Below are 144,179 nucleotides of genomic sequence, written 5' to 3'. Positions count from 1 at the left end.
AGAGGAGAGATGGGGTCGGGACCAGAATACTTAGGGCCCTATTCCACGGGACGATTATCATTCAGATTATCGTTAAATCGTTTGAAACTAAACGATAATCGTTCGTTTGAATAGCAGTTAATGATTAACGACCGAACGAGAAATCGTTGATCGCTTAATAAGACCTGGACCTATTTTTGTCGTTGCTCGTTCGCAAATCGTTCGCATTGAATAAGAAGTGGTTCGGTCGTTCGTAGTAGTGATGAACGCAATAGCGACAACAAGAACGATCATAAGTAACGATTATCTTTCCATGTAAATGGGTGAACGATTTCCGGTCTTTTGCAATAGCGGTCGTTTGGATCGTTTATCGTTAACGATTATGCAAACGATAATCGTCCCATGGAATAGGGTCGTTAGATGCCGACCAATAACAAGGGGCAGAGCGCACGCTGCCAAGTGCTTCTAGCAATTAGTGCGGGAAACAGCACCCTGACCCCCATCGACCTAAACTTCTGCCAGGTGTCTATACACGTTAATAAAGACAGCTAAACCATCTCTGTCAGGCCTATAGAGTTGAATGGGGCAACAACGTGCAGGTTCGAATGCTGCTCCATTCACCAGATTTATGGTGCGTTTACACAGAGAGATTTATCTGACAGATCTTTAAAGCCAAAGCCAGGAACAGACTATAAACAGAGAACAGGTCATAAAGGAAAGACTGAGATTGCTCCTCGTTCCAAATCCACTCCTAGCTTTGGCTTCCAAAATCTGTCAGATAAATCTGTCTGTGTAAACGCACCATTACTCTGATCTTAGCAGGACCTTAAAGTGGCCATACACCTTCAATAAATGATGGACTAACGATTGTTCAGCTGTCAGTTATCTCCCCCGTTCTCCCCATACACAGAAACGTTCACTATAGGGAAAGGGTAGGTGTATGCTGCAGCCAGAGAGAGTCTCTGCAACATGTCAAAAGCTTTTTATTAAGTGACAGGTCATCGTAGGCCACAGCCTCTGGGGACCTCACTTGTTTTTCAAGCACATCCTGCAGATTCTCAACAGGACTGAGAGCTGGAGAAAACATGAATTATTAGACCAAGCGATTTGTGTTACAGTAGTTCTGTGGAATCAGACCAGACAAGCTAGCCTTCTATTCCCAGTGATTATAAGGTTATGACTGACTAGGTTATAGTTAGGGTACGTTCACACGTAGCATATATGCTGCAGATCTTGGTTTACACCATATAAAATCTGCAGCCTCTGTGCACTATGTGCAAACATGTGGAACGGTAGTAAGGAAGAGGCCGAATAATGGAGATTCTGGCATATAGTATGGGACTATGCAGAAGTAATAAAACACTAAGCATATGTGACAGGATAGAGGGATGGGATACACTGGAGATTATATATATATCAGGACAGAGGGATGGGATACACTGGATATATATATCAGGACAGAGGGATGGGATACACTGGATATATATGACAAGACATAGGGATGTGATACACTGGATGGATATATATATAAAAAAAAATATATATATATATATCTCAGGATAGAGAGATGGGATACACTGGATATATATGACAGGATACATAAGATATCACATAGGACATGGTGACATCTACACATCAGGTGACGGGCAGCGGGGGCGTTCTGACGGGACGGGCAGCGGGGGCGTTCTGACGGGACGGGCAGCGGGGGCGTTCTGACGGGACGGGCAGCGGGGGCGTTCTGACGGGACGGGCAGCGGGGGCGTTCTGACGGGACGGGCAGCGGGGGCGTTCTGACGGGACGGGCAGCGGGGGCGTTCTGACGGGACGGGCAGCGGGGGCGTTCTGACGGGACGGGCAGCGGGGGCGTTCTGACGGGACGGGCAGCGGGGGCGTTCTGACGGGACGGGCAGCGGGGGCGTTCTGACGGGACGGGCAGCGGGGGCGTTCTGACGGGACGGGCAGCGGGGGCGTTCTGACGGGACGGGCAGCGGGGGCGTTCTGACGGGACGGGCAGCGGGGGCGTTCTGACGGGACGGGCAGCGGGGGCGTTCTGACGGGACGGGCAGCGGGGGCGTTCTGACGGGACGGGCAGCGGGGGCGTTCTGACGGGACGGGCAGCGGGGGCGTTCTGACGGGACGGGCAGCGGGGGCGTTCTGACGGGACGGGCAGCGGGGGCGTTCTGACGGGACGGGCAGCGGGGGCGTTCTGACGGGACGGGCAGCGGGGGCGTTCTGACGGGACGGGCAGCGGGGGCGTTCTGACGGGACGGGCAGCGGGGGCGTTCTGACGGGACGGGCAGCGGGGGAGTTCTGACGGGACGGGCAGCGGGGGCGTTATGACGGGACGGGCAGCGGGGGCGTTATGACGGGACGGGCAGCGGGGGCGTTATGACGGGACGGGCCGCGGGGGCGTTATGACGGGACGGGCAGCGGGGGCGTTATGACGGGACGGGCAGCGGGGGCGTTATGACGGGACGGGCAGCGGGGGCGTTATGACGGGACGGGCAGCGGGGGCGTTATGACGGGACGGGCAGCGGGGACGGTATGACGGGACGGGCAGCGGGGACGGTATGACGGGACGGGCAGCGGGGACGGTATGACGGGACGGGCAGCGAAGATGGTATGACGGGACGGGCAGCGGGGATGGTATGACGGGACGGGCAGCGGGGATGGTATGACGGGACGGGCAGCGGGGATGGTATGACGGGACGGGCAGCGGGGATGGTATGACGGGACGGGCAGCGGGGATGGTATGACGGGGCGGGCAGCGGGGATGTTATGACGGGACGGGCAGCGGGGATGGTATGACGGGACGGGCAGCGAAGATGGTATGACGGGACGGGCAGCGGGGATGGTATGACGGGACGGGCAGCGGGGATGGTATGACGGGACGGGCAGCGGGGATGGTATGACGGGACGGGCAGCGGGGATGGTATGACGGGACGGGCAGCGGGGATGGTATGACGGGACGGGCAGCGGGGATGGTATGACGGGACGGGCAGCGGGGATGGTATGACGGGACGGGCAGCGGGGATGGTATGACAGGGCGGGCAGCGGGGATGGTATGACAGGGCGGGCAGCGGGGATGGTATGACAGGGCAGGCAGCGGGGATGGTATGACAGGGCAGGCAGCGGGGATGGTATGACAGGGCAGGCAGCGGGGATGGTATGACAGGGCAGGCAGCGGGGATGGTATGACGGGACAGGCAGCGGGGATGTTATGACGGGACAGGCAGCAGAGGACATGGCGGTGACACGGCACTATCTCCCCCCTGTGAGGACGCTCTTACCGGGCATGCTCAGGCAGCTGTCCCTCGGCTCCCGGCTCCGGCTCTTCTCCCTCTCGGCCTCTCCCATTAGACGTGGCTCTTGGTGACCGGCCTGGTGTCTATACACTTTCCATTCCCCTAGGAAACATGAAAGCCCGGAACCATAAGCCGCGCACCGCCGTCCACCGCCCCGACCCCGGGTGACCCCGCACACTACACACCGACAGGCCGGCGAGCCCCGTGATGCAGATGACGGTGCAATAACAAGGACCCAGCTGCAGCAATGTCCCCTTCTAAGGAAGATCAGCTGTTTAATGTTTCCGGGAGGACGACAAAGCGAGCTACACCGAGAACTTCCGGTGCCACCTGAAACAGGAGGAGGGCTCGTGTGATTAACCTGTTCGCGGACAGCGATAGACGTACACCGAGAATACGGCTCAGTGCACACACACAGATCGCAGCGATTACCGCACACAGTTATACGGACAAGAAAACGTCCGTGTATGTGTGCGGGGTCCTGCGGCCGAGCCCCCCCCTGCTTACAGTGACCCCCTATAGAGGACTTATGGCCAAGCGCACTGAGTTTTATATAATATTGTGGCTTTTTTCTTATTGCAGAACCTCTTCATCCCAGAGATATGGGGGGCACTTACTGTTAAGTCAACTATCTGCCTCATAGATGGGCAGGAGCTTTATTGCAAGCAGGGGTGTAAATGCTGGAGTGTGACTCCGCCCCCAGCCTCATAGCCACACCCCCGAGGAGCCTGATTCAAACTGTCAGCCTCCACCCCCCCACTAATTCCCCCTCAGCCTCATATTCACATACCCCCCAACTTTTGCAAAGAGGGACATGTGCGCCCACGGTCCCCATAGCCCCACTCCCATAGCGTCCCTCCGTAGCCAATCCCCCCATATAGTGCCCCACATAGTAGCTAATCCCCCCATATAGTGCCCTACATAGTATCCAATCCTCCATATAGTGCCCCACATAGTATCCAATCCCTCCGTATAGTGCCCCACATAGTATCCAATCCCCCCCTATTTTGTGCCCCACATAGTATCCAATCCCTAATATAGTGCCCCACATAGTATCCAATCCCCCCCTATTTTGTGCCCCACATAGTATCCAATCCCCCCATATAGTGCCCCACATAGTGTCCAATTCCCCCATATAGTGCCCTACATAGTATCCATTCCCACCCATATAGTGCCCTACATAGTATCCAATCCCCATTATAGTATCCAATCCCTCATATAGTTCCCCACATAGTATCTAATCCCCCCATATAGTGCCCACATAGTATCTAATCCTCCATATAGTGCCCCAAATAGTATCCAATCCCCCATATGGTGCCCCACATAGTATCCAATCCCCCCGTATAGTGCCCCACATAGGATCCAATCCCTCATATAGTGCCCCATATAGTATCCAATCCCCCCATATAGTACCCCACATAGTATCCTATCCCCCATATAGTGCCCCACATAGTATCCAATCCCACCCATATAGTGCCCCACATAGTATCAAATCCCCCATAAAGTTCCCCACATAGTATCCAATCCCCCATATAGTGCCCCACATAGTATCACATCCCCCCATATAGTGCCCCACATAGTATCCAATTCCCCATATAGTGCCCTACATAGTATCCAATCCCCCTAATATAGTGCCCCACATAGTAACCAATCCCTCATATAGTGCCCCACATAGTATCCAATCCCCCATATAGTGCCCTACATAGTATCCAATCCCCCTAATATAGTGCCCCACATAGTATCCAATCCCTCATATAGTGCCCCACATAGTATCCAATCCCTCATATAGTGCCCTACATAGTATCCAATCCTCCTATATAGTGCCCCACATAGTATCCAATCCCCCATATAGTGCCCCACATAGTATCCAATCCCCCATATGGTGCCCCACATAGTATCCAATCCCACCCATATAGTGCCCCACATAGTATCCAATCCCCCCGTATAGTGCCCCACATAGGATCCAATCCCTCATATAGTGCCCCACATAGTATCCTATCCCCATATAGTGCCCCACATAGTATCACATCCCCCATATAGTGTCCCACATAGTATCCAATCCCCATATAGTGCCCTACATAGTATCCAATCCTCCTAATATAGTGCCCCACATAGTATCCAATCCCACCCATATAGTGTCCCACATAGTATCAAATCCCCCCATAAAGTGCCCCACATAGTATCCAATCCCCCATATAGTGCCCCACATAGTATCACATCCCCCATATAGTGCCCCACATAGTATCCAATCACCCATAAAGTGCCCTACATAGTATCCAATCCCCCTAATATAGTGCCCCACATAGTGTCCAATCCCTCATATAGTGCCCCACATAGTATCCAATCCCTCATATAGTGCCCTACATAGTATCCAATCCCCCATATAGTGCCCCACCAGGAAAACAAACCAGTAACTCACCTGTCCGCCGGTCCCAGCAGCTCCTCTCCCGGCAGAATGCGCACTCCCATGAGTCCCATTATCCTCCGGTGAGGGTAGCGGGGTACAGAGACACTGACTGTGCCGGGTGTCCCCGCAGCCTCTATAATTCATGACAGAGGCTGCAGGACACTTCCGGCACTGTCAGTGTCTCTATACCCCGCTACCCTCACCGGAGGATGATGGGAGTGCGCGCTCTGCCGAGAGAGGAGCTGCTGGGACTGGTGGACAGGTGAGTTACTGGTTTGACTGCGGACTGGCTGAGCGGACCTCACGTGTCAAAACCCAAGTTCCCGCTCAAATCAGGAAGTGGCCGGAAACCAGAGTGGCGGTATGCGGCCACCAGCGCTGGAGTCGGGGAGGTAAGAGCATGTTATTTATTTTATCCTCCCTCTCCCTAGCAATTGCTTAAAAAAATTGGTCAGTGAGAAGTGCGAGTTGTATGTGGTTCTGCAGCTGGGTGAGGTGTAATATGATGTTCTGCAGCAGCTGAGGTCTATTATGAAGGGCTAGGGACACACTTGTATGAGTACAGTACACATAAGAGCACTTTCCCCCTCTTTGTTCCTCTGTGAAAAGAGGAGGGAGGTGATGATGTCACAGCAGTTGAGAAGGGACAGCCTCTTTTTTCAGCAGCCATATTTCATGTTCCTTTTTACCAGCAGTTTTCTTGCTGGAGCTCCCCCTGGTGGCCATCACTGGGAAATATAAAAAATTAGATCATTAATTTTTCATATTTCCTTACATGTAAAAAAAACCCACAACACATAAATTAACAAAAAAAAATTCAGTTTTAACATTTTTTTAAAGGACAGATCCCAAAATGGCTGGACTGCGCCAATTTGCAGTTTTGTTTTTTCCTCCTCGCCTTCTAAGAGCTATAACTCTGTTATTTTTCACAGCTACAGGGCCATGTAATGGCTTGTTTTTTTCAGGAACAGCTGCACTTTGTAATGGTGTCTTTCAATCTACCATAAAAATAATTAATAATAGTACCATATTTGTGTAGATCGGACATATTCATCACTTTTTATTATTATTATTTTTTTTATATAAAATGTAATTTAAAAAATCATTAATCCGTGCTTTTTTTTTTACTGCTTTTTGTTTACACCATTCACCATGTGGGAACAATATTGTTTCATTTTAATAGATCAGACAATTACGCACGCTATGGTATATAATATGTTTTTTTAATTTTATTTTATTTATAAAATGGGAAAGGGGGGGTGATTTAAACTTTTATTGGGGGAGGCTATGACATGTGTTTTGTTTTTTTTTTACTTTTTTTTATTTTACATTTTACAGTCCCTAGGGGACTTTTACATTTTTACACTAGATCAGTAACACTGATTATTGCTATGCCATAGCATAGCATTGATCAGTGTTATCTGCAATCAATGCGTAGAACCTGCCTGTGGCAGACTCAATGCATGGATTGCCGATCTGACTGCTAATAGGAAGGAAAGAGACCTCCAGCAGTCAGATACATTAATCAGAACCCCCGCAATGGTCCTGATCGGACAGTGACAGGGATTAATGTCGGCCCACCATGTGATTGCGGCTGCCCGTCTTTAACAGTGAGGACCTGGCTGCTGATAGCACGTGTTATGAAGTGAGCTCAACTCTGGAGCTCACTTTGTAGCGCCACCGGCGTACCGGTACGTCATGGATCCTTAGGGGGTTAAGATATGCATTTTTTGTAGCCCGTCTTTGGACCCGTTCTATTTTAGCAATTCCAGTATTCCAGATGGGATGTCACCAGAGCTCTTTACAGCGGGATCACAATCTCCCTCTTACTACTGGTTATACCTCTAGCTATACAGCCCAGCATATCATTATATATATACACAGGCCAGCATACTAATATATATATATATATATATATATATATATATATACACACATATATATATATATATATATATATATATATATACAGCCCAGTATACCATTATATATATATACACAGGCCAGCATACTAATATATATATATATATATATATATATATATATATATATATATATATATATATATATACACACAGCCCAGCATGTATATATATATATATATATATATATATATATATATATATATATACAGCCCAGAATACCATTGTGTCTATACAGCCCAGCATACCAATATATATATATATATATATATATATATATATATATATTATATATATATACAGCCCAGTATACCATTATATACATATATATACAGCCCAGCATACCATTATATATATAGCCTAGCATACCATTATGTATATATACAGACTAGCATACCATTACATATATATATATATATATATATATTTACAGCCAAGCATACCATTATATATATATACAGCCCAGCATACTATTATATATACACAGCCCAGCATACCATTATATATACACAGACCAGCATACCATTATATACACTACCGTTCAAAAATTTGGGGTCACCAAACAATTTTGTGTTTTCCATGAAAAGTCACACTTATTCACCACCATACGTTGTGAAATGAATAGAAAATAGAGTCAAGACATTGACAAGGTTTGAAATAACATTGTTTTTACATCACACTTTGCTTTCGTCAGAGAATCCTCCTTTTGCAGCAATTCCAGCATTGCACACCTTTGGCATTCTAGCTATTAATCTGTTGAGGTAAGCTGGAGAAATTGCCCCCCACGCTTCTAGAAGCAGCTCCCACAAGTTGGATTGGTTGGATGGGCACTTCTGGCGTACCATACGGTCAAGCTGCTCCCACAACAGCCCAATGGGGTTCAGATCTGGTGACTGCGCTGGCCACTCCATTACCTATGATAGAATACCAGCTGCTGCTTCTGCTGTAAATAGTTCTTGCACAATTTGGAGGTGTGTTTAGGGTCATTGTCCTGTTGTAGGATGAAATTGGCTCCAATCAAGCGCTGTCCACTGGGTATGGCATGGCGGTGCAGAGTGATCGCCTTCCTTATTCAGAATCCCTTTTACCCTGTACAAATCTCCCACCTTACCAGTACCAAAGCAACCCCAGACCATCACATTACCTCCACCATGCCTAACAGATGGCGTCAGGCATTCTTCCAGCATCTTTTCATTTGTTCTGCGTCTCACAAACGTTCTTCTTTGTGATCCAAACACCTCAAACTTAGACTCATCCGTCCACAACACTTTTTTCCAGTCTTCCTCTGTCCAATGTCTGTGTTCTTTTGCCCATCTTAATCTTTTTCTTTTATTGGCCAGTCTCAGATATATGGCTTTTTCTTTGCCACTCTGCCCTGAAGCCCAAAATCCTGCAGCCGCCTCTTCACTGTAGATGGTGACACTGGTGTTTTGCGGGTACTATTTAATGAAGATGCCAGTTGGGGACCTGTGAGGCGTCTGTTTCTCAAACTAGAGGCTCTAATGTGCTTATCTTCTTGCTTAGTTGTGCAACACGGCCTCCCACTTCTTTTTCTACTCTGGTTCTCGCATGGAATAGCCTTCATTTCTAAGAACAAGAATAGACTGTCGAGTTTCAGATGAAACTTCTCTTTTTCTGGCCATTTTGAGCGTTTAATTGACCCCACAAATGCGATGCTCCAGAAACACAATCTGCTCAAAGGAAGGTCAGTTTTGTAGCTTCTGTAACGAGCTAGACTGTTTTCAGATGTGTGAACATGATTGCACAAGGGTTTTCTAATCATCAACTAGCCTTCTGAGCCAATGAGCAAACACATTGTACCATTAGAACACTGGAGTGATAGTTGCTGGAAATGGGCCTCTATACACCTATGTAGATATTGCACCAAAAACCAGACATTTGCAGCTAGAATAGTCATTTACCACATTAGCAATGTATAGAGTGTATTTAGGTTAGGACTAGTTAGGACTAGTTTAAAGTTATCTTCATTGAAAAGTACAGTGCTGTTCCTTAAAAAATAAGGACATTTCAATGTCAAACTTTTGAACGGTAGTGTATATATAGCCCAGCATACTATTATATATACAACCCAGCATACCATCATATATACACTCACCGGCCACTTTATTAGGTACACCATGCTAGTAACGGGTTGGACCCCCTTTTGCCTTCAGAACTGCCTCAATTCTTCGTGGCATAGATACAACAAGGTGCTGGAAGCATTCCTCAGAGATTTTGGTCCATATTGACATGATGGCATCACACAGTTGCCGCAGATTTGTCGGCTGCACATCCATGATGCGAATCTCCCGTTCCACCACATCCCAAAGATGCTCTATTGGATTGAGATCTGGTGACTGTGGAGGCCATTGGAGTACAGTGAACTCATTGTCATGTTCAAGAAACCAGTCTGAGATGATTCTAGCTTTATGACATGGCGCATTATCCTGCTGAAAGTAGCCATCAGATGTTGGGTACATTGTGGTCATAAAGGGATGGACATGGTCAGCAACAATACTCAGGTAGGCTGTGGCGTTGCAACGATGCTCAATTGGCACCAAGGGGCCCAAAGAGTGCCAAGAAAATATTCCCCACACCATGACACCACCACCACCAGCCTGAACCGTTGATACAAGGAAGGATGGATCCATGCTTTCATGTTGTTGACGCCAAATTCTGACCCTACCATCCGAATGTCGCAGCAGAAATCGAGACTCATCAGACCAGGCAACGTTTTTCCAATCTTCTACTGTCCAATTTCGATGAGCTTGTGCAAATTGTAGCCTCAGTTTCCTGTTCTTAGCTGAAAGGAGTGGCACCCGGTGTGGTCTTCTGCTGCTGTAGCCCATGTGCCTCAAAGTTGGAGGTACTGTGCGTTCAGAGATGCTCTTCTGCCTACCTTGGCTGTAACGGTTGGCTATTTGAGTCACTGTTGCCTTTCTATCAGCTCGAACCAGTCTGCCCATTCTCCTCTGACCTCTGGCATCAACAAGGCATTTCCGCCCACAGAACTGCTGCTCACTGGATGTTTTTTCTTTTTCGGACCATTCTCTGTAAACCCTAGAGATGGTTGTGCGTGAAAATCCCAGTAGATCAGCAGTTTCTGAAATACTCAGACCAGCCCTTCTGGCACCAACAACCATGCCACGTTCAAAGGCACTCAAATCACCTTTCTTCCCCGTACTGATGCTCGGTTTGAACTGCAGGAGATTGTCTTGACCATGTCTACATGCCTAAATGCACTGAGTTGCCACCATGTGATTGGCTGATTAGAAATTAAGTGGTAACGTGCAGTTGGACAGGTGTACCTAATAAAGTGGCCGGTGAGTGTATACTATATATATATATATATATATATATATATATACAGACCAGCATACCAATATATATATATATATATATATATATATATATATATATATTTATATATATATATATATATATATATATATACAGCCCAGCATACCATTATATATATACAGACCAGCATACCATTATATACATACAGCCCAGCATACCATTATATATATATATATATATATATATATATATATATATATATATAGCCCATCATACCATTATATATACAGACCAGCATACCATTATATATACAGCCCAGCATATCATTATATATACAGACCAGCATACCATTATATATACAGCCCAGTATTGTAAATGTACGCCCTGGCGTCGTTTAGGATGTTCAGAGGGGGTCCCAGTGGGAGGAAACCCCCTCCCCTCTATGATGTGGCTCCATTAGAATCAATGGAGCGATGTACTGCTTGTAAATTCACTTTAAGGGAGAACATCTTTATACACACTGATGAGAACTTGGTTTCTCCAAGGAGGTCACTGGAATATTTGGGAAGCCAAAAGGCTAAAGAGGCTCATTCTAAAAACAAAAGTCCTGGGAGGAATATAGGAGGAATAGCCAGTCTTTGTGTCTGGTGTACATGGTCAGACGTGATTAGCCTTTGATGAAGGTGAATGTTAATCTGGCTGGGGAGATAAATTCATACAGTGAAGAAGACATCAGTCATCTGTTACACAACCTGCCAGATTTTGCCAAAACATTACAGAGCCTTGTTGTTCCACTTTAAATCAGAGGCCAGGGGGTACAACATTGAGTGACATATTGGCCATAGTAGAGGTCGCCAATGCATGGATCAGCCAGCAAAGGAAGCCTGACCTAGTACAGACTGTCCTAGACCCATCTAAAAGCTGTCAGGAACAATTGACAAAATGAACATCACAGGGTAGATTCCCAGGGAAGTGAGGCCCAGTCCAGACAGTGTGTAAGAGGGGCCATGGTGGGTAACCCCTGTGGGATGATGGTAAAGGAGATGGCACAGCAATATCTGAACTAACACACTCAATGCAGAACACAAACACAATGCAAACAATGGTAAATTAATCTCTGTTCCCTGGATTACAGACTATAATGTGTGCCCTGCACCATGGTATAACATTCTGCTGTCAAAGGCCGTACCAGGCCTATTCAGGAATATAGAGCCTCTGCCCATGTAGGTCTTGATCCAGGGTGCAATACTCTGCTTCAGCACTACTTACAAGGCTGTGCCTGATTATCTGGATGATCTACTCTTCTGGTCTAGCTGTCTTGGCTTCAAGGGGTTATCCAGCTAAATACTTTTTTTTTTCTTTCAAATCAACTGGTTTCAGAAAGTTATATTGATTTGTAAATTACATCTATTTAATAATCTCCAGTCTTCCAGAACTTATCGGCTGCTGTATGTTCTGCAGGAAGTGGTGTATTCTTTTCAGTCTGACGCAGTGCTCTCTGCTCTGCCTGTGGCACTAATGGTTGAATACAATAGAGGTAGAAATGTGGCACTCACCCTGGCTTCATGGAGATAAAACAAAGGCTGAGAAGAAGAGTGTCACAGGTGTGTGTGCAAAACAATCATCACCTGCTAGTCAACATCCTAGTACCAGCATGGAATAAAGTTTGTTTTATCTGCATGAAGGCAGGGTGAGTGCCACATTTCTACCTCTATTGTATTAATTTCGGGACTATTTCCTCACATGTTGAGCACCACAATATGACACAAAAGTTAAAGCGACTCTGTACCCATAATCTGACCCCCCAAAACCACTTGTACCTTTGGATAGCTGCTTTTAATCCAAGATCTGTCCTGGGGTCCGTTCGGTAGGTGATGCAGTTATTGTCCTAAAAAACAACTTTTAAACTTGCAGCCCTGTGCCCAACCGTCGTGGCTTGGAGTTTCTGTGCCCTAACTTTGCACCACCCCTCCGTCCCTCCTCCCTGCCCTCTTCACCATTTTTCCTATTCCTCTGCAGTAAAAACTACACAGGTGCCTTAACGATCCAGCCTATGTGCCAGGCTTACACAGGTGATGAATAGTAGAAAATCTGCCTGGAGCATTCCTAATGATGAGGAGGACGAGGAGGAGGGACAAAGAGGTTGTGCCAGCCTAATGCATATACAATCTAGGCCACGGCTGTTTGGCACAGGGCTGCAAGTTTAAAAGTAGTTTTTTAGGACAATAACTGCATCACCTGCCAAACGGACCCCAGGACAGATCTTGGATTAAAAGCAGCTATCCGAAAGTACAAGTGGTTTGGAAGGGGCAGATTGTGGGTACAGAATCACTTTAAAGGTCCTCCATTGATTCATTTACCACTGATCCAGCGCTTTGGAATTGGGCTGGTAGTGCCGAGCGATCTATTTAGTGGACTATTGCACTAATGGTTGACTTTTCTTTTACAACAATGCGACACGATTGTTAGAAAATACTCAAATGTCCCCTTTAAAAACAAAAAAACAAAAACGATGCTATTTTATGGGCCCTTTACAGCTAAAATTAAAGGAGAAGTCCGGCCAAAATTAATTTTTGATATGTTGTTACTTATGAAAAGTTATACAAATTTCTAATGTACATTAATTATGGGAAATGCACATATACTGCTATTTCCCTTAATTTAGTAGATCAGGAAGTGTTAGAATTCTCTCTGAAGAAGTGACGTCACGACCCAGGGTGTAATTCCTATGGAGTGTCCAGCAGGGGGCGCTCTCTATATAGAAGTCTATGGGACTTTATTGTTTCTATGGGTTTCTATGTAATGTAATGTAATGTTATGTACAGTGTGCTTTATTGAATGAATACATCTATGGAATACTTTGGGGAGCAAGTGTCCCTGCTCCCCAAAGTATTGCATATATGTATTAATTCAATACATTCGGATATCACAGTACGCCCGCCGATCCGCCGCATTTCCGCCTCATTTCCGCCGATCCGCCGCACGCCGATCCGCCGCATTCCCGCCGATCCAGACCATATACATTGAACTACAGCTCCCATCATCTGCTTATAGTATGAACAGGTGATGGGAGCTGTAGCTGGGTAATGGATATGACATGCCGCCGGGCGCAGGGGGGAGCCGCTCAGTACACAGCAGCTCTCCCCCCTCCTCCTTCCGGGATAACTTCCGCCTATACCAATGCTGACTCCCTGCCTGGCCGCCGCTCTCCGCTCACATATACCGGCTCCCGGCATCAGCGCGGACACCAGGATGCATCGGGAGCCGGTATGTATGGGGGGACAGTGGAGAGCGGCGGCCAGGCAGGGAGTCAGCATTGGTATAGGCGGAAGTTATCCCGGAAGGAGGAGGGGGGAGAGCTGCTGTGTACTGAGCGGCTCCCCCCTGCGCCCGGCGGCATGTCATATCCATTACCCAGCTACAGCTCCCATCACCTGTTCATACTATAAGCAGATGATGGGAGCTGTAGTTCAATGTATATGGTCCGGATCGGCGGGAATGCAGCGGATCGGCGTGCGGCGGATCGGCGGAAATGCGGCGGATCGGCGGGCTTACTGTGATATCCGAATGTATTGAATTAATACATATATGCAATACTTTGGGGAGCAGGGACACTTGCTCCCCAAAGTATTCCATAGATGTATTCATTCAATAAAGCACACTGTACATAACATTACATTACATTACATAGAAACCCATAGAAACAATAAAGTCCCATAGACTTCTATATAGAGAGCGCCCCCTGCTGGACACTCCATAGGAATTACACCCTGGGTCGTGACGTCACTTCTTCAGAGAGAATTCTAACACTTCCTGATCTACTAAATTAAGGGAAATAGCAGTATATGTGCATTTCCCATAATTAATGTACATTAGAAATTTGTATAACTTTTCATAAGTAACAACATATCAAAAATTAATTTTGGCCGGACTTCTCCTTTAAGTACCAGTTTAAGTGTGTGTGAACATGACTTTAGACTTTAGGCTTTTTTCTGGCATTTTTGCATGCTTTTTTTATTGTCCGAAAATGCTGCAGCCAGATGCAGCAGATGAATGTAACCCTGGTGAGGCAAAGGTCTAGTGTAGTAATAAAGAAATAACTAAAGACGTACCATAACAAAAATGTCCTGATCATGTTCTTTTTTTCAATTTTTTTTTTGAAGCCAATAAAAAATCATTTATTTTTGTACAATCTGTTTTAAAAATTCAGCTGACTTTTTAAACAATTTTTAAATAATTTTATATAAAGTGTAACTACCATTTTTAAAAACTTCTGGCATGTCATGGTGCCATGTCAGAAGTGCCTATCGGTCTGGGTCTAGCTGCTGAGAACCCCTCCATTTTCTCCTTCATCTCCGCTACAGGGAGGTGAATTCCATAGACTGCTCATCTTTATCTTCCTGTAGCGTCTTCATTTTCCTGTAGTGGAGATAAAGAGGCATAGTGCAAGCCTGCCCCTTTGTTCTAGCTTTCAGCGGGTTTCTCAGCAGCCAGACCCTGACTGATAGGCTCTTCTGACATGTCGCTATGACATGTCAGAAGTTTTTAAAAATGGTAGTTACACTTTAAGCCATTTTGCATCCAAAAACTGCAGTGAAAAAAAGCGTTCTTTCAACTCAACTGTTGTGAGAAAGTGCCAGAGATTTGTGATTTAAAGGGGTTATCCAGCGCTACAAAAACATGGCCACTTTTCCCCCTACTGTTGTCTCCAGTTCAAGTGTGGTTTGCAATTAAAGAACACCTGTCACCCCCCGTGCCGGGGTGACAGGCTCCCGACCCCCGTTAGATCCCCCTATACTCACGTGATCCCGCCGGGTCCCGCTTCCTGATGCAGTCGGGTCACGGAGATTTCAGCACCTGAAGCCCGGCGCGCGCGCTGACAGCAGAGTCAGATGCCCATAGAGATTGAATGGGGAGTCCGATGCTAAGTCATTCTCTATGGGCATCGGACTCATCTCTCAGCGCGCGCCGGGCTTCGGGCGCTGAAGTCTCCGTGACCCGACCGGCTCAGGAAGCGGGACCCGGCGGGATCACGTGAGTATAGGGGGATCTAACGAGGGGTCGGGAGCCTGTCACCCCGGCACGGGGGGTGACAGGTCCTCTTTAAGCTCCATTTACTTCAATGGAACTGAGTTTCAAAACCCCACCCAAACTGGAGACAACAGTAGGGGGAAAGTGGCCATGTTTTTGTAGCCCTGGATAACCCCTTTAATTATATTTAAAAATCTCCAGTCTTCTAGTACCTATCAGCTGCCGTATGTCCTGCAGGAAGTGGTGTATTCTTTCCAGTCTGACACAGCGCTCTGTGCTGCCACCTCTGTCCATGTCAGGAACTGTCCAGAGTAGTAGCAAATCCCCATGGAAAATCTCTCCTGCTCTCCAGACTGGAAAAAATATACCACTTCCTGTGGGACATACAGCAGCTGATAAGGGCTAGAAAACTGGAGATTTCTTAATAGGACTAAATTACAAATATCTGGCACTTTCTGACACCAGTTGATTTGAAAGAAACATTTATTTTTTCGTACCTCTTTTAAATAAAGGAAATGCAAATTAATTTAACAAAATAAGGAATGATTTTTTTTCCTGCATAGGTGCACTATAATGTAAACACCTAGGGGGAGATTTATCAAACATGGTATACAGTAAAACTGGCTCAGTTGCCCCTAGCAACCAATCAGATTCCACCTTTCATTTTCCAAAGAGTCTGTGAGGAATGAAAGATGGAATCTGATTGGTTGCTAGGGGCAACTGAGCCAGTTTCACTTTACACCATTTTTGATAAATCTCCCCCTAGAGTTCCAAGCATTCACCTATCCAATATCCTCCTTATGGCCAAGATAATCAATATCACACTCACAATCTACTCAACCCATAGGCCAGGGATTGGAAACCTGTGGCCCTCCAGCTGCTGAAAAACTACAATTCCCATCATGCCTGGACAGCCAAAGCTAAAGCTTTGGCTGTCCAGGCATGATGGGAATTGTAGTTTTGCAACAGCTGGAGAACCAAGCCTCCCTACCTAGACAATACACATATATTACAAAAGCAGTTTATTAAATCATGATCATTAAACATATGCTTTAGTATCAATACCACTAAAAAACATATACCTTACACATCTTACTTTGCACCACCCCTCTGTCCCTCCTCCCCACCATCTTAATCATTAGCAATGCTCCAGGCAGATTGCCTCCTATTCCCCACCTGTGTCAGCACAGCACATGGTCTGGATCGTTAAGCAATGTTCAGCATGGAGAAAATGTTCCAGTGGCATTCCTAATGATGAAGAGGGTGGGGAGGAGGGACGGAGGGGTGGTGCAAGGTTAGGGCACAGATACTCCTGTTGGGCACAGGCTGCAAGTTTAAAAGTTGTTTTTTATGACAATAACTGCATCACCTGCCGAACGGACCCCAGGACAGATCTTGGATTAAAAGCAGCTATCTGAAGGTACAAGTAGTATGGAGGAGTCAGATTGTGGATTGAAATTACACCTGTAAAATATGTACAGAGCAATGCCCCATTGTGTTCAATGGAATTTCTGCTCTGTTTTTCACACTGCAGAATTTCCAAGTAGAATTTTGCACCGCTGATCTGCTTTCTGCCCAAAAGAATTGACATTTCAATTCTTTGGGCGGATTCTGCTAAAGGGATTCCTACAGGGGCTTAAATTCTGCTTGAATTCCGCTTCAAGGGTATGTGCAAACTGAGCAATTCTCGAGGAATTGTAGCTGAAAGATTTCTGCTTGAAATTCCTCGCCTATTCTGCTCTGGCAGAATTTGAGCGGAATTTGGGCGGAATTTGAGGAGAATCCGCGCGGAAATCAAGCGGAATGCAAGCGGAATTACCAGCAGAATTCAAACCCCATTGACTTCTATAGGATTCCTCTAGCGGAATCTGCCCAAAGAATTGACATGTACATTCTTTGGGCGGAATGCGGATTCTGCTTGGAATCCGAGCGGAATTCCGGACGGAAATTTACTCTGTGTGCACGGGCAGTCGGAAATCCCATTGTTCTCTATGGAAGGAGCAATGTTGCATTTACACAGGCGGAATTCCACGCGGATTCCGCCCGCTTCTTATGGCGGAATTCGGGCAGAATTCCGCTAGAATTGCTCAGTGTGCACATACCCAAAAGAAGTAACATGTCACTTCTTTGAGCAGAAAGCAGATCTGCGGCAGAAAATTCTGCTCGGAAATTGTGCAGTGTGAACAGCAGAGTGGAAATCCCATTAAACACAATGGGACATTGCTCTGTTCATTCTTTTACGGGAGGAATTTCAAGCAGAATTTAGGAGCAGATTCCTCTTCAATTTCTCGTCTTTTGCTCAGTGTGCATGAGGCCTAATTCCTTGAGAATTCCTCAGTGTGAACCCAATGTAGCAGTTTGTACAAACCGTTGTGCGGTGTAAGGCCAGCAGGTGGCGCAAGAGTTGTTGTCCCAATCCAGCAGCAGGTAATTGACCCATGTGGGGAGGGAGTGAAAACCAGAGAGGAAGGTTGAGTCAGAGACAGAGAGAGGGGTCCACGGTGGGGAAGCCAAGATCTAAGAGTCTCACATCACTTATAACTGAGCTGTCTGGAAACAGCTGCAGCTCCAGATATGAGGAACCCTCCTGCAGCATGGATCTTCCTGGCAAGCTTATTGCTGAGCATCACAGAGCCAGCAGCATGCAAGGTAATATCTGATCCCCATCATTATACCTCCCAGGTAGTCTATGGATCTCCAGCATGTAGTCAGATTAGTTATATATCAAATTGTTTATAATTGTTTGGTGACTTCTCACAAACTGTGACTCTAAATTCATTTCCTATTACATGATCAACTGAGAATTACTATAGGATTTGCTTGGTTAGTGGAATGTTTCACCCTTCAGAGTTCCTGTCTATGGAAAGTATTCCTAACTGAGCCAGGAAACTTAAACTGCCCATACACATTAGATTGTGAACAGCTTTAAAACCAGTCTTTACAAATATTTAAATTGGTCTTACTGGTGGTCAGACATCCATCTGTGTAAACATAGCCTGAGCAAAAGGGGGTGCGGAGGGGGCATGTACAGCCTCCCTGATACATTGTACTCTATGTGCATGGTAGAAGTGGAGACACATGTTGTGCGCAGCTTCCTCAAATACCTTTTTTTTTATTATATTGTATACAAATGATATACAATGTAATAAAATTTACTTTGCATGTACTCCATAATAATTAAGCTCCTTTATTGTATTTATTATTTATTTATAATATTTATGTATTTATTTTTATCTATTTATATTTATTTAGATAATTCAGTAAATTTCCTTAAAAAAAAAGAAAAAAAAAAGTGAACAACAAGTCTTTACTATTGTCCATGATGTTACCTAACTTTTCCAGTATAAGGAATAACATGGTGCACGTAATATATAATATATATATATATATATATATATATATATATATATTTATGCTTTATTATTTTAATTATATCCCTGCAATTATATATATATATTACATTTCAGTGAAAATTTCCCATAAGCATTTGCAGCATTTAGCACATGAGTCTCCATCCGCAGCTACTGCAGCTTGGGCTGAGCTCTTGTGCATGTATAGAGAACTGACATTTTGGAGCTTAATCCTATGTGGGATATAGGAAGTGGCGCTTTGGAACCTGAAACTGTTCTTCCTCCTACTTGCCTATAACTGCTGCTCTTAATCAATTTCACGCCTACCTTAGCCAGAGAAGTGCACCCCCCTTTGGAATGCAGTCCAGTTATTTGAGGACACAGGGCTGCATTGATTCTGCAGCTCAATCTAATTAAAAGTGCATTGCTTGGCTTGAAGAGTGGAGGTGGCAAAATTAAATATACATATTTTCCTAAATGGAAATGACCTTTCTAAATGGTGTTACAGTAGAGCCTCTTTGCTTCCTCTTAAAAAAATAAAAAAGTAAATGAGAAAGAAAGATACATGATATTCCCAATACCTAGAGGTTGCTGGTAAAATTTGTCATTTTCTGTTAAATTCTCATTTGTAACAGAGCACAAAGCGGGAACATTTAAATTTTGATGTTGTTTTTTTTTTTGTAGTAAAGAGCAGCCTGTGACTGTCTATGGAGCAATGTTGATTCCAGTCTTTATCATGAACCATGTGCTGCTCAGCAGATTTTAATTAAATCCTTAAGGTTTGCATTTCATTTGTTTCCCTTATGGAGCGTTTACACAGAGAGATTTATCTGACAGGTTTTTGAAGCCAAAGCCAGGAGTGGATATGAAAAGAGGAGGAATCTCAGTCTTTCCTTTATGACCTGTTCTCTGTTTATAGTCTGTTCCTGGCTTTGGCTTCAAAAATCTGTCAGATAAATCTCTCTGTGTAAAGGCACCCTAAGGGCTAATGTACATGTCTGTAGAATTCCGTCCATACACGGACGGAACTGGGAGCCCCCAGCATCATGATTAGTTATGATGTCGGGAGCTACAATACTTTTTGAAAGCTTGTGCTAGTGCACTGACACAGCTGTGTGGCTGTGTCAATACACTAGTGCAAACTTTTGAACTGTTTAAGAGCTGCCGACATCATAATTAATCATGATGCTGGGAGCTCTAAAGGTCCAGTCCGCAGAACACCGTCCGTGTGTGGACGGAATTCTATGGAATGTGTGAATGACCCCTTAGGGTCACACAGTATTTTTGCTCAGTATTTTTCAATAAAACACAGGAGTGGATTGAAAACACAGAAAGGCCATGCTCACACACTGTTAAAAAATAGTGGATGGCCGCCATTTAGTGGCAAATAATTACTGCTGTTCTTTTGAAATAACAGCCATTATTTGCCACAGACTAAGGGTTTAGGGCCCCATTACACCAACAGATTATCTGACAAAAAAATTTAAGCCAAAGCCAGGAATGGATTTGAAAAGAGGGGAAATCTCAGTCTTTCCTCTGTTTATAGTCTCTTCCTGGCTTTGGCTCAAAAAAATCTGTCAGATAATCTGTAATAGGGCCCCTAGGGTCCTTTTACACAGAAAGATTATCTGACAGATTATCTGCCAAAGATTTGAAGCCAAAGCCAGGAATGGATTTGAAAAGAGGAGAAATCTCAGGCTTCCCTTTATGACCTGATCTCTGTTTATAGTCTGTTCCTGGCTTTGGCTTCAAATCTTTGGCAGATAATCTGTCAGATAATCTTTCTGTGCAAAAGGACCCTTACTCTCAGGCCTAATGCTGCGTTTACACGGAATGATTATCGTTCGAATTTTCACCATAACGATCGCATTTGAACGATAATTGTTCTGTGTAAACACAGCAACCAATCAAACGACGTTCATTTTAATCTTTCAGCATGTTCTCAAATCGTCTTTGGTCATTCGCTAAAAGTTCGCAGATCGCTTTGTGTGAAAAGTCTTGTAAAGATTCACCCTATGTGTGAGATGGGCTTAAGCGATCTTAAAATCGATTGCAATAACGTTTTTTTCTTACGAGTTTTCTAATGATTTTTCTAACGATTTATTCATCTAAACGCTGATCATTATAAAAACCAAATTGTTGCTTCAGAATCGTTAAACTATCGATTGGGCGAATTATCGCTAAGTGTAAACGCAGCATTAGCCCTGTAATGGACTGTTTCCCCGCCATGATGAATCAATATCATGCTGGGAGCGGGGAAACTGTTTGTATGTCTGTGGTATTGTAATGACACAGTCACTGTCACTACAGTGCCGCGCAGCTTCAAACATGCCGGATGGGGAAACACTCCACTACAGGGCTTCCCTGTCAAATACTGGACTTGAGAATAAGCCCTTAGGCCTTATTCACAAGTCCTGTAAAGTTGTCCGTAATTTCGGTTCAACTCTGAGCACATTGATTTATATTGGGCTATTCAGACAGTCCGTGTTAATTTTAATCCGCAATCCATTCCGTAAAAAAAAAGACTTGTACTACTGTGGATTGTGATTGCGGTACGGATTACTAATAGTCTATGGGATTCGTATTTTTTTTTTTACTAACGCCACGGATGTCACAACTGTGACGCCCGCAAAAAACACGGATCAAATCTATGCAAACTAGTACCATCACATTTTATGAAAACGGTTGCAGTTATGGATTATTTTCCACTGTCCAGGCATGATGGGAGTTGTAGTTTTGCTTCTCTACCCTTGCATTAACTGTATAAGTCAGGCTCTCTTCCTGGTGAATACATTAAATGGAAGTATTTAACAAGGTGAAAACTGCTTAATGGTCTGAGTGAGGAAAAGTCAACAGTGAAACCACATGTTATCAGAGAATTCACAGCACTCAGAGTCAAAAAACCCTTTGAAGTGGCCAGGAATTTTTGACACATTGGGTCTGGCCTGTACAGGCTTTAAAGGACGGGCAGATGGGCATCTGTCTACTCCCCCCCCCCCCCCCCCAACTTGTCACTATCCAGTTAGGGTGTGTTTATACAGACATATTTATCTGACAGATTATCGAAGCCAAAGCCAGGAATGGATTGGAAAAGAGGAGAAATCTCAGTCTTTCCTTTAGGACCTGTTCTCTCTCTCTCTATAGTCTGTTCCTGACTTTAGCTTCAATAATCTGTGCGATAAAGCACCCTAAGGGTGGGTTCACACTACGGAATCCGCTCTAATAAATTCCGGTGGATTCCAGCGCTCGTACCCGCTCACGGCCGCGTGCCTTTCCATCGATTATGTTTAAAAAAAATCCCTTTAAGACTCTGACTTGACGTTGTGGCCTTATTATGCTTGTCTGAAAGCTGTAATAGCTCATTGACCCCCCCCCCCCCCCCCCAAAATCTCTTGTTTGCTCTACCTGGTTCTTCCTCTGCCTCTCTCCACCCCTCATAGCCTCTCTAGTCCATATCACCACCCACTTCTCTCTCTCTCTCTCTATTTCTCTCTCTCTCTCTCTCTCTCTTCTGGGTATTTTTAACTGTTTATAATGTTTTAATTATTATAAGGCCATTTGACACAAGAGTAATCACACCCATGTATACGTTGCAGTGAAATGACAGAATCAGGGATTTGATTAAATCCCAGGAAATGATGAAATGACCGCGCCGTTCCATCATTTGCCTAGGGAATTGATCAAATCACTGATCCCTTTCACAGGGCCGGCGTTAGGGGGGGGCAAGCAGGGCAAATGTCCAGGGCCCCCATCCCCCAGGGGCCCCCTACCGCAGTTCCAGTGGAGAGGAGAGCACAGACAGGGTCCTGCAGCGTCTGTCAGTGATCCCTGGCTGCTGCTATCAGGGGTCACGCAGAGGCTGCAGGACGCTGGGCTGGTGTCTGCTCCCCCTCCCCCTCCCCCTCCCCCTCCCTCCAGCTCCTCTTACTGCACGTGACTTCCTCCTCTGGTCTGGAGCTGTCGGGACGATGGAGGAGAGGGCTGCCGGGTGAGGATGACAGCCTGCTGCTGCTGCAAGGAACATGAGGGGGATGCACCACTACACCCAGCATGCTAGAGGGAGTAAGTATACTGTATATGTAGTGTGTGTATGAATGTAAGTGTATAATAGATGAATGTAGTGTGTGTTACATGTCAAGTGTATAGTGTGTGGGCTAGATGGTTTGTATCTGTATAATGTGTTTTCGTGGGTGAGTGTGTGTGTATATATATATATAATGGTGTGTGTGTATATATATATATAATGGTGTGTGTGTATATATATATATATATATATATATATATATATATATATATATATATATATATATATATATAATGGTGTGTGTGTATTAGCACTGCTGACTCCAAGTGTTGAGGTGAATAGACTGTATATAGGAGCTGCAGCCATTCTCCAGCCTCATCAGTCCTATGTAATTGCTGCAGCTCCTATGTATAGTGTATGATGACATCACCAAGGCAATACAGTGTATTTTATTGAGAAAAAAATAAGGTGGTATTCAGTCCTTAGGTGGTGGTCACTGTATGGTGGTAATATTGGTCTGTATATAGTGTCATTATGCAGTGGTCACTCTTTGGCATTAATATTGCTCTGTATATAGCATATATACTGTATATAGTCATTACTGCCATAGATTGACTACCACATAATGACACTATACAGACCAATATTACCGCCATACAGTGACCACCACATAATGACTCTATATACACACTATATACAGACCAATAGTACAACCATAGAGTGATCGCCACATAATGTTGGTCTGTATATAGTGTGTATATAGAGTCATTATACAGGGGTCAGTCTATGGCAGTAATTTTGGTCTGTATATAGAGTCATTATGCAGTGGTCACTCTATGGCGGTAATATTGGTCTGTATATAGAGTGTATATAGAGCCATTATACAGGGGTCAGCCTATTTCAATAATATTGGTCTGTATATAGAGTCATTATGCAGTGGTCAATCTATGGCGGTAATATTGGTCTGTATATAGTGTGTATATAGAGTTATTATGTGGTGGTCAGTCTATGGCGGTAATATTGGTCTGTATATAGCGTATATATAGAGTTATTACTGCCATAGATTGACTGCTACATAATGACTCTATATATACACTATATACAGACCAATAGTACAGCCATAGGGTGACAGCCACATAATATTGGTCTGTATACAGTGTATATAGAGTCATTTATTATACAGTGGTCAGTCTATAGCGGTAATATTGGTCTGTGTATAGTGTATATAGAGTCATTATGCGGTGGTCACTCTATGGCGGTAATATTGGTCTGTATATAGTGTGTATAGAGTCATTATGGGGCGGTCACTTTATGGTGGTAATATTGGCCTATATATAGTGTGTTTTCTTCAATAACGGTATGGAGGTAATATTTGGTCCTGATTATAGTGATTTTTTTTAATTAATTTTTTAAAGCAATTCATATAAATAGTTCTTGTGTTTACACCACTAGCGGCAGTCCTGGCATTTAGCGGCTGTCCTGGCATTTAGCGGCTGTCCTGGCATTTAGCGGCTGTCCTGGCATTTAGCGGCTGTCCTGGCATTTAGCGGCTGTCCTGGCATGTAGCGGCAGTCCTGGCATGTAGCGGCAGTCCCAGAATGTAGGGGCAGTCCTGACATGTAGGGGCAGTCCTGACATGTAGGGGCAGTCCTGACATGTAGGGGCAGTCCCAGAATGTAGCGGCGGTCCTGACATGTAGGGGCGGTCATGGCATGTAGGGGCAGTCCTGGCATGTAGCGGCAGTCCTGACATGTAGCGGCAGTCCTGGCATGTAGCGGCAGTCCTGACATGTAGCGGCAGTCCCAGAATGTAGCAGCAGTCCTGACATGTAGCGGCAGTCCCAGAATGTAGCAGCCGTCCTGACATGTAGGGGCAGTCCCAGAATGTAGCGGCGGTCCTGACATGTAGGGGCAGTCCTGGCATGTAGGGGCAGTCCTGGCATGTAGGGGCAGTCCTGGCATTTAGCGGCAGTCCTGGCATGTAGCGGCAGTCCTGGCATGTAGCGGCAGTCCTGACATGTAGCGGCGGTCCTGACATGTAGGGGCAGTCCCGACATGTAGGAGCAGTCCCAAAATGTAGCGGCGGTCCCGGCATGTAGCGGCAGTCCTGACATGTAGCGGCAGTCCCGGCGTGTAACCTTCTGAACTGAGTAAGGGCCCTAATACATGGAGCGAAAATTGTCCGAATCAGGATGCTATCGCTCTGTGAGGACACTGGGGAACATGATCAGGTAGTATATATCACAGACAAGGCCTGAGGACACCGGGGAACATGATCAGGTAGTATATATCACAGACAAGGCCTGAGGACACCGGGGAACATGATCAGGTAGTATATATCACAGACAAGGCCTGAGGACACCGGGGAACATGATCAGGTAGTATATATCACAGACATGGCCTGAGGACACCGGGGAACATGATCAGGTAGTATATATCACAGACACGGCCTGAGGACACCGGGGAACGTGATCAGGTAGTATATATCTTTATTGTTTACTATATACAGCAAGGATTGCACACACATCACTAATGATATACTGTATATATACACATAAGGGGAGATTTATCAAACATGGTGTAAAGTGAAACTGGCACAGTTGCCCCTAGCAACCAATCAGATTCCACCTTTCATCACTCAGATTCTAAGTAGGTGGAATCTGATTGGTTGCTAGCGGCAACTGAGCCAGTTCTTCTTTACACCAGTTTGATAAATCTCCTCCATAGCTTTTGCTGTAGTAGGCTCTCTAAGCGAGCTCCATTCTACCAGATTGGCGCTCACTTCTGCAGAATATCAGGCCGTGTAATACGGCCTTAAAAGTGGCCGTACGCTTCCAATAACTGCTGGCTGAACAATCCTTCAGCTGACAATTATCTCTCCCATCTGGTCCCGTCCTCCCCATACACAGAAATTTGGCACATCTGAGTTTTCCTGTGTTTTCTATAAGAGGGGAAAGCCATAGCCATACAGATCTGATGGCGGCTTATCTCTCTTAGAACAAAGAGGTTGGGCATTGATTTTCCATCAAGCTCGACCCCCTATATCCACTGATATCATCTGTCAGAGGACTGTCCAGAGAGCCCCATACACCTTACACTGATGGCCGAACCCACCACGAGCAACAGGTACCACCAACAAAAGAGTAACATGTATGGGGACCTTAAATTGTTGCTAAAATATTTCAGCATTTGGGTATCGCTTCTCTGCTCCCCCCAGCCTGTCCGCTCTGCTCCCTGCCCGCCTCTGCCACCTCTCTGCTTCCCGTTCCACTCATTTCCCCTGCTACACACCACCTGCTCCACATCCCCCCTGCCGCCATATGCCTGCTGGGAGGTGTGCCGCTCTGCTCCCCCGTCCGCCTCCGCCACCTCTCTGCTCCCCGTTCCGCTCATTTCCCCTGCTACACACCTCCTGCTCCCCCGGCTTGTCCGCTCTGCTCCACGTCCGTCCCCGCCGCTATATGCCTGCCCGGAGGTGTGCTGCTCTGCTCCCCCTTCTGCCTCTGCCGCCAAACATAGAGCAAGGCAACTCCTCGATTGTTCATTCCCCCCCCCAGCCTGTCCACTCTGCTCCCCGTCTACCTCTGCCACCTCTCAGCTCCCCATTCCGCTCATTTCCCCTGCTACACACCTCCTGCTCCCCCGGCCTGTCCGCTCTGCTCCACGTCCGCCCCCGCCACCATATGCCTGCCGGGAGGTGTGCCACTCTGCTCCCCCGTCCGCCTCCGCCGCCAAAGATAGAGCCAGGGAACTCCTTGATTGTTCATTCCATCATTTCCCTGACAGGGGGCAGTGATTTGATCAAATCCCTATGGAAATGATAGAACGGCACGGTCATTTCATAATTTCCAGGGATTTGGGATTCTATCATTTCACTGCAACATATACATCCGTATTATGACAACAAGCCCTGGCCTTACTGCGGGTCGTGGTTATATGATACTGTCATTTTGGGTTATGGAATCTGCAGTTAGCCAGGGACTTGAGGCAGTAATACAGATGGAAACCTCTGTATTACATGTGTGTGTTATTAGTCCAATGGTAATTTAAAATCCAGCAATTATAAAAATCTCGACCTGGCTGATGGACTGGTCACTCGGTGACTGGGGAGGGATGGCACTCCAGTCACTGACTGGCTGAGCGGCCAGTCCATCAGGCAGGATAGGCCTTTTTCCCAGAGTCCTGACGTAATCACAGCAAAATACCTTATGACGGGGGTCCCACAGCGGGCACAGGGAGAGGTAAGTTAGTATTTGTAATCAATTCCGCCCCTGCCGGATTTTATAATCCGCCGGACTTCTCCTTTAATATGCATGAAGCCTGTGTGTCCTGGGCTCATTATGTATAATTTCCCCTCTGCACTACCTCTTTGCTTTCATCAGTTGAATCCTCTCCTCCTCCCAGACAAAGGGTGATACCTTCAGGTTATTCATTGCAATTATTGAATACAAAGCCGAGAAGGCATCATACATGGAGGACACATATAAAAGGAAGCCGAGACTTTCCTTTTTATATCCATTTCTGGCTTTGTATTAGATAACTGCAATTAAACCTAAGGCCGTTCTCACTGAGTGTAAAAATATCAGCCACTATTTGAATTTAAAAAAATGGCCGTTGGTTTTATTCTTCAATGATTTCCATTAAAACAACGGCCGTTGGTTCACACACTGTACAAAATAACGGCCAATGCTTGCCGCAGTCGTAAAGTTCATGTTTTTGTGTTATTCATTTGCAAGATGTTATTGCGCAAACAGGGGCCGTTATTTTACCTGTTCACGTGTAGGGGGAGAGTTATCAAACATGGTGTAAAGTGAAACTGGCTCAGTCGCCCCTAGCAACCAATCAGATTCCACCTTTCATTTTCCAAAGAGTTTGTGAGGAATCAAAGGTAAACTCTGGTTGCTAGGGGCAACTGAGCCAATGCATCTCTATGACAGCAATCCCCTTGAGATAGATGCATTGAACCAAGAGCCCCCTCTGTTTGGTGTTTTGCCCCCTGTAGGTAGGTAGTTTCCCTCAGCAGGTTATTGTTTGCCAAAGTGATTTCATACCTGTAATTATTTTGCCACCTGTAGGTAGGACCCCTTATAGGTAGTTTGCAGTGGTGTAGCTACCAGAGAGGCAGGGTAGGCAGATGCTATAGGGCCCATTCGAGAGGGGGGACCCGGGGATGCACAGGAAAGATAAGGGCCTCCTGTCTCCTTCTACTTAACCCCTTATGTACTGCAGTGTGTAAGTGACGCAATGTTTACTTACATGCTGCAACACAAAAAATGGTTAACAAGCAGAAGATAAAGATGTTTGCTTCACTGCACTGATAACCCCTGACCTCTATTCTCAGCTGCCCAAGTAGGAAATGTGAGAGCTCCATGCAGAGGTCAGGGGTTATCAGTGCACCAGCAGTAAAGCAGTTATCTCCTAGTCTTGTGAACTAAGCCCCTATTCTACGGGGCGACTGAGAGGAGCAAATGAGCGCTGTCAGCGCTCATTTGCTCCTCGTTCCCTGCTCTCTGACGTCGCTATTCCACGCCTTAGCAGCGAGCGGATCAGTATGGGGGGGCCCACGGGGAGCTGCAGGGGCTGCCCGGGTGATTGATAGATTGTCCGGGCAGCTCATAGAGGATAGCGTCATTCTGCTGCCGCCGCTCCTATTCCGCAAGGCGACGGCATATCGCTGCTATCATTGTCGTTTGTGTTTCAACATGTTGAAAGACAAGAGACAGTTGCCTTCTATTACACCGAACGATTATCGGTCGAATACGGCCCATAATCGTTCCGTGTAATATGGCCTTTACACACTGCAGTACTTAAGGGGTTAAGTAAAAGGTAGTCGGCCTCCTGCAGCCATTGGCTCTCTGCTCTGCCAGTCACTCTTGTGGCTGCAGGCAGGATCCTGCCTCTGGCCACAAGAGATTTTATTTGTTGGCCACATCACAGAGCATATATATGTGCAGTGCTTTGTGTTGTGCGTAGGGAAGGGGGGCCCTTACAGTTTTATGCTATGGGTCCCTGTGAATCCTACTTATGCCCCTAGTAGTTTGTACCTTTTTTGGTGGACCCCCTATAAGTAAGTAGTACCATCCGGTAGGCTGTTTAGTCCCCTGTGGGTAGGACCCTTCAGTAACTCTTAGACCACAGCTCCAACACAGTCTAGGAGTTTCAACTATGATTGCAGATCAGTCCTCTGTTGGCAGATACTGTTTGACAGCGTGACTGAGCAGGAGGCCGAGCAGCATTAATTATTCATGAAGAAAAGGAAGGAGTGGTGAGGCATTCCAGAGTGCGGCTTAAACACTGAGCCACAACTCCTCTCTGACTCTTCATTACAGTAGGAGGCCCAAGATTGTGCATAATCCACTCCATGGAGAAATTACCAAAAGGTACCATGCTCTCTAGGGGACTGTCAGCACGTCAGGTAGGGCCCTGGAGCTGACAGATTCCCTATAAAAATGAAAACATACTTGCCTTTTTTCAGCTCCCTGCAGTCATCAGTGTCCGATTGTAGGCAGCAGGAAGCTTCGCTCTGCCACTCTCTATCCAGTAAGTGCTGCAATTAATTGAAAGCGCATCATTTGATATGCTTAGGGCCGTAGTAGACCGGTCAATAAGCGAGCCTCTTACACGGCTTGTTAATTGTGCAGGCAGGGCTGCATGGACTTCATTAGCAATGTCCATGCAGCCCTTGCTTTAATCAGCTGTCGGCCATGCATCAGCTATTACACAGAGAGTTGCTCGGCCGATCATTTAAAGGGGTTGGCCACTTTATAGTAAAATAGGTCAGTAAAAAGTATTGGTAAGTGTGCTCAATGTATATACTGACAGCAGCTCCCTGTGTACCTCATAGAGGTAAAATCAGACTCCCCTCCTCCAGGCTGGGCTGCCCTGCTCTGTTTTGTTTCAGTCCATAAAATGGCCGACATGGAGGAGCATGTGACCATGCCCTGTCCACTGTGTTCTCCATAGACATATACAGGCTCAGTGGTGGACACAGGGGGGTGGAGCCTGGTCACATGCTCCTCCATGTCAGCAATCTTATGGACAGACTCGCCACAGAGCAGGGCAGCCCAGCCTGGAGGAGGGGAGTCTGATTTTAGCTCTATGAGGTACACAGGGAGCTGCTGTTAGTATATACAGTGAGTACACTTACTAATACTGTACACTGAGCAATTTTCCTATTATTGGCCAACCCCTTTAAGTCAATAATCGGCTGAGGATTGAGTCGGCTGGTCGCTGTCTAAATTACAGTTACATTTCTCTCTACCAAACAGCAACCAATCACAGCTCATTGCGAGAAATTAAAGCTGGGCCTGTGTTTCAACGGCCAATAACAGGATGTTCCAAATAGAGTTTTTGGAAATGATTTGATGTAATGTATTGCTGTGTTTAAAGGGGTACTCCAGCGATTGATTATTTATTTATATATTTATTTCATATTAACTGGTTTCAGAACGTTATATTGATTTGTAAATTACTTTTATTTAAAAATCTCCAGTCTCTCAGTACTTATCAGCTGCTGTATGTCCTGCGTGAACTGGTGTATTCTTTCCAGTGTGAAACGCTGCTCTCTGCTGCCACCTCTGTCCATGTCAGGAATTGTCAAGAGCAGGAGAGGTTTTCTATGGGGATTTGCTGCTGCTCTGGACAGTTCCTGACATGGACAGAGGTGGCAGTACAGAACACTGTGCCAGGGTGCCTTTACACATACCGGATCCGCAGCAGATTTCACGTTGTGGTCGCATACCCGCAGCAGAATTTTCATTCCAAGCGGGGGGGGGGGGGGGGGGGGGGGGTTAAAGGGGCCGGGTCACATATCCGTAGCGGAAATGGTACATGTAAAGGCACTCCCAGACTGGAAAGAATACACCACTTCCTGCAGGACATATAGCAGCTGATAAGTATGGGAAACCTTAAGATTTTTAAATAGAAGTAAATTACAAATCTATATAACTTTCTGAAACCAGTTGATTTGAAGGAAAAAGATTTTCACCGGAGTGCCCCTTTAATATACACTACCGTTCAAAAGTTTGGGGTCACATTGAAATGTCCTTATTTTTGAAGGAAAAGAACTGTACTTTTCAATGAAAATAACTTTAAACTAGTCCTAACTTTAAACAAATACACTCTATGCATTGCTAATGTAGTAAATGACTATTCTAGCTGCAAATGTCTGTTTTTTGGTGCAATATCTACATAGGTGTATAGAGGCCCATTTCCAGCAACTATCACTCCAGTGTTCTAATGGTACAATGTGTTTGCTCAGAAGGCTAATTGATGATTAGAAAACCTTGTGCAATCATGTTCACACATCTGAAAACAGTCTAGCTCGTTACAGAAGCTACAAAACTGACCTTCCTTTGAGCAGATTGTGTTTCTGGAGTATCATATTTGTGGGGTCAATTAAACGCTCAAAATGGCCAGAAAAAGAGAACTTTCATCTGAAACTCGACAGTCTATTCTTGTTCTTAGAAATGAAGGCTATTCCATGCGAGAAATTGCTAAGAAATTGAAGATTTCCTACAACGGTGTGTACTACTCCCTTCAGAGGACAGCACAAACAGGCTCTAACCAGAGTAGAAAAAGAAGTGGGAGGCCGCGTTGCACAACTAAGCAAGAAGATAAGCACTTTAGATTCTCTAGTTTGAGAAACAGACGCCTCACAGGTTCCCAACTGGCATCTTCATTAAATAGTACCCGCAAAACACCAGTGTCACCATCTACAGTGAAGAGGCGGCTGCAGGATTTTGGCCTTCAGGGCAGAGTGGCAAAGAAAAAGCCATATATCTGAGACTGGCCAATAAAAGAAAAAGATTAAGACGGGCAAAAGAACACAGACATTGGACAGAGGAAGACTGGAAAAAAGTGTTGTGGACGGATGAATCCAAGTTTGAGGTGTTTGGATCACGAAGAAGAACGTTTGTGAGACGCAGAAGAAATGAAAAGATGCTGGAAGAATGCCTGACGCCATCTGTTAGCATGGTGGAGGTCATGTGATGGTCTGGGGTTGCTTTGGTGCTGGTAAGGTGGGAGATTTGTACAGGGTAAAAGGGATTGTGAATAAGGAAGGCTATCACTCTGCACCGCCATGCCGTACCCAGTGGACAGCGCTTGATTGGAGCCAATTTCATCCTACAACAGGACAATGACCCTAAACACACCTCCAAATTGTGCAAGAACTATTTACAGCAGAAGCAGCAGCTGGTATTCTATCATAGGTAATGGAGTGGCCAGCGCAGTCACCAGATCACCACCCCATTGAGCTGTTGTGGGAGCAGCTTGACCGTATGGTACGCCAGAAGTGCCCATCCAACTTGTGGGAGCTGCTTCTAGAAGTGTGGGGTGCAATTTCTCCAGCTTACCCCAACAGATTAATAGCTAGAATGCCAAAGGTGTGCAATGCTGGAATTGCTGCAAAAGGAGGATTCTCTGACGAAAGCAAAGTGTGATGTAAGAACAATGTTATTTCAAATACAAATCATTATTTCTAACCTTGTCAATGTCTTGACTCTATTTTCTATTCATTTCACAACGTATGGTGGTGAAGAAGTGTGACTTTTCATGGAAAACACAAAATTGTTTGGTGACCCCAAACTTTTGAACGGTAGTGTGTATGTGTGTGTGTATATATATATATATATATATATATATATATATATATATATATATATATATATATATAAGCATTTCCACGCAGATGCAGTAATACCACTTACAAGTGATCGGTAAATTGTGGTCTAATGTGTGCACTAAACTGCAAGACTGTCGGAGAGAGAAAACACAGACAGTCCTAATTTAGTGTTACCACCTCTGAGGAATGGGGACAGGGAATTCCATAAACCTTTTTTTTTATTATGAAAATTATTTTTGCCTAAAAAATGCGTACATTTCGGGGGCAATTAGCGAAGAATGTTCTCTAATTAGCAAACAATCGCTACTTGCAATTAATTAGTGAAATATGCAATACAGACCGGGCCCAATAATGTCCACACATTAGGGTTAGCAGACAGAACTCCGCCGGTGACCAAACAAAAGAAAGTAAGTGCGATGACGTTTCCTGAAGCGAGCGGAATAACACTAATGACCAGTGGAGAGCACTCCTCCAGACAGATGGCAGCAGTCGGACAAAACCCTTCCCAGGAGTTGGTGACATGACTGGGGAATGGACATCTGTAGGAGTAAATAGGGAGACAGCTGCCCTCTTGATTTCACCCTCATTGCATCCTGTCTTGAGTCCAATATCTTTGATGTACGGATAGACAAGAGCCCTCTGTTTTATAATGGCAGCAAAAATTAGCATGCACAGTCCATACTTTGTCAGGGCCGGCACATCTGTCTTGCATTTAGGTCATTTAGTTCGTACTTTCAATAGGTTGTATTGAGAAAAAAATGACGATTACTATTATACATTGACCTTCCCAGCTTTAGGTCTCACATACACAGCAGCTTGACTATTGAGCAATGCTTTTTTGCCTGACTTTTTATGATTCAGTGACCTGTATATGAGTGACCAGCTCAGTTGGTCACTTGCTAAGAGTCAGGGTTATTTTGAGAATTTGTGGTCCCCTATCAGAGTACTGAATCTGGTTCAACTTCTGTAAACCAAAAAAATAAGTTTTTTTGCACTATAAGGCGAAGTTCACACAACGTATATTTTCAATTAATCACGGCCATTGTTGCCAATTTCAACACCGGCTCTGATTAATTGAAAATATACATTGCATTGAAGTCTGTGTAAACACATAGGGGGGGATTTACGAAGAGCGATTTAAGCCAGTCTTATATAAGGCCCCGCACCCTTTTCTCGGCAGGATTCACTAAGAGAATCCAGCCAGCCGGGCACCCGAATCTGCGCCCGGCATACCAAATCTACACCTGCTTCCTGCAAGCAGGCATAAATCATGATAAATGAGGTGCGGGAGGTGTCCATGCCTCCTCCCCACCTCATCATGTCCCCGCAAGCTCTGCCAGCCCGCCCATTAGGTGAGTGGGGCGCACGGGAGGCGTACGCCAGGGAGAAGGGCGAATCTGCATCTTCTCCCTGGCGTAATGTTCGTAAATCCCCCCCATAGTATACTCTGTGTCATTGAATAGCGGCCACACAAACTGTGCAGACAATGTAAAGTGCGGCTCCAGACGCACTTTACATTGTCAGCTATGGGTAATTGGAATGCGGGCACACTCGAATGTGCCCGCATTCCAGTTCTAAAGAAATGAAGTTCATCCAGCCGATACTGCAGTACCGACCGGGATAAATTTCGCTGACACTTCGCTGACATGTCACAGAACGGCCGGTGTCTTGCATTGTGTGAACCCAGCCTAAGGCTGTTTTTTGTTCATCAGTTTTTGTAAAAAAAATGGATGAAAAAAACTGATGTATTTGTGTGCATCCACTTTGATCAGTTTTTCCTTTGACTTCCATTATATATAAAAAGATAAAAATAAAAAAAAAGGATCAAAATGATTTTTTTTTAAAATACATAAAAACTTGAATATTTTTTTTGAGCGGAGAGCTATGGAAGTGGAGGCACGCAAGCCTTCCCATAGAGACTCTGTGTGACACTGAGGCAGGTGGGATTCCATGGCGGAGATCTACCGCGGACTTCCGTCTCTTTTGCTCTGTGTGAACATACCCTTAAAGATCTTGAAACGGTCTTGTACAATTCTTTATACACTTCTCAGTTTTGACTGTACTGTGACCAAGGGGTTAATGGTAACATGCCTGGTGGTCTAGTGCCGTGAGGATGTTAACATGCTATTAACGTACTAGTAAAGGGGATAATTGTGTTTTCCAGCCTAATTGTCCTTGTGGGATCTTTTCCTTTTAACCTTATTGTGCCCATTTGCAATGTGTTGAACATTATGGGTAGGTATGTTTATTGAACCAACATAAAAATGTCTGACATCCATATGCTATAAATTTATAAAAGTAATAAAATCCCTTTAAGCCTCTTAGCAGGATAGATGACTCTAAACTACAAACTGCATGGAAACTGCACGGAGAAGGAAGGTGAGAGACTGACAATTAAACTCAGTGTCCTGTGTGCAATAGGGACATATCAGCAGGTTAGATTTGTCTAACTTGCTGATACTTTCCCTTTAAATTAATAAAATTTTTTCCTTTCTTTACACATAGATAAACCTGAATAATTATACACTCACATACAGTGCATTCATTTAAAGGAAAAAGAAAGCTGTGGCCACTCACCATTAAACGGTGCAAATTTATTCAGAGTCCACACCACCGGTTTCGTGCATACGCGCTTCATTTGGCCTCGTAGACATGATGCATCTCACATACAATGCATTCAGAAAGTTTTCAGACTCTTTAACTTTTTCTCATCTTTTGACGTCAACTTCACGACCTTGCTGATGGATGCCTGCTTAGCCAGTCAGTGACGAGGACTGGTAAGTATTCATTCTTTATTATGGATTCTTGCCACACCCCTCCCTCCGCCCTCCAGCTGCTGATTGACAGTTGACTGCCTATATATATATTGACTGCCAATCAGCAGCTGGTGGGTGGAGTTTTCTGCTTCTCATGAATATCCAGGACTACTGGGCTCATGCACATAATTGAGATGACTACTTATTGTCCATGTTATTCAAGATGATATCTCTGGATCAGCTGCACAGAACAATGTAAGTGATACATCATTCTGTTCCGCTTCTCTCACTAGTTCATGCTACCTTGAGGTAGGACAGTCTAAACCTAATGACATAGTCACTTTAACATTATCATGCATAAAGTAACAGGCTCCTCCTTGTGTTTTGCACATTGCATGTTAGGTTTAGTGGAACTCAATAGGAACAGTATTATTTGGGGTAATATGTTAGCATTCAGAATTTCTCTGAAGTAAAGCCAACTTTCCGTTTGCTGATAACCACCAGTATATCTTTGTAAAGATTTCCGCCATATTGTACGTATTAACCAGATGTCTTCTGAAAGACATCTGGTTAACATGTACAATATGGAGAGTGTACATTTTCTGTCCTTGAGTTTTGCTAAGTAAAGTTATTTTAAGTGGATAAAAGCAGACTTTTCTTCATTGTAATGGCCAGATCTGAATCTCCCTATACATGCTCTGCAGCTGATTACTGTGTGTAATGTGCATTATGCTATTGTATGTTCTAGGAAAGAAAAAACATTTCTATTATTGCATTAGGGTACATCTTGTGCCCATGTGAAGCACTTCCACGAGGCTCTAGGAGCACTTCCAGCAGCTCTAGGACTGGCATCACAGCTGCTGGCCTGTGCTCTGCTGTTCTGTACTGAGTTCAGCTACACCAACTCTGATAGCTCCACTGCGCTGGGAGCTGTCAGTGTGATGGATGGGCGGCAGGGGAGCCTGTACACACACTGATGTGCGTTCCCAAATCTGATAACACAGAGGTAGTTGGGAACCTAGACAACCGCCATAGACACATCAGAAGACCTATCAGGCAGCCAGAGCTAAAAAGGTAACAATGACCAATTGTTTCTTAAAGAGGTACACTCTCTTTAGAATTACACATGAATCGTATGGCACCAGCACGGGGGAAGCTGGTGCCGTGGTCCTTTTTTTGAACCAGTGGGAGGAAACCCCACCGTGGCTCCATTAGAATAAATAGAGCCGCATCATGGAGGGGCGGTGGTTTCCTCCCACTGGGGGTGGCCGGCCCGCCTCCAGTGCTTTACCACCAGCCCGGTAACCATGAATAGAGCGGCGCTGTATGCTGGAACCAGGCTGTGGTTCGATTCATGTGTAATTTTAAAGAGAGTGTACCTGATGGCACATCCTCTTTAATTTTTAATTACATAGATATAGTAATGGACATGGGAATACCCATTTAAGTCAATGGGAATGGTGTTTTGGGCAGTGAAATGTGCCATTTTGCACAGGGAGCTCTTAAACCAAAGCAATGCTCTTAAACCAAGTTACAATTTTGAAAAACTGTGAGCTCTTCTTGCAAAATGCTTGTAATCCAAGTTACTCTTTAACCAAGGTACCACTGTACACTCTTCATACAGTACAGTGAGGTGTAACAGTTCAAGGGCCCAAGAAATGATAAGCTCCACCTCTTTGACACCATTCACAGCCCAAATATAGGTGTTTTTTTTTTTTGTTTTTTTTGTGAAAATAAACAACACAGACACAGGCAACAAAGGTATGTTCTAAATGCTTTTGTTTAAATCTATCCAAAGGTGCCACCTTCTTGGTAAGCAGTCAGGAGGTTAAAGATTCGCTTTAATGGGATAAGTGGGATAGAAAAATATGAAAAGAACTTTTTAAAAGTCATTACACATATGTCAAGCCACATAAAAGCTTGTTTTTTTTCACTGCTATGATGCCGTTTTTGTTCAGTTTACTTTTTCAAAATTGGTGTGCATTAGTGTAGTTTGTTTTTTTTAACTGCCATTTTATACCGTGATTTTATTTTTACAAAATGGTGTTGGTTTTTCAGCTTTTTATATGTTTTTTTTCTTTTTTTTCATGGCACTGTAATGCTGGCGATAGCCTTTCATTTCTCCACCTCCCCACCATCTGGTCAAGGCTTTCTCCTCCTTTCCTCTTCCTGTTTTCTAAATCATGGCTGCAGTACCTTGTCTGGCCCATAGAGTACAGAGCACATACTTCTAATGTGTCCTCCACCTGTCCCTGCCAGGCACTACCTATTTTAGGCTGCTTTTACCTATGCCTGAACAATACTGTGGGCTTACCATAGCAATGGTCTGTGCCCCTGATCTGCTATTCTGTATCTGGCCTCAACCAGACCCTCCTGTGCATGACCCGGGCCACTGACTCTGAAACGCCTGCCATGACTCTTCTACTTGTACCCAGGGCTATGGAGTCAGTCATAACTAGTTTTGGATGGAGTCGGAGTCGGAAAAAATGTTCTGACTCCAGCTTATAAAAAATCTTTAAAAAATGTAGAATTGAATTTTGATATGAATTTTACAAGTTATGCTCATGAATATATATCATGAGCAACATTCTAATAGGACACTGGCCCTATTACATAAGGAGGGTCGGGGAAAAGTTGTCGGTCACTATTTGGCAATTTGTTTCTGAGCTGGAAAAGTCCATTGTGTGGAGGAGATCTGTGCTGGTCTCTTCCTGGATGCTGGATGACTGTATATGAGCAGCAGTGTAATATGAAGATATCCTGTGTAATATAGAGGAGGAGGAGAATACATAAGTAGTGTAGCAGTAACCTCTGTCCTCAGTGTGGTGTTTTTTCTCTGGGAGAATATTGTGTGTTTTTCTTCAGTGTTCTATGGCTGCAGCTGTGTGTGTGTGCGCTATGGCTGCAGCAGGCTGTGTGTGTGTGTGTGTATGCTATGGCCGCAGCAAGCCGTGTGTGTGTGTGTGTGTGGTGCGTGCTATGGCTGCAGAAAGCTGTGTGTGCGTGTGCTATGTCTGCAGCAGGCTGTGTGTGTGCTGTAGCTGCAGCAGGCTGTGTGTGTGGTGTGCGCTATGGCTGCAGAAAGCTGTGTGTGCGTGTGCTATGGCTGCAGCAGGCTGTGTGGGTGTGTATGCTATGGCTGCAGCAGGCTGTGTGTGTGTGTGTGCTATTGTGTGCCCCCACAGTGACCTTCTATATCACTGTGTGACCTCTATGTCACTATGTCTGACCCCTGTCCATATCACTATGTGTGACCCCCTGTATATCACTAGGGCTGACCTCTATATTACAGGTATCTGGCATTGTTAGCAGTGTTTCTTTAAGTATGGTGAATATTTGGTTAGAAACATAGAAGACTGTCAGCAGGAAAAGACCACCTGCTCCATCTAGTCTAGTTGTGAGTAGTTCAGGACATGGAGGCTGGAGACTGGCTGCATCCACTGCACACACAGGAGAAGCTGCTTTATATACAGTATTCCTTTATTCACTCAGAAGTCACTCCAGGATCATGTAGGACATTAGGGAGAAGCTGCTTAGCCAGTGTGATAAATAACACCCCTGGTATATGACTGGCCATTTATGAAGGAGCAGGAGTCGGGAGTCGGAGTCCGTCCTGATAAAATTCAGGAGTCGGAGTTGAAGTCGGAGCTGTGGCTTACCGACTCCACAGCCCTGCTTGTACCTGACAGTGAGCTTGGCTTGGCTATCATGACTCTTCTGTCTTAACCAAACTCTGCTACCCAATCGCTAGCCAGCTACTCACTCCAGAGCCTGTATCCATGTTTTCAAGGACTCCCTAGGGTATCCAGCTTCTTCAGCCATCGGAATTTAAATACCGGCTGATCAGGCTCGAGCATGATCGTGTTGCGCTCATTGCTATTTTTCCATCATTAATAGGCCCTAACACTGTGTTTCGTGTGTAAGAAGCATACTATATGTCTAATACTATTCTAATTTTTGTTCTTTGTAATTTTTTGTTTGCTAGGTGTACTATGATTGTGGAGCCGTACTGTACCCCTCGGGCAGAGACCTGATTTTATCGTCAGGATTCCCCAACAACTACCTCCCCGGCTCTCACTGTCTATGGCAGATCTTAGTTCCTGCAGGTTCCACCGTGGTGTTGGAAACTCTGGATTTTGATGTTTTTGATGCTGGGAACGATGAATCTGCAACCGGCTTTTCCGAATTCAACTCTTATTCTGAGTACAAGAGGGATCGAAAGGACACTGAGGATACAGAGGAGGATATGTCAAATAATATGGAAGTAGACCTGAGAACAGAAGAGGTTGGGTATCACAATGGGTCCAGCAACCAAGTGTCCACAGAAACATGGTCCAAGAGCGATAACCAAAATAAGTCAGAAACAGAATTACAAGGTTTGGCAACAGATGTAAACCTGGTCAGTCCTGTGTCGAGCACAATGTCTCCAGCCACGGGGAAGTATGAAAGCCTGACCGAGGAAGTCAACAAACCGATGTATCTTCTCGCAGCAGTCACAAATAGAATGGCCACCGTTCCCTTTGAGGAGGTGAGTGAAGGTGCCCAATCAGTAAGCCTTGGAACTGACCCCTTCACCATACCACCTCCAGTGCCGGAAATGTGCCCGCTTGATGTCCTCTATATCACCGACCTGGTTACTTACTCTGCTCGATTTTGTGGATTGATTTCTCCCATAAATAAAAGTTTGACCTTCGGGTCCCCTGTTGAGATGATCGAGGTGATTTTGGAGCTTATTACAGTCACTAACCGTGGCCGAGGCTTTGCCATCCTCTTGTCTTACCATAACCAGTCTTTGGTGACCACTATGGGTGTTCAGGAAAGACGGGGCAGGGAAGGTGTAGTGCTGTTGGCTGTCATTGCTGCTACCATCACGTTTGCTTTGGTTCTTCTGCTGGTACTTTGCTTGACTTATAGGTAAGAGTCTTTCAATACTATTTTATAGCTTATAATTGTATATTGCTTATAATGTAGTGTTCTAAACAAATGTTGATACTAGCAGGTATAGCTTTCACACTAGCCTAATAGGGATGCATTTATAAAACCATATCATGGCTGCCAGGCTCAGCCCGAGTGGGCGTCTGATGACCTGAAATGACGGCTGTCATCAGATCCACAATTGGGTTGGTATTTAAAGGGGTTATCCAGTGCTACAAAAACATGGCCACTTTCTTTCAGAGACAACACGACTCTTGTCTCCAGTTCAGGTGTGGTTTGCAATTTAAGGGGTTATCCAGTGCTACAAAAACATGGCTACTTTCCCCCTACTGTTGTCTCCAGTTCAGTTGTGGTTTGCAATTAAGCTCCATTTGCTTCAATGGAACAGAGTTTCTAAACCCCACCCAAACTGGAGACGAAAGGGGGAAAAGTGGGCATGTTGTTGTAGCGCTGGATAACCCCTTTAATAGACATGAAAATACATTTATATTGGGCTAGTGTGAACCCAGCCTTAGAGGTTATAAGACTATCATTCACTACTGTCAGGGGCGTAACTAGAAATGGCTGGGCCCCATAACAAACTTTTGATTGGGCCCCCCCCCCCCGCCCCACCCCCTCTCGATCGACCACTATGCCATCAACACACTCAGCTCTACACAGGTTCTGTACACCATATAAATTACAGTACAGTTACATCAGGTGACTTACAGGAGACGTCTTCTCTGATCGGAGTTCTTCCCTTTTCATTTTCTTTTTCATCTGCCCTGGGCCGTTATGAGAACTTCTCCGGGCCACGAATCCACAGAATCTGCCAAACAGACATATTAGGCTCCACACACATTAGTCACCATCCTCATCTCTACCAACTGCACATCTGTATTTGCCCCTTTACACCCACATTTAATGGGTAGGCTGACTCTATGTGATCCCATTTTAGTATATGGCCCTCCTCTCTGTCGCCCCTCCTTATAGATAGCTTCCTTATGTTGCCCCCCCCCCCCCCCCCCGCTGTCCCCCTTATAGATGCCCCCCATGTTGTCCCCTTATAGATGGTCCCCTATGTTGCCCCCCCTATAGATGGCCCTCTCTTCCCCTATATTGTCCCCTTATAGATGGCCCCCTTTCCCCCTTTATTGTCCCCTTATAGATGTTCCCCTCTCCCCCAATGTTGTACGTTTATATCCCCCTCTCCCCCTATGTTCTCCCCTTATAGATGGCCTGCTCTCCCACTATGGTGTCCCCCCCCCCTTATAGATGCCCCCTTGTCTTCTCCCCCCCCCCTTCCTTATAGATGCCCCCTTCTCTTCTCCCCCCTTCCTTATAGATGCCCCCTTCTCTTCTCCCCCCTTCCTTATAGATGCCCCCTCCTCTTCTCAGCCCCCCCTTCCTTATAGATGCCCCCTTCTCTCCCCCCCTTTCTTATAGATGCCCCCTTCTCTTCTCCCCCCTTCCTTATAGATGCCCCTTTCTCTCCCCCCCCCTTCCTTATAGATGCCCCCTTCTCCCCCCCTTCCTTATAGATGCCTCCTTCTCCCACCCCCCCTTCCTTATAGATGCCCCCTTCTCTTCCCCCCCCTTCCTTATAGATGCCCCTTTCTCTCCCCCCCTTCCTTATAGATGCCCCCTTCACCCCCCCCTTCCTTATAGATGCCTCCTTCTCACACCCCCCCTTCCTTATAGATGCCCCCTTCTCCCCCCCTTCCTTATAGATGCCCCCTTCTCCCCCCCTTCCTTATACATGCCCCTTCTCTTCCCCCCCCTTCCTTATAGATGCCCCCTTCTCTTCCCCCCCCCTTCCTTATAGATGCCCCCTTCTCTTCTCCCCCCCCCCCCCCCATCCGAGGAAAGCAAGTTTAAAAAAAAGAAAAAAAAATTCTGCGCCGGAAGTCGCGGCCACAGCACAAGCCCACACAGAACTCTATGATACGCGCGCTGCCGGGGCTAGGACGCGGCATCAGACGGCAGCTGCGCATCAGACAGGGGGTGACAGGAGCGCTGTGGATCGGACTCCTTTTCCCTATGGTTGGGGAAAGGAGTCTCCGGGTCGGGAGGAGCACGGGACCGGCCCCCGGCTACAGCACCCGGGAGGCATGCTCAGCCGCCGGGTGCTGCAGGATATGTAAGCTCCAGGGGCCCGCGCCATGGGCCCCCTGATGCGGCGGGCCCCGTAGCGGCTGCTACGGCGGTAGTTCCGCCAGTGACTACTGTATAAAACCGAGAATTTATGGTATGACATGTACAAATACAATTTTTTTTCCTATTTAGGTCTTATATATATGTTTTGGTTGATATGCCCATTATTTCCGGTCGCTTGAGTGCTCTATTCACACAATGGATGGCCATTCTGACAGCCGTACATTGCATAGAGTTTAATGGTTAGTTGGATTGTGGGAACACCCAAATGTGCCCGCAATCCAAATAAAATTAAATGATGTCAGCGGCCGTTGTTTATACAGAATGTGATCATAGCCCTAATCTGACAAAACAAAAGAAATGGTGGTATACTCTGGCGGATGCCATGTATTCTCCCCTAGCATAGGTTATAGCTATGTACATATGGCATTTTATGGGGTAATGAACCATAGTAAAGAACTCTGTGCAGCCGGCTCATGATTGGCCTAAGCAATAGAGTCCATTTCCAAATTGGCCATTCACATAATTGGGTAATTGAGGAAATGTAATAGCTGCCTGTCTGCTGATGAAATTATAACCTATTGGGTGTCAATAGTCAGTCCTATTAACATGACCCTATTTATTCCAGCTGTGTGGCCAAATCTCTGTACAACCCAGCATGTCCGAGCTGGCTAGTCATGTTATTGGTCAGTCTGTAAATCTCATCACTCCACTGTCATAGAGTGTGTGTTTAGTGTCACACCAATATATATGCACAGTAAATGAAGGATATTATGGTGCGTTTACACAGACAGATTTATTTGACAGATTTTTGAAGCCAAAGCCAGGAATTGATTTGAAAAGAGTCTTTCCTTTATGACCTGTTCCCTGTTTTATAGTCCATTCCTGGCTTTGGCTTCAAAAATCTGTCTGATAAATCTTTCTGTGTAAATGCACCACTACTCTAAAATTTTAAACTTGAAATCAATCATTACAAATCGTAGTTTTAGACTATTTCTTAAAGGGGAAATCTGCCCAATTTTTTTTCTTTTCAAATCTGGTGTCAGAAGGTTTTTTGTTTTTTTTTCCAGTACTTCTCTGCTGCTGTATATCCTGCAGGAAGTGGTGTATTCTTTCCAGTTTGACACAGTGCTCTCTGCTGCCACCTCTGTCCATGTCAGGTTTTCTATAGGAATTTAATACTGCGTTGGACAGTTCCTGTCACTGCCTGTATCAGGCTGGAAAGAATACACCCCTTCCTGCAGGACATACAGCAGCTGATAAGTACTAAAACACTTTGAAATTTTTAAATAGAAGTAAATTACAAATCTATATATATATTTTTTTTCTAAAACCAGTTGATTTGAAAGAAAAAAAAATCATCCCCATTAAAGGGTAACTCAGGATAAGGAAAACTTGTTTTCTATTAAAAGTACATTAAAAGTTATATAGATGTGTCTATATAATGTATTACTGTATCTGTACAGTTCTACCACACTGGTTGCTGATAGAAATTCAGGAAGTGAAGAAATATGGCCTCTGTGTGGATCCACATTGTCTCCTGCTCCTTCTGCTCTCCCCCCTTAGGAGACAAATCTTCCTTGCCTCTGTCTCACATTGTGTGTGTTTGCTGAGCACTGGCTGATGATGCAGAAAGGGGGCAGGGCGTGATTCACCATCTCTGACTGGCCAAAAGCAGGTGTTTTAACTTCGCTGATTGTGCAAAAGTCTACAGAGAAATTAGGGCTGTGTTCACACATGTTGGAGTGTCATTACAGTACTGCAGCATCTGCACAAAAATGATGCAGTAACACAAATAGATAATGCTAAACAGCAGAGAGGATAAGAGCCGGCACTGCCAATCCCACCTGTACAAAAAAACAAGGCATAAACAGTATATCCCATGTAAGATAATATCGAATAAAGTCCTTTTAGTGGGAATCAACTACAAAGATAAAAGATGCTTGATCATAATATGTGTGTGGAAAGGAAAAGAATTTTTTTTTTTTTTTTTAAAAAGTGCTTTATTCCAATATCAGCATTACAGGTAGAGAATACAGTGTGCTGTGCGACCACAATGAAATATTAAAGTACTGCAAATAATTCAGTAACACAATGAAACTGCAATGTGTGAACACAGCCTAGATGTTCTGCAACAGATTTGGGTGGGGAATAGGCAGGGTGGAGGACTGTGATGGAATAGCTGAGGGAAAGCATTGCATTCTGGAACCTGTAGTACTGTGTACAACGGCTCAACCAGGAAATACAGAAACACAAAACAGAACAAAACCCCCCAAAACAAATGGATTTTTGGTAGTTTCAAAACTGGGATAGATAGGTAAGTATTGGTATATGCTTCTGCAGAAGTTTTTTTTTTTTTTTTTTTACCTCTACCCAGAGTTCCCCTTTAAGGTTTTCAATACACGTTATTTTATAAATGAACGAAAGACAGGGTGTATATTTATGACCATGTTCACCTATGTGCGTGTATACATTTATTTGTATGGGATGTTTGTCAGGTAGACTCTTGGTTATTTTAACAATTAGCCACTCAAAGACTCAGATCATGTAGCTCATCATGGGTTCCTGATGATTCAGAATAGTGAGTAGTTTATATCCACTTCAGTCTATTGCACTTGGCTGCGTTCCTTTCTCACAGGCCACAGGGTTTATGTGGGCCATGATGCCGACACAGGGAGGGCATAGTGCATGCTGCCAATGACTGTCTCCGCTGGCTCATCTCTGTCTGCCACTAGGAGGTACTGGACTGTGTCGCTTGTTTACTGTGTGCTATGTCTGAAAGGGTCATTTGTTAGTTAGCCAGGAATACTAACCCTATTCGGTCAATGTGATCTGGCCTGAAAGAATGCCTTCCTTTATCCGCTCTAGTACCCTGCCAACATGAGGCGAGACCCAAAGTATTCCACACACCAAATGCTATTATCACCTAATATTATGTATTCTCTCCATTAGAAATATCCTGGTTGTATCATTAAAAGACCCATGGAGGGAAAACAGGTAAAGGTAGGGGTAGGGTTCATGACCATAAACATGGATAAACTGGCGTTCAGGGCCTAACTATAGGAGGCGTAGCTGTACCTGGGCCCATAAAGTGTCTCTCCCCCATATGAGAAGACCAGTACTAGGAATGGAGCATTGTAGTGGAGGGGCCCGGGGACTTTACACTGGGGCCTAGTTACACCTCTGCTTACATAGATGAGCAATGATGAGCTACTGAGTGCATTAGCTGAAGTGGCCTGGTAACCCTTAGGCCTCATATACACGTTTAGTAGTTTTTCAGGACCAAATATTATGTCCGCAATCGTCGTTTACAATTCGTACAGTCCGTGGCGCACCTTTTTTTTTTTTTTTTTTTGAGAATCTAAAAAAAATTAGGAAGGCGATATACCATTTTTTTTTTGCTTTGGACACATGTAGCTGTGTGGAAGTGTGGTGCTGCCCCACTTTGAGGCTCGACTGGTCACCTGCTAGATGAAGTGTGACGCCACTACAGTAGTGGTTGGTCAGGATATAGCTCAGCCAGATGTTAGGTTGTTGTGACACCAGTGCCGGTTGGGTACACAGGTATGGTGACACACCTGCTTTTATTTTAGGGAGGCTGGCTACACCCTTTCCCCTGTGGTCGGTGACCTGCCGGGCTGAGAAGGGGTCCCTTGGGAGCTTATCACGGTGGTCCAGAGCGGAGTTGTGACCCACCTGGAATATCTGTACCGCCACCCACAGAAAAGGGAGATGACCCAAGGAAGGGGCTATAACTGTGTAGGTGCTTAAGCAATAATTACTAAGTCCTGTCCCCATAAATAAACTGTTTTACTGTAGAAATACTTGAAACAGTAATATACAATGGACTTCTGGCTTAACAATACACTTTGGATTCGAATGACAAGACTTGTGCTGAGAGCTTGTGAGGAAGAATAGCCGTGCTGGCTTGCTTGCGTACTGAGAAGTAGAGAAAGTTCAGAGAAGTAGAGAGGAGGATGTCAAGAGTCCCAACCCAATGTAGTACTGTGCTCTACCGGAACTTTAGAAGTAGAAAAAGTAGAATACTTGAGAGTAGAGAGAATACTTGTGCCCATGTTTTGACTCCTTTGGTCTTTACACCACCTATTGCCTACCATTGTTGGGCGACCCGTCCTAGAGGGTGACACATGCCCCAGACATTGTTACCTGAGTTGAGCAGAGTGGTAAGAGTTTTTTGGTTACACCCGCGCTGTGAGATAGAGAACGTAGGTTTCTAGCAACTTTGCTCTATCCGGATGAGTTCCTCTTTCTTCAGAATATTGTCCTGCACCTTTAGACTTGTTCACGGGGTAGGCTGAGATGATCCTTGACTTGTCCTCTCTGAGAGTGTTTAGCGCTGCATAGTGTGTAGAAGTGCTGCTTTCAGGAAACAAGTGTCCTTGTTTCCTATGTGTGTCTGTTCACTACCACCCCTCAGACTACACTGGACACTCACTGCGTGTGTCAAATCTCTTCCTATCCCCATGTGACTACCTTCTACAGGGTATCTAATACCTGCTGTAAATGGATGAGAAGAGAGTGCAGAGAAAGTAGGAGAAAAGAGATAGGTAGAGGAGGTATATGCCAAATTTAATCTGCTTTTTTATTTATTTATTTTATCCATGATCCATTCATAAAATCATATGTCATATTTAAGTTTATTCCCTGTTAAAAATTAACTGATTTGATTAGATTTTTTTTTTTTAAACAATGTATAATTTTACAAGGGATGTCCAAACTTTCGCATACCACTAAATTGTAGTGTTACTAAAAGTGAACTTAGTTAAGGCCTATTTAAATGGTGGAGAAATGATGAAAAACAAGTAAAAAAAAAACAAACCTTTGTTACATATACACTAATGGTGCTTATTATATATTGGGCCATTCAGGCAGAAGATATGTCACAAAAGAGAACACAGTGACAACCAGACAACTACGCAGGTGGTAAGTACAATCTAAAAGGTATATCGCATGTTTTCAGATATAGTTTTAGGATACTACACCATGTGTCAAAGCTGTTAGAAAACTACAATTCCCATCATGCCTGGACAGGCATGATGGGAATTGTAGTTTTGCAACAGCTTTAGGGCCTGAGTTTGTCAGCCCTGATTTAGTACATGTCAATAGTATTCATTCTTATAGAATTGCTACATTGCTGTGTATATACAGTACATAACTGTGCCCCCACATTGCCCACATAGAGTGCTGTAGCATCTTATGTCACACTGGGCCCATAAGAAGTAAGACTGGCCAGTGTGGCCTTACCCTAAAACAGAAACTGGTGTAAAACTGCCCATGGCAACCAATCACAGCTCGGCTTTTAGCTCTAGTTAAATGAAAGCTGGTCTGTGATTGGTTGCTATGGGCAGTTTACACCAGTGTCTATTTTACGCACTTTGATAAATCTGGGCCGTCTATTTATTGGAAACCTATTGGATAAGTGTCCATTGAAACCTATAGTTGTACCTGTTGTGATATTCTGCTATCTGTATTTACTCAGAATGGAATACTGAATACAGCCCTGGAAGTCAATGAGCTTCAGTTGGTGGTCTCCGATGAAGACTTGCAAAGCAGGAAGTTTGAAAATACCAATCAGGTTGACGGTGGTAAGAACTTTTCATTTTTTTTTTTGCTATTTATTCTTCTTTTGTTATCTGCAATACTAAATCTCAGGTAATGTAGTTACTAGAGATGAGCGCGTATACTATGCTCCACAACTTCCCAAAAGTTTATTTTAAAGGGAACCTGTCACCCGGCATTCCGACGCAGAGGCCGCCCGACCCCCCTGTGGAGCCCCTGATACTTACCCTTTGCTGCAAGTCCCGCTCCTGGACTCGGTCCCCGGATGGCGATATCAGCGCCGGAAGGTGAGCGCGCGCTGTGTGCTAATTACATGAGATGAGTCTGATGACCATAGAGAATGACTGGAGCCGTCATTCTCTATGGGCGTCGGACTCCTCTCTGGAGCGCACCCGCACGGCTTCCGACAGCGACATCTCTGTCCCGGGTCCAGGTCCAGGAGCGGGACTTGCAGCAAAGGGTAAGTATCTGGGGCTCCACCAGGGGAGTTGGGCGGGCTCTGCATCGGAATGCCAGGGGACAGGTTCCCTTTAAGACAAGTGATCTCCAGGTGTGACACAGAAAAAAAGCATCTGACATACTGTATAGTATACCAGTATTAGATGTATTATAGGGGTCCAGTATACAGCTCGTACAGTTAATACAGCGCCCTGGGAGTCTAAGGCTGCATTCACACATTTCATGTTCCTCACGGAACACGGATATGGAATGCCTGTAACGGACTTCTCCTCCGCCCGGGCAGCATCTGTGATAAGATGCTGGGAGCGGGGGAACTGTTCCCCCACTCCCAGCATCTAATTACAGATGCTGCCTGGGCGGGGGAAGAGTCCATTACAGGCATTCCACGTCCGTGTTCCGGGAGGAACATGAAATGTGTGAATGCAGCCTTAGATGCATCCATCCATGCTGCCCCTGCTGTTCCAGTTCCAGGTGTTTCCATCCCTTTCTGAGGTTTTCAGATGACCAGACACCTTCCCTTCTGCTGAGTAAAAGCTCCTTTAAAAATGCTCTAATCTCCCCTTGACTTTATTGGGGTTCATTACTCAATCAAGCTATCGAATATGGAAAAATACTTGTCACAAATTATGTGCATTCAAGTATTTTAGTGCTCGCTCATCGCTCATAGATACTTAGGGGGAGATTTATCAAAGGGTGTCAAATTTAGACTGGTGCAAACTGCCCACAGCAACCAATCACAGCTCAGCTTTCATTTTACCAGAGCTGAAAGCTGAGCTGTGATTGGTTGCTGTGGCCAGTTTGCACCAGTCTAAATTTTACACCCTTTGATAAATCTCCCCCTTATTGTATATGGCCATATACTGTTTTTACCTTTTTTACCTAAATGTTTCGACCAAAAATCGCCTTACAGTGCCAGAAATCATTTCGGTAAAGCGCCACCTATGGACACCCTACATAATGCAGGAATTCAGGTTCCAGACTTAGTTGGCTGTTAGGTCAGGGAGAGACATACTTCTAGACCATAGAAAAATGCTCTTGTTCCCTCGTACAAAATGTCAAAGAGGCATTTCTAAGTCCCTGAAGTCCATCAAGCTGGAGTGCCTCCTTGACCCCCGCGCTCCATTCATCCATCCCTGTCCGGCTGACCCTGTTTGTCATAGCTCCGCTTCCTACTGACTGACAATCAAGCAGGGATATAGATGGAAGGGGGAGCGAGGAGGTGTTATGGCCCTCTGCACTATAAGGGCTTGGGAATAGGCCCACTGCTCCTAAGCGGTGATAAATCTCTAGGTCAGCTTATAAGGGGAAATAAATAAGTTTTGACCTCCCATAACGCAGTCCACTCTGCTTCATTGTATTATTAGTTGTTCCCTACATCAGATTAGCATACGGTGCCTAGATACATTACAAGCTCTGTCCACTTATTAAGCCAGCAAAGAATGCTAGGAAATCTTAGCTCAGAGGTTTCCACAATTGTGAATAACGGTTTAGATTAGAATGATTCATAAGCTGCAACTCCGGATCAGAACAAGGTAAGAAAAGCATAGTATGTGCAAAGTTACTCAATTTCTTAAAGCAGATTATTTGTGCTCCAAGGTGTACCTCTGTGTTGGTGACAATATTAACAATATTGCATTGCTGTGTACTGATCTGCTCTGCCAGACCTATCCAGTCAGGTGAGCCAACTAGGTAGATGGGTGCACTAAGGTCGGTAGTCCCACCCCAATGCACCAGACAGGCTCATTTGCATATGAAATAAAGTCAAGATTTTCTGACCGTGTTGCTGAGGATCAAGGTAGAAAATTACCTTCATCCTCAGCACTGTGTGTGCTATGGGAATATAACAACAGGTTAGAGACTTCTAAGGAAGGACATCTCAAAATAATTAAAGCAAGGAACGTCTCCGGGTCATTATAGAAATAATAAGGAAGAGGAGGGGCTTATCTCACCCAGTTATACAAAGTGTATGGTACAACAGCATTTTTCATAGGGCGTACTATACCACTCCCCAACTTAATAGGTTTTACCTGATGACCCCAAGTCATGTCTACATCTAACTTCACCCAATGATTTCCCTCCTTGATAGACAGTATATTCATCTTTAGGAGTCTTTTTACATGGCCCGACCATGGTTGTAACTGAGTGCCAACCAGCAAGATCGTCATACGGCCAGGCTGCACGAACAATCATTGCATCCTTTGTGCAGCCATTTAGATATCCTGCGATCAGGGCCAGATTAACTTTAACGTAGGCCCCGGGCTGTTCACCAAGCCTGGGCCCCCCCATCCTATTGTAACTATGGCAGCACTAGCATGGTGCTCATAGTACAGGATAGGTAATATCATGATGCCCTGATTTGTGCAAAATTGCGGTAAAAAAGCAGTGATTTTTTGCAAATCATGGCAGAAATGTAGCCAGGAGACAGAACACCACTGAAAGTACCAGTCTTTTTAGGTGGCCATGGGCCCCCCAGGAGTTCAGGGCCCCGGGCTGCCGCCCGAAACTGGCCTATTATAATCTGCTACTGATTGCGATCTTTGTTTTCCCGCTCATCAGCTAATCATGGACCCTTTTATACGAGCCGATTATTGGCCAAAGGAGCATAGCTATCAACTTTTTTTGTCGATAATCTGCTAGTGTGAAAGGGGCTTTAGGTCGTATGTTTCTGGTGCAAAAGACTCTAACTTCATATGTAACTTCTCTTGCAAACATTGTCCTTGTCAGATTGGAAAATGTCCCAGTGGGAGGTACAAGATCCACTAATTGATGCAATTTATAGATCTTGCTACTAAAATTCATATTGCAGGGTAGGTGGAATACCCCCCCCCCCCACACACACAAACACACACACACACACACACTATATCTGTGGAAGTTATCAAAAATTGTGTTTCCCTTACCACGCTGTATGAGAAAGATAAAGGTGTTCTCACTTAATTTTTCTTTCCAATCAACTAGTTTCATATACAGGGTGGTCCAAAAGTAGGTGGACAGCAGCGGCGTAGCGTCCGCGGTCACCGCCGCGATCGGGCCGCTACCAAGGGGGGGCCCGCGAGGCCCCCCCTTGCCACTGCACTGCTCCCCTCCCACTCCCTCTTGTGATCACAAGAGGCAGGGGCCCCCGGCTGTCTTGCGGCTCCCCAGGGAGCCGGGGGGGAACTACCTTCGGCGCAGGGAGCATCGCGTTGGGAAAAAAAACAGGTCCCACGAAGCTCCGCCCCCTCCGCGCTAAGCCCCCCCCCCACGCGCCGGGGGAAGCCTGCCAGTGCATGTGACCTGGGGGCTACAGAAATCATTCAGGTGAGTATAGATTTTTTTGTTTTTAAGGGGATGATGAGTGTGTAGTGGTATGATGATGGAAGAAGAGGATGATGGGGGGTGTAGTGGTATGATGATGATGGGGGTGTAGTGGTATGATGATGAAGGAACAAGAGGATGATGGGGGTGTAGTGGTATGGTGATGAAGGGACAACAGGATGATGGGGGTGTAGTGGTATGATGATGAAGGAACAAGAGGATGATGGGGGTGTAGTGGTATGATGATGAAGGAACAAGAGGATGATGGGGGTGTAGTGGTATGATGATGAAGGAACAAGAGGATGATGGGGGTGTAGTGGTATGGTGATGAAGGGACAACAGGATGATGGGGGTGTAGTGGTATGATGATGAAGGAACAAGAGGATGATGGTGATGTAGTGGTATGATGATGAAGGAACAAGAGTGTGATGAGGGGTGTAGTGGTATGATGATGATGGAACAAGAGGATGATGAGGGGTGAAGTGGTATGATGATGATGGAACAAGAGGATGATGGGGGTGTAGTGGTATGATGATGGAACAAGAGGATGATGGGGATGTAGTGGTATAATGATGGAACAAGAGGATGATGAGGGGTGTAGTTGGTAGTTGTATGATGATGGAACAAGAGGATGATGGGGATGTAGTGGTATGATGATGATGGAACAAGAGGATGATGATGGGTGTAGTGGTATGATGATGAAGGAACAAGAGGATGATGGGGTGTAGTGGTATGATGATGAAGGAACAAGAGGATGATGAGGGGTGTAGTGGTATGATGATGAAAGGGCAGGAGGATGAAGGGGTAGTAGTATTATGGTGCAGGTGGTTGTAGTATGATGATGGAGGGGCAGGAGGAGGGGACAACATGGGGGGCATCTGTAAGGGGGATAAAATGGGGGCCATCTATATGGTTGATAACATGGGGGCAATCTATATGGGGGATAACATGGGGGGCATCTATAATAGGGACAACACAGGGGGCCATCTATAAGGGGGAAACATTGTGGGGCCATCTATAAGGTGGATTACACGGGGGGTGTATACAATAGGGGGATATGTACTATAAGGGTAATCACATAGTGTAAGGGCTACCTACTAAATGAGGGTGTAAAGGGGCCAATACAGATGTGCAGTTTGTAGAGAGATGAGGATGGTGTCAGTGTGAGGAGCCTAATATGTCTGTCTGGCAGATTCTGTGGATTCGTGGCTCCAAAAAGTTCTCATAACGGCCCAGGGCAGATGGAGAAGATGAAAAGGGAAGAACTCCGATCAGAGAAGACGTCCCCTGTGAGTCACCTGATATAACTGCACTGTAATGTATATGGTGTATAGAGCCTGTGTGGAGCTGCTTCCACCTCTATATGACTGTATGAAGTGATATTAGTCTATGTACAGAGGATTTTATTCAGTAGCAGCGGTGGTGTTAGTCAGTATGTGGTGGTATTAGTCAATAGCAGCGGTGGTGTTAGTCAGTAGCAGCGGTGGTGTTAGTATGTGGTAGTGTTAATCAGTAGCAGCGGTGGTGTTAGTCAGTATGTGGTGGTATTAGTCAATAGCAGCGGTGGTGTTAGTCAGTAGCAGCGGTAGTGTTAGTCAGTATGTGGTAGTGTTAATCAGTAGCAGCGGTGGTGTTAGTCAGTATGTGGTGGTATTAGTCAATAGCAGCGGTGGTGTTAGTCAGTATGTGGTGTTATTAGTCAGTATGTGGTAAGGGGGGGGGCCCAAGTTGACCTCTAGCACCAGGGCCCAAGAGACATTAGCTACGCCCCTGGTGGACAGTATGGTGTAAAATGGTTTTGAAGGGGGAGAGATTTGTCAAACATGGTGTAAAGTGAAACCGGCTCAGTTGCCCCTAGCAACCAATCAGATTCCACTTTTCATTTTCCAAAGAGTCTGTGAGGAAAGGTGGAATCTGATTGGTTGCTAGGGGCAACTGAGCCTGTTTCACTTTACACCATGTTCGATAAATCTCTCCCAATGTCTTTGCTTTCTTGCTCCTCACTGACCCTGTTCCATGCTTCATGGTTTACTTTGCCGTTCTACTCTTTGTTCGTTTAAAGTCTTTTCTTTTTATGCCCCCCCCTTTTTTTGTGGGGGGGGGGGGTAAAAATTTACATTTTAAAAAAGCAAACAATCCTCTGTTTATGAACGTAGGCCGACGCTTTATCTTATAACATTACAGCTCGGTATGGAGGGCGATAAAAGGAGATCTCCTGCTGTTTTCTGTGCCTGTCGTTATTTTAAGAGGTAGCGGACAGCATTTCTCTCTCTGGATTTATTTTCACTTTAAGGCATGGCCGGCCTAGAAGGCCAAGATAAAAGTCAGGCCTTTATGTGAAGCGTGTCAGTTATTTATTTACTTGCGTCATTTAACAACCATGTGCAGAGACCCTGAGAGCTGGCACATTCTCCTCCGCCACATGATGATCTTCCTGTTTTCTTTCTTATGTTCTCTGATATAGCGGCAGATGTTTCACAGCAGTCACAACAGGATGATCCTTCCTCATGCACCATGGCAGTGGCCGACTCCAACAGTGATGAGGTTTTTGTTATCTCGCCTGGAAACCACTCCAACTGTGTTACTTTAAACTCTTCCCATGTACAGGTCAGTATATAGGTATACACTGATACCCTATAGTACTGGCATAAGTTGCCATATAATATCCACATATTTTTGAAAATTTTTGTAGCTAGTAATAACAATAATGTGAATTCTAAAGCCCGTTTTTTTCCTAGTGTCTTCAATATATATATATTTTTTTTCTCTGTATGCAGTATAAGCTACTGTATATACAAATTGAATTGGTGGTCAGTATACCACACATTGTAAAAATATAACAGCTGCACATATCACCGTCCGACATATCAAGGAGTTCTCGAAAGAGATGAGCGAACCCGGGGGTACGGCATTCGATTACTGTTGGATGCAGCCCTAAGGCTGCCTGGAAAACATGGATATAGCCATAGGTTGTGTCCATGTTTTCCAAGACACTCTAGGGCTGCATCTAACTTCTGCAGCCACCGGTAATCACATGCCACACACTTTGGTTTGGACGCAACTAAGCGTGCTCAAGATTCACTCATCTCTAGTTCTTAAAGAGGTAAGACAGCAGAAAAAAAAAATCAATCTTTCAAATCAACTGTTGCCAGAGATTTGTAATTTACTTCTATTAAAAAGTCATTCAGTACTTACCAGCTGCTGTATGTCCTGCAGGAAGTGGTGTATTTTTCCATCTGGAGATCTCATCTAAAAAAGGACATTGATAAAATAGAACGGGTCCAAAGACGGGCTACAAAAATGGTGGAGGGTGTGAGGCATAAACCATATCAGGAAAGACTTACGGATTTGAATCTGTATAGTCTGGAGTAAAGAAGGGAAAGAGGGGGGGGGGGCATGATTGAAACCCTTAAGTATGGTAAAGGACTAAATAAGGTTCAGGAGGGAAGTGTTTTTAGTAAAAAAAAAACTGAGCTCAAGAACAAGAGGACACAGTGAGAGGTTAGTTGGGGGAAAGATCAGAAGCAACGTGAGAAAATATTATTTTACTGAAAGAGTAGTAGATACCTGGAACAAACTTCCAGCAGATGTGGTTGGTAAATCTACAATAACAGAATTTAAACACGCCTGGGATAAACATATATCTATCCTAAGATAATAAGAAAGAAAGTACTAAAAGGGCAGACTAGATGGACCCAGTGGTCTTTTTCTGCCGACAATCTACTATGTTTCTATGGAGAGCAGGAGATGTTTTCTATGGGGATTTGCTGCTGCTCTGGACAGTTCCTGACATGGACAGAGGTGGCAGCAGAGAGCACTATGTCAGACTGGAAAGAATACACCACTTCCTGCAGGACATACAGCTGCTGATAAGTACTGGAAGACTGGAGATTTTTTAATAGTGAATTACAAATCTCTGGCACTTTCTGGCACTAGTTGATCTGAAGAAAAAAAAAATAGCTGGAGTACCCCTTTAAGCATGTGTGATAATAGCATCTGCAGAAAAGACTGCTCCCTAAGCCCCACTGTATAAAAAAGGGATTGCTGAACTACAATTCCCATAATGCCTGGACAGCCAATGCTTTGGCCATAAGTAGCTCATCCCTGGTATATAAGGTCATGTCTACATTTCACTTATAGCTGGACTGGGCCCACTGGTGTATCCTGAGCCAGTTGCCCGCCAAACTATCCCCTCATTATACATGTAAAATTAATAAAGAAAGACCAGTATTGTGTGTGAACTAATAAGATGCTATTACTGAAATCCTGGTAATGCACAATTGCTCCCACGCTACTTAGTAGTATTCAGAATAAGCTTCTTGTGAGTAGGTTCTGCTCCCTATTCTACCTGCAGACGTTCATGCAAGTTGCATGCTTGGGAATGGACAATCCTTTAGCTTTCTGCTCTGAATACCTCTCTTGTTAATAAGGTTTAGACATTGATCCAGGCTTTGCTTTAAATATCAATATCCTAATATATAATTATTATTGGACGGGCTCCCATAACCTAAGCATACAGTAATATCCTGGAAAGCTTGCCCAGGTTCCAGGTTTCGCTGGTGCTTCTATGTTATTGTGACAATATATGAATGTGATCTGCAAACCGCTAAATTCATACAATGGGGCTTTTGACATTCCGACTGTATTACTATAGGCATAAATGAAGTGTTGCATGTGTTCTTATGGAGTGATTTAAAAAAAAAAATTAAATTCTCATTATTATTATTGTTATTATTTAATATAAACGTAAAAACAAACAGGCGGGTCCGAAAAGCAATATAGGACTTGCAAACAAGTGAACAAGACTTGCAATGATCAGCTGAAGAGTTAGGGTGCGTTTACACAGATTTTGGAAGCCAAAGCCAGGAATGGATTTGAAATGAGGATAGCTCTCAGTCTTTCCTTTATGACCTGATTCCTGTTTATAGTCTGTTCCTGGCTTTGGCTTCAAAGATCTGTCAGATAAATCCGTCTGTGTAAACGCACCATTAGGGTTCTATTAGACAAAGCGATTTTTAACAATTAACAATAAACGATCGCAAACGAGATTGTCCATCACTAACCTGAAATCGTTCACCATATTACACAGAGCGATAGTCGGTAGTTACCATGGTTACAACGATCATTTACTCCATCTGATCCCAGCAAAAGAAGGAACGATTTGGAATTGCATTGAACGAATGCAGAATAACAGTGAACGATTAACAATGATTTTAGGGTGAGATCTAAACCAACGATCAACGACACACAAGCGATTTTTCGATTGTTGCCTGCAATTACACAGGAACGATAATAGTTTAAATGTCAACGATTTAACGATTTCCTGCACGATAATCATCCTGTGTAATAGGGCCCTTACAGATATAACAAATAGAGTAGTAACAGGTACTGCGAAGAACAATAATGACCTGGTGCGGAGGTACAATAACTGCAATTGTGGACCGCTATTGAGACATCATTCCAAATAAACTAAGATAAGATAATCCTTTAATAGTCCCAGCATGGGAAAATTCAGTGTGTTACACATACAAAAAGGTAAAGTAAAGGCATTACGATTAAGGTAGACAAAGAGAAGAAAAGGTAAAAAAGATACAATGAAAAACATTAGACTATTTTAGTTCTTTTTGTGGAGTGATCTCTGCATAGGTCGGTGTTGGTTGTACAGCCTAACCGCTGCAGGAAGGAAGGACTTCCGATATCGCTCCTTCTCGCACTTTGGGTGAATTAAACGGTCACTGATAGTACTGCCCAGGTTCCAGGGGGCTTCCAAGGACAGAGCTGACCCTTCTGATCAGCTTGTCCAGTTTGTTCCTATCGCTGGTTGATATGCCGCTCCCCCAGCAGGCCTTTCCGAAGAAGATGGCTGATGCCACTACTGAGTTAAAGAAGGTCCTAAGGAGTGCCCCCTGGACTCCAAAGGCCCTCAGCCTCCTGAGCAGGTAGAGCCTGCTGTGGCCCTTTCTGTACAGTGTGTCCATGTGATCAGCCCAGTCCAGCTTATTATTGAGGACCACACCCAGATTTTTATACATGTTCACTGTGTCAATGTCCGTCCCATGGATGTCCACTGGACTTGGAGGAAAATTGCGCTTGCGGAAATCCACCACCATCTCCTTGGTTTTTCCAGCATTAATCCTCAGGTGGTTCCGCTGGCACCAATCAACAAAATCCCTGTTCACCTCTCTGTACTCTGTCGTCTTCACCTGGGATGAGGCTGAATATTGCAGAGTCATCAGAGTACTTTTGTAAGTAGCAGGTAGGTGAGTTGTACCTGAAGTCTGCAGTATGAAGAGGAAGGGAGCAAGAACTGTACCCTGAGGTGCCTCCGTATTACAGATGACAGTATCTGACACACAGTCCCTGGCTGTCACATACTGAGGACCCCCGTATTACAGATCACAGTGTCTGACACACAGTCCCTGGCTCTCACATACTGAGGTCGATTTAAGAGGTAGTCTAGGATCCAGTTTAAGAGGTGGAGATCCACTCCAATAAAGGCCAGCTTGTCTCTCAGTAGCCTCGGCTGTATGGTGTTAAAAGCACTGGAGAAATCGAAGAACATTATTCTCACAGTGTTCCCCGGTTTCTCCAGGTGAGTAAGGGCTCTGTGTAGTAGGTGGATGATGGCATCATCCATCCCAATGCCCGGCCGATAAGCAAACTGGAGAGGGTCCATGGCTGGGCTCACTAGAGGGCTAATCTCTCCAAGACCTTCATCAAGTGGGAATCCTGCAGCTCTTCCCATGCAGTTGTTTCAAAGCAATCCCTCAGAGCCTCATCACTCTCTTCGGTCCATATCCTCACTGTGCAGGTGACAGCTGGTTCTCTACGTACAAATGGCTTGTATACAGGTTGAAGATGCACTAGAGGTTCTTCCCAGGGGTGGTAGGGCTGATGAGTTATATGCCTCACTTGCATTGGCAAAGAACAAGTCCAAGCTAGATAATACTGCGACTCGATCCACAGATGCCATACCTTCAAGAAAGAGTCATTAATTCTGCTGGACAACTCTTCAAATCTACAAAGTTGATCAACCTTCCCAACCCACTCGGATACAGTGGGCGGGTTGGTCTCCTCCTACTTAAGCGGAATAAGGGACTTGGCGGCCGCCAACAAATGCCTGACCAAATTATATTTTGAAGGTTTGTGTGGTGAGGAGTGTCTGCTTAAAGCAATTTGGTCCATGGACAGAGCCAGTTTGCAAGAAGCCACCGAATTGATGATCATTCCGATTTGTTTCCAGAAGGACAAGACCACCAAATATATGTCAGAGGCATCTCCAGCATTTATCTGTAGGTGAGAGTTTGTACTTATAAAGCCACTCAGGAGTCTTGGACCATCTGGATAGCAACTTGTAATGGTTCTCCTGTAGTAACATGCACCTAGAAAATTGAAAATAAGACCCAGCAAGACGTATGTTAAAAATCAAAGCGCGAACCATTGAATTATTGTACTTGTCTGGGTTCATGTTTGGTGGCGGTAGCTCCACAGGCGGCCATCTCATTGCTGCATTGATGTTTTGTTGTCATTCTAGGTAGGAAATCTAAAGAGAAGTGTGACAAGCCCAGCCTCGGTATCTGACTGGCTCACGTCAGACTACACAAGTGTGGATCTAACTGTAGAGGATACACCAAGTAAAGGTGAAGAAGTAGATGCAGCCAGACGGAGGGCCTGGAGTGTTCGCACTTTTAACAGCCTGTTGCCTCAGCTACAGATGAAATGGCGGAGTCGTACCTCCAGTGGTTCCTTCACAAAACTGGTAGACAGTGTGAGTATATTATTGCAAAACCATTTACCTTTTAGTTTTAAGGCCCATACCCACCCCAAATTAATTGTTTATAAGCCCCCTGGTGTTACTCACTGCACCCCCCCCCCCCCCTGAGTTTTTTGACACCTCTCCTGTTCTTCTTGGTGTCTCAGAAGTTTTTGTATATTAGGGACTATATTCAAGATGGCGCTGACCATGAAACTGCATCTTCCGGCACGCGACGTGCCTCCATCATATTATCACACACATACCCGTGCCTCTCTAATTTCTTGCCCACCGCCGTCATTTTTTTGAGATGTAGGACATGTGATCCACATCTCTGACAGGAGGCGGGAGAGAGGCAGGAGTGAGACAGGATGAAAGACTTACCACCAAATACCCAGCACTGGGGGCAGATTTTATGCAGAGGAACTCGCCAATATTTTTGCATGAGTTCTGCAGTTTATATCCACATATACTGTATATGTCATGTATACATACTCTTAGGGTACAAACCCACTTGACGTATTTGCTGCGTGAATCAGTCTTAAAAATAAGCAGGCAAAACGCAGGTTAGCTTTATACAATTGTTCTGCGTTAAAATAAGCAATTGCGTATTTTTGAAGCGTGAAGCTACATGCGTTTTTCACAGAACAATTGTATAAAGCCAACCTGCGTTTTGCCTGCTTATTTTTAAGACTGATTCACGCAGCAAATACGTCAAGTGGGTTTGTACCCTTAATGTATCTTTTTTTTTTCCACTCTTGGTTTGAACGTCTTACAGTAAATATCTGCATTTTCCTACTAGCTTTATTATAATTATGTTTGTCTCTATTTACACTGAGCTGAACAATGCCTTAAGGGAACCAGTCACTAGAAAATTTCCCAATATGGCCCCAGCACTGTTTCCAGCCATATAAGTACCGTAATCACTATGGCCCCAAAACATACTTTGTAAATTATACCTATGTAGGCATAAGGTCTGTCCTGATCTATGTAGGCAAATGGGCTGTCCTTATCTATGTAGGCATAGGGGCTGTCCTTATCAATGTAGGCATGGGGGCGGTCCTGATCTATGTAGGCATAGGGGCTGTCCTTATCTATGTAGGCATAAGGGCGGTCCTCAGCTGCTAAGTAGTCACGGCTGGTGGGAAACATCTTCACCAATCATGCCTCCCTGAGAGGGTTGGTGCTCAGATATGGCCCCTCTGTGACGCTACTGGCTCCTATATGCTGATGCTCCCAGGGAGACATGACTGATGATGTTTCCCGACAATCATGACCAGTTAGCAGCTAAGGACTGCCCCCATGCCTACGAATGTATAATTTACATAGACGCTCATAGATTTTACTTATATGGGTATGTTCACACTGAGTAATATAGGCGAACTCCCCGTCGTGGAATCCCTCCTGCCCCAGTGTCACACAGTGTCTCTATGGGATGGCTCGCGCTCCTCCACTTCTGTCGCTCTCCACTCAAAAAACTAACATGTCAATTCTTTGAGCAGGGAGTGGAGGCACACAAGCCATCCCATGGAGACACTGAAGCCGGTCGGATTCCGCAGCTGACAGGACTGTTGCGGAATTCCACCTATATTACCCCGTGTGAACATACCCTATGGCTGAAAACTGTGCTGGGGTTCATATAGTAATGTACCATATTTAAAGCTGCAGGGGCAATTTTCTAGCGATTAGTTCCCTTTAAAGGCATTTATTCAGATATGAAGAGTTTCTATTTCTGTGACCAGCTCGGAATAGATGCAATGCTGGTTAATGGCCCTAGTATGAAGGGGAAAGACATGAAAGCTACATCATATAGAGCATAGCAAAATATAAGTATAGCTGGAAGACGACGGCTCCCTGAGCTCTCTATATTGTGCAGATTGCTGTAAAATGTGCTGCACATCTGGTCCGACTGGCAGAGCTATATTAGTCCACTTTGGCAAGTCACATAAAGCCGACATAACTGAGCCATGATCTAAAGCAGCTTTAAAACATTAGCATACATTATATTATGTATGTGCAACAACTAGGGAAGAGGGGTTTCACCTATAGCAAAAACTCCCAAAAAAAAAGAAAAAAAAAAAAGGATTTTGATACCCTAACAAAAAGAGTTTGCACCTGGTTATTGCTCACAGTTGTATATGAAGAATTAACCCAGATTATTTCATAGCCCAGCACAGAGATTGTCTGTCAACATTCACATCAGTCCCTGTCCCCAGTCTTATATTTGATGCCAGTAACACACAAGATTTTGCTTTTCTAGGGTTCTGCTGCACCTGTGAAGACTCAAAGCCCCAAGATCCCCAGGAGAGCTGGGTCTGCCGCTCAGATCGGGGAAAATTTTATTCGTCTATATTCCGAATCTTCTGACAGTAATGCATCCTATCCCCTTACACACTCTGCACACCTCCATCGGAATCTCCCATCGGGCAACCTCAAGAGGACACGACCGTGTTTTGGATTGCTAAGTGATTCCTCTGACTATGTTCCCTTTGACCAAACATCTTCCTTAGCAAAGGAGAACCACAGTCTGTGCCAAAAGCCGGCCACAGAATATCCAAGCTCCCTCAAAATCATCTCATCCAATGGGATGCGAGCCAAGGAGCTCTCCATGGACTTTGAAAAGCCAAACACTGTTTTTGTCATCTGTGAAGAGGCCGATGATCAGCAGCCTTTGGTCTTTGATGATCAGCTGAGCTCCCCCACAGAGTGCGAATCACATAGTTCTGATATGGGTTGTATAGGTGATAACTGCTCCCTTAGGTCCAAAACGTTGTGTACTCATTTAAGCCCTTGGTTGAAGTCTTCCGATGCTTCCATTTATCAGTGTATACATAACAATGTGTCTTTGGGTTCATTGGGTAATCTCAACCCCCATTGCACGACAGTGGGTAGAGCTGACTCTTCAGAAATAACAGATTTCCAATCCCCACCAATAGGATTAGTTACAGAATGACAGGGGTTATTGTACCTGTAATAAACCGGTGGCCTTCAAAAATTTCCATTTAAAGGAGAAGTTCAGCGAAAATGTTTATTCAAGTATTGTATTGCCCCCCAAAAGTTATACAACTCACCAATATACACATATTACGGGAAATGCTTATAAAGTGCTTTTTATCCCCTGCACTTACTAATGCATCAAGGCTTCACTTCCTGGATAACATGGTGATGTCACGACCCGACTCCCAGAGCTGTGCGGGCTGTGGCTGCTGGAGAGGATGATGGCAGGGGGGCGCAGGGGGGCACAGGGCACTGGAGGGACACTGAGCATCCCTCAGCCACAGCCCGCACAGCTCTGGGAGTCGGGTCGTGACATCACCATTTTTTCCAGGAAGTGAAGCCTTGATGCAGTAGTGAGGGGAAAAAACGTTCTTTATAAGCATTTCCCATAATAAGTGTATATTGGTGATTTGTATACCTTTTAGAAGGCACTACAATGCTTTAAAAAATTTTTCGCTGGACTTTAATATTGCTTCTGGGAACATTGATCAGAGGAGTGATCAGTGCTTACTCTTTTTTATAAGGCTATTAGCACCATCTCCTTTATTACAGGTTACCACTTTCTATAACAACTGCTGCACATCATCCATATAGTAATTCCAGCGTGTTTCACTTGTTGTAAGTCCAGGAATACTTTCAACAATTGAAGTTTGACACAACTCATAAGAAATACACAGTGATTGCTTTAAGTCTTGTCTCTTATCTTTGTCTTAATTCAGACTTTAGGCTGTACTTAAATGGCTTTATATTTATTTGGGTTGGGGATTTGATTGAGTGATTGACGAACCAACAAATTGTAAGGTGTTCACTGCGCACAACTTTGCATTTTTCTTTCTTTTCTCAAAAGTCATAAGGCACAACCGAATGAGACTTCTCAATAACGCACAATGAAACCATCACCGTCTCCGGTGGTCGCAGTTACACAGGACCTTAGTTTTCCTCTTTTTTAAAGGACTAGTCACCCCACACAGATGCAGGTCACATGTATTTTGCCTTCTGCACATTACTTCGGTATCCTAATATATAATCTCTATCTTAAGGGCAGGCGGTGTAAGCACTGAAATGTATTGAAACTCGTATTTTCTTTGCAGCCTGACACAGTGCTCTCTGCTGCCACCTCTGTCCATAGCATCAAATCCCCATAGAAAACCTCTCCTGCTCTGGACAGTTCCTGACAGGGACAGAGGTGGCAGAAGAGAGCACTGTGTCAGACTGGAAAGAATATATCACTTCCTGCAGGACATACAGCAGCTGATAATTATGGGAAGACTTGATATTTTTAAACAAGTAAATTCCAAATCTATATAAACTTTCTGAAACCAGTTGATGGGTTTATGGGAGCAGCGTGATCACATGATGTGTTTGCAGAGCAGTGAAATAGAATCTACATAGAGAGCACATGGTCCCAATATGTAAATGAATATGATTAAAATAATTATATTTGACCTATCATAACTTGGGGTCTGTTGAGTTCCACTTGTGTTGAAGGGAAAAATACTGCTGCTTACTGTGCTATCCTTCCTATCTCCGAATAGAGGCCAATCATTCCTCAGACTAAAGTGAATTATGCACCTCTCTAACCCTATGACTGTTGACTCTGCTACATTTGTTGCTTTCTGGACATACAGTAATCCTTCACGATTTTAAACACTCCTGACCGGGTTCCAGAAGAAACGGTAGAATGTATCAATGGTTGTCAGTCAGTGTGATGTAAACTACTTGTACTGTGTGTGTTTTCCTAGTTATTGGCATGTGTAGATATCTGTTCTGTGGTTATTAATTTAATTTCAATGTAGCCAGAAAATACATTGCAATATATGCAGGTGTGTTTAATGAATAAAGAGATGATATGGTTATTTCCCCATGATGCTTCATGGAGATATTTTACTAACCACTAACTTGGTTTTGAATCATTCAGAAAGTTAAAAAAACAAATAAACTTAGATTAAATGGGTTCAGACATAGGGGGAAATTTACTTTATTTAAAACTAATAAAAGTCATTGTGGCAGATGAACTAAGGCTCTTAATCATCCCATGGAATAGGGTCTTATCGTCCGTATTCGACCAATAATCGTTCTGTGGAATAGAAGGCAATGATCAGCTGACATCGTTCATGTCGGCTGATTGTAGCAGTCGTATGTTGAAAAACAAACAATTGTGATACCTGCGATCTGCTGCCGTTGCTCTGTGGAACAGGAGCGGTGACAGCAGACCGCCACTATCCTCTATGGGCTGCCCAGACGATCTAGCAATAACCCCCCCACGCACTCACCCAATTGCTGCCACCGCATGTAATAGCGGTGGGAACGAGGCGAAAACGAGCGCTGACAGCGCTTGTTTGCTCCTCACAGTCAGCCCGGGGAATAGGGGCTTTAGTACAGCAATAGATTTTCAGCATGATGCTGAAGGCATAAATCATGAGAGATGGGGAAGAGGCCAGGTATCCCCGCCCCCCACTCACTCTTTAGGCACTGCCAGGCAAATAATTGAAAATGCAGATTTTTGGGCCATACCGGTGTTCTGCACAAAAATTAGCAAAATTTTAAGTCTTCACCTGCAGCAGTGCTGATGGATCTGGGCCAGTGTTTTTTTTTTCCCGTTCTTTATTTTTTTGATATTCTTCAATTTTGGTGTACATTTTTTTTTTTGGGGGGGGGGGGGGAGGGAATGTTCTGTGTTTTGTTGCAAAATTCCTGAAAAGTTTGTCGGAAACATGTTAAAAGTTTTGATCTAATAGAGTAAAGGTCCTATTCCAAAGAACGATTATTGGCCGTATTTGGCTGATAATCGTCCCGTGGAATTGAAGGCAACGATCAGCCGACATCGTTCATGTTGGCTGAATGTTGCAGTAGTTTGTTTTTCAACATGTTGAAAAACAAACGACTCATACAGCAGCGATCTGCTGCAGTAGGTCCGTGGAAAAGGAGCGTCTGTGGCAGACGCTGCTATATGGTACGGGCTGCCCGGACGATCTAGCAATCATCCAGGCAGCTCCCCACCCGGACTTACCCACTCACTGCCAACACATGGAATATTAGAGATACACACACAAATTGTATATAAATCCTCGGCATCTCTATCGGCTTCATCGATATTATTCATGTAATCCTCTAAATATAGAGCTGATTGTATTTCTAAACCTTTCTGTAATTTCTTTAAAAGAATACCCCTTACAAATGCCTTGCGAGAGGCACGGAGTATGGCTGCCTTTACACATAGGGGGAGATTTATCAAACTGGTGTAAAGTAGAATTGTCTTAGTTGCCCCTAGCAACCAACCAGATTCCACCTTTCATTTTTCAAAGAATCTGTGAGCAAAGTGGAATCTGATTGGTTGCTAGGGGCAACTAAGACAATTCTACTTTACACCAGTTTGATAAATCTCCCCCCATAGAGATTTATCCGACAGATTTGAAAAGAGGAGAAATCTCAGTCTTGCCTTTATAACCTGTTTCCTGTTTACAGTCTGTTCCTGGCTTTGAATTAAAAAATCTGTCAGATAAATCTCTGTGTAAATGCACCCTATCTGTATGGTTGCTGTACTTTTTATTGATTTGCCATACCTGTTATCTCATCACTATTTTCTCCCTTTATTAATGATAACCAACCAGTGCAGATTTAGTATAAATATATTTCTGCTTGGACATATTGTGAGTCCACATATGATTTCTAATAACACTGGGCAGTGATCAGAAAGAGCTTTGGACTAATAAACCATTCTTTTGTAGCGCTACCATATTACACAAGCAAATCAATTCTTGAAGTTCTGTAAAGTCTCAAGCACATGTTCTGTACATATAGATGGTGTGCAACAGAATGGATTATCGGAACTACTGGAATCATGCATCATTATGATGCCAACTACAGGCTGTGTCAGTACAGTAGCGCAGAGATGTTATCCATTCCTATGCTCATACAGCCAATAATCAGCCTATGTGCAATCATAAAAATCAGTAATCAGCCACATCTGTCTAAACATGTGTGGCCAATAATACGTGGTAATTGAGCTCGCTTACAGTCAGGCCATCTAAGGCCTTTACACAGATTTTTGAAGCCAAAGCCAGGAACAGACTATCAACAGAGAACAGGTCATAAAGGAAAGACTGAGATTTTTCCTCTTTTCAAATCCATTCCTGGCTTTGGCTTAAAAAAATCTGTAAGATAAATCTTTCTGTGTAAAGGACACCTAGCATGAAGGGTACGTTCACACATACAGGATCTGCAGCAGATTTGAAGTTGCAGATTTGCTTTAAATCTAAATCCGGGCCATCAAATCTGCTGCAGATCCTGTACGTGTGAACGCACCCTAAAAGGGTATTCCTTTCAAACATTACTTTTCATATGTTGCTGCCCATAGTGTGACTAAAAATTCCTTCCATACTTATTATCTATTCAGTTTCCTTCCCCCAGTTCTGAGCTGCTGCTTTCTGCTAAAGAGACAAAAAAAAACTGTGTGTGAGCTTTACTCTCCATCTCCCCCTCCTCCCTTCCAAGACTGCTGATGTAAACAAGTCACTGGATGACTGTATCTGCAACTTTGTAGCTTTTTTGTAATGCTGGGTAGGTTAATCTGAGGTCAAGTTGCTGATAAACTCACTGTGTAGCTTCTTTATAATGCCAGGAGGGATAATCAAAGTTGCAGATAGGGACTTGTTTACATCAGCCGTCTCAGAAGGGAGGAGGGGAAGACAAAAAAAGCTCAGACACAGATTTTTGTGTTTTCAGCAGAAAACAACAGAACTGGGGGAAGGAGACTGAATAGATAAGTAGGTAATGAATTGTTAGTTCAAGCATGGGCAGCAACATAGTTGTGTTTAAGCGGAATACCCCTTTAAGGGTATATTCACACATGGCAAAGTTCTTGCTTTATCTAAATGGGGCTTTGAGAAAGCTATGTTCAGACAAATAAAATTTGATTTTTAGTTGCAGAAACGTAAGCAGCAAGTCTGCCTAATGTCAATACCTCAAATTACCCCCAAGAGGATATATTTTGAGGATTTCCTTAGTACTTCACTGGTGATAATTATAGATCACCATTTTAGGCTTGTGTCAAATTGGCCGTAAGACGAGTCTCTCACATGGAATAAGGCTCCGGTGCCCCACCTCTCCCCTTCTTGTTTCTTATCCGCACTGAAAAGTCCTTACGTGAACCCAGCAATAGAAAGAGTCCTTCAATGCCTGAGAATGGCAGGATTAGGGCCTCACATGTATTTTAACAGACCAAATGAAAGCTCCTAAGACTTTGCTGTTCCCAACGAAGTGTAAACGCAAACAGCCAAGGCTGCCATCATATTTTCCGGCTGCATTTTAAGGCCAGGGCATTTGTAAGTATAGAAGAATGGACATAGGTTATTATACTATGTTACTTCTGCCTATATTGCCAATGCCATGCTAATTCTCCTTTATTTCCCTATAGCATTTACTGAAGAAGCTGTTCCAGCTATTGTTTCCATTGTGTATGCCAGCTTCCTTCAAGAATCTTTGCATAAGTGTTGTAAGCTGTCGGGACACTGAAACCAGTAAACACTACCAGCTCCAGCTGGCAGCCTATAGTGTATTACATCACAACTGGCTAAATCCAATGAACATCCATTCAAGTTATGAAAGACCATAAGCTTTACTGGCAATAGTGTTACCAGCCCATTGACGCCCCCCCCCCCCCCCATAGATATGCTGAAAAAACGTCCACACTACAGAGGTGTATGCAAATTAAAGTTTACAAAAAAGTATAATACATATTTTAGGCATTGCACTGACTACAGTAGATAAGCAACATGGTGTAATAGACAAAGAATCCGACTTTTGAGGTATAAACATTTACTAGAACAATTGCTTAAGTTTCCCTGTACTGTACAGCATATTTTTTTTATTTTTCTCATAACATTTCAATAGTCCATGTAAAAAAAAGAAAAGAAAAGATGGTATCCAAAGTGATAGAGGTTACCAAGACATAGCCGTTCCAGACGTGAACATTCAGTGTTGCCAGCATATTCCATGAGCAACAAATATTCAGCTATGCAGATCACGTAGACAGGAACCACAGTGCAGAGCAGGATTTTCCAGGACTCATTTAGTTGTCAGGAAAAGTTATTCGCTTGATTCTAGCCCTTATACAGGAAAGAGAAGCAGACTAGTCATGTGCATAAGAAATCAATGGCTGTAAATTGAACCAATTTCCCTGAATACAAAGCGCACCAGAAAAGCAGGTAACCTGCAGTATATTCAGTGTCAATCTTTAAATAAGGAATATTAACTGGATGAACAAAACAGGTCTTTTACAATATTCGAATGTCCGTCCGTGATACAGCGATGTGCAGAGTAACGCTGTAAACGCCACAGTCACTGGGGAGGTTTGTTTAAATGTTAAACCAGTCAATGTCTCTAACTGGAAGAAAGACATTTTGCATTGTATAATCCCAGTTGCCTCTGTCTGTCCTCATACCATAGCTCAACATCTTAAAATATAGCCCACAATAATTTAACCGGCAACCAGAAGCATCTGGCACAGTAAGCGGCCCGTCCTCCCAGGAGCAGGGTGCTGCACACCGAGAGGCCACAGGCTTCTTCACCGCCTCCTGGAGCTCTCATGTCTCCTCTTATGAGAACTTCAAAGTACAGTCCTAGAGGTGGCATTACTTCCAGACGGAACCAGACTTAGTTCTTGAAGCGTGTTTGTTCACAGATGTGATTGAATTTCCTGGAAAGGTAAAGAAGTAACATTGTCGCTCAATACACTAGAGGAACCATTGTTTAACATTAATACCATTCCTTTCAGTCCACTTCTCAGATGAGGACAGGATTAAAAGGGGTAATCCCATTTTAACTGATGAAGTAAAACGTGTAGGGATCATAAAGTTAAATATTTTAGCAATATCTAATTATTAGACAATATATACACTATGATTAGCTGAGTAGCCTGTTACTGCACAGACGTGACAGTGGCACCTGTGGTGAGAAGCCAGGACGACACTGGGGAGCGTGTTGCTTTATAATGTTCTATATATGCAGCAAGGGCTGCACGGACATCGCTAATGAAATACATATAGCCTTTGCTGGGCAATCTTCGATCGATGCTCGCTTACAGCTAATGTCGGGTCGTGTAATGTGAACCTAAGTCTTTTACCTACCCAGGTTTTAATTCTGAGTCTATGCAAGGGAGGAGGTAAACTGCAAGCACAATGAGGGTGACAATATGTTACTGTCATCCCACACACAGGAACTTTTTTTTATGCTATCACCCCCTTTACCACTCTTGTATGTATGCCCCTTGAATGACCTACTTGAGGTCTGTACTAAGCAAAAGTACATAAAGATGTCCATGATGTCCATTCATGATCATTGGTGGTCCAAGCAGTTGGAGTCCCACAATTAGCTAATCATCACCTACACTGTGCATGGACAACAGGGATAACGGGAATAAATGGTGCTACTGCTCACTCTGAGGACAATGGTCGTCCACTCTTGTGATTGGTGGGGATTCCAATGGTTCAACCTATCACCTATCCTGTGTATAGGTAATTCTTATCCCCAAGTCAGTGGAAACAAATACAATGCCCAGGAATATGCGAGTGCTAGATTTTTAACAGCTTTGAAAACCTTCAATTAAAACCTACAACTGTGAACACAATGGGATTTTCCTCAGGAAAGGTTTTTATGCAAGAAAATACAGTAAAAGCCCCATTCACTAAAATGTCATTTGCTGGTATCATTTTTTTCTCCGTTCCATCTGAAAACATTTTATGGACAGAGAGGGAGAAAAGGGAAACAAACCAGAATGAGGTCAGTGTGAATTGAGCCAATTCGTTGTACACATGTTTGACAATCTTAAAGGGGTTAACCAGCGCTACAAAAACATAGCCACTTTCTTCCAGAGACAGCCCCACTCTTGTCTCCAGCTTGGGCGGGTTTTGCTGCTCAGTTCTATTAAAGTGAATGGAGCTTAATTGCAAACCGCACCTGAGCTGGAGACAAGAGTCGTGTTGTCTCTGAAAGAAAGTGGCCATGTTTTTGTAGCACTGGATAACCCCTTTAATGACTATGACAGGATCCTAGATGTGTGACATTTGCTATGATCTACAATACTCACATGGCATGGTGTGCTTTAACCTGAGTTCTGCAGTTCCTTCCCCAGTAACAATTTGGTCTTGATGTCACTGCCACTGAAAAAAAACATAGAAGCTCACTACCTTTACAGACAACATGCCCACAGAAACACTGTTAAAATACATGTGGAGCTTCAATAGAAAGTTATGTGTCTCTTAATGTCAATTCCTCCATACCAAACCGAACCATGTCCACTTACCTCCAGACTAGAACATATACTGATCAACCATAATATTAAAATCACTGAGAGGTTAAGTGAACATTATCCCATAACAATGTCACCTGTCAAAGGGTGGGATATATCAGGCAGCAGGTGAAGAGTCTGTTTTTGATGTTTTGGACGCAGGAAAAATGGCCAAAGGCTGGAATCACACATGGCAGTTTTTGTGCCAAAGCCAGAAGTGGATTCATATGGGAAGGAAAATATAAAGGGGAGACTTGTACTTCTCTTTCCTGTTGCACCCACTTCTGCTAGAGATAAGCTAATTTACAATAATAAAGAAGCTGCCGTGTGACTCAGTGCTGCTCCATTCTGTGTGCCTGGGAAAGCTGGATCCAGTCCTAGGAAACTTGTACCCAGGACTGGATCCAGCTTTTTCTCGCACCTGGGAAGGAGCGACACACAGCAGCAGTCGGTTACAAAGCCACCGGCTGACAATCAGATGGCCGAGATAAATCGATTTGCTTCGTTATTACTGTAAATCCGCTCATCTCTAACTTCTGGTTTTGGCAAAAAAAAATGCAGTGGCAGTTTTCCAAAACTTTTCAGTGCACTTTTTAATATGGTCAGATCAGTGTCACTGCACTCAATCCAGTGATTTTTAAAATGTGAGGTCTGGCTAATGTGAATCTCTGGTGCCCTGAAGGTGGTCCCAGTGCCCAACCCCCCCCCCCCCCTTACCGAGTGGCACTGCTTTCCTTGTCTCTGTGTCATGAGCTGGCAGGAAAGCGGAGCACCACCTCCAGTGTAACAGAGAAGCTGATTGGCATATTAGGAATAATGAGGGTAGCTAAAAAAAAACAACAGACCAGCGCCACTCTGACCATACTACAAAGTTTAGATGTGCAAGGTTAGTGCTAGATTTGTTTTAAGCCAATGCTGAGTGAAAGCTGGCCTGCTTTGTCTGATTCTGCAGAAGAGCTTAGAAGTTCTTTGCAGTGCATACTTCAATGGGTCAGAGCTGCCCTGATGGCAGAGCGCAACCTACACAATATTAAGCAAGTAGTTTTAATGTTATGGCTGACTGGTGTATGTGATACTGTGTGTAAACTGGACAATCACTTGCAGCAAATGATGTGCTCTATACTGCAACTTTAGAAGCACAATTGTATGTGTACCTATGTTCTGCTCTCCACTGTAAAGCTGTACACCTCCTGTGTGTGCTCAAGTACGTAAGGCCAGCTAAAGGTACTAATATGAGCTCTAGAGTAGAGGCCAAAGAGTGGGGTACCTGGTAATTCAGAGGGTGGGATGTTCTGTCTGTATTGATAGGTTAGATCTCTGAAGTTGCGTAGGCCACAGAAGTAGCAGAGCACAGTATTACCGTTAATCCTGTAATCTGCAAAAAATTAATAAAAAGAAAAAATGTAACAAGAAAAGGGAGAAGAAAACAAAAAGAAAACACACACAAGTTATGGTTCTTAATTTCAAAGATGGCCATGGGCTCTGCATTTTGCCTTTTTCTATGTTAAGGTCAGGTGGAACTTGATGGACAAGTATATATTTTTTCAACCATAACATAGAAGAATGCTTTTATTCTCCAGTGAGTGTGTCAGAGAAGCTCTCCTAGGCTCTGGCTCTCTGGAAGGTCAGTATTACATGTCCCAAACCGCGGGGCAAACGAGCAGCAATTGTGCAAGTTTGGCGCTCTCTAACTGAGCCTATTACACGGCTTGATAATCATGCATGCGGGGCTGCAGGGACATTGTTAGCCATGTCTGTGCATGCCCTTGCTTTACATAATAAAGATGTAGTTATACTTACCTCTCCACACTGCCCCAGTGTCCTTCCCTCTGCATCCCCAACAGCCCACTTAGCCAATCACTGAGTAATGGTGCGTTTACATAGAAAGATTTATCTGACAGATCTTTGAAGCCAAAACCAGGAACAGACTATAAACAGGTCATAAAGGAAAGACTGGGATCTATCCTCTTTTCAAATCCAATCCTGGCTTTGGCTTCAAAAATCTGTCAGATAAATCTTTCTGTGTAAACGCACCCTTAGCTGGTACATTGCTGCAGCCAGTAATTGGCTGAGCAGGCAGTCACTGCCGAGTTGGTTCGGCGGTATCGCGGGATGCAGAGACACAGCAGGACAACACCGGGGGAGCCTTGAGTGGTAAGCATAAATACATCTTTTTTATTTTATATATTTTTTCATGTGCTGTCTGCTGCACATCACCTATTGCACAAAGCAACGTGTGGCCAATCATAACTTATTAATAGACAACAAACCATTGAGCGAATGATTGCTTGCTCCTCGACTGACTGTTGTCTTTATTATGGTGCGTTTACACAGACAGATTTATCTGGCAGATCTTTGAAGCCAAAACCAGGAACAGACTATAAACAGGGATCAGGTCATAAAGGAAAGACTGAGATCTATCCTCTTTTCAAATCCATTCCTGGCTTTGGCTTCCAAAATCTGTCAGATAAATCTGTCTGTGTAAACGCACCAAAACACGGATCAATATCTGCCCAATTCGGCCTAATTTGGCAGATAATCACTCCGTGTAGTAGAGCTTTACCAGTGTTAATTAGTGAATTTCATCTGGCAGATTCACTTTAAGTTCCAGTGGTCGTTTGGGAACCTTTATTTCAACTTGACTCACCACCTGCAGAACCTCTATGCAAGCACAGTATACGGACCCCAATATGTCTCTCTAGCAATCCGCCAGTAATTTTGAGCCATGAAATTCATTAGCTTAGTTATCCATTTACTGCATCAGTCACACATGGGCTTTAATGGCATTCACATATGAAATGAAAAGCACATGACTTAACTGGGAAATGGAGGCCTGTGAGGGACACTATGCACTTGCATCAGTCACCCTAGGCTAATACGACATCCATTTAGTGAATACACTTTTTAATGGCTGAAAAGAGCAGTGCATTCTACCATCTTAGTTTGGGTTCACACTACGGAATCCGTGCAGATAAGTTCCGGCGGATTTCGTCACTGGTACCAGCTCACGGCGGCACGCATATCCGCCCGTGCCGTAGATACCATTCTATGAGCGGGCGGATTCCGCCATCTGCCAAAAGAATTGACATGTCATTTCTTTCGGCAGACAGCGGAAATCGCCTGCCCATAGAATTCAGTCTATGGGACAGGCGGCGATGCGTGCCGCCGTGAGCGGGTACGAGAGACGGAATCCGCCGGAACTTATCCGCGCGGATTCCGTAGTGTTAACCAACCCTTACTCCATATTCCATTATTGTGGTATAGTAATGTATGGACATTGGGAGCTTTCCTAACAATCACGTTTAACGTTTGGGAAAAAACCTGGTCCCTTACCTACAATTTAACAGACAGGAGGAAGCTGTTTTTAGGGTAACAGTGGGGCCCCTGTGCGGCTATACAGGTTGCACATATGGTTTGTGCAGCCCAGCCATTGGGACATAATATATATGTTTTTTGCATGGTTAGGAATACCTGCAAATAAGGAAAGCTGTTTCAGCAGACGTTCCTGTCAATGCAAAGCTAAACAAATTACAAGGAATTTAAAAGGAATCGATTCTTGGGCGTTAGGAAGTGGGTTGATACGACCGACTCAATTAACTTCCTAGGACATATCTGGTTTAGAGGTGTATAGGGACATCAATAACGCTATCTAGTGGGCAGAACAAGTACTGCATATAATAAAGACATTCACATCATGTTTCAGGGCATTCACTGGGGTGTACATTGTTAAAACATCAAAAGGGTGATGCTGATCTATAGCCCGACATGTTGCTGGAAGTCTAACCGTCACATTGTTTTTTCCATTTCTTGAACGTATGCGCTCACTGTGTGGGAGTCAAAAATGTGGTTGGCCTTGTTTTTGTGTCCCACACAGTATGTACATATTCAGGAAATAAGACTTATTGTAGTTACAATTAAGCTACGTTCGGCCTATTAAAATAAATGGGGTAACCAGAGACACGCCGCTATCCCTCTTTGAAATATTGCCGATGTATGACCTGACTGATGTCCTGACACAGGATGTGAATGGTCTTCCTCATGCAGATGCTGATCCAAAACCAAGAACTTACAACATGTACGATAGGCCGTGCATAGAACATTATAGCTCCTGTAGTATAATAATATAATCCAATGTCTACTTACCAGGAAGCATAAAGACACCTCGCTGAACAGCTGCAAGGCTTTCATGCAATAAGTCTTTCCATGTTAAGCCCCTGGATGCCAGGTAATTCTGAGAAGACATAAATCCCGGGCAGATGTGTTAGTACAGGTATACAGTACCAAACCACCGACTTAATATATTAAAAAAAACTGAGGATGAAAGAAAGAAAAACCTACCTACTTCATCAGTATCCCCTGATTGATGGGAACATAACCGCACAGTTGTCTAACCTCCATGCAACGGATTCGCAGCGTCTGGTCATCCCGCTAAGCCAATCAGTGAGCTGCCCCGCCACAGCAACTGAGCGGGACATCCAGACGTTGGGAGACCCCAAAGCGAGCCGGAGTGCGGACCCAATAATGTATGCACAAGGCCGCGGGGGGTTAAGGGGCTGCCGCTTACATACTCGCAGGGGGATAACAATTCTGCTGTAAGTATGTAATCTCATTGAAAGTGACAGTGATTGGATCCGCTGTGGATCCGTTACGTGTGAACCTACCCTATTGCAGCCATTTATTTTTTTTATATTCTACTGGGGCTGCATAGACCATAATAAACATGCTATTGTTACCTAACCACGCTCCCCCTGCGGCGTCTTTGTCACTCGTTTCAGAAGTGTTGGCCAGCAGGACAGTGATGGGGGTGGGTGGGCTGTCCCTGCTGAAACAAGTCTGTCTCTGAATAAGTGGCAGGGTGTTCAGCGGGGGACCCGAAGACGTGCAGGAAGACCCCATGAATAATAGTGTGCATTATGTTCTATGAACTATAAAATGTAAACGGCAGGAGTACCCCTTTAATGTTTAACATTCATATGGCTGCTTGTTGCTGTGACCTGTGGGCATGAAGCTTAGTTTGTAGTTTGCGAAAAGCAACGGCAAAAATAAATCAAGCCGGAAAAGAAATAATGATTTAAAAAAAGGAAATGATTTTAAGCCATTGATGTACATAAGTCCGTACATTGCGCCTTGTACAAAAAAAGAGCTGTGGGAAGAGGCCGCTGTAGACTTAGAAGGGGAAACTTTCTTGCACACAAGGCTCAACATAAACTGCTCTTTTGGTTATTATGTTGATTCTTTTTAGATGATGATTGTATAGCCCCATCTAGTGGATGTCGGTGTATGTGGCATACTCAGACGTCAGGGCCTTCTTAAAAGGAATGAGTGACCTTTTTTATTATTTTTTATGGTTAGAGATATCTTACTAGTCTGTTTCTAGTTTTTTTTTTAAATTCTACCTGAGTATTTTGCTATTGTGCACATGACCATGAGGGCAGCCATTTTGTCTGAGCTTTTGCTCTGTTAACAGCATTTAGGAATACTTTGCAGTAGCTACCAGGACATAGGGAACATCAGCAGACTCATACGGAGGAGAGTTTTCTAGGCATGTTCTGAGACCTATGCAGGGAATGAGAGGAGGGGGAGCTGTGACCATCACATATTGTGAATGGTCCGATCTTATCTTATCTTTACCCACCGCCATTATTCTGGCTGTTTGATGTCCGTCTTTTTGGATGTCTGTTATTTTGAGGACAAATAATGTCCATTATTTTGAAATCATGGACGTCATTTCAAAATAATGGATTATCTGTCTGTGTAATAAGACCATAACATGCATATCATTGTTAAGCAGAATGGAAAGCACAAAGGCTAATGGTGTGTTTACACAGACAGATTTATCTGACAGATTATTGAAGCCAAAACCGGGAATGGGTTTGAAAAGAGGAGAAATTGCAGTCTTTCCTTTGTGACCCGTTCTCTGTTTATAGTCTGTTCCTGGTTTTGGCTTCAATGATCTGTAAGACATATTTAACACTTAATCCAGGGAATAAAATGGACTATTAGTTAAAAAAACAAACAAACTGTGGATCAGTCACTGATAGGCGACCAGGTGTCGGAACCCACACCAAACAGCTGTTAGGTGCTCTTACTTTACAGTGAACTGTGTTTGTCCCTGCAGTGCAGTTCCTGTTCAAGCGAATAGCAGCGGAGATGCAGTTACACATCACCACTGTTACACATGAATGGAGACAAACTCCTGTGGATAGCTCATCAGTCTGTTTTGTCCGGATAGACAACCCCTTTAAATAGTTTTCAGATCAATTGATGCCAGAAAGTATTTAAAAAAAACTGTAGCCTTTCAGTACTTATCAGCTGCTGTATATCCTGTAGGAAGTGGTGTACTCTCTCTAGTCTGACAGTGCTCACTGCTGCCACCTCTGTCCATGACAGGACCTGTCCAAAACAGTAACAAATCCCAATAGAAAATACCACTTCCAGCAGGACATACAGCAGCTGGTAAATACTAGAAGCATACATTTTTTTTTAAATACCTTTCATACCTTTTTTTTTTTTTTTAAATAAAATAATTGTTTATCTAATGTTTTATTCTTTAGAGTCTCCATTCACTGTGTAACGGTGGCGATGTGTAACTACAACTCAACTCTTATTCACTTGAATGGGAGCTGAGCTGCACAGACAAACTCAGTTCACTGTGTAGTATGAGCACCTAACAGCTGTTGCCTATTAGTGATTGATGAGCTACTGATCAGTGACATGATGCATATGTATAGAACCTACCCTTCATCCATCCCCTCCTTGTATATCCCTCTTCCCTGCATCCATCCCCTCCTTGTATATCCCCTTCCCTGCATCCATCCCCTCCTTGTATATCCCCCTTCCCTGTATCCATCCCTTCCTTGTATATCCCCCCTTCCCTCCATGCATCCCCTCCTTATACCCCCCTTCCCCGCATCCTTCCCCTCCTTCAGTGGCGTAGCTACCATAGAGGCAGGGAAGGCAGTTGCTATGGGGCTCATGGAGGGAGGGGGCCCAGGGAAGATAAGAGCCTCCTGTGTCCTTTAGCTTAACCCCTTATTTACTGCAGTGTGTAAGTGACCCAGTGTTCTCTAACATGCTGCAACACAAAAAAAGGGTTAATACAGAATGTATTTGGTACATAATTTGTATTTGATTTGATGGAAATGTGTCTTTTTTCAACCGTATTAACTATGTAACTATCATGAGCTATCCACAGTTTGTGGATATACCATGTATCCCCGAATACAAGACAGTGGCTCATATTAATTTTTCTACCAAAGTTGCGCTAGGTCTTATTTTCAGGTGATGTCTTATTTTTCCATGAAGAAGAATTCACACGTCACATGCACAGCAGGGACAGAGCGTACTGTATGGCAGCGTCCAGCCACCAGGGGGAGCTCACCACAGTACACTCGTACAGCACAAGTTGTTTTTTTTTTTTTAATTACAGCAATGTTTTAACAAGTTTTTGCATTTTTACAAGTGACCAGTTTACCTTGTGCATCAGTGGTTAGTTCTCACCTTTAGAATGTCAGACTCGTAGTTGTTGTTGTTTAACACAGAGTCCAAACATTTTTCTCCAAGATTCAACTCTAAAGAGCAAAAGAGCAGAAACAATTCACTGAAGTGACTGAAGCAGCAAAACTTGTGTCCTTTATAGTAAAGAGCGGGTCTGAGGACACAAGGACACATATACGTGACGTCTTTAATCTGCCCGTGCATTCTGCATTATCTGGTAATGGCGGGGGGGGGGGGGGGGGGGGGGGCGCAGCTCAGGGTACAGTGGGGCAACACACTTATTTTATTTGTACAGTATGACATTTACAAGGCAACCTGTACACAATTCTGAACTGTAAGTCTATTGAGATCTACAAGTACAATAAAACTGGTTAAAATGAACTTCTTTTCTGACTGCTGAATAGGTTAAAGCTAGGGTTCATGGGTGTCCCTCTAAATGACAATATTAGGATGTAAAATGTTAACTAGCTCCTTGAAAGTGTAGCTGTCATTTTAACCCCTTCATGACCAAAGGTCATTGATGTCCGGGTCACAGTGAATGGGAGTTTTTGATCACTTTTTTTTTTCCTGAATAGGTTTAAAAAAACTGCAATCCTGATGTTTTTTCCCCACCATATTTATAAGAGGATCAGCGATCCGACAGGACAAAAGTATTTCTCTTCCGCTAAACAGTCAGTGACAGGTAATCCTCCTGTCACTGACTCTCTTAAATGCCACAATTCCTATAGATCACAGTGTTTAAGGGGTTAATGACAGGCATTATCCCCGGCTTCTAGGACATTAATGTAGGTGGGGCTGCTCACACTGAAGTGGCCCCGAACACATTAAACACCCCTTCACAGTAAGGAACATTTATACACATTCCTCCTATACTCTGCAGAAATCAATATAAAGAAAAATTTATGTAAATATAAGAAACTCTTTAACAGATTATTAGGCGAAAGAGCTTCCTTCTGTACTCACAAGGCTGCCCCCTCCATCTATTTCCTTTTTGGATTGCAGGATCCCAATTTTATATAGTGTATACACCCACACTGTAGCTGAGTATTGGGAAAGCAGACACCAAGATGGGAGTTTGCTGGGTGGTAACTGGGGGGGGGGGAGGTCATATATTAGCGATAGAATGGCCAGAACTAGTGCTGCTCTTCATGTATATACAGGAAAGCTTATCCTAAAAAGTCACCTGAACAGCTACCCTTTAACCCTTTAGCATAATGTATGGTTCTGCACATGCTACATAAAGCATTAAATGACAAGACAAATCTAGCACAGCTTACCACAAAATGGAGCCAGACAGCCTAAGCAGCCCATTCTGGTGCATCCCCAATACATGTGACAGAAAGACTGCAAACATACAGTGCCTGTTAAAGCAAAATAAAGTCAAGGAGATGCACACACATCTTAGGAAACTTGGAGCAATCAAACTTAATATGGGCTGGAAGACAATATGAAAAAGCTCTTTGTGCTTTTGGCAACACGCTGGGATATTTATTAAAGGGGTATTCCACTCAAATATAACTTTTGATATGTTGCTGCCCATGGTGAGATTAATTATTCCTTCCATACTTATTATCTATTCAGTCTCCTTCCCCCGTTCTGAGCCGCTGCTTTCTGCTGAAGACACAAACATTTGTGCGTGAGCTTTTCTCCCCCCCCCCTTCTGGGACAGGTGACATGAAGTTAACAAGTCCCTGGCAGTCTTTATCTGCAACACTGTAGCTTATATGCAATGCTGGGAGGGTCATTCTGAGGTCAAGTTGCTAATGAACTCACTGTAGTTAACCCTTCCAGCATTAGAAAGAAGTTACAATGTTGCAGATAAAGCCTGCCAGGGACTTTTTTACATCAGATGTCTCAGAAGGGAGGGGAAAGGAGGGGGAAACAGAGATAAAAGCTCACACACAGATTTTTGTGTCTTCAGTAGAAAGCAGCAGCTGAGAACTGGAGGAAGGAGACTTAACAGAAAATAACAAGTATGGAAAAAATTGTTAGACTCACCATGGGCTGGAATATATCTAAAGTTATGTTTGAGCAATCATAGAAACTACAGCCGCTAGTGTATCAAAACAAACCAAAGAAAAAAATAAAGTGCTCACAAGTCAGGACCTACATTGCTGAGGCGCCACGTGTGGGTTTTGCTCTCGTTCACTTCTTCTGTCTGGCATTGGCTGGAAGCAACATGTACATATCACGTGACTTCCCTGGGAAGAGCATACATATTCCTGGGCAGCTGCAAAGAGAACAGATTCTTATATGTTATATATGATGATAATACAATAATATAATATACAATATAGAATTGCTTCCTAGGAGATCTGTTCAATCTGTTCAGTCTGTACATAAAAGTGGTTATCCAGGTTGAGAAAAACATGGCCGCTTTTTTCTAGAAACAGCACCACTCTTGTCCCCAGTTTTGGTTTTGGAGACCAATTCCAATGAAGTGAATGGAGCTGAATTGTAATACCACACAAGACCTGAGGACAGGGGTGATGCTGTCTTTGCAAGAAAGTAGCTGTGTTTTTCTAACCCTGGATAACCCCTATAAAGACTAAGTAGGACTGGGGATATGACCTAAACATAAAATCTTAATTATTTAAAAGCCTACACATGGTCACAATTTTAAAGGAGTACTCCAGCGAAAATTCGTTTAAATCAACTTGTGTTAGAAAGTGCCAGAGATTTGTAATTTGTTTCTATTTCAAAATTCTACAGTCTTCCAGCTGCTGTCTGTCCCGCTGAAAGTGGTGTATTCTTTCCAGTCTGACACAGTGCTCTCTACTGCCACCTCTGTCCGTGTCAGGAACTGTACAGAGCAGGAGCAAATCCCCATAACAAAACCTCTCCTACTCCACTTCCTGCAGCACTTACAGCAGCTGAAAAGCACTGAAAAACTGGAGAAAATAAAATGGAAAAGATTTTTTTTTGCTTGAGTACCCCTTTAAGGTCCTATCCTAAAGCAACAGAGGTTCCCCCTGCATAGGTTTATCAGTGTCTAGTGTCGGTTTTTGGGCATACGATGACCACTCTACACAACCATGGTGATCATTATGGCCGAGATTTCTCAAACTGTGTAAGGGTGCGTTCACACGTACAGGATCCGCAGCAGATTTGATGCTGGGTTCAGTTATTTAAATCAAGTCCGCTGCAATACGTGTGAAGCTACCCTAAAACAGAAACTGGTGTAATATGTCCACAGCAACCAATCACAGACCAGCTTTTATTTTTGTTGGCTGAGCTGTGATTGGTTTCTATAGGCAGTCTACACCAGTTATCTTCAACTCAAAAAGGTAGCACAGAAAGGCATTGTGGGATGCTGGCTATGTATGTTTGGACTTCATTAATCTTCCTAATACAACAAACTTAAAGTGTCACTGTCATTTTTTTTCTTTTTCTTTTGCAGAAATCAATAGTCCAGGCGATTTTAAGAAACTTTGTAATTGGGTTTATTAGGCAAATATGCCATTATCTGCATTCAAAAAGACTTTCCCCAGGTCCCCCCTCCTCTCTCTCATTCACTGCTCATTATCAGGAAATCTCGACTCTTTTACATCAGTCGAGCCCTGTGTAACCTATGGAGAGGGAAGGGGGGGAGGAGGGAGATTAGTCGCCAGCAGAGAACAAAGGATTACACAGTGGAACCTGTGTGAAAGCCGTATTCGGAGGTCAGAGAGGTCAGTTCTGACTTAAGAGGAGATAGTCCAGTGATGTAGCTGTAAATTAACTCTTTATTGTCCTGTTTTGGTGCCTCATCTCCCTCCACCCCTCTCCATAAAAGAACAATGAAGACAGGGGGGAGAGATTCAAACTGCTTTTTCATGATAAAAATGCATTTCTCGGCTTATAAACCCAATTACAAAGTTTCTTAAAATTGCCTGTACTATTGACACTGTACAGTGACACTTTAACTCAAACTTGGCATCAAACAAGATGTCCATACAAACCTGCAGGAAAGTTGGTAGAGGTAGAAGGGGCATCGCCTAATGTCCGCATTGCTTCAGTCTCTATGGGAAGTGGATAAGGATGTGGCTGCACATTGTGCCTACCATACCCTGGGCATTGTCGGCACACTGTATAGGGTTGGCTGTATTAATAAAAACATAAGACAAAGTAAACAGAAATTGCATTTAAAGGAGCTCTAGGCAACACATAATCACATACAATGAAAGGGAATATAACGATAGAGAAACAAACTAAACTAACGCCAGTCACAAACCTAATGTCTGAGGATTCACTGTCAACGTCCGATAGTTCAAGCAGATCTTCAGAACTTCCTTCTTCATCGGAAAATGATCTACGCACCTTGGGCTGCAGCATATCTTGTGTGATTTTATTTCGAGCGTCCATGCTACGTCTGTCTTCTTCACTGCGACTTTTTTCTGGAATTAGAAAGGACAAACAAAGACATTACAATCCATTAAAATAGACAGGTAGAATTAACATTACAAGCAGTGGTTTTACAGTATATAAGAATTCATGCATGCATGTGACCCAGTAAGTTAAACAGCAAATAGAAAAGGACTTGCCTGGGTGCTGGAGCAGATAGGCTTCCACAAGGTTGTTTAGTATGTGGTTTTTACAAATCCGTTCAACGGGACATCTGCAGGTAGGGCAGAGGGATGAGCGCTCCATCCAGCCAGAGTAACAGGCAGCACAGAACGTGTGCATACATGGCTGCAAACTATAGAGAGAAGTTCAACATTACACAAATTGGAAAAAAAAAAAAACCCACAAAAAACAATAACCCTTAACCTTTAAGAAAACTTGAAGCATTATAGCTATGAGTATATTCCACCAACAGATCTGACGACAGATTATCTGCCAAAGATTTAAAGCCAAACCCAGGAGTGCATTTGAAAAGAGGAGAAATCCAGTCTTTCCTTTATGACCTGTTCTCTGATTATAGTCTGTTCCTGGGTTTGGCTTCAAATCTTTGGCAGATAATCTGTCGTCAGATCTGTTGGTGGAATAGGGCCTTAGAAGACGACAAAACAGAACACACACACAGAAAAAGTTGTGTTTGGCTACTATCAGAATACAGTAATGTTATAGTTTATGAGTCCGGTGTGTTTAGGGGGCCAACACTCCATCACATCACCTGTTCCTGATGGATGGAAGGAGAATGACAGGTTGTTGTGCACACAAGCAGGGCAGCCTGCCTATCACTGACCCGGGGGGGTAAGGAGTGCTCCTCTCAGACTGTAAGACCACTGTATTCTTTTATCGCTCCTAGCAATTCTCTGCCCCTCACAGACTGCTATTTCAGGCAGCTCCTGTGCCAGTTATTCATCTATATTTTTGCGCCAAAGCCAGAAATGGATGGAGCAGATATATACATCATTCCTTTGTAATATACATTTCTTTTGAGTCTACTTTGGCTAAAAAAATAAATAAAAAAAATTATAAACTACCACAAAAATCCCCCCTTCCTACTTATCTGACAGATTTCACTCATTAGGGCCGTTCACACTACGGAATCGCCAACTCCCCCCCTGTTGTCTCTTTTTAATGGGAGGTCTCACGTACCTCCACTCTTCATGCCTCTATGCTCAAAGAATTGACAAGTCAATTCTTTCAGCGGAAAGGTGTGGAGAGTGGAGGCACGCAAGGCCTACAATTGAAAGAGACAACAGGGGGACTACACAGAGGAGGGGCCGTATACTATAAGGGATACACAGAGGGGACCATCTATAAGGGGGCCATCAAAGCGGTCATCTATAAGGGGGACTACATGGGGGCATCTACTATAGGGGGACTACACAGAGAGGGGCTCCCAAGGAGATGCGCATGGGGCCATCTATATGGAAGACTGAGCAAGGGGTCAGAGGGGGGGGCATATTCAATTAAGTGGATCAGATAGAGTCAGCCTACCCACTAAATGAGGGTGTAAAGGGGACAGTACAGATGTGCAGTTTGTAGAGAGATGAGAATGGTGCCAGAGTGAGGAGCCTAATATGTCTGTCTGGCAGATTCTGTGGAATCGTGGCTCGGAGAAGTTCTCATAATGGCCCAGGACAGTCGGAGAAGATGATGAAAAGGGAAGAACTCCGATCAGACGTCCCCTGTGAGTCACCTGATGTAACTGCACTGTGATGTATAAGGTGTACAGAACCTGTGTGGAGCTGGAGCTACCTCTATATGATTGTATGGGTGATAGTGATCTGTGTACAGTGAATCTTAGTCAGTAGCAGCGGTGGTATTAGTCAGTATATGGTGGTATTATTTGTTACTTGTTATCTGGTACTGTGTTTTATTGGATTTAGTATACAGGATTTGAGATGGTAGTGGTTGTGGCGTGCCGGTAATATCTCCTTCCTATATACTGATATTATTGGTAATATTGGTCAGTATACAGGATTTGGTCTGTAACAGTATGGTGGTAATATGTATGGTGATAATATTTCCTTCCTATATACTATAATTATTGGTAATATCGGTCTTGATCTATCTATCTTCTATCCATCAGATCTATCTATCTATCTATCTATTGCTTTGCTTGGTCGAGGAAGGGGGGCCCAAGTTGAACTCTTACACCAGGGCCCAAGGTACACTAGTTACGCCCCTGATGTCATATATAGATATATATGTGTGTGTGTTGTATCTCAATGTTGTTGGGTTTGGCACTTTGTGAATATAACATATATATTTCTTTTTCTGCCCTTTTTTAAATAACTGAAAAATAAAAAGACATAAAATAAAATAATTTTTCAGAACTATAGATGCAGACTTCTAAAAAAACACAAATTCACGCATACTAGCAATGTAGCTCCATAGGAAAAGTTGGATGCAGGCCATTTACATGGAAAAAATATAAATCTTCCATTTTCTGCATAATCAACAAATTTCCAGCAACCCTTGGCAATGCAAAATGTATATATTCACTGGCTATACAGGCATCTGGTAACTTACCTAACACAATCATGCAGCAATTCCTGGCAGATAATGCAAGTCAGGGTCTCTTCCATCTTGTCTGGCTTCAGGCTGGTTGATTTTGTATCCTCTGATGCTCCTTTTGAGTCATTGGGAAGTGCCGGACTAGGAGAACTTGAACAGTCATTGTCTAAGGTAAAAGACACCAGACCGTATTAGTAGATAGTAGTAACATGTATACATGGTCAAACATGTTGGGGTTTAAAATGTTAATGCAGTAAACCACAAAGATTCACATAGCTGCTATCCAGATGGCCACCATCCTAGGAACACAATGTTATACTTAAAAAGGGATTATCTAGGATTAGAAGAAACACAGCTACTTTCTTGCAAAAACAGCACCACTCCTGTCCTCAGGTAGTGTGTTGTATTACAATCCAGCTTTATTCACTTCAATGGAACAGAGATGCAAAACCTCCACACCCAAACTGAGGACAAGAGTGGCGCTTTTTATGGAAGAAAGCAGACTTGTTTTTCTAAGTCTGGTCAACCCCTTTAATACAAACCAGGCCTGTTCTCTGTGTCTGTGTGTATCCTCTGCATGGTCTAATTTTTACCACAATACAGAAGCACTGAATGTGTTTGGTTAGGTAAACTCCACTGGTGGTAAGGAGACATGAACAGAATAAACACATATACAGTTAGGTGGATTTTACTGAATTCTTAAAATAGGATTACGGAAAGATAAGGATAGTGTAGGGACAGAGATCTGGAAAAGAGAACAAAAATTTCTGCTGCACTGAAAGTTCCCCAAGCACAGTGGCCTCCATAATTCTTAGGTCCTATCCCCACGTTCTGTGCACAGTCTGTATATAGGGACAGTGTGCAATCGGAACTCTCGGCATTATGTATCATTATGATGCCAGGAGCTCTGAAACTTAAATCTTTGCTGTACTGTACTGACACAGCCAAGCAGGTTGCAGGAAAAGGGCCGCGGTTTGAAGAATGGACAGTGCCTCCAGGATCTTTATGCTGGCATCAAACAGGGTGCATATATAATTTTCTTTTTTTTTATTTAATGGAAAAGGTGCATTCGCTTTAAAATGTAATAGATATTTCTGCTGCAGATTTTCAATGGGTAAAAAAAAAAGACAAACCTGCAGAAAAATCCACACACACCTATTCTGCCACAGATGTGTTGCAGATTTTCAATTGATTCTGCCATGTCTGACTCCATCTTTTGAAAGACAGACTTATCAATATACATTGCCATTCAAAGTGTTAGTAGTATTGATAATCTTCTGCACAGTCTAAGGGTTGTATTACCCGGCCAGATATCCTGTGAGAAAGCAACGATCTTAGGGTACAAACACACACACCGTATACGCAGTGTATTTACTGCTGCGATACGCAGCAAATACGCAGCAGCTTAGATCTAAATAACTGAACAAAGCATCAAATCTGCTGCAGAACTGCTGCATATTTGCTGCGTATACGGTGTGTGTGTTTGTACCCTTAAAGAGCTTACAGAGCCTACAATACAGCAAGGGCTGTACATTAGTGATGCCCGTGCAGCCCTTGCTTTAAAGGTGTAAAATAATAAACAATATACTTACCTGCCCACGCTTCCCTGGTGTCCTCCAGCTTTGCCTGTGGGATTCCTCAGTTACCGCAGCTGCAGCTCACAATTCTGGTCCTATAACTGAAGTGACAGACCACTCAGCCAATCACTAGCTGAGACAGGACAGTGTCACTTCCAGAGTGTGCTGTCAATTCAAAGGCCGGTTTGTAGGTGCCATGGTGAATCACAGAAACAAGGCAGCAGGACACTGGGAGGACGTGGACAGGTAAGTATAACCTTTATTATTATTTATTTTTTTCTGTCAGCTATTACATGTTGCGATGCACGGCTGGTGATAGACAACATGTTGAAGCACAATGTTCAGCCAAAGATCAGTTCCTCGGCTGATCATTGTCTTAAAGGGAATGTGTCACAAAGTAAAAAAAATAAAATAAAAATGATAAAATTGAATTTGGTTTTTTTGTTAATTTGTAAGTGTTTTTTTTTTTTTTTTTACATGTAAGGAAATATGAAAAATTAACTATCTAATTTTCCATATTTCCCAGTAATGGCCCCTAGGGGGAGCTCCAGCAGAAAAACTGCTGGTAAAAGTTACCTGCTATACGGCTGTGCTGAAAAAAGAGGCAGTCTCTGCTCAACTGCTGTGACATCATCACCTCCCTCCTCTTTTCACAAAGGAACAAAGAGGGGAAAGGTGATATTATGTGTACTGCTGGGCAGCGCCATTTTGTTGTTGTCTGCACAGAAGTACACATACAACAGACGTGTCTCACAGGTAGAGTATATATATATATATATATATATATATATATATATATATATATATATATATATTTATATATATATACCTTCTCTACCTGTGCTATGTGTGACACTGCGGTGTATTATGAAGGGCTCACTATATATATATATATATATATATATATATATATATATATATATATATATAAAAGCCCTTCATAATACACCGCAGTGTCACACATAGCACAGGTAGAGAAGGTATATATATATATATATATGTGTGTGTATCTATCTATCTATCTCCTGTATGTATCTAAATCTGTGTGTGTGTGTGTGTATATATATATATATATATATATATATATATATATATATATATATATATATATATATATATATATATATATATTTATTTACACACACACAGGAGAGTACCGGCTATTGCTCTCTGGTGTATATGGGGGCTAATTGTACCAATTAAAAAAGAGTAGGAGAGACACTTTGCTCTGCCAAATGCAGCCACCTCAGTGAGACAAGAGTTGCTGGCTGTAATAAGCAACTGTAACTCCTTTGCTGCAGTCACTGATTGGTTACAATATTCCTGTCTGTACAGATGTATCTATTGCAGTGTAACAAATAGTTGCCAATAGTTCTGGATAACGGTAACTTCTGTCCTGGGAGCTGATAGTTTGGTTTATTCCTATATAATCACTGTGGGGGATAATGCATGTATGTACTGGTAACTTATCTGGCTTGGACCCGACAATAACTCCCAGCATACACATGCAATATCCTCCACAGTGATTATATAACTATAGGGGAATCCACCAAACACATCATCAGCTCCAATGATAGGAGTTACAGTTAATCATTACAACTTGTAATTTACAACAAATTGCTTCGCTATGGACATAAGAGATCTGTGTTATTACCTGAGCTCCTCCTGCAGCTGTAGATTGTCGGATCCCCAGTGCAGCAACTGCCCGATCAGAGCACTCAGTCTGGCTCAGTTCCCTGCCCTGTACTCCGTTATTGTGGGGTCAGTCACATAAGCCGAGTACAGGGCAGGGAGCTGAGCCAAAGTGAGTGCTCTGATCGGGCAGTGGCTGCACTGGGGATCCGACGATTTACAGCTGCAGGAGGAGCTCAGGTAATAACACAGAACACTGTACTGTATAAGACTCCCACTGAGGGGGCAGCAGCACATATATGGAGGAGAGCAGGGGCACATAGCAAGAGGGGCAGGGGACAGCAGCAGTATATAGAAAGGAGGGAGAAGCGGCATACAGACAGGAGGGAGGGAGAAGCGCCATACAGACAGGAGGGAGGGAGGAGGGAGAAGCGGCATACAGGAGGGAGGGAGAAGCGGCATACAGACAGATGGGAGAAGCGGCATACAGGAGGGAGGGAGAAGCGCCATACAGACAGATGGGAGAAGCGCCATACAAGAGGGAGGGAGAAGCGCCATACAGACAGGAGGGAGAAGCGCCATACAGGAGGGAGGGAGAAGCGCCATACAGGAGGGAGGGAGAAGCGCAATACAGACAGGAGGGAGAAGCGCCATACAGGAGGGAGGGAGAAGCGGCATACAGGAGGGAGGGAGAAGCGCCATACAGGAGGGAGGGAGAAGCGCCATACAGACAGGAGGGAGAAGCGCCATACAGACAGGAGGGAGAAGCGCCATACAGACAGGAGGGAGGGAGAAGCGTCATACAGGAGGGAGGGAGAAGCGGCATACAGGAGGGAGGGAGAAGCGCCATACAGACAGGAGGGAGGGAGAAGCGGCATACAGACAGGAGGGAGAAGCGCCATACATACAGGAGGGAGGGAGAAGCGGCATACAGACAGGAGGGAGAAGCGGCATACAGGAGGGAGGGAGAAGCGGCATACAGACAGGAGGGAGAAGCGCCATACAGGAGGGAGAAGCACCATACAGACAGATGGGAGAAGCGGCATACAGGAGGGAGGGAGAAGCGGCATACAGGAGGGAGGGAAAAGCGCCATACAGGAGGGAGGGAGAAGCGCCATACAGACAGGAGGGAGAAGCGCCATACAGGAGGGAGGGAGAAGCGCCATACAGGAGGGAGGGAGAAGCGCCATACAGACAGATGGGAGAAGCGGCATACAGGAGGGAGGGAGAAGCGCCATACAGACAGATGGGAGAAGCGGCATACAGGAGGGGGGGAGAAGCGCCATACAGGAGGGAGAAGCGGCATACAGACAGGAGGGAGGGAGAAGCGCCATACAGACAGATGGGAGAAGCGGCATACAGACAGGAGGGAGAAGCGGCATACAGACAGGAGGGAGAAGCGGCATACAGACAGGAGGGAGAAGCGGCATACAGACAGGAGGGAGAAGCGGCATACAGACCGATAGGAGAAGAGGCATACAGACAGGAGGGAGGGAGAAGCGCCATACATACAAATGGGAGAAGCGGCATACAGACAGGAGGGAGAGCGGCATACAGGAGGGAGGGAGAAGCGGCATACAGGAGGGAGGGAGAAGCGGCATACATACAAATGGGAAAAGCGGCATACAGACAGGAGGGAGAGCGGCATACAGGAGGGAGGGAGAAGCGGCATACAGACAGGAGGGAGAGCGGCATACAGGAGGGAGGGAGAAGGGACATACAGACAGGAGGGAGAAGCGGCATACAGACAGGAGGGAGAAGCGGCATACAGACAGGAGGGAGAGCGGCATACAGGAGGGAGGGAGAAGGGACATACAGACAGGAGGGAGAAGCGGCATACAGACAGGAGGGAGAAGCGGCATACAGACAGGAGGGAGGGAGAAGCGCCATACATACAAATGGGAGAAGCGGCATACAGACAGGAGGGAGAGCGGCATACAGGAGGGAGGGAGAGCGGCATACAGGAGGGAGGGAGAAGCGGCATACAGACAGATGGGAGAAGCGGCATACAGACAGGAGGGAGAAGCGGCATACAGACAGGAGGGAGGGAGAAGCGCCATACATACAAATGGGAGAAGCGGCATACAGGAGGGAGGGAGAGCGGCATACAGGAGGGAGGGAGAGCGGCATACAGGAGGGAGGGAGAAGCGGCATACAGACAGATGGGAGAAGCGGCATACAGACAGATGGGAGAAGCGGCATACAGACAGATGGGAGAAGCGGCATACAGACAGATGGGAGAAGCGGCATACAGACAGATGGGAGAAGCGGCATACAGACAGGAGGGAGGGAGAAGCGGCATACAGACAGGAGGGAGAAGCGGCATATATACAGGAGGGAGAAGCTGCATACAGATCGGGGAGAGCAGCAGCAGCAGGTATACAGATCAGGGAGGGCAGCGGCATACAGACGGGGGGAGCAGCGATATACAGATCGGGGGAGCAGCGGTATACAGATCGGGGACAGCAGCAGTATACAGATCGGGGAGAGCAGCAGTATACAGATCGGGGAGAGCAACGGCATACAGACAGGGGAGCAGCGGTATACAGATCGGGGAGAGCAGCGGCATACAGACGGGGGGAGCAGGGGGAACACAGACCGAGGCAGCAGCGGCACACAGACAAGCAACAAGTTCAGGGAGTTAGTACAGAGAAGGACCATAAAACCAGGGACTTATGGTGAAGAAGCAGCAGCAAGCAAGCCGGAAACCACAGTTCAAGTAACTTTCAGCCACTCTCAGTACTTTTCACAGTACTTCCAGGAACAGGCTCCTCTAAAATGGTGCCATCGCCCTCCCCCAGCTGTGTACTACGCATGCCTTTGAATATGCCTAGCACACAGCTCATGAAGCACAATGTAAGTAAACGGGACGGACTCCGTCCCGTTCACTTCAATGTTATGTGTGTGCCGTACAGCATCTGTGTAAGTGTCGTGCAAAGACACCATACACAAATGCTATTCAACATGGCAGCCCCCTGTGGCCAGCATCACAAGGTTATAAAACATTGATACTACAGGCAAAAAAAAAAAAAAAAAATACCAAACCACTTATTTTTTATAATTACATTTAAAGGAAAAAGAAAAAAAAAAGTGACACTATCCCTTTAATTACATGGAAATGATATCTGCCTGAATCAGTCTGATTTGGCAGATAATCGATCCGTGTAATAGGGTCCTTAGAAAAAAAAGAACACTAAAAAACATTTTTTTTTGCACATTGGTACTGTCTATCTGCTTGTTATCTGCTCCTACTAAATGGACAGAACAGTCATTAGTAGAGCAAGTGCGGTCTATTTAATGGGTCTGCCTTAAAGTGACTGTACCACCAGGCCCAGGCTGAAGCACTGGAGGCGAGCCGACCCACCCTTAGTGGGAGGAAACCCCCTCCCCTCTATGATAGGGTTCCATTGATTCTAATGGAGTCACGTCATGGAGGGGCTGGGGTTTCTTCCCTGGGCCTGGTGGCACAGTCACTTTAAGTACATGCCGATACATTTTTGCTAGTATACCAACATATACCAAGGACAAGCTGACAAAATGAGGCATAAATGTAGCCTTAGTCATATTATAAAGGCTTCAGCCAAAGTTATTTAGGGGGAAAAACAACAACTCACCAACTTTCATCTTCTTTTTAGGAGGAGGGTGATTATCCTTTTCTTCGGCTGTATCACTTGTCACATCTGTGAAACTCTGTCCACCACTGCCCACCTTGGATTGCTTGTCTTCTTGTACTGTTGTACTAACATCTGCAAAAACAAAAAGGCTCAAAGACTATAGAGCAGTGTATATATAGACAATATCATGAGAGGTTTTATGTAAAGAAGCAATCCTATCGTGTGTGAGTAGTATACCAACCATTTGTTATTAGATCTATATGGTTCAGAGTGGAAAGTAACAGTCCTTTTAGATCAGGGATGGGGAACATTAGACCCTCCGGATGTTGCAAAACTACAATTCCCATCATGCCTGGACTGCCAAAGTAAAGCTTTGGCTGCCCAGGCATGATGGGAATTGTAGTTTTGTAACAGCAAGTGGACCGAAGGTTCCTCATCCCTGTTTCAGATGCACCAATCTTCGACCATCCATGGTTGCAAGAGGGCACCGATCAGTGAGACCAGCGCACATTTGCAGTGCCATTAATCGAGCGGCCAGGCTGCATGAACTGATCCTGTATAGCTCGTGCAGCCATTTAAATTCATTGCTATCGGACACATATCCCGTTTACAAAGGGAGATGTGCGTCTGGTGAACAATGTTTTTAAGGCCTGCGATCAGCTAACAAGCAGATGTTTTCCCACTTCTCAGCTGATCGCTGACACTTTTACACAGGCTGATTATCGCCCGAATAAGTGTTTCTAGTGTTGCTTGCTAAATCGCTGATAATTGGCCAATGTAAAAGGATCTTAAGGGAAGAAGAGGCTTTAAATTGCATGTTTGTGCATATCTATCCAATGTCACTAACCTGCTGGGGATGATTGAATCTGCATGGTAAAAAGTGGCTCTTGGGAGGAGGTAGTGGGTGTGCTGTAGAGGTCAGATGTGGAGGTGGAGGGCTGAGGTTCCTCTGACGTCAGCGAAGTGTCTTGAAAGGGCGACAAGGCCTGAGTGGCATCTGCTTCCCCTGAGGTATCTGTAAAAATACATGGTGGCTGTTAGTTATTTTGTAGGCTATATTCAAACAACTTATAAAAAACGGCCCTTATTTGTCATGATCATTATTTTGATGGCCGTAGCAAACAATGCCCGTTGTTCAATACACTGTGTGAACAACAGCCGTTGTTTACATTGACTCCAATGCAATTATGAAAAAAACGTCCGCTGTGTAAATTGAAAACGGCCATTCTTTTCATAAAAAGTACCTTTTGTGAACATGTAAGTTACTGTAATATGTGACTACAGGATAACTCCATTAAATTTGCTTCCTACTCCAGTAACCACTGATATGCAAAAAATATGCAAAGCAATATTCAATGATATAAAAAGTAAAAGCTCTTTGGGTAACAATCAGGTTTAGGACTAAGGGTTGTAATTCACTTAAAGTGAATCTGTCATCCCCTCCTGAACTGGCGAAAACGCTGGATAGATATCAAAGAAAGCGTTCAGAACTTATATTTGTTGCCTGTGTTTTAATTTTTATATATCTATCCATCAGTGCCGCTAGCTCAGTAGGTGGTGACAGGTTAACTTTAAAGCGAATGCATCACCCCCTGACTCTCTGATGTTCACATAGAGCTTTAAGCAGGACAGCAATGTCCTGTTCATTCGAATGGGACAATGCTGCAGTTCCTCGCAAAGGTGATACCTAAAGTGCGGCGAGTGCAGGAACAAAGCACGTGTAAACTGTTGATAGACTGCGACACCCCTGCCGATCACCCCTTAAACAAGGTGATCAGCAGGGGTGTCAAAACCGGAACAGGTCATTAATTTTGAAAAGCTGGATAACCATTTTAAAGGGGTTACCCAGCTCTACAAAAACATGGCCAATTTCTCCCCTCTCTTGTCTCCAGGTCAGGTGTGGTTTGCAGTTAAGCTCCATTTACTTCAATGGAACTGAGTTTGAAACCCCACCAAATCTGGAGACAAGAGAGGGGGAAAGGTGGCCATGTTTTTGTAGCGCTGGATAACCCCTTTAAGGGTCTGTTCACACTAATATTATGGCATTATTTTCCCAACTCCCATAGGTTATGATGCATCATTGTGTAATAAATAGATCTTGCACAGCATGTTATAAGTTACCCGGGCTTTCAAAGAAGACAGGGCCTAAATGCAAGTAAAAACATATAACACACCTGTGGGTTCTTGCATATCGTCTTGTGCTGAATTCAATGATCTGTACAGAAAAGCAACATCTACAAAATAGGAAAAAAAAATCAGAATAGACAACTTACAAAAAAATAAAAGGTTTTCTTTTAGTATCAATAACAGTTTTAAAATGGACACGGAAACAGCAACATATGAGGAGATGGAGGTAAATTTGCTAAATGAATGTACTGGCAAAACTATTTAACTTGGCGAGTTCTACAAGTATTACTATGAAATGGGAATACTCCTCAAGGCTATGTTCACACACAGTATTTTTGCTCAGTATTTTGCAACCAAACTAGGAGTGGATTGAAAACACAGAAAGGCTATGCTCATACACTGTTGAAATGGAGTGGATGGCTGTCATTTAAAGGCAAATAGTTACCGTTATTTTAAAACAATGGTTGTTGCTTTGAAATAACAGAAGTTTTTTGCCTTTATATGGCGGGCATCCACTCAATTTCAACAGTGTGTGATCATAGCCTTTCTGTGTTTTCAATCCACTTCTGACCAATACCAATATATAGCTTTTATTTGTATAGCGCACACAGATTCCGCAGCACTTAATCTGTATCACCTGGGTGGTGGAGGAAACCGGAGTACCCAGAGGAAACCCACGCAAACACAGAGAGAACATACAAACTCTTTGCAGATGTTGCCCTTGGTGGGATTTGAACCCAGGATTACAGCTACAGTGCTAACCACTGAGACACTGTGCTGCCCAATACCAATCCAATTTTGTCCAAAATACTCGGAAAAATACTGTGTGTGAACATAGCCCAAAAAGGTACCTGCCAGCATGGCAACCATGACCTAACAGGTATCAACATGTGATAAGAAATTCACACAACCTCTATTGGATGTAGCTCGCATTTCTGTTACATGTGGTTAATAGCCATGGATACTCAAAGTTCCAGATTAGGAGTAGACTTTGCCGCTGCTTCGGAAGCGGCCGTGCTGGCAGGTACACTTTAAGGTGCTCTTATTTCACGCCTTTCTACAGTATCTTAATATGCACTCCTGTTTCTGAGATTTGTGGGTTTATAGTCTGTCTGACAGTTCATGGATTGTGAGATGGGCGGCTACTTAGTTTTAACAATGGGAGTGAATATAAAGTGATTATACAGTCAGGGGTTATGTATGTTTTACACTGAGGCGTGTGCCTGGCTAATACCTCCTGACTCTATAATCACAGCCATCATCTCATTTATTCCCGTTATTAAAATTATTTTTGTGTCCATCTGACGATTAAATCAACTGTGGTGCTATAAACCCACATATCTCAGGACTGAGAGGGAATAGCAAGAGACTAACCAGGCCTCCCTATATCCTCACTACTGGCTAGTAGCAGCTGGATTGCTAGGAGTGTCTGCCGGGAAAACTCCACTGAGGAAATCCCAAACAATCCTTTTTGTGTTAAAACAAAAACATGGCACGTCTTCCTTTCTCCTCTTAAAAAATAAAAAAAGAGCAGTGCAAACACACTTACTTTGTTCTGGCTCATTTTTCCTATAAACAACATAGATCACGTCACCGTTCTTCAACGTGTAGGATTGCTTCTTTACCACTTTCTGCTGGTTAATCACAGTGCCGTTCGTGCTGCAAATATAGAAGTATAGACCATTGGCACATGCAAGAGTTAAACATAAGATTTACAAGTATAGGCATGATGGGAAGAGGATCAGCTAAATCTATGAATAAAACAGATCAATGATCAGGAACAATTTTAGGGCCCATTGATCTCTATTGGGCTATTAACACAATCCAAGCTTTTGGGAACTCGTAATCCGCTCCACTACAAAACAGGACATGTTCTCGCGCTGAGCATGATCGTGGCATGGATTCCCCAATAAAAGTCTATGGGATCTGTTTTTTTTACGGATTTGACATCTGTGAAAAACACTGATGTGATGTTCTACCTAAGTTTGTTATATATTTTTTTAAACTGTTTAACTTTATTATAACTAGCACTGTACAATTTTTAATGGATCTGCGGAAAAAAAAAAAACGACGTGGATTGCAATACGGATGCAATCACAGCTGATTTTTCACAGATTGCGGAGCTAGATAGCAGACATAATCCACAGAGCCTGAAAATCATTGAACATGTGACTAAGGCCTTAAAGGATTTCAGATTGTGTCTGTCCTTCCCCATAGTTACAGAAGATAACTGCGACATCACCATACACCGGGCTCTGGATGCTGCCGCAAATCACCATAACCATAACATATCCACATCTGTAAATATCTATATTATAAAGGGAAGGTTAGAATGTTCTTCTACCTGGTGTCTTCTAAGGAAACAACCCCAGAAGCTTCATCCACTGATATCTTGCAGTGTTCTCCAGACACCAATTTGTTGCCAGGAAACGAAAGGTCACAACCTGTGAAGACAAAACAATAAAAGCCGAGCTTACAGGAAGCCTACACTGCTATATATACTGAGCGTGCTCATCTGGATACCCAATGAATCAGCCAAGCACCTTGCTGACATAAGCATCCTATAAGGCTGGGTTCACACTGCGTTTTTGCAATCTGTTTTTTTAACTGTTTTTTGAAAAATTGACTTCCATTATAAAAAAAAAAAACAGATCAAAACGGATCCGTTTTTTTTGACGGACACAAAAACGTTGCTGACACTATTTTTTTGTCCGTTAAAAAAACGGATCCGTTAAACGTGTGCTAAAAACGCAGTGTGAACCCAGCCTAATAAGGAAAACCAGGTTGGGGTAAGGAAAACCAGGTTGGGGTACATGTGTTTTTTTTTCTGTTTGTTTTTTTCAGTCGAAACGTAAGTCAATATCAATATATATGGTCACAATGTACCATAAAGTGTGTCTATACATTCAACATCCAATGAAAGCCATATCTTCTTTCTAATATTTATATTTCCTAGCACTGGAACCCGCTGCACACTGCATGAACTGCGCCTGTAAATGTTCAAAATGAAGCAGGATTGTGAAAATTCAAAACAGAATAACTAAAAAAAAAAAAGGTTGTGATTATTATCTTAGACTAGACATCCTACTAATCCACCAGATTTTTAAAAGTAGCAAAATAACTGTATAACCCCTTCATGACCAAGCCCATTGATGCACGGATGTCCGGGTCAAATTAATGCAATGTTCCTCCCCGCCTTCTAAGAGCCATAGTGCTTTTATTTTTCCACCTACAGGGCTGGTTGGGCCATGATCTCTGGTTTTTATTGGTCTCATATTGGTGTAAAAGAAAAATTTTGAGCGCTTTATTTCTAATATATAATTTAAAAAAATCAGCAATCCTGATATTTTTTTTTTCCTATTTACACCGTTCACCAAGCTGGAACAATAATGTAATATTTTAATAGATCGGACATTTCTGCACGCTACGGTATATAATATATTTATTTATTTCACATATTTTGAAGGGGGGATTTTAAACTTTTATTGGGATGGGGGTTTATAAGTTTTTTTTTAATACTTTAAAAACTTTTTAAAAACACTTATTTTACTGTAAAACATGCAATCATTAGATTGCACATACTGATCTATACTATGCCATAGAATAGCATAGATCGGTGTTATCGGCGATCTATGCATAGAGCCTGCCTGAGAGCAGACTCTATGCAATAGAATGCCGATCCGACAGGACGGAGGTAAGTTACTTACCCTTTCCCGGTACAAGCGATCGGGACCCGATCAGTCAGTGACAGGGGCTTGTCCTGTCACTGACTACCTTAAATGCCGCGATCACTGTGCATAACGTCGTTTAAGGGGTTAATGACAAGCAGCTGCGGGGATTGCAGCTGCCTGTCATTGTGCTAGGCTCCCGGGACACTGATGTGTGTCTATACTGAAAGTGTACATACGCTCCTGCTGCACGGGGTATGTGCAGCAAGAACGTATATATACAGATTGCTGACGTGAAGGGGTTTAAAACCATGTGCTCTCCGATCTCCGAATGCTTACATTGCCGCGCAGCAAATGCAGACTTCCTCCATTTCATTTGCTCACGCCCATCCATTCGTGCTTACTGGCAAGAGGTGGTTGACCTTCTAACAACTTTAGTTGAGATGCCAGTTCCATTAAGCCTCGAGATCTTTCTACTGTACTGTACTGTACTGTAAATGCTGGCGGAGGAGTAAAGGCAGCACCATATGCACCGCCAGCGAGCAGGTAAGTGCAGGGAGGGCACAGGGATCCCATAGGAGAGATCGTTGCTATCATAGTCGTTAGTCTTTCATGTTACATGTTGAAAGACAACGATTAGCCGACATTGTGCATGTCTGCTGATCGTTGCCTTTTATTACACAAACTAAAACTTGTTCTTTTCTATTTTCTGACTCATTTTTCTTATTTCATTATTTGTACATTGTTATGGGGGCGGCCATGTTACCTGAGCTGTTTTTAACAGCATTTAATGACATGCTTTACAGCCTGGCTCATGGACATAGACAACAATAGACAGTCTGTCCCCTTGAAGTGAATGTGAAACATTACTGAGCGCGCTGTGTGACTTTTGAAGAGGTACTTCCACAGGGAGCTGCTATTGTAATGACACTATCTACCTACTGGTGTCACATGATGCTGCAATGCTAAACAGATCACTTTACGGTCTCCTCTCATCATTACAGATACAAGAGGAAGTCTCAGCTTAGTTTTAGCCCCAGTGGCGAGAATGAAAACTAGAAGATATGAGGATTATTTTATAAAAGAAATAGAAACATGGAAATTTTGAAAAAAATTACAAAAAAAATCTTAAAACATATCTTTGTAGCGGCTGGATGTAGTGGATCCACGTAACCTACACAAGCGATGGTATTAAGCCGCACCAGGGAGCAGGGTCTAATGGGCCGCTGGTCTTCACCAGAGCCTGCCGCAAGGCGGGATGGGCTTGCTGCGGCAGGCGACCCCCAGGTCTCTACCCCTGGCGCGAGGCTGGGACATGGTCAGGAACAGGTTGATAGGTCAGGGCTGGCGGAAAACGGAAGCGGAGTCGGGGAACGTGAGCAAAAGAACTGGTACACTTAGCAATCACAGTAGCTGAGGAACGCTTTCTCTGATAGACAATGAGCACTATAGATCTGGCACTAGGGAACAGGAAGGGGCAGACTTTATTAGGGGCAGGGAATGGCCGGCTCAGAAACACAGAGAGCCAGCGGCGTGCAGAGCAGATGCTGGGAGCCAGGGAGGAAGGAGGGATCGAAGGCCGAGGGGACCCAGGAGACCTCCTGCCACAAGTAAGGAAGCGGCATGAGCGGCCGTGACAATGTTTAACATAAAAACATAATTAAAGCAAGAATTAATTATCTGATGATACATTCCCTTTAATTTGGCTTAGAGTCTGGTGCACTTGTTAGTGTAATTTTAGTGCATTTGAGCAACGCCCTCTCTTATGCAAAACCACATCTAAGTACAGTGCCTTGGATTATGAGTATAATTCGTTCTGGGACCGTGCTTGTGATCCAAATCCACTCTTAAACCAAAGCAAAGTTTCCCATAAGAAATCATAGAAATGCAGACAATTGGTTCCACATCCCCAAAATAATGATTTATTATTCTGAATAACATGTAAAACAAATGAAACAAACATTCAGAAACAGCAGAATCTGTGATATTATAAGTTACTGTACAGTAATGGAGAGGATGGGAAACACAAGGGCGGACAGAGACTGCAGGGAGCATGAAGGAATCAGCAGGACAGATGTGGGCACATACATGCAGCACTCTCTGTCCGGGGAGAGAGGGGTTACAGCTATGGAGAGATTACCTCCACAGTCCTGTCCCCTGATGTAAGTCCCAGCCTGAAGTGGATCTGCTATGATTTGGAAGGTGAGGGAGACTTCCTGGGACAGAGTACAGTGCTGTAGACCCCGCTATGCAGACCATACCCCTCCTCCACTCGCACTCCCACCCAGTAAAGGGAGCTCTTAAACCAAAGCAAAGCTCTTAAACCAAGTCACAATTTTGAAAAACTGTGAGCTCTTAAACCAAGGTACCACTGTATTTTTTATTTTGCACTATTGTTTTGGCATTGTACTGAAATATTGATGTGCAAACTATTGTGTGCATGGGCACACTGGAAAGGCACTGTATCTCCTGCTGTTCCTCTACATAAAGTATCAAAAGGAAAAAAAAAAAACATCTATTTTTTTCTAAGCTACACCCATCTGTTGGACAGTGCAAAACTCTTTTATGTCTAATTTGTACGGAAAAAAAAAAAATCTGATTAAGAACAGACTTTGCACCAAAATTCTGGTGGACAAATGTATTTATTTATTCCTAGCTATTGTAATTTCATATCATTTTTAGCAACACGCTGCCTTTCTATACTGTCTCTAGATGAAAGGCAATGGAGCACATTGGACAGAGGAATAAAAACATATCGATATATAATATATAAAGGTTACTGGCAATGCAAAGTAGTCAGCGCCTTAAATGAGGAAGTAGGAAACTCCATTAGTTAGAGGTGGGGGCTGACAGGTAAGGAGGCTGGTGGCTTGCTGAGTACATGACGCAGAGGTCCAGCCCCTCTCTCCTCTCAGAGGTGATAAGAGGTCAGCGCCTTAAGGAAGTCAGGAGCGCTCACAACTGGAATGCACAGAAATGAATGTACAACAGAGCCAGCGCTATGCATGCAAGGAGAGAATTACCTTTCTTTCTTCCAATCGTCCATTCCTTTTTGCAGAGAAAAAGCTCAGCGGCGGCCTCAGTCTCCGCTCCTAAAAGCCTGCTCAGCTTTCCCCAGGGCTTCTTTTCCCCTAAGCCTTCCATCTCAATTCACATCTGAAACAATCAGGGAAAAAAAAAAAAAAACACAATGAGTTGGGGGCAGGGAAGAAGCAAACTTATGCATCAGGGAGACAGGAGAGGTCCCCCCTCCCCACCAACCAGACACAACAGTAGCAGCAGACTAGAGTACAAGCTATTATGGCAGGAGCTAACATCCAAGGTATCGGAGATGGGCGGAACGCCATTAACCCTTTCACCAGCAGCAACATCTCATATAACAAAAGACAACTTTGTATGGAAAAAAAAATGATTCCTTCAATGGCTGAAAGTTTACAATGTACAAATTTACAAATGTAGAATAGGTAGAGCCCTATGTCATCCAGCCAATGCACACGCAATCCAACGTAGCAGACAAAAGATGCAGTCACGGAATATAATAAAGCGATGCAAGTTAGTCAGCCAACAGACCGAAGGCAGGAGCTTGTCTGTCCTCTCAGTCCATGGTGGATTCCTGGTAACATCAGGGATACATTACAGAGCAGATATAGAAAGATATTATTGCCTGTTGTATTATTCTGGGAGGCTGTAGTGCCGGAGCCGGGGAGTGGGGGGTTGGAGGCAGCTGTCTGTGAGGGCCGCCCTGCCATTGGCTGATGAGGTGCCATGGAATTCCAGGCTACAGTGGGAGGTGCACGATTTGTTGTGAAGACTTCATTATGGGTGGTGGGGGGAAACGCAAAAAAAAAAAAAGAGATAAAGTTGGCTTATTACTGCAATGAAATGAGAGACTTGGGAGGAAAACTGGTGGCAGATAACAGAGTGCAAGAGTGCACTGACCGGGAGGGGGGAGGGGAGGACTGGCCGGACACAGGACACAAAGCTTTGGAAGTTATTCCAAGTAAATTATTAAAGGAACTCGTCATCAGAGAATGACCCATCCTAGAAATAGTGTTTCGTGGGAAGCAAATTTCTTTAGGGTATGTTCACACTTACAGGATCCGTAGCAGATTTCATTTAAATAACTGAACACAGCATCAAATCTGCACCATCAAATCTGCTGCGGATCCTGTAGGTGTGAACACACCCTCAATAAATTTTGGTGATTTTTTTTTTTTTTGTGACACTATTTTGCAAAGAATTGTGCAATCATTGAAAAATAGATCAATTTTTTGCCATGATGCCATAAAAAAAAAAAAAAAAAAAAAATCACAGCAAAAATGGTTCTACTTTACAGCGATTAGGAAATTTACGGCAAAAGCGCATCATTGATGCAAACTAACGGTCGTTTTACACAGAACGATTATCGTTCAAATTTGCACGATAACGATCGCATTTGAACGATAATCATTCCGTGTAAACACAGCGAATGATCAAGTGACGAGCGAAAAATCGCTCATTTTGATCTTTCAACATGTTCTCAAATCGTTGTTAGTCGTTCGCAAAAAATTCGCAGATCGTTCCGTGTAAACATTCTTTCACCGATGTAACCTATGTGTGAGATAGGCTTAAACGATCGCAAAACGATTTTCCGTACGATATATCGTTACGTCTAAACGCTGATCGTTATGAAAAACACATCGTTCATTCGGAATCGTTAATCATGTGATCGGGCGAATTATCGCTGCGTGTAAAAGTACCATAAACAAGTAAAATAAATAAAAGCAATAAAATAAAAGATAAATCTTGTTAATGACTGGGCACATCATCACCTAGCCGACTCCTTAGGCCTCGTTCACACAATTATTTTTTTATTTTTTTTTGGTGTGTACACTGAATCTGGAAGCACTGCAATACCAGGTCAATGCCTGCAGCAGACAGAGTAAGCTCTTTTTCCATCTCCCTGTTCTAAAAAGCCATTTAATATATGGTATCTGGGTAGATAGGGGACGCATCAGATATTAAACCGATGAGAACAGATGCTACACATTATTTTATCCAAAAGGCAGAGAAGCGACACCCGTCCAAGTACAGTTGCATATTTTTTTATGGCTCTATTCACATCTCCCATAATTTTATAGATCTCTGACTTAGGGTGCGTTCACACATACAGGATCTGCAGCAGATTTGAAGCTTTAGATTTGCTTTGAATCTGCGCCATCAAATCTGCTGCAGATCCTGTACATGTGAACGCACCCTTGGGCTAGATTCACACTTCATTTTTGCAGTCCCTTTTTTTTCATCTTTTATGCAAAGAACCAAAAAAAAAAAAACCGCAGCATTTTTCTGTGGGATCGTCCGTAGTTTGCAGACCTTAAATTATATTTCCAACATGCCCCCTCACTTCCAGAAAACATTAGGCTGTGACTATCCGGTCGCGGTAGCTTGTGGGTTACATTGTGACCCCATTCACTTGTTTAAGTGAACCAGTAGGAAAAGGGAGACTGTGATCCCGCTGTATAGAGCTCTAGTGACATCACACCTGGAATACTGCATCCAATTCTGGAGACCTCACCTACACAAAGATATTGATAAAATAGAACGGGTCCAAAGACGGGCTACAAAAATGGTGGAGGGTGTGAGGCATAAACCATATCGGGAAACAGGAAAGACTTGATTTGAATCTGTATAGTCTGGAGGAAAGAAGGGAAAGGGGGACATGATCGACACCTTTAAATCTGTTAAAGCACTAAATAAGTTTCAGAAAATAAGTGCTTTTAATAAAAAGCTGAACTTAAGGGGAATCGGTCACTAGGTTTATACTGTCTTAAGTGCATAAACTAGTGAAAGAATTGCTGAACAGATCGGTGTATTACTTACATTATTCTGTTCAGCCGTTCTCCTAATATGTAGGAGAATAGGATTCTTGCCACAACCCTCCCCCGCCCTGGCAGCAGCTGGTGGGTGGAGTTTGCTGCTTGTCATGAATATTCAGGACTACTGGGCTCATGCACGTAATGGAGAGGACTACTTATTGTCCATGTTATTCAGGAGGATATATCTGGATCACCTGCACAGAACAATGTATGTATGTACATTCGGTTCAGCTTCTCTGTCACTAGTTTATGCTACATGGGACAGTCTAACTTACTGACTGAGTCTCTTTAAGAACAAAGAGACACAACCAGAGGTTAGCAGGAAGAGAGATCAGAAATAGTGATGAGTGAACTTCAGAAAAATGCCCGGGTTCAGACATTTGGCCGAACCCAAATGCTCGGCTTTCATTTCCCAGTAACTGGAGAAACTGGATGCTGCCCTAGGGAGTCCTGGAAAACATGGATACAGCCATAGACCATAGGCTGTATCCATGTTTTCCAGGATGCCCTCAGGGCAGGGAGGAGGGATGGAGAGGTGGTGCAGGCCTAGGGCACAGACACTCTAGGCCCCACCAACTTGATACAGGGCTGCTGAACGGACCCCAGGACAGATCTTGATTAAAAGCAGCTATCCGAAGGTACAAGCGGTTTGGGGGGACAGATTGTGGGTACAGAGTCACTTTAAGGTTCACTTATCTCTAAAAACAACTGCTTAAAAACTGGGATATGTCTACTAAATATATGCACATCTGGGGGACATTAAAGGGTGTATGACACGCCAGTATTAAGTAAATTCCCTGCTGCCAATCATTCCAGCAGACTTATTATGGAGAGAAGGCCAATGAGAACACAGGAACTGTGCCGAACGTTCTTATGTATGGAGGGAGGACGGGAGAGATAACTGATGGCAGTCAGTTATTTTAGTGTATGGCTTATATTAGCTTTTGTGCTAGATATTGCTTACCAAGACAGTCCAAGTTAGTTACCGTAAACAAGTCCCTGGCAGACTATATCTGTAACATTGTAGTTCCTTTGTAATGCTGGGAGGAATAATCACAGCGAGTTCATTAGCAACTTCACCTCAAATGAATCCTCCCAGCATTACACAGAAGCAACAAAGTTGCAGATAGGGACTTGTTTACATCAGCCATCTCAGAAGGGAAGGGGGAGAAAGACAGGCAGATTTTTGTGTCTTTAGCAGGGATAGTCCGAACAGAGTTCGGATTGGGTTTGTACGAACCCGAACCCTCAGTAATGATTCCCGCTGTCTGCCCGCTCCGTGCGGCGGGCGGATCCAGCGGGAGGACCGCCTGGAAAAATGGAATACAGCCATAGCCATAGGCTGTATCCAATTTTTCCAGGTGGTCTTCCCGCTGGATCGGGCAGACAGAGGGAATCCGAGGCCGAGCGTTCGGGTTCATCTGAACCCAAACCTTGGCGGGTTCAAACCATCCCTAGTCTTTAGCAGAAAGCAGCAGCTCAGAACTGGGAGAAGGATATTTACAGGATCAGTGAGGGTCAGTGAGATCAGGGACTGCTATGCCCCTCTGACCAAAAAATTAGAGTCCCCTGTTCCTAAAAAGAATGCTTCAGCCAGACTCATGCTCGACTGGCACTTTGTTCACTGGACTGGCTCAGCCAATCACTGGCGACGGTGCTGTCCCATCTCGGTCAGTGATTGGCTGAGCAGCCTGTCACTGCAAAGTCGTTTAGAAGTGGTGTCGGCAGCTGTGATTGGTGGGGAACGCAGAGACAAGGCAGGAGGACACCGGGGGGCGTGGAGAGGTAGACCTCATCTTTATTATTTTTTATATTTGTAAACATGAAGGACGGTATGTCTCTTACCCTTCTCCTTGGTGCTGTTCCGGTGCAGTCAGTAGTTTGCTCAACGGTTCGGTAACCATTGCCCACCCCCATAGCACCGATCCTGCTCTGGCCCTACTATGGGCAGTGCTTATAACAGTCTTACCAGACCGTGGAGCAAACTACTAACTGCACCTTCCTCCTCTACATGCATTCAGCACGTAGATTCTGCGCGGAACCCTCGCCCACGGTTTCCGCGCCAAATCCCTCCTTCCATGTCTTTTCAATGGCGCGCCTCCGCTCAAAAATTGGCATGTTAATTCTTTGAGCAGAGAAGCGTGCGAGGCCTCCCATTGGAAAGACATGGCAGGAGGGATTTCGCACGGAGTCTGCAGGTGGGGGTTCCGAGTGGATTCTCCGCTCCGAATCCATAGTGTGAACGGGCCCCAATAGGGGGCTAGCAGCAGATTAGATTTGTCTACCCTGCTGATAGTTCCCCTTTAAGGCAGCCTGGGTATATTCATGGAGGAAAAAGAAAAGCTTCTGGCTGGACAACCCCTTGATTGTTAAAATTTTGAAATTTGCTATGAAAACAACAACAACAAAAAAAACATCTCTGGTCTATTGTTCCTTAAGTAATTGGACTGGCAGCGTACATGCTTGCTCACAGCTCCATTCTCAATATACCACTTAGCAGAGCACTGTACTTTGCCATGTTCAGAAGCCCCATAGAGTGGGCACATGTGATACCAGCAAACAATGGACCCCCATTCGTGTTATCAGTAGGGGCCCTGGCTTTCAGATCCCCACCTATTACCCTCTATCTTGTAGATAATTGGTAACATTAAAGCGTAACTGTCATGTTTTTTTTTATTGCAGAAATCAATAGTATAAGCGATTTTAAGAAACTCTGTAATAGGTTTCATCAGCCAAAAAAGCCTCTGTACTCAAGAAGCAATTTCCCAGCCTCCCCCCCTGTGCATTATCAGGCAAACACGTCTTCATTACAGAGAAGCCAGTGAAGACGGGTTCTGCTCTCTCCAATGTAAGCCTATGAAGGGGGGAGGGGCTGAGGGAGATGAGGGAGCAGGAAGAGGTGACATGAAGGTCAGCTGTTTGTAGACTCTCTGGGCACCTAAACCGCAGGATTCTGGGGTCAGAAAGGTCAGTGCTTATCTATGAACTTACTGAGAGAAGATTGCAGGGTGTTGTGCTCTGCAGGACTGCTCCGTGCTCAGTCACTCCTAACAGCCCCCCCCTCGCCATAGCCACATAATGGACACAGAAATCCTGCTTCTTCTGATGTGAGGGGGGAGGCTGGGAGATTGCTTTTTCAGTACAGAAGGAAACTCTTTTAGTACATAGAACCTATTACAGAGTTTCTTAAAATCGCTTGTACTGTTGATATTTAACCCCTTAGCGACCCATGACGTATCTGATACGTCATGGTGCCGCGGGGGGTGTTCAGAGCGGGGTCCCGCCGGGACCCCGCTCTGAACGGCGCTGATCCCGGCTGACATGTGCAGCCGGGCAGTGCCTCTGTTAGCCGGCGCGGGTCCCGTTGCCGCGCCGGCTAATTAAGCACTTCAATGCAGCTGTCAAACCTGACAGCTGCATTGAAGTGCTTTATGCACACTATCCCTGGTGTCTAGTGGGTCGGATCTCCCCCCCGCGATGCGATCGCGGGGGGGAGATCCGTTCTTCTGCCCGTGCCGGGCCTCAGCGTCGGAATGACGCTGATCCCGGCTCGGCAATAGATTGCTATGGCCTGCAGCAGGCCATAGCAATCTATGACCGATCTCATGGATCTTTGCTGTGTATATACACAGCATTGATCTCTATGAGAGATCAGTGCTATGTATATACAAGCCCCCCAGGGGGGCTTCTAGTCCATGTAAAAAAAAAAGTAAAAAAGTGTTTTTATTAATTAAAAATCCCCTCCCCTAATAAAAGTCCAAATCACCCCCCTTTTCCCATTTTATAAATATAAATTAATAAATAAACAAATAAATAAACATATTTAGTATCGCTGCACACGTAATCACCCGAACTATTAATTAATCACATTCCTGATCTCGTACGGTAAACGGCGTCAGCGCAAAAAAATTCCAAAGTGCAAAATTGCGCATTTTTGGTCGCATCAAATCCAGAAAAAATGTAATAAAAAGTGATCAAAAAGTCGTATATGCGCAATCAAGGTACCGATAGAAAGAACACATCATGGCGCAAAAACTGACACCTCACACAGCCCCATAGACCAAAGGATAAAAGCGCTATAAGCCTGGGAATGGAGCGATTTTAAGGAACGTATATTTGTTAACAACGGTTTGAATTTTTTACAGGCCATCCGATACAATATAAGTTATACATGTTATATATCATAGTAATCGTAACGACTTGAGGAACATGCATAACAAGTCAGTTTTACCATGGGACGAACGGCGTAAATGCAAAACTCCCCGAAATCAAAACAAATTAGTTTTGACAGCGCAAATGATTTTTTTCCGGTTTTGCAGCATATGTTATGGAAAAATAATGCCTGTCATTGCAAAGTACAATTGGTTTCGCAAAAAATAAGAGCTCATATACGTCTCTAGGTGAAAAAATGCAAGCGCTGTTGACTTTTAAACTTAAAATGGAATAAGCAAAAGCGCAAAAACGAAAATTGGCTTTGACCTTAAGGGGTTAAAGGACAACTCCGGCGGAAAATTTTTTTTGGCTTATTTAACACACATTACAAAGTTATATAACTTTGTAATGTGGTTAAATACCTGGTCTGGCCCCCTTCCCCCACTTTCCGACCCCCCACCCCGGAAGTTAAAGAATATATACATTACCTATTACGGTCGTCACGATCCTCTTCTCTGGTGTCGGGTGATGTCAGAGCTGGGGGCGGTCCGGGTCTTCTTCCTCCTCGGCGTCTTCATTGAGAGTGAATGGGAGAGAAAAGGCTGCTGGTGCACATGCGCACCAGCAGCCTTTTCATTGGCTGGAGCGCATCACATGGCTTCCAGCTTGCTCAGCCCTGATTGGCTGAGCTTGCTGGAAGCCATGTGATGCGCTCCAGCCAATGAAAAGGCTGCCGGTGCGCAAGCGCACTGGCAGCCTTTTCTCTCTCATGGACCCGGAAGCAAGAGACATCGCTGGACGGCGGAGGCAGGTGACGGTGAGGCGGACGGCAGGCGAATGGAGTGGCGATCGTCACCGGAGGGATGGTGAGTATGGTGTCTGTGTGTTTCTGTGTTTTTTTTTGGGGGGGGGGGTCCCGCCGGAGTTGTCCTTTAATGTTTTCAGAAAAATGGCCCTGAAATGACAGTTACGCTTTAAAGTGTACCTGTCACAAAGTACGCTGACTTGATCAATGTGAACTCTGTGGCTGGAAGTTTGAGTATCCATAGATATGACCATGCCAGGTCAGTGCTGTGCCCAAGCCAAGTTGGATCATAAAGGGAGTCTCTTGTTGGATTCCATTCCGTATACATGGATACCCAAACCTCCAGCTGGATGGATTTCACACTGATCAGGTCAGGGTGCTTCATGACAGGAACACTTTAAATCTTAGGATAACCCCTTTAACCCCTTAGCGACCCATGACGTATCTGATACGTCATGGCGCCGCAGGGGGGGGTTTAGAGCGGGGTCCCGCCGGGACCCCGCTCTGAACGACGCTGATCCCGGCTGACACGTGCAGCCGGGCAGTGCCTCTGTTAGCCGGCGCGGGTCCCGTTGCCGCGCTGGCTAATTAAGCACTTCAATGCAGCTGTCAAACCTGACAGCTGCATTGAAGTGCTTTATGCACAACATCCCTGGTGTCTAGTGGGTCGGATCTCCCCCCCGCGATGAGATCGCGGGGGGGGGGGGGGGGGGGGAGATCCGTTCTTCTGCCCGTGCCGGGCCTCAGCGTCGGAATGACGCTGATCCCGGCTCGGCAATAGATTGCTATGGCCTGCAGCAGGCCATAGTAATCTATGACCGATCTGATGGATCTTTGCTGTGTATATACACAGCATTGATCTCTATGAGAGATCAGTGCTATGTATATACAAGTCCCCCAGGGGGGCTTCTAGTCCATGTAAAAAAAAAAGTAAAAAAGTGTTTTTATTAATAAAAAATCCCCTCCCCTAATAAAAGTCCAAATCACCCCCCTTTTCCCATTTTATAAATATAAATTAATAAATAAATAAACATATTTAGTATCGCCGCGCGCGTAATCGCCCGAACTATTAATCACATTCCTGATCTCGCACGGTAAACGGCGTCAGCGCAAAAAAATTCCAAAGTGCAAAATTGCGCATTTTTGGTCGCATCAAATCCAGAAAAAATGTAATAAAAAACTATCAAAAAGTCGTATATGCGCAATCAAGGTACCGATAGAAAGATCACATCATGGCGCAAAAAATGACACCTCACACAGCCCCATAGACCAAAGGATAAAAGCGCTATAAGCCTGGGAATGGAGCGATTTTAAGGAACGTATATTTGTTAACAATGGTTTGAATTTTTTACAGGCCATCAGATACAATATAAGTTATACATGTTACATATCATAGTAATCGTAACGACTTGAGGAACATGCATAACAAGTCAGTTTTACCATAGGACGGACGGCGTAAATGCAAAACTCCCCGAAATCAAAACAAATTCGTTTTTTTTCAATTTGACAGCGCAAATGATTTTTTTCCGGTTTCGCAGCATATGTTATGGAAAAATAATGCCGGTCATTGCAAAATACAATTGGTTTCGCAAAAAATAAGCGCTCATATACGTCTCTAGGTGAAAAAATGCAAGCGCTATGGACTTTTAAACTTAAAATGGAATAAGCAAAAGCGCAAAAACGAAAATAGGCTTTGACCTTAAGGGGTTAAAGGTGACCTGTCATCTCTTCCCTGCTGCCTCGGATGAAACCAGAACATGCTATTACAATGGTGAATGATTCACTTCGAAACGCTGTGGAATTTCTGGGGAAGTATAGCTTTACAATTAACCGTAAATGTCATTAGGGAGGTCAGGTGGTCCCCGATGGCTTCTCACCACTGGCTGTCATTCTCTTTCTATGCACAGGGTGCGATCTATCAATTAAAGGGGTTGTCTAGCAGTCGTCCTTTCTTAATAAATACCTCCTGGTGCATATAAAACAATAAGCATATTATCCTTACCTCTCTGCACTCCCTCAGTGTCCCCGCTGACTTCCTAAATGAACTTGTCTCAGCAGTGACAGTCCGAACAGCCAATCACTGACTGAGACAGGACAGCCCCATGGCCAGTGATTGGCTGAGCGGGCTGTCACTTCCATGGTGAGTTCATCTGGGAAGTGGAGGCTCTGCAGTCAGCAGGGGACACCGGCGAGACTGAGGGAGTGCAGAGAGGTAAGTATTATTGACTTGTTGTTTTATATGCAATATATTAAAAAAGGCCGACCGCCGGACAACCCCTTTAAAGCCACAGCCGTGCGAAGATGCTGCTGGGGGTCACCTTGAGACGTCCCCTTTTCCTGTTAGTTTTATAATTCTGATATCCTCTGAAACTCGGAGGCATTTTAGAGTAAATCAGGCATCAATGTAACAGGGGAAACCAGCTTTGTTTCATGCTGTTCACGACTTGTCTCCTATAACGTCCGTGCAGGTAAAACTCAGAGGCTGGGTGTCCGTACACTACAATCTGTGTGTATGGATAAGTCATGAAAACTACATCTAGTAGAAGCTTTACAAGGCCATCAAGATCACTCTACCGCCGGGGTAGGGAACCTTGGCTCTCCAGCTGTTGCAAAACTACAACTCCCATCATGCCTGGACAGCCTTCGGCTGTCCAGGCATGATGGGAGTTGTAGTTTAGCAACAGCTGGAGAGCCAAGGTTCCCTACCCCGGCCCTATTGAGTACAGGACAGATAGACGCTGAGAATCGGGGGGGTAACACGATCTGTAAGGCTAAAAAGCTCGTCCACCACTATCCACACAGAACCCCTCCCAGGAGTGATGTCACTACCTGCAGCTGCCCGCTCAGCCAATCAGAGACTGCAGCAGTGTCCTAATCACCGATTGGCTGAAAAGACAATTTTGAAATGCCGAAGCACCAGGGGCTCATAAGAATGGCGGCAGGGGAGCGAGGAAGGTGAAAATTAGATATTTTTCTGTCCTTAGAGAATCCCTTTAAGCGGCAAAACAAATGCTGGAAAAAAAAAAAGTGAAATGCATATTCACTGTTACCACTGTATACATTTATATATACCAGAGCTTATTCCTATGGGAGTATACACCATGTGAACACAGTCCTATGGTAATAGTCATTACTATAGTCATTTCTATGAGGCAGCAGGCAGGGCACGGAGGGTGAAGCGCCAGGCTGGGATGGCTGCAGGGAGGCTTGTGTGGGTGCTGCTGCCCCGGGCCTGCCAACCCGCTCCCACCTTCCTCTGCCATTACTGACTACACAGCAGCCGTGACCGGCCCGAGCCCCCGACTGACCAGCCGTAGCCCGCACACACCCCGTCCCCGGGAGCATTACCGACTCTGCTGTCTCCGCCGTCTCATCCGCGGCCGCCTCCCTGTCACAACACAAGCCAGGCAGCGTCAGCTGATCAGAGGGTGGAGCCTGCAGGGAACGTGGCGTCTGCTATACAAGCCACCCCTATCCCAACGACAGAATGGGTGCGGCCGGGTGGCAAACGCAACAGCCATTTTTAATTTGGGCAAAACTCCGGCTAAGTAAGGGATAGAAGCGGAGCTGGAGACAGCCAATCAGCGCCTGCGTAAGACGAGGGGTAGTGAAACGAAAGCTGCCATCTGATTGGTAGTTAGGGACAACGCTTTCACTTTCCTCAGTGATTTGCTGTGACGTGACACGGTGTTTGGGGTCAGTAGTAAATGTCCATATATCCACTGTATAATGACTGCTGTGCCAGGGGAGGGGTTAGACGTTCTCTTGGGGCCCTATTACACGGGACGATTATCGTGTGAAAAATCGATATATCGTTCGCATGTAAACTGTGTAATTGCAGGCAACGACTAAAAAAATTGTTCGTATGTCGTTGATTTAGATCTGAACCGAAATATATCGCTAATCGTTCGCTGTAATTCCACATTCGTTGACTCAAGTTCCGCATTTTCTCACTAATCGTTCAGTGTAATTGCACATTGTTCATTGTTTTGCTGGGATCAGATGGAGAAAACGATCGTAATAACGATTAACGTTCTATGTAATATGCTGCGTATACACGAAACGATAATTGGCCCAATCGTACGATTAACAATGTCGGAGTAACGATTTTTTTTCATAACGATCAGCGTTTAGACGGTACGATATATCGTACGGAAATTTGTTCTGCGATCGCTTAAGCCTATCTCACTCATTGGATAAATCTAAACGGCTGTTTACACGGAACGATCTGCAAATTTTTTGCGAACGACGATTTTAGAACATGTTGTAAGATCAAAGTGAACGATTTCTCGTTCGGCGTTTGATCGTTCACAGCGTTTACACGTACGATTATCGTTCGAATTCGATCATTATTGTGCGAATTCGCACGTTAAAAATCAATTTGTGTAATGGGACCCTTAGGGTGGTATTACACGGGCCGATGGGGGCCCGATAATGCCTCTAAACGAGCGCCTCTTGTTTAATGGGCCTATTACACAGTCCGATAATCGTTTAACAAGGGCTGCACGGACATCGTTACTGATGTCCTTGCAGCCTTTGTTTAAACTGTATACATACCTATCCAGGTTGCAGGGCTCCTCTTCCTCTGTGCTTGAGACAGGCTGCTGTGAAGCCGGAGCGTGCGGGACCCGGTGAGAAGCTCAGAGGAAGAGGAGCCCTGCAACCTGGATAGGCATGTATTCCTCTTTGCATATCGCCAGCATCGGCCGTGCGCCGCTATTACACGTATCGGTGCGTGGTCAGAACCTATATCAACGATCAGCCGATGACAACGATCATCAGCTGATCGTTGTCTTTATTACACGGAGCGATAATCAGATAGGGCCAATTATCGTTCCGTGTAATAGTACCCTTACTTGGCCCAGCACCGATCACTACAGTCATTAGGAACACTGGCGGACATACTGCTTGTGCAGCCGATTCAGCTGCACAGGGGCCCCGAGGGGGACAGGGGCCCGTCATCTGCTTAGTTGTCTCCCTTTCAGCATCCCTAGAAGCTGCAGAGCCGCGGATGCACTGCCTCTATAATCCGTGCCAGCCCAGCACCTGCAGATGCACACACACGGATTGTCCCAGGCCCTGGTAGCAGGTTACAATCAGTGTGTGTGCCGCCACTCGTATTACTGAGGGCCCCCACCCGTTTCCCTCTGTGACAGGAGAAGACGCCCCAGCTCACACTGTAATCCTCTCCCCTGTACTGTACACCAGCCGCTGGGTTGACAGGCCCTTCCCCCAGGCCAGGTCACAATGCCGTACAACAGACAGCGTGTACGGCGCTGTGACCTGGCTTGGGGGAGGGGCCTGTCAACCCAGCGGATGCCGCACAGTACAAGGGAGAGGAGCAGTCTATTACAGCTTCGCATTACAGTGTGAGTGGGGGTGTCTTCTCCTGTCACAGAGGGAAACGAGAAGCGGTGGATTCCTGTGTCCGGATGGTGAGGAGGGGAGCAGGTGGGGGCCCTCAGGTTTTGCCCGGACTGAGGAGACCGTCCCGGCAAAACCATGTCCCGGAAAGCCCCGCCCCCTCCCAGCGCGAGTGATGTCACTCATGCAGAGCAGGGAGAGAAGTCCATGGGGGACTAGAGGAACCATACTAGTGAGGTAAGTATAGCTTTTTTGCTTTAAATACAGATGAAAGGGGAGTAGTCTGATAATGGAGGTGCAGGAGGATGAAGGAGATAGTAGTATGATGATGGAGGTGCAGGAGGATGAAGCGGGGAGTAGTATGATGATGCAGGGGCAGGAGGATGAAGGGAGAGTAGTATGATGATGGAGGGGTAGGAGGATGAATGGGGTAGTAGTATGATGATGGAAGGGCAGGAGGATGAAGGGGGGAGTAGTATGATGATGGAGGGGCTGGAGGATGAAGGGGGGAGTAGTATTATGATGGAGGGGCTGGAGGATGAAGGGGGGAGTAGTATTATGATGGAGGGGCTGGAGGATGAAGGGGGAGTAGTATTATGATGGAGGGGCTGTAGGATGAAGGGGGGAGTAGTAGGATGATGAAGGGGGGAGTAGTATGGAGAGGAAAAGGAAAGTGACGCCTCAGATCAAAGAAGACGTCACCTGTGAGTGACTAATTGCTGTTTTTTGTATTTTGTAGAATATTTGGTAGGGGTGCCTGAAGTGGAAAAGGTTTGTGGGAAACAAAGGGGGAGGGGGGCCCAGGCAAATTTTTTGCAGATGGGCCCTATGCAGTCGGTGTCCGCCCATGATGTGGGAACTCATTGTGCACAGTCAAAGGCAGTGCAAACACTACTGTATACCTGGCTGCTCACTACAGTGCCTTGAAAAATTATTCACACCCCTTTAATTTTTCCTCTGTACACTCACAATCTTAAAGAAGTCCTTTGAAACTAAAAAACGTGAGGAAGGCAGGGGGGTGTGGGGAAATAATAAAGTAAACTCACCCCTCCCTGCGCCTCCACAGTGCCGCTCCCATGTTATGGCCGACGGATGTTATTTTTGGCTGCAATTCAGGTACGTCATGTACCCGGCTCCTCCAGCTGCAACATCACGGTGTGGCTGAGCGGGAAACCGCCCCAGTAACTGATTGGCAGAATAGGCAGTACCATTGGAATCATTTCAGGAGGCCGGCAGCTGTCAACGGGACCCAGTAGCGGGGCTGCGAGGGACGGGTGAGAATACATTGTGAGAAGGTGATGTGATTTTACCTGCTGCCACCGAGACCTGTGGGACTACACTTATATATACAGCTCTCTGAATTAGATGATGATCAGAACATGACAGAAAGGACTGGAAGAACGGAATGTGAGCTTGTTTGTAATAGGCTTATATTATATGAATTGGGACGTATGTCTGCAGCACATCCTGACTCTACTCTGATGCTGCTGAAAAACCTCACTTCCTGGTTCACTTTGTCTCCACCCCTCTGCCCTCCCCCTCCCTTCTGAGACAGAGGTCACATGATTTATGTTTTTTCTCTTGTTATGCAAGCTGTAACAGCTCATCTGTAACCCCGCCTACAATTGACATCACACAGTGATCACCTGGCCAATGGCAGGGAAACAACAGTCTCTACTGAGTAGTATAGGGGAAAGGAGACACTGTTGTTTCTTATCTCTCTATCTATGTAGATGAATAGATAGAAATAGATAGATACTGTGTTTACTGTGCAAAGCAGAAGCAGATTGCAGGTTGGTAGACACTACAAGACAGGTGGGTACCTGGCATTTGGGTCTGAGGTGCAGTGCATGCTGGGAGATGTAGTTTCAGCAGCCAGGTGCCGTGAAGTAAAACTGGGATCATTTGTAAAAGTTTGAATCTGGATCTGGGAGCAGCGTAGACAAGCGGGAGAGGTGTCAAACAATCAGTGCGGGGTTGACAAGTGCACCTAATGCTTTTTGTGCATTTAATTTTTTTATTGGAGTTCCCCTTTGGTGGCAAACTACTGTATGGCGTGAGGCTTCAGTGTAGCGGTATACTGTGCTGTCCGAAAATAAGCCCTCGTCCATATGGCTAGCTTAAAGAAATATTCCCACGATAAAAATGATTAAAACTTTATCTCCAATCCACAGGATAGGGGGTATCTAGCAGATCGGTGGGAGTATGACTGCTGGGACCCCCACCCATCCCCAGAATGGAGGACGTGTGAAAGTTGCACTTAGCTGTTACAATGTGAGGGCAGGTGGACATATTGTAAATTTGCAGTGCTGTCGTGTTTCAGTCAGGGATTGGCTGAACGGACTGTCAATGTTGAGATGAGTTTGTCTAGGAAGTGACAGCATTCAGCTGGGGACCCAGAGACACCCCAGGCAGATACCGGGGGAGCGTGGGAAGGTAAGAATAATATGTTTATTGTGTTGCGATTAGGGAAGCATTATAGAAAAAAGTTCCTCACCTTCCATAACATTTCTATTCACCTTATTCTGCTGATCAGTACGATTAAAGCAATACAAATGTACATAGGGTTGCTACGTTTTACTGCTTAAAAAACTAAATTTGACATTTCACACAGGTAGTGACTCCGGGTATTCAAAACCACAAATCTAACTGGGAGAAGTGCACAGCCCAACTCACGGGCTCTGTTCCTGTCAGCACTGCCCTGCTCCCTAGGTGCTGGGGAAAAGCTGGATCCAATCCTGGGAAACTGGATGAAGCTTTTCCCAGCATCCTGGGAGGGGTGGCAGGGAGTGGAGCAGCGCTGACAGGCAGGGGGCTTGATGAGTGGATCGCTGGTCAAACGAAGCGCTTCTAGTAGTAAGGTCCCTATATAATATAGGCCCCTTTGTGCAGTTCCCATATAGTATCTGGCCTCTCTGTGCCGCCCCAATGTAGTATAGATCCCTTGTGTGCTGCCCCCAGTAGTATATACCCCTTTTGTGCTGCCCCAGTAGTATAGACCCCTTGTGTGCTGCCCCAGTAGTGTTGAACCCCCCTTCCCTCGCTTATTCCACTAGTAGTCATCCTCAATACTAAAAGAGAAACAAACTTAAAAAAACATTTATGCTCACCTGATTTCCATGCGTCTCCTCCTCTTTGCACTCGAGCAGCGGAACACCCAGGTGAGAGCAGCCTCTTGTGGCTGCAGGCAAAACACTACCTGTGGTCACAAGAGTGACTGACAGGAAAGGAACCAATGGCTCCCGCTCTCTTTGGGTTGCTGCATATAACTAACGTGCGCCCATAGTTGTAGTGCTGGGCGCAGCAGCTGAGGTGTGAGCTGATGTCGGCCCTGCAGGGGGTAGCATGGATGGGTAAGTTGATCAAACACTAACCCAATCACTGCCCCCTTCCCCGACAGCGTTGTGTCCGGCACCCACTCTGGTCGCACATAACTAAGGCCGGCCCTGTAAGGCACAAACATGGTGGGAACATTTCCTTATTTTTACCTTGATAATGGATAAATGGATTGAAACTGTCAACAAGCAGGCAGACATGACAGGACTCAGTATGGTTTTATGTTAAAGACTATGTATAGACAAAGCGAGAAAGACTTAGGTCCTCTGGTAGAATAGTGCTTGCAGCTGTTGTCTGAGCTGCTGCACACATGTAGATTACCAATAAGATCCATCATACATGTGTACAACAGCCATACTGTCTGTAGTCTCATCCTCTAGCTTAGGGGTAGGGAACCTTCAGCCCTACAACTCCCATCATGCATGGACAGCCAAAGCTTTAGCTTCTACCCCTGCTCATGTAGGAACAAAGTATAATTGTTGGATCAGACTACGTAGTTTGTTGTCTGTTACCATAGAAACACCTAAGTGTGCATAGGAGTTTATTGAGAAAAATCCCCAAACAATAGAGTAATATTAAATTTATCAAAATTGCATTTTTTTTTAATTTGTGATGTATTGGAGCAACAAAGTAAAAAGGACGTGACTGTGGACATAACCAGGACAGCCAGACTTACACATGAATACATGATGCTTATTAACACATGCCCATTGAGTCAGATTAGCATATGAATAGCTAATAGTTGCATTATGCTTTCATATGTTAATGCTCGGGATGGCAGGGGGTACTGAAGTGTCATTGAGCCAATCAGACCCTTTGCCTATTTACAACAGTTGACTATTAAGCACTCAAAGCACAAAACAGGATAGCAGATCTGTGAAAGCAGAACAACAGTAATGAAGAGATGTTACAATATGCTGGATGCACCACTATAACCAGGAATCCCAAGTCAAAGTTTAAGAAGCAAAAACTTATGTGAAAAACTTTTCTTTTTATATCCATATTTATTTATTTTTCCTTAAAGGGGGTGATGGGGATTAAGGGACATAAAGGATTATGACTAATAATGGCGCATTCAATGCAGGTGCTTATTCCATAGACTCACTACAATCTGACAAATAAGCTTCTCTACCTCTTTGTCGGTAGACTACATTGGTGTTTGTGTGTTTTGGGGCAAAATAGGTACTAAATTTTGAGTTCATATACAAAGACATGGAAAGCAAAATATCAAACACATCCTTCTCAGTGGAGAAACCCTTAGTTTTTGTTGATTTGTGGCTTGTAACATGGAGAATGTACTTTCTATAGGAAGATTTCTGCTGTTTTGCTGCCCTCCAGTGGATATTTACTGAAACATATAGCTTGGTATCTTATTCAGTATAATGCAGGTCTCTGTGGCAAAAATTGTCAGATGACAATGCACAGTGATCAGTTAGGAAGGAGTCCTTATTTTATATTTACCATTACTCTTCACTTCATTTATGGCTAAAAAGAGGTCTGGGATTTGCAGTTATTGCAGAAATATATAGCAGCAGAACCAACATGTTTGTGAGCAGGGGTATAGCTAATATGTAGTAAAAGGGGTGTAGTAGATTTGATGGTGAAGATTTGATGCTGTGTTCAGTTATTTAGATCTAATCTGCTGCATATTTGCTGCGTATTTGCTGTGTATTGCAGCAGTAAATACGCTGCATATACGGTGTGTGGGTTTATACCCTTAGGGTACAAACACACACACTGTACATGCAGCAGATACGCAGCAGATTAGATCTAAATCAAATCTGCACCACCAAATCTGCTGCGTATCTGCTGCGTATACGGTGTGTGTGTTTGTACCCTTAGGGTGCCTTCACACCTACCGTATCGCAGCAGAAAATCCGCTGCGGATCCGCAGCAGATTTACCTAAATGAATGAACACAGCATTAAATACACACTGTCAAATCCGCTGCGGATTAAAAAAAAAATATATATATATAACATTAGAGAATCAGTGTGAACCTGCATGTGGTTGTGTTTGGACTGACCTATAGAATAATGGTATCATGTCGCTTTTACCATATAGTGTATTACGTAGACACAGGAACCCCCCAAACGTTACCATATTTCATTCTTTTTTACGATTTCACCAATTTATATCTTCATAAATAATATATTTGGGGGTTCCATCATACATGTTATGGTAAAATGAAAGACGCCATTACAAAGTACAACTATTCCTGTAAAAAACAAGCACTTACATGGCCCTGTAGATGCTAGAGCTCTTAGAAGGGGCAGAGAGAAACGCAAAAAATTGGTGTGGTCCACTGGGTCATTCTGGGCTTGGTCCTCAAAGGGTTAAAGGATACCTATCATTTAAACAAACTTGGTCATGGTCATAATATGGTAACTATCATATACTGTATATATATATATATATATATATATATATATATATATATATATATATATATATATATTTATTTGTTATATCCCCTATTAGTGCTATTCTGTGGTCACATCCACACACTAACTCCCCACAGATCTATGTATACTGATCTCCCACAAAGCCTCCAGTATAAAATGCACCTAGGACCCTACAACTACTACAGCTGCAAACACTACAACTCCCAGCATTTACTGACAGTCTGCAGCCCTCAGGATATGCTGGGAGTTGTAGTACATTTGAACAGGCTATGCTCTAATAACCGCCAGAGAATGGTCCGAAAAAGAAAAAACATCCAGTGAGCGGAAATGCCTTGTTGATGCCAGAGGTCAGAGGAGAATGGGCAGACTGGTTCGAGCTGATAAAAAGGCAACAGTGACTCAAATAGCCAACCGTTACAGCCAAGGTAGGCAGAAGAGCATCTCTGAACGCACAGTACGTCCAACTTTGAGGCAGATGGGCTACAGCAGCAGAAGACCACACCGGGTGCCACTCCTTTCAGCTAAGAACAGGAAACTGAGGCTACAATTTGCACAAGCTCATCGAAATTGGACAGTAGAAGATTGGAAAAACGTTGCCTGGTCTGATGAATCTCGATTTCTTCTTGAACATGACAATGAGTTCACTGTACTCCAATGGCCTCCACAGTCACCAGATCTCAATCCAATAGAGCATCTTTGGGATGTGGTGGAACGGGAGATTCGCATCATGGATGTGCAGCCGACAAATCTGCGGCAACTGTGTGATGCCATCATGTCAATATGGACCAAAATCTCTGAGGAATGCTTCCAGCACCTTGTTGTATCTATGCCACCAAGAATTGAGGCAGTTCTGAAGGCAAAAGGGGGTCCAACCCATTACTAGCATGGTGTACCTAATAAAGTGGCCGCTGAGTGTAAGTAGGCAGATCTACACAATAATAATCCCCCCATTAATTAGGTAGCCCCTTGTAAGTAGGCAGGTCACCCTATTAATAATGTCCCCATTTGGGAGGTAGCCCCAATGTAAGTAGCCAAATCCCCCCAATAATATTTAAACCTCATTAGGTTTGTAGCCCCTTATAAGTAGGCCGGTCCCCAGTAATAGTTCCCCCTGCGTATGTAGGTAGCCACATGTAAGTAGGCTGGTACCCCCAGTAATATTGTCCCCCATATTGTGTATGCAGCATGATGTAAGTAGGTCAGTCCCTCCCTCCCAGTAATAATGATAATAGTACCTCTTCTCCTCTCCAACGTAGACCTGCATGGCTCCCCCTCCTCATCTGCTCGGATGCAACAGGTAATAGTGCAACAAATGGCGCCATTATATGTAAGTGAACTAGGGACAGAGGTCACAATCTGCTTCCGACCTCTTGTAGGTCACAGACAGTCTACAGAAGTGAGTGACAGGGCAGGGAGCAATGCCTCTTTGTCCTGTCACAACGTTTAGCTTTATGTGCTAAAAGCAGCACTAAATGCAGGACAATCTGATAAGTTCCCTGATTGACTGAGCGGGACCGACGGGAGCCACACATGTAGCCACGGCGCCGGGTAGGTAACGTATGCTCTGGGTGGGGGGTGGGGTTAAAGGGGCCGGCGTTACTTGCAGTGGAATGAAAATTTCACTGCCGTTGTGTAACCCCATTGAAGATCACAGTACCAGGATTCACAGCAGATTGCGTGAAATCCGCTGCAAATCCGGTACGCGTGAAGCTACCCTAAAGCAGCAACATGTACAAGAAAAACTATTACTCTGCTGGTCCAGTGCTCAAGGTGAACATTACACAAAACCTACTATTAATCGCCAATAAAAACTATAGCTTTCATCTTAAAGCATTATCTTCAGTGCTCAGCTGTAAAACAAACTCCTTGATAGCAATGTCTATTTATGGCGACAATTCTTTACAATTTCCTTAGATAAGCCACATGAGATAAGTTCTATTATCAGCTGCTTTATAGCTTATTAAATCAAAGTCTCTTGCCACATAATGAATATATAGAAAGGATACAAGTCATAAACTCCAGGTTTACTTGGCATGGAGAGTGAACATTGCTTTTTTACATGATTAGTTATCAGGCAATGTCTGGGAACTTTCAACAGGCGATTGGATCTGTTTGGCAAAGGAGCAACAACCATTTGTTCTCTATCAGCTGGAATAAAACAGCAGACAAATAACTTAGCGAGTTACCGTTTTTTCCCATCTCAGACATTTTTGGCATAACTATGGGATATGCCCCAAATGTTTGATAGATGTGGGTCCCAGTGGCTGTTTTACACTGACTTAAGATTTGTGGTAATTTTTTTTCCTAAATTTCCATTTGATTATCATTATTTTAAAATAATCTTAGAATGTTAGTTTTCATTGTGGCCACTAAACTTAATAAATAGAGATGAGCAAAGCTCCCATCTAAATGAGGCGTAGCGCTTCGTTTGATCGGCAAACGGCTTATCAGCCTGCTGCCTTTCAACTCTGTTCTGTTGCGTGCCGTTCCTCCCGGGAGCTAGGAAAAGCTGGATCCAGTCCTGGGAAACTGGGAGAAGTTTCCAAAGACTGGATCCAGCTTTTCCCGGCACTCAGGGAGCGGAACAGAGTTGAAAGGCAGCAGGCTGATAAGCTGTTTGCCAATCAAATGAATCACTTTGCTTCGTTCAGACGGGCGATACGCTCTTCTCTACTGTTAATAAGCTATTGGTCCTTTTACACCGAACGATTGATCGTTCGTTTTTGCACGATAACGGTCAAATTCGAACGATAATCGTACGTGTAAACGCAGCGAACGATCAAACGTCGAGCAAAAAATCGTTCATTTTGATCTTTCAACATGTTCTCAAATCATCGTTGATCGTTCGCAAAAAATTCGCAGATCGTTCAGTGTAAACAGTCTTTCAGCGATTTCACCCATGTGTGAGATAGGCTTAAACGATCGCAAAACGATCGCATAGCGAATTTTCCGTACGATGTATCGTTACGTCTAAACGCTGATCGTTATAAAAAAAACATTGTTCATTCAAAATCATTAATCGTGCGATCGGGTGAATTATCGCTCTGTGTAAAAGTACCATAAGGGCCCTATTACACAGGGTGATTATCTGCTGAATTGGGCAGATTATCGTCCCATATAATCAAAGTGCCCTATGTACCTCAAAATGGTGCCAAGAAAAAACTACATCTTGTCTCTTAAGAAAAATACAACTCAACGGAAAACGTGTAAAAAATGTTACAGCATATGACACAAAAGTCGCCAGTTTTTTTTCTCCTGAAAATTTCAATAGAAGACATATCTAGAGGATAGATAAGTGATTCGTTGGCGGACCAACCAATGTGACAGATTACAAAAATGTCCTCCATGGAGTAGCTTTTTTATTTTCAAATTCATGTTGTCTGGGGGTAAAAATGTACCGTTACCTACACAGTATACCAGATAGAGATGAGCCATCTATTCGCAGATTCATAGATTCGCCCCAAATGTGCAGACTTGAGAGGCAGGAGGTGGGACTTGAAGGTGGGTGAGTGGATTTTGCCCTGACGTGGCAGAAGATATCAGGGCACTTGTCCAGGGCGGTTGGGAATTACGGTATGCCTATTCTTTGTCTCCATGATGTCACTTGATATAAACTAGTGCTGGAGGTGCTGACTATAACTAGGGTTTATTTTTGGCTTAGGGCATGGGTCTCCAAACTGCGGCCCTCCAGCTGTTGCGAAACCACAACTCCCATCATGCCTGGACAGCTAAAGCTTTGGATTTGGCTGTCCAGGCATGATGGGAAATGTAGTTTTGCAACAGCTGGAGGGCCGCAGTTTGGAGACCCATGGCTTAGGGCTTATAGCCTACTCCAAAAACCCTATTTTTGGAGAAACGTGGTAACAGAGAGCAATATAGCAGGGTGCTGTATTCCGCTATCTTACATTGTCAGACCTCTAGAATTTTACTGCCAAATTTGTCCAAATATTAACCACAGATAATTGTATTTCCATAATCCGGCCCCTGATATATTTTGAAATTAAGACTTAATTTATCTGATGAGTGTGTCCAGTGGAAGTGGGGTGCAACATATGATTCACCAAAATGGAACACCTGTAGAAAAATTGGAGTTTTCATTTTGGACCATCTGATGCTTATAGTCGGGTCACCTGAGGGCCATGAGTTTGACACCCCTGTGCTAAACCATTGCTGTTATTCTCAGATAAATTTACACATACCAGACATGTGAAATCTGTCTCCTAAAAGCGTTAATAACCTCCCATCCATGAAATCTGATTTGCACTGTAATTTAGTGTATGACTTAAGTGGTTGACACAGATGTTGACCCATAATCTTTGTCATTAGTGTTTATCAGGTGCTGAGTCCTGATTGTTGGACGCAGCAGTTTAGAGCTTTCAAACTTTGACACCAAATTGTGCAGATAAGATTAACAGTCTCCAGTATACCAATAGCTTTGCCTTTGATAAGATAACGCCTTTGCTTACCACTGTTTACTTCTTTAACCCAAGCCAGATTATAGATAGGTGCCTCATAGAGACACTGACAAGTAACACCCAGGTCTCGGGTCTGAGTGTTCAGAATGCAACTGATCATAAGTGGTAGAGACACCCTCATGTGCACCTCGTCCCCCACAATGTGCCAAGTAAGCAAGATGGCTCCATAGACTTAGGGTGGTATTACACGGGCCGAGCAGGGCCCGATAATACCTGTAAATGAGCGCTGATCTGCTAGATCGTTGCTCGTTAACTGGGCCTATTACACAGCCCGATAATCGCTTAACAAGAGCTGCAAGGACATCGTTACCGATGTCCTTGCAGCCCTTGCTAAACTGGCATACATTACCTATCCACGTTCCAGGGCTGCTCCTGCCGTCCGCTTCTCCCGGGGTCCCGTGCGCGCTCTAGCTTCACGGACGGCAGGAGCAGCCCTGGAACGTGGATGGGTAATGTATATCGTTAGTCGCCGGCCACGCACCGCTATTACACGCAGCGGTGCGCGGTCGGCGCCCAACGAAAATAGGGTCTAACCTATATCAACGATCAGCCGATGATCGTTGTCATCGGCTGATTGTTGCATTTATTACACGGAGCGATAATCGGCCGAATTGGGCCAATTCGGCCGATTACCGTTCCGTGTAATAGTACCCTAACATTATGCAGCTGTCTTGCTCAGAAGAGAACCAGCCGGGCATGAACTTCTTCCAATCACCCGAGATCTGAGCACTTAAACACAAATGATAAAAACTTTTGATATCTCAGTGACATATCAAAAGCTTGTTTTTGTTGACAATACCTATTAATGGTTCGTTCACACCTACAGGATCTGCAGCTGATTTTCTGCAGCAGATTTCATTTAAATAACTGAACACAGCATCAAATCTGCTACAGATCCTGTAGGTGTGAACGCACCCTAAATGTACACTGATCAGCCACAACATTAAAAGCACCTGTCAAATATTGTGTAGGTGTCTCTCCTGCTGCTTTGGCTCATAGATGACTCCACAAGACCTCTGAAGGTATCGTATAAAAATGTTGATAGGTTGGACCTTCACCACAGTTGTTTTTCTGGCACATCCTTAAGATGATCTCATTAGGATTTGGGGAATCTGAAAGCCAAGTCGACTGCTTTAATTCTCCATCCTTATGAAAGAGGCTGCCATTGGAGTGAAGCTTAGCTCATGTAGTCTAGTCTAGTCACAAAAGATCTAGTGAAGCAAAAATTGCTCAAAAACATAATGCTGTGATAGTCAAAACATACAGGGAATCACAGCTTGTTGTGTAGCTGCAGACTGGTCAGAGATCCCATGCTATACTAATCTCTGTCCCAGATTCAGGTGCATTAGGCCCCCTAAAGGTGCGTTTACACGTAACGATTATCGTGCGAATTTGCGCGATGACGATCGAATTCGAACGATAATCGTATGTGTAAATGCAGCGAAAGATCAAACCACGAACGAGAAATCGTTCATTTTGATCTTTCAACATGTTCTCAAATCGTCGTTCATCGTTCCATGTAAACAGTCGTTCGCCGATTTAAGCAATGTGCGAGATAGGCTTAAGCGATCGCGAAACGATCACAAAGCGAATTTTCTGTACGATATATCGTTCCGTCTAAACGCTGATCGTTATGAAAAAAAATCGTTACTCCGACATCGTTAATCGTACGATCAGGCCAATTATCGTTTCGTGTAAACGCACCATTACTCTCACCTGATACAGCATTCATACACTTTATGGACAAAAGTATCAGGACGCGCCTCTTAATCACTGAATTCAGCTGGTTTAGTCCCATTGTCACATGTGTATGAAATCAAGCACCTATTGGACCAATATTGTCTACCTTAACAAACATTTGTGAAAGAATAGGTTATTCTAAGCCCACACTAAATCCCAGGCTAGTACAGTAATAGGATGCCATCATTGCAACAAGTCAATTTGAGGAAGATCTAGGAGGCAAGAGATTTAACATTTAATTGTTTTCAACCAGAGATGAGCGAATCTACAGGCTTGGCCTTAGGCCCCGTTCACACTTAGCAAGAACGGCGGAATCCTGCCATGCTCAGTGTGCTGCTTTGAGCAAATGAGAGGGCACTCGCTCCTCCTCTGCTGCTGCCGCTCTCCGCTCAGAGTAGTGACGTCATTTCTTTGAGCAGAGAGGGGAGGAAGCGGACGCACGCGCCCTCTCATTCACTCAAAGCAGCACACTGATGACAGCGGGATTCCGCGGCGGAGACCACAATCTCTCTACAGCACTGCAGAATAAGCTGGAGCTATATAAAAAAGGAACAAATATTATTGTTGTACTGTAAAGATGTAGAGTGTTAGGGCAGTGCTTCTGCTGTCTGTAATATGGAGAGGTGATACGTCACCTTGTGTCAGTCACCATTGTATTTATTTCTTCAGAGAGGAGGGGGTGGAGCTACAGGCTCACAGAGCTTTGATGTCACTGCTGACCCCTGTGACCTGGAAGTTCTTTATGTAAATAAACACAAATCCAAAAAGCAGCAACAGGGGATGGAGGCCCGGGGACACAGAGGCGAACAAGGGTGAGAGAAAACAACCAAAGGAAAAGGACAGAATACACATTGTTAGATTGTTATGGTTAGAGCACTTCTTTAAATTTTAGCTAAAATTCACTCTAGTATGATGCATGGCTAATTTCCTCAGGTAGTCTGTGGTATTGCAGAATAGTTCCTTTAAAGGGAATGGAACCAATTTGTAAAACCACACACAACCTGAGGACAGGTGGGGTGTTTTTGGAAGAAATTAGCTGTATTTCTGTTCCTGGATAACCCCTTTAAAATGTGTGTGCCTCCTAATAAATCTGGGAAGCTTTATAGCAGTGTGCTTTCATATGAAGACTGACATGTAAAATGCTGCTCTTGATAAATACTAGGGATGGTCCGAACCTGGTTCGTACGAACCCGAACTCTCGGAAATGATTTCCGCTGTCTGCCGACTCCGTGGAGAGGGTGGATACAGCGGGAGGACCGCCTGGAATACTGGGATACAGCCATAGCCATAAGCTGTATCCCAGTTTTCCAGGCGGTCCTCGAACCCGAACCCGAACCTCGGAAGATTCGGACCATCCCTAATAAACACCCTTTGAAGTGTTTTGGAACCACAGCAACGAAGACATGAAATGTCAAGCCACATTTACAGAAAGGGGCTCGCCAAACAATTGTATGCTTCAAACTGTGTGAAAACAGTTATCTAGTGCTACAAAAACATGGCCACTTTCTTTCAGAGACAACACGACTCGTCTCCAGTTCAGGTGCAGTTTGCAATTAAGCTCCATTCACTTCAATGGAACTGAGCAGCAAAACCCTGCCCAAGCTAGAGACAAGAGTGGTGCTGTCTCTGGAAGAAAGTGGCCATGTTTTTGTAGCGCTGGTTAACCCCTTTAAGGTTTGCCTTTTCTATACAAAGCAAGGTCCATAAAGGCATGGTTGTGTCATTTTGGTGTGAACGAACTTAAGTGGCCCATACAGGGCCCTGACCTCAGCCCCATCAACACCTTTGGGAGAACAAGAGATTGCAAGCCTCTTGTCTATCACCACTGAGCAAAACTTCCCAGACATGCTCTAAATTTGTTGGCATTTTCCCCAGAAAAATGGTAGCTGCTATAACTGCAAAGGTGAGACCAACTCCATTTAAATTGAGTGGATGGCCGTCATTTAAAGGGCAAAAAATTGCTGTTATTTTAAAACAACAGCCATGAAATGACGGCCATTGCCATTAAATGATGGCCATCCACTCAATTTCAACATTGTGTAGACATAGTTTATAGATAGATTGATCAAATTCAGTATTTGCCAGCTTTGCATATTTTTTGTACATTAGTGTGTGTATATATATATATATATATATATATATATATATATATATATAGAGTACATTATATATTGTTCATTAGTAATACGATCAGTAAATGTCTTTACTATCCTCACTAAATATCTTCATTGCCTTTTCCCTTATTTGTTGATTTGTATTATGTTGCAATCTGTAAATAAATTATTAATTATTGCTGCTTGTGTGTGTACATGGGATAGCTTGACTTACTTACCCATACCTAAGGGTATATTCACACACTACAGACATTGCACAAATTTCTGTGACTTCTTTATCATCATGATTACCCCAACCATCTTTGATCAATGGGGTGAAATCATCCAGCAACCCCCGCAGCTCCAGCATGTACAGGATAAATGGCTGGAAGCCATTGGCCCTGTTCATTGTGTAGTGGTGACACCTGGTTACTGCAGCTCCGCTTCCTTTCACCTCAGTGCTTTATTTGTCTATTCCGATGGAAATTTGTTAAATTGACATTTACCCATGACAGAAGCCTCACCAAAAATCTACGAATCCATTTGAAAATTAAAGGAGAAGTCCCATGAAATAAAAAAAAAAATACAGGAAGGCAGTGGGGTACAGGAACATAAAGTATACTAACCCATCCTCTTAGTGCTGCCTGAACTATACCAGACATCTGCCAGCAGCATCTACTTTTAGAATGCGTCCATACACATTAGAGCGTTCAGAGCTATCATTTCTGACCCTGTACATGTCACAAGGTTGTTCTCAGGCATCAGCTTACCTCACAGGTGCATTCAAACCCAAATATATCCAGTCCTTCTCACACTCCCTTCTGACATTTGTGGAGGAACTATATGGTTGCCCCCTTAAAGGGGTTGTCCGGCGCTAAAAAATTATTCACAGAATAACACACATTACAAAGTTATACAACTTTGTAATGTGTGTTATGTCTGTGAATGGCCCCCTTCCCCGTGTCCCACCACCCCCACCCCTGTACCCGGAAATGTGGTGCGCTATACTCACATGTCACGTGCCGACCATGGTCTCCGATCCTCAGCAGTGACGTCTTCTTCGGGCGGCCAGCGGATCTTCCCGAGTGCTGGCCGCCCTCTGCAGCGTCATCCGAAGCTCAGCCGCGATTGGCTGAGCATAACTGTGCTCAGCCAATCGCAGCTGAGCAGCTGATGACGTGGCCGCGTCATCAGCCGCTCAGCCGCGATTGGCTGAGCACAGTTATGCTCAGCCAATCGCGGCTGAGCTTCGGATGACGCTGCAGAGGGCGGCCGGCACTCGGGAAGATCCGCCGTCCGCCCGAAGAAGACGTCACTGCTGAGGATTGGAGACCGTGGTCGGCACGTGACAGGTATGTATAGCGCACCACACTTCCAGGTACACGGGTGGGGGTGGTGGGACACGGGGAAGGGGGCCATTCACAGACATAACATACATTACAAAGTTGTATAACTTTGTAATGTGTGTTATTCTGTGAATAATTTTTTAGCGCCGGAAAACCCCTTTAAATCATGAATGGGTTTGGATGACTTTGATCTGAAGGGTATAGCCAGGTTATGGATTCTCTATTTTGAGAGTATTGTTGTAGTCACAACAACTCACAAAACCTTAAAGGAGAGATCCAGTGAAAAAACGGGAGGAAGGAAGGGGGTGCAGAAACATAATAAACAAAGTATCCTGACCTGTCTCCATGGCATTGCCCCCGGGTGCTATTGTCAGCTGCCGGCTACCCGCACCTCTTTCAGTGGCAACGCCACGTACCGATATTAACTGCCTGCTCAGCCAATGGGTGACTGGGATGGGACACCACTCCAGTCACATGATGTACCTAGATTCCAGCTGAAAATGACATCCTGCAGCCATCAGCTTTACCTGGGAGCAGTGCTACGTAGGCCCAGGGAGGGGGAGTGTTCGCCATTATTTTCCCTAAACACCCCCATTCCCCCCACCCCCCTGTTTTTCAGTGTCACTGGACTTTTCCTTCAAATAGATTCCAATAGCTGCTTTCTTCTTACTTTAAATGTAGTGTTGCGTATACTTTTTCAGATTCACTCTCACTCTCATGGTACAACTAGGAGACTTAAAGACGTGAAGGACAAATACTTAAAAAATGAGGTCCGCAATGTAAGGAAAGCAGGAAAAACAGTGTCAAGGTAATATAGACTGCAGAATTTCTATGGGAAGCTGTGGGCCCAAGAGTTCTGGAAGGCTGCTGTATTGTTATTATTGGTAACCCACCCATCATATAATGGTTAAATCCACATGACAACCAGTTATTAAAGCACCTCCACACGCCTTATTACATTTTACCTACATAAATGAAATCTTTTATTTTAAACTAATCCTGAATTACAGCCTGTAGTAAGTCCTGTTCACTTTGCACTACAGTATTGGTATCATGGTAGGTCATCAGCGTCTATGCTTTAAAATGCAAAAATTGAAGAAAAAAAAAGGATTCATCAACATACAATGCTACTAACCCACAGAATTGTGAGTAGACTTCTGGCTTGTAATACAGCTCTTACCTGCTGGATGAATACAAGATAAGTCATAGTGTAACACTACTTTTAAAAATAGATGCCTGTACTAATGGAAAGAACGGTAATGTATTTGATTCTAGCAGTTTGCAATTGTCATACAGTTGAGTAATATAGCATTCAAAACCAGGTAAACAGCAACCCTGGGGCTTTGATCTTGTCAATGCCCCTGACATGTCTAAGTAATTACTACGTAGTAAGTAATTGGCCATAAAATACTGGAGTTCCATCTTATGACGCCATTGTTCCTCCTAAAAACACAAGAAGAAATTGACAAATGGGCACTACTTTCCCCTCTGTCATTATCCGCTCTGATTGGACAGTGTTAGAGTATGTAGGGACGCATCCAGTGACAGTGGACATAATGACCAGTTGTCAATTTATTTGTGTACATGACGGGTTGTTTTAAGATAAAATGCATAAATGCTAGTGCCTTTTATAACACAATTGGCCACATGTATGAACAATACTAGAAACAAATGATATTGCCCATAGTAAGCAAAAAGTTTTTAGCGTTCACTTTTGTAGTAAAGGTTAAAAAACATTAGAAATTATTTGCTTGTTATGGGCTACTGCAATAGTTTTATAAATGTGTAGAGGTGAGAGGTGTTAGAATATCTATCTGTACTGTTGTATCTTCTGCCTACTACTGCATTTTTTTTTTTTTTTAATTGTCCTATTATTCTACCAGGAACAAAAAGTGTATTACATTTAAGTAGTTACATCTAAGTGAATAGAGCAGAGTTGTAATATCATATACAACCTGACAACCTAAAGACAGGTGTAGCACTGTTTTTGGACAAAAGCAGCCATGTTCTTCTAATACTGGATATCAGGGCTGTGGAGTCGGGAAAAGAGTACCAATTCAAAAACTTTCATATGAATTTTATAAATGTTACCTAATATATGTTCTGTCAATCTATAGCCCTATTTATAAATATAAACACTTTCTCAAGTAAATTTAGTTAGAAAGGGTGAAGCATTTCCTCCCTGAGGGTGGGTTCACACTACGGAATTCTCGTAGATAAACTCCGCGGAATTCTGCTGTCTGTCTGTTTCATAGACTCCATTCTATGGGCCGGCGTATTGCGCTATCCGCCGAAAGAAGTGACATGTCAGATAAATCTGTCTGTGTAAATGCACCATAAATAGGGGATGTGCAGCCAATAACAATGTATTTAAATGGGCAAACGAACGATACAGGGATTATTTTTTTAGCCCAGCCGCTTGATTGTGCCGCTTTTTTTTTTCTGGAACCAGGGATGAGGTGGCTGAGGGAAACGACGTCCACTCACCTCCCCGGTTCCAGCAGCGGGTCCCGCATCGCGGCGCTCCGGTCCCTGGCCGCTTCCTGGTGTCTGACGCGGGCCCGAGATGTGACGTCTGAGGTCTGCTCAGCCAGTCAGTGACGGAGGCAGGATCTGTTTTAAGTCCTCTCAAATCCCGCCTGTCACTGACCGGCTGAGCAGACCTGAGACGTATCGTCTCGGGCCCGCGTCAGACACCAGGAAGCAGCCGTGAATCAGGGACTGGAGCGCCGCTGGAACCGGGGAGGTGAGTGGACGTAGTTTCCCTGAGCCACCTCATCCCCGGTCCCAGGAAAAAAATGCCCCCCCCCCCCGCCGGAGTACCCCTTTAAGTTATCCCCACTTCAGACTTTGGGGTAAATTTATCAAACTGGTGTAAAGTAGAATTGTCTTAGGCTGGGTTTACATATATAAGTTGGCGTCAGTTGCAGTTTTTATCTAAAAACTGACCACAACTGATGCCACAACAAAATGTTGTCATCAGTTTTTCTATCCTTTTTTTCAGCAAAAACCATCAGTTGCCATCAGTTGCCACAATTTGCTCTCATCAGTTTCTTTTCCCTATAGGTTTTCCTTTCATTTTCAATGGGATTTTAAGGTACTTTCAGTATAGTATAGTGGCAGCCCCTACACTGCTCTACATAAAGTAATGCAAATGGGGTTTCCAGGGTGTACATGCTACCGCATCCCTGCATGTACAGTATGTATTCAGTGGTGGATTTTAATGTTTGCGATTTTTTTCACTTTTTTATTACAATTTTTCTGGATTTGATGCAACCAAAAATGCGCAATTTGAACTTTTGGATTTTTGTGCGCTTGTGCCGTTAACCGTGCAAGATCAGGACTGTGATAGTTTGGGCGATTACACACGCGGCGATACAAAACATGTTTATTTAGTTTAAATTTATAACATGGGAAAAGGGGTGTGATTCAAACTTTTATTAGGGGAGGTTTTTTTTGCCTTGCCTCTAAAGCCTGTTTTGGCCTTAATGACCAGGCTCATTTTTCAAAATCTGACCTGTCTCACTTTATGCGCTTATAGCTCAGTGATGCTTTAACGTATGCTAGCGATTCTGAGATTGTTTTTTCGTCACATATGACACTTTATATTAGTAGCAAAATTTGGTCACTACTTTGTGTATCAAAATATCAAGAAAAATTTGAAAATTTAGAATTTTATGAACTTCTGAAATTCTCTGCTTCTAAAAAAGGAAGTCATAGCACATAAATTAGTTACTAAATCACATTACCAATATGTCCTCTTTATTCTGGCATAATTTGGGAAACATATTTTACTTTTTTAGGGTGTTACGGGGCTTAGAAATTTATGAGCAAATTATCACATTTTGTGAAAATTTCCAAAACTGATTTTTTTTAGGGACCAGTTCTTTTTTTAAATGGATTTAGAAGGCTTGTATACTGGAAACCCCCATAAGTGACCCCATTTTGGAAACTAGACACCTTAAAGAATTAATCTAGGGGTATAATGAGCATTTTAACCCTACTGGGGCTGGAGGAAAGTATTCACAATTAGGTCGTAAAAAAATCGAAAATTTAAATTTTCAAATAATATATACGTTTAGATTAAAGTTTCTCATTTTCAAAAGGAACATGAGAAAAAAAGCATGCCAAAATTTGTAACGCAGGTTCTCCTGAATACAACGGTACCCCAGATGTGGGCGTAAACCACTGTATGGGCACACAGCCGGGCTCAGAAGTAAAGGAGCGCCAATTAGCTTTTTTAATGCAGATTTTGCTGAAGAAGTTTCTGAGTGCCAGGTGCATTTGCAGAGCCCCTGTAGTGTCCGCAGAATAGAATCCCCCCAAAAGTCACCCCATTTTCGAAAGTACACCCCTCAAAGAAATCATCTTTGGGTAGGATGAGCATTTTGACCCCACATGCATTAGAGGAAAGTATTCAAAATTAGACAGTAAAAATGAAAAACACTAATTTTTCCAATAATATGTTTGTTTAGTTTGAAATTTCACGAGGAACAAGAGAAAAAAAGTACCCAAAATTTGTAAAGAAGGTTCTCCTGAATACAACGGTACCCCATATGTGGGCATAAACCACTGTATGGGCACACAGCAGGGCTCAGAAGAAAAGGAGCGCCAATTAGCTTTTTCAATGCAGATTTTGCTGAAGAAGTTTCTGAGTGCCAGATGCGTTTGCAGCGGCCCGGTAGTGTCCGCAGAAGAGAAACCCCCCAAAAGTCACCCCATTTTGGAAAGTACACCCCTCAAAGAATTCATCTTGGGGTGTGGTGACCATTTTGACCCCAAAGGTATTAGAGGAAAGTATTTAAAATTAGACAGTAAAAATTAAAAACTTGAATTTTTCCTATAATATGTTCGTTTAGTTTAAAATTTCTCAATTTCACAAGGAATAAGAGAGAATCTGCACCCCAAAATTTGTAACGCAGGTTCTCCTGAGTACAACGGTACCCCATATTTGGGCATAAACCACTGTATGGCCACACAGGAGGGCTCAGAAGGAAGGGAGCGCCAATTAGCATTTTCAGTTCAGATTTTGCTGAAGTAGTTTCTGAGAGCCAGGTGCGTTTGCAGTGCCCCTGTAGTGTCCGCAGAAGAGAACCCCCCCAAAAGTCACCCCATTTTGGAAAGTACACCCCTCAAAGAATTCATCTTGGGATGTGGTGACCATTTTGACCCCACAGGTATTAGAGGAAAGTATTCAAAATAAGACAGGAAAAACTAGAATTTTTCCAATAATATGTTCGTTTAGTTTGAAATTTCTCAATTTCGCTAGGAACAGGGGAGAAGCTGCATGCCCAAATCTGTAACGCAGGTTCCCCTGAGTAGAACGGTACCCCATATGTGGGCATAAACCACTGTATGGGCACCCAGCCGGGCTCAGAAGGGAAGGAGCGCCAATTAGCATTTTCAGTGCAGATTTTTCCGAAGAAGTTTCTGAGTGCCAGGTGCGTTTGCAGCGCCCCTGTAGTGTCAGCAGAATAGAACCCCAGCAAAAGTCACCCCATTTAGGAAAGTACACCCCTGAAAGAATTCATCTTGGGGTGCAGTGAGCGGTTTGACCCCACAGGTATTAGAGGAAAGTATTCAAAATAAGACAGTAAAAATGAAAAACTCGATTTTTTCCAATAATATGTTTGTTTAGTTAAAAATTTCTTAATTTCACGAGGAGCAGGAGAGAAAACGTACCCCAAAATCTGTAACGCAGCTTCTTCTGAGTAAAACGGTACCCCATATGTGGGCATAAACCACAGTATGGGCACACAGCCGGGCTCAGAAGGAAGGGAGCGCCAATTTGCTGGAGCAAAACCGCAGCTAGTAATAGTTATTAGAATAGCGCAGTTACTAAAATACAATAAAAAAATGAGATTACAGGTAATGTGGGGTGGTCACGGGCAACCTGGTGTGGTCACGGGCAACCTGGTGTGGTTATGGGCAACCTGGGGTGGTTACAGAGAATCTGGGGTGGTTACGGGCAACGTGGGGTGGTAACGGGCAACGTGGGGTGGTTACGGATAAACTGAAGTGCTTATAGGTAATCTGGGATGCATACCTGTAATTTGGGGTCGTTACAGGCAATCTGGCGTGGTTACGGGCAATCTGGCGAGGGTCACTGGCAATTTGGGGTGGTTAGAGGCAACTTGCGGATGGTTATAGGCAACGTGTGGTGGTCAGAGGCAACGTGCGGTGGTCAGAGGCAACGTGCGGTGGTTACGTGCAATCTGGGGGGTTACGGGCAATCGGGGCTGATTACGCACCATCTGGAGGGGGTCACTGGCAATTCGGGGTGGTTACGGTCAACATGTGGTGGTTACAGGCAATGTGCAGAGGTTATGGGCAACGTGCGGTGGTTAGGGGCAACGTGCGGTGGTTAGGGGCAACGTGCGGTGGTTAGGGGCAACGTGCGGTGGTCAGAGGCAACGTGCGGTGGTTACGTGCAATCTGGGGGGTTACGGGCAATCGGGGCTGATTACGCACCATCTGGAGGGGGTCACTGGCAATTCGGGGTGGTTACAGTCAACATGTGGTGGTTACAGGCAACGTGCAGAGCTTATGGGCAACGTGCGGTGGTTAGAGGCAACGTGCGGTGGTTAGGGGCAACCTGCGGTGGTTAGGGGCAACCTGCGGTGGTTAGGGGCAACCTGCGGTGGTTAGGGGCAACCTGCGGTGGTTGGGGGCAACGTGCGGTGGTTAGAGGCAACGTGCGGTGGTCAGAGGCAAAGTGTGGTGGTCAGAGGCAACGTGCGGTGGTCAGAGGCAACGTGTGGTGGTTAGCGGCAACGTGCGGTGGTCAATGGCAACGTGCGGTGGTCAGAGGCAGCGTGCGGTGGTCAGAGGCAGCGTGCGGTGGTCAGAGGCAGCGTGCGGTGGTCAGGGGCAACGTGCAGTGGTCAGGGGCAACGTGCGGTGGTCAGGGGCAGCGTGCGGTGGTCAGGGACAACGCGCGGTGGTTAAGGGCAACGCGCGGTGGTCAGAGGCAGCGTGCGGTAGTTACGGGCAATCTGGAGGGGGTCACTGGCAATTTGGGGTGGTTACGGTCAAGATGTGGTGGTTATGGGCAACGTGCGGTGGTTACATGTAATCTGGCGTGTTTACGGGCAACCTGGGGTGGTTACGGGCAAACTGGGGCGGATACGGGCAACCTGCAGTGGTTACGGGCAAACTGGGGCGGATACGGGCAACCTGCGGTGGTTACGGGTAATCTGGGAGTAAACCGCAATTATTACTATAATAAAAAGTGTGTTTTATTTTGTTTGTATGTTTTTCACTTTTTCACATTTATACTTTTTCACTTGTACTTTTTACACTTTCATTTTCACTGTATTACTATGATTACTGTGATATTTTCTATCACAGTAATCATAGTTTAGTGACAGAGACCAAATTGGTCTCTGTCACTTTAAATTTTCAGAGCTAACTGCTTCTGACGCGCATGCGCACATCAGAAGCAGTCAGGACGTCGAGGAGGACGGAGCTCCAGAATCAGGTAACGTATGTGGGGAAGGGGGGGTGACTGGGGCGACTTGGGGGGGGGGGGGGCACGGTGACACTTTTTATCCCCTGTCACCAATGATTTATGGTGACAGGGGATAAAAAGTGCCGGGCAGCACTGGGAACATGCGATCAGCGGTATATAGTATATACCGCCGATCGCCTGTTCTGGGACCCCACAGGGGGGTCCCCGATCACTGCCCCATGCTCTCCGCTACCTCCGGTGGCAGAGAGCATGGGGTTTTCATTCATTTTTTTATTTCCATCGCTGCGAACAAACATCGTTTGTTCGCAGCGATGGGGGCGGCCATCTTGGATTTGATGGCCGCCCGGGGAGGGGGGGGGGGGTTAGAGATCGGCCACTAGGGGGCTGATCTGAGGTCTGATTATTACTTATTTCATCTCCCCCCACCGTGGAGGGAGATGAAATGCAGCGGCGGCGCCGGTACTGGCGGATCGCCGCTATAACGGTAATAGCGGCGATCCGCCAGTACCGGGGGGGACAGGGAACTGCCGGGGGAGGATCTGTAGTGGCGGCGGGAGGAGGCAACATGCCACAGCCCCCTACCGCCGCCCGATCGCCTCCCAATGCAGAAATATCCCCATAGACGCTGCGGTCGCATTGACCGCGGCGTCTATGGGGTTAAAGGGGTAGTGCACCAAAATATTTTTTCTTTCAAATCAACTGCTGCCATGAAGTGCCAGAGATTTGTAATTTACTTCTATTAAAAAATCTCAAGCCTTCCAGTACTTATCAGCTGCTGTGTGTCCAGCAGGAAGTGGTATTTTCTTTCCTGTCTGACACAGTGCTCTCTGTTGCCTCCTCTGTCCATATCAGGAACTGTCCAGAGAAGGAGCAAATCCCCATAGAAAACCTCTCCTGCTCTCCAGACTGGAAATAATACCACTTCCTGCTGGGCATACAGCAGCTGATAAGTATTGGAGGGCTTGAGATTTTTTAATAGAAGTAAATTACAAATCTCTGGCACTTCATGGCAGCAGTTTATTTGAAAGAAAATTTTTGGGGTTGCACTACCCCTTTAACTGCCCGGGGGGAGCGCGGCTCCCCTCTGGGCAGAGGCAGCGGGAGGAGGCTATGTGACATAGCCTCCTCCCGCTGCCCGATCTCACCTAGGGACAGCGGGGGGAGGCAGGGAAGACATGTCTTTTGGGAAACGTCATGTTGCGGGAACTACCTGCTTTACATGACGTTTCCCAAACGTCATTTTGCGGCAAGGGGTTAATAACACTTTTTTTTTTTTACTCTTATACTAGAAGCATGAAGCACCCGGGACCGCGGCAGTTCAGAGCGGGGTCGCCGCATGGCTACGCTCTGAACTGCCATAATGATCGCAGGGCGTATATATACGCCTGACCCCCCACACAAACACACACATACTCACCTGACCCCCCCACACACACCTTGACCCACCCCCACTACCCCGCCCCACACACACACCTTGACCCACCCACACTACCCCACCTACCCCCCCTTACACACACACCTTGACCCACCCACACTACCCCACCTACCCCCCCTTACACACACACCTTGACCCACCCACACTACCCCACCAGACCCACCCACCCCAACACACCACCCCCCTTATCCAACCACACACACCTCCCAACCTGACCCCCCCAGACACACCAATGAAACCTGACCCCACACAACCCCACCTTACCCCCTGCACAGTATACCATCTGACCCCAACACACACTACCCCAATCCCACACATATTAACCATACACATTAGCCTGCCTGCCCGCCCCTCCCATTAATTAATTTTTAATTTAATTGCAAATTTTAAAATGTGAAGGAGCAGAGGAGAAGCATATTAGTGTATACCTCGATCTACTGCTGTACAATAGAAAAAACAAAAGCAGGAACTTCCTGTACAGAGTAGGACCCCACAGGCACATGGCAGACTGCCAGCTTGTATTTAAGCACAATAAATTAAAATAAACATTATAATAAACAAACAAAATTAAATATAATGGACCAGGAAGGGGAGGGCTTTGGTGTCCTGCCAGAGAGCCACTTCTCGGAGCGCCGGAGGCTAGAGCCGGACGAGTGAATATAGCATCCGTCATCACACATCAATAATGCGTTTCCCTCCGGCTCCGGGGGGAAACGCCGCCGCACCGCCTGGACAAATGTAAACCTGGCCTTAGTTGCCCCTCGAAACCAATCAGACTCCACTTTTCATTCCTCACAGATTCTTTGAGAAATGAAAGGTGTGGAATCTGATTGGTTGCTAGGGGCAACTAAGACAACACTACTTTACACCAGTTTGATAAATCCCCCCCCTTTGTAGCTTTCAATGCAGAATCTCAGCAGATTTTAATCTCTCTCTCAATCTCATGTCAATTCTTTCGGCGGAATGCGGAATAAGCCAGCCCATAGAATGGCGTACAGGCAACGGAATTCCGCGGAATGTATCTGCGAGAATTCCTCAGTGTGAACCCCCCCAATACTGTAGAAAATCCTCCAAGCTTTCTTCAACCTTTCAACAAACTTTGCCTCAATCAGTGTGAGAAGAAAAACACGATGCCTGCCCTCTATATCACTTGTATCTGGCATTGTTTTTCTTTGTGTATGCCGGATAGTTTGTTCTTCAGGACATTGTGGGTGGAGACTGCATCCAGTGCAAACATTGAAAGAGAATTTACTTTATATCTTATTCACAAAGAAGTAGATTGTATTCTAATGAATATTTTAAGTGTCACTGTCAGGGCTGTGGAGTCGGAGCTAGTTTTGGCTGGAGTCGGAGCTAGTTTTGGCTGGAGTCGGAGTCGGGAAAAAAATTTACCGACTCAGACTCCAGTTTTAAATAAATCTTTAAACAATTTAGAATTGAGTTTTGATATGAATTTTATAAGTTTTGCTCATCAATATATTTTATGAGCAACATTCTAATAGATCTCTGGCTCTATTACATAAGGGTGGTCAGGGAAAAGTTGTCAGTTCGCAGTTTGTTTCTGAGCTGGAAGAATCCATTGTGTGGGGGGAGATCTGTGCTTTTCTCTTCCTGGATGCTGGATGACTGTATATGTGCAGTAGGGTAATATGAAGATATCCTATGTAATATAGAGGAGGAGGAGGAGGAGACATAAGCAGTGTAGCAGTAACCTCAATCCTCAGTGTGGTGTTTTTTCTCTCTGGTAGAAGATTGTGTGGTTTTCTTCAGTGTTCTATGCCAGCAGCTGTGTGTGTGTGTGTGTGTGTGTGTGTGTGTGTGTGTGTGTGTGTGTGTGTGTATGTATGTGTGCTATGTCTGCAGCATGCTGAGTGTGTGTGAGATATGGCTGCAGCATGCTGTGTGTATGTGTGCGCTATGGCTGCAGCAGGCTGAGTATGCTATGGGTGCAGCAGGCTCTCTGTGTGTGTGCTATGGCTGCAGCAGGCTGTGTGTGTGTGTGTGTGTGTGTGCTATTGCTTGCCCCCACAGTGACCCTCAACATCACTATGTGTGACTATCAGTATGGCTGACCCCTCTGTATCACAGGGATTTGGCAGTGTTAGCAGTGTTTCTTTGTGTATGGTGAATATTAGTTAAAAACATCGAAGATTGTCAGCAGGAAAAACCACCTGCTCCATCTAGTCTAGTTCTGAGTTGTTCAGGACATGGAGGCTGGAGACTGGCTGAATCCTCTGCACACACAGGAGAAGCTGCTTTATATACAGTCAGTGGCGTAGCTACCATAGAGGCAGGGTAGGCAGTTGCTATGGGGCCCCTGCAGAAGGGGGGCCCGGGGGAGAAGGTAAGAGGGTTTGTCCTTCTTCTTAACCCCTTATGGACTGCAGTGTGTAAGTGTCCCAATGTTTACTTACATGCTGCAACAGAAAAAAAAGGGTTAACAAGGAATAGACAGAGATCTTTTCTTCACTGCACTGATAACCTCTGACCTCTGTCCTCCAGCTGCGCAATCAAGTAGGAAAGGAAAATGTGCAGAGGTCAGGCATTATCAGCAAACCAGCAGTAAAGTGTGTGTGTGTGTGTGTGTGTGTGTGTTTTGCGTAGGGGGGGGGGGGGGCCTTAAAAATGTTTGCTATGGGGCCCCATGAATCCTAGCTACTCCCCTGCATACAGTATTCCTCTATTCACTCAGAAGTTGCACCAGGATCATGTAGGACATTAGGGAGAAGCTGCTGAACCAGTGTGATAAATAACACTCCTGGTATCTGACCGTCCATTTATGAAGGAGCAGGAGTCGGTCCTGATAAAATTCAGGAGTTGGAGTCGGAGCTGCGGCTTACCGACTCCACAGCCCTGGTCACTGTTGTTATAACTTTCAAAACATAAAATTAGCAGATGTGATATAAAGCAAATTTGCAACTAACATTTTTTTTTGTTATCATGGAAAACACAGGACTTCCTGTGTTCTGCCTTTTTTTTTTCCGAAGAGTCTAAACACAGGAAGTTCTGTGTCTCCCATCATGTGATTGAAGGACACATTGAGCTGTGACTGGCAGGGACACTACATGTTTCTCTTTTTTTTTTTCAACCAGCACAAGACTAAAATGCTGTTTTCAGGGGACTGGACCTGGATAAAAGTACAGCTTTGTTTTACAGCATGAGAACAACAACAACAAAATTAATGTATTTCGCAAACTTACTTTATAATCACATCTACTGTTGATTTAGACTTTGAAAGTTATACTGACAGTGAGACTTTAAGCTCTAAGTGGTCTGATTACTGATATGATGGTGATAAAAAACAATGTTAATATTTTACTCCAGAAAATGTATTACTAATTGTCCATTTATGAAGTAATAGGAGCTGTGGCTGACCGACTCCACAGCCCTGCTGAACATCCCCTATAATATGGTTTCCATGTGTGTGGATATAGGAAAGTTTTTACTGTTTAATTTTTTAGGGTCATTCCCTTAGAAAGGTAACTGCTTAGTTATGACCACCACCATTAAAACACCAAGTCAAGCAAAATGAAACATTCTACTGAAATTAATAGATTTGTTTATGCAACTTTAGTGTCATTTGACATCCTATGATGGATTGCTTTATGAGTAGAGTGAGCTGATGACAAGGCTGAATGTGTGGAAAGACATCCAGTACTTCAAGTCTGATAGGCAGAAGACACAGCGGAGAATTTACTACCATTTTGTATTGTTTTCCTAAGGCAAAGTATGTTGATGAAAGACAAGGAATTTATTAAAACAGGTACCAGTCCCTTAATAAATATAAAGCATCAGCTGCTGACCATGGAAGACAAATAGAAATCTATGCCAGGTATGAGCTTGTAGACATTTCAGCTACAATTAAAAATTTCTGGTGCAAACTATAGAAAAGCCAGCAGGCTATGAAACGTGTGCCTCGCTAAACCCTGTTCACTTTAATAAGAAAGTACTGTGATATACAAAAGGGAAAAGTTGCAAGTGTTTGTGCAAAATAATGACTGTACTAGGGATGGTCCAAACCTGGTTCGGACAGGGTTCATGCGAACCCGAACTATCCGCAATGATTACCGCTGTCTGTCCATCCCTTGCAGCGGACGGATCCAGCGGGAGGAACGCCTGGAAAACTGGGATACAGCCATAGCCATAGGCTGTATCCCAGTTTTCCAGGCGGTCCTCCCGCTGGATCCGCCCGCTGCACGGAGCGGGCAGACAGACAGCGTTCGGGTTCAGCCGGACCCGAACCTCGGCGGGTTCGGACCATCCCTAGACTGCACATAAAAAAATCCAAGTTTTTGTACACCTTAATATTGGTATGCTAGGTTTAATACATTTCCCCTACAATACTGTGGCTGTTTGGTACTATATGAGAAATCCCTCTTAAAGAGGTTTTTCTGTTTGTGTAATTCTGTTATATATATATATATATATATATACACACACACACATATATACACACACACATACCAGTAGTGAAGACGAACTTCAAGCCTTGATTTAGGGTTGACTAGTATAACCTCTTTAGGGTGCATTCACACATAGCGAGTGTGCAGCAGATTTCATGCTGCAATACTCTAACATTACAGTGTGTGGCCCTGCATTCTTGCAGTGGATTTTCATATGAAAGCCATATTTAAGTAATCAGCTGCCAGTAAAAATAATAAACAGCTATTGCTTCAGCGCCTTCCTACTTCAGTCTCCCAATCCCTGCTCACTGACGGCCCGCTAAGTGATTGGCTGAGCGGGCCATCAATGAGCAGGAACGTGAAGACTCAAGTAGGAGTGCAACGAGGGAACGCAGGCAGGTACTAGGAGTTCAATATTTTTACTGGCAGTCAATTAGTTAAATCTGTTCTGAGAATACAGGGCCATAGACTGTAATTGTATTGAATATCACAGCGGATTTACAGAGAAACTCACAGCACGAAATCCGCTGCAAACTCACTATGTATGAAGGCACCCTTACAGTAGCAAGCATATTCTTTGAGAGGAATTTTACCAATTCTTCTCTAGCGATAGGACCAAGTATCGAATGAGAAATAAACCTTAAAAACTGAGTCAAACAAGAGACAAAGTATCCAAACTGCAGGATCATGTTTGTAGAAAAAAAAAAATAAAGGGGACCAAAGATTGCTGCTCATGTTTAAACATTTTTTCTTTCCACCATTTTATATATATATATAGATATTATAGATATATTTATATATATTTGCTTTTGCGCACTCCTAAGATTCTACCGCTCTTGTATACAGATTTCAATGAAAACACTGCACAGGTTTAAAGCACAAAGGGTTCACAGGAAAATAAATCAGGTCCATTGGCTGGCCCAGCTGAGGCAGCAGATAGGGGTGGATGCTACCTGCCACATTTCCAATAATGATGGGAAGATGTTGCTTCAGTTCTTTTACTGCCCACTCCATTAGAAACACTCAGCCTGATGCATTTGGTTCTTCCAGTGTTCCAAGTCAACAAGTGCCCTTTATATTTTTGGAAAGTGGTGGGGGGCATTTGATGGTCAGGGTATGGGAGGGTTAGAAGGGCAGAATTGGGAGAGATAGTAG

General features: G+C 44.4%; 3 protein-coding genes and 1 non-coding gene across 6 annotated transcripts in view; 1 reads left to right on the top strand and 3 right to left on the bottom strand.

Moving 5' to 3' along the window:
• Window positions 1-3,560, bottom strand: part of GOLGA3 (golgin A3) — a 46,624-nt gene extending 43,064 nt beyond the window's left edge. Inside the window, exons 1-2 of one of the 2 annotated variants that reach the window (XM_069961055.1) lie at window positions 3,470-3,553; window positions 3,270-3,386 (exon numbers count right to left, since the gene is read on the bottom strand). The gene's annotated coding sequence lies outside the window, so the exon portion shown is untranslated. Of the gene's footprint in view, window positions 1-3,269 lie in introns of both variants that reach the window. The other variant, XM_069961057.1, reaches the window with a different exon arrangement.
• A 24,677-nt stretch (window positions 3,561-28,237) lies between these two features.
• On the top strand, window positions 28,238-62,902 carry LOC138786407 (uncharacterized). Its single transcript, XM_069963398.1, has 8 exons — window positions 28,238-28,319; window positions 29,793-29,857; window positions 39,684-40,612; window positions 47,656-47,710; window positions 48,267-48,372; window positions 54,567-54,709; window positions 59,637-59,870; window positions 62,116-62,902. The coding sequence occupies exons 1-8, from the start codon at window positions 28,238-28,240 to the stop codon at window positions 62,806-62,808; spliced, it is 2,307 nt and encodes a 768-aa protein (XP_069819499.1). The 3' UTR covers window positions 62,809-62,902.
• Window positions 62,903-68,551: 5,649 nt separating this feature from the next.
• On the bottom strand, window positions 68,552-112,412 carry CHFR (checkpoint with forkhead and ring finger domains). 2 transcript variants are annotated; one of them, XM_069961053.1, is made up of 18 exons: window positions 112,306-112,412; window positions 101,169-101,301; window positions 96,822-96,921; window positions 96,027-96,136; window positions 94,525-94,584; window positions 93,198-93,365; window positions 92,351-92,482; window positions 85,543-85,693; window positions 83,160-83,314; window positions 82,850-83,012; window positions 82,578-82,717; window positions 80,747-80,866; window positions 79,914-79,997; window positions 78,640-78,710; window positions 75,283-75,370; window positions 72,407-72,514; window positions 70,939-71,011; window positions 68,552-69,549 (listed from the first exon to the last, which is right to left on the bottom strand). In XM_069961053.1, exons 2-18 carry the CDS (start codon window positions 101,287-101,289, stop codon window positions 69,507-69,509), a joined length of 1,887 nt encoding a protein of 628 aa, XP_069817154.1. In that variant the 5' UTR covers window positions 101,290-101,301; window positions 112,306-112,412; the 3' UTR covers window positions 68,552-69,506. The 2 variants fall into 2 exon arrangements, with proteins under 2 accessions (XP_069817154.1, XP_069817155.1); XM_069961054.1 differs by lacking the exon at window positions 112,306-112,412 and adding an exon at window positions 101,716-101,776.
• Window positions 103,008-103,202, bottom strand: LOC138787673 (U2 spliceosomal RNA). Its single transcript, XR_011362432.1, has one exon. It is a non-coding gene; the product is annotated as a U2 spliceosomal RNA (small nuclear RNA).
• Window positions 112,413-144,179: the final 31,767 nt, after the last annotated feature.

Source organism: Dendropsophus ebraccatus, chromosome 3 (genome assembly GCF_027789765.1).
Source record: "Dendropsophus ebraccatus isolate aDenEbr1 chromosome 3, aDenEbr1.pat, whole genome shotgun sequence".
NCBI lineage: Eukaryota > Metazoa > Chordata > Amphibia > Anura > Hylidae > Dendropsophus > Dendropsophus ebraccatus.
This window is presented reverse-complemented; position numbering and strand designations above follow the sequence as displayed.

Coding starts and splice junctions, on each gene's coding strand:
- CHFR (XM_069961053.1), bottom strand. CDS start 101,289: ATGGAAGGCTTAGGGGAAAAGAAGCCCTGGGGAAAGCTGAGCAGGCTT. Junction 92,483..93,197: donor GATTCAATCATCCCCAGCAG/GTTAGTGACATT, acceptor TTGTTTTTGCAG/ATGTTAGTACAACAGTACAA. Junction 83,013..83,159: donor CTATCTGCTCCAGCACCCAG/GCAAGTCCTTTT, acceptor TTCTAATTCCAG/AAAAAAGTCGCAGTGAAGAA.
- LOC138786407 (XM_069963398.1), top strand. CDS start 28,238: ATGCATCTCTATGACAGCAATCCCCTTGAGATAGATGCATTGAACCAA. Junction 47,711..48,266: donor ACCAGACAACTACGCAGGTG/GTAAGTACAATC, acceptor GTATTTACTCAG/AATGGAATACTGAATACAGC. Junction 48,373..54,566: donor TACCAATCAGGTTGACGGTG/GTAAGAACTTTT, acceptor TCTCTGATATAG/CGGCAGATGTTTCACAGCAG.